This window comes from Diuraphis noxia, unplaced genomic scaffold, assembly GCF_037042655.1.
Source record: "Diuraphis noxia isolate RWA-SAM2 unplaced genomic scaffold, SU_Dnox_SAM2 contig0002, whole genome shotgun sequence".
NCBI classification, from domain to species: domain Eukaryota; kingdom Metazoa; phylum Arthropoda; class Insecta; order Hemiptera; family Aphididae; genus Diuraphis; species Diuraphis noxia.
The window spans coordinates 47,541,742-47,677,207 of NW_028301712.1; the positions used below are offsets into that span (position 1 = coordinate 47,541,742).

The 135,466-nt window shown below is 27.7% G+C and overlaps 4 protein-coding genes and 1 long non-coding RNA gene across 14 annotated transcripts; 3 read left to right on the top strand and 2 right to left on the bottom strand.

Moving 5' to 3' along the window:
- Window positions 1-18,062: 18,062 nt before the first annotated feature.
- LOC149058583 (uncharacterized) lies at window positions 18,063-21,171 on the bottom strand. The gene is made up of 3 exons (XR_016190296.1): window positions 21,042-21,171; window positions 18,576-18,649; window positions 18,063-18,324 (listed from the first exon to the last, which is right to left on the bottom strand). It is a non-coding gene; the product is annotated as an uncharacterized LOC149058583 (long non-coding RNA).
- LOC107168192 (uncharacterized) lies at window positions 21,053-68,405 on the top strand. Of its 9 annotated transcripts, XM_089219728.1 has the most exons (15): window positions 21,053-21,706; window positions 31,011-31,206; window positions 31,817-31,934; window positions 33,940-34,028; window positions 35,576-35,646; window positions 35,764-35,866; window positions 35,952-36,285; window positions 38,177-38,296; window positions 40,375-46,277; window positions 50,076-50,253; window positions 54,531-54,773; window positions 54,946-55,006; window positions 57,505-57,706; window positions 58,816-58,951; window positions 66,344-68,405. In XM_089219728.1, exons 1-9 carry the CDS (start codon window positions 21,592-21,594, stop codon window positions 45,385-45,387), a joined length of 6,159 nt encoding a protein of 2,052 aa, XP_089075854.1. In that variant the 5' UTR covers window positions 21,053-21,591; the 3' UTR covers window positions 45,388-46,277; window positions 50,076-50,253; window positions 54,531-54,773; window positions 54,946-55,006; window positions 57,505-57,706; window positions 58,816-58,951; window positions 66,344-68,405. The 9 variants fall into 9 exon arrangements, with proteins under 9 accessions (XP_089075854.1, XP_089075859.1, XP_089075857.1 ...); XM_089219733.1 differs by lacking the exons at window positions 54,531-54,773; window positions 54,946-55,006 and adding an exon at window positions 52,895-53,004; XM_089219731.1 differs by lacking the exon at window positions 54,946-55,006.
- Window positions 68,406-71,696: 3,291 nt separating this feature from the next.
- On the top strand, window positions 71,697-77,638 carry LOC107168191 (uncharacterized). The gene is made up of 7 exons (XM_015517512.2): window positions 71,697-71,805; window positions 72,763-72,865; window positions 72,989-73,053; window positions 74,376-74,411; window positions 75,768-75,882; window positions 77,067-77,131; window positions 77,317-77,638. The coding sequence occupies exons 1-7, from the start codon at window positions 71,716-71,718 to the stop codon at window positions 77,416-77,418; spliced, it is 576 nt and encodes a 191-aa protein (XP_015372998.2). The 5' UTR covers window positions 71,697-71,715; the 3' UTR covers window positions 77,419-77,638.
- Window positions 77,639-82,717: 5,079 nt separating this feature from the next.
- On the top strand, window positions 82,718-92,942 carry LOC107168189 (uncharacterized). The gene is made up of 7 exons (XM_015517510.2): window positions 82,718-83,018; window positions 85,350-85,446; window positions 85,586-85,650; window positions 89,598-89,633; window positions 89,706-89,820; window positions 92,362-92,426; window positions 92,597-92,942. Exons 1-7 carry the CDS (start codon window positions 82,965-82,967, stop codon window positions 92,666-92,668), a joined length of 504 nt encoding a protein of 167 aa, XP_015372996.1. The 5' UTR covers window positions 82,718-82,964; the 3' UTR covers window positions 92,669-92,942.
- Window positions 92,943-94,062: 1,120 nt separating this feature from the next.
- Window positions 94,063-133,666, bottom strand: ssp6 (PDZ domain-containing short spindle 6). Of its 2 annotated transcripts, XM_015517514.2 has the most exons (9): window positions 133,142-133,666; window positions 108,226-108,345; window positions 107,614-107,716; window positions 107,407-107,534; window positions 107,103-107,292; window positions 103,928-104,123; window positions 101,681-101,898; window positions 100,463-100,735; window positions 94,063-97,134 (listed from the first exon to the last, which is right to left on the bottom strand). In XM_015517514.2, exons 1-9 carry the CDS (start codon window positions 133,247-133,249, stop codon window positions 96,194-96,196), a joined length of 2,277 nt encoding a protein of 758 aa, XP_015373000.2. In that variant the 5' UTR covers window positions 133,250-133,666; the 3' UTR covers window positions 94,063-96,193. The 2 variants fall into 2 exon arrangements, with proteins under 2 accessions (XP_015373000.2, XP_015373002.2); XM_015517516.2 differs by lacking the exon at window positions 100,463-100,735.
- Window positions 133,667-135,466: the final 1,800 nt, after the last annotated feature.

Sequence of the window (135,466 nt, forward strand, 5' to 3'; positions counted from 1 at the left end):
TACCTAAATAATTTAATTTAAGTGTTAGAAAAACTACATAAGTATTAAATGTTTTATGTAAAGCAATTTTAAACTTTCAAAAAAGCATTTTTAAATTAATTTTCCTCAATTAAGTAAAAATTAAACGAATCAATACATTGTCAAATTCTTTCATTTATAATTGTAACTACGTGAGTAACATCACGAATATCAAACTATAATTGATAATTAATGAATCATTTCGATTAATTGTTTTTTTATCTGTTAAATTAAATTCCAGAACTATAGTCAATTAGACAATTATAATTGAACGAGAATTGAAACTAGAATTAGTATTTATGAGCACTATATGTAAATTAATAAGAATTCAGACTGTTATATGATATTTAATTATGTTCACAATTCAATAGTTCATTCAACATTTTATGCTTCAACAAATATTTAGTTATAGCCATCATTATGAGCATTGAAGTAATTTTGGTTGTCAATTTAACACGTCGTACACGTGTTGAGGCAGACGCATAGATTTCAGCGGGCGTGGTAAGTGGGGAAGTGGGAACTAATTTATCAAAATACAGACAATTATTTTTTTTTTTTTTTTTGTGTGTGTGCGACCGTCGACTCTGTTTTCTATCTAAAGAGAACACAGCGTGAGGAGTGGGGTCGACGTAGGGTAGCGGTTATTCTAGAGCCGAAAAACTCCGGGGAAATGATCAAAAGAAAAATATTAAATATCCTTATATTTATACAACTATATAACTTATTAGAACAACTATTCAAACATTATTCAGATGGCCGATTTCCCATTACAACACAAGTCTGGGTTGACACTTGACATTTCTTATCAGCAAAGTCTGTATTTACATTTGATACTTAATTATATCGATAGCTTGCTAGTAATGTTAGTAATTATTTAAACATAATAAACAATTATTAGGCTTATTCAACAGTGAACAAACGCTGGATATCATGGCATGAGGTCGATCCTTATCAATTTATTTTAAAAAAAAATTAAGTAAAAGTCAACCAAAATGGGCTCTTTAGGCGGTATTGATAGATAAACGTAAACAATTTTTCCGACTCAAGTAAAATTAACGATTCAATAAAAAAAAATATTACACACCAAAAAATAGTACCTAAGTATTAATTAAAACATTAAATACTATACCTACCTGTTTAATTAAAATTCAGATTTCAGAGATAAATAAATTATTAGGTACTTATAGGTAATTTTACAATATAATTTACTTTTTATACTTTTAGTCTGTTGTTTGTTATTTTTCAAAATATAACGTGACAATATATTATAATATATTATTAAGAGTTTGGTATCAAAAGAGTACCTATTATAATATGCCTGAAAACAAGATTTTAAAAATAAATGTTAAATTATTAGAAAGTTGTATAATAGCTAATAATTTAAATTGAATACATCTACGGGAGATTTATGTAAATAAAGTTAAAAGCGGTGAAACGATTGCTGCTGAGATCCAGAGAATCACTCTGAGATATCGAAAGAAAAATCAGTCGAAGGTAGACAGCAGGCCAATTACATGAGAATAATATAATTCTGACACGTGCAGAAAAAGACAGAATATAACATTTCAATCGTACACTTCAGAAGTAGGTATATAGAGTATTGTGTATGGTGCATTATAATAGAATTAATAAAATGCTTGCGTATAAACTATAAATAATAATTTATTATTTAAGTACATGGGTATCACAATAGTTACGTTATCTTGATCCAAGATGCATAAATATGTATAATTGGAAAACGAGTTTACCTACATCTATACGCTCTATAGTCGTTTATTAACATAATATGTTTAATGCATTGAGATTTTAAAATAATGATAAAATATACATTTGATGAAAATGTCAAGTACCTATGGTAATTATTTTTTGAGTAACAAAAAAATAAGAAAATCATTGTATGAGAATTAGGTACTTGATTTACGGGTGAATATTAAATGTTTAACTTCAAATGTTCGTAAAAAAGTTGTTATGGATTTACTATCAACTTTGTTTTTAATTCCCAATAACAACAAAGCACAAAGAACTTTGTATTACATTTTCAAGTTTTTTACTGAGTGAAATTTTTTTTAAACGTTTACTAAGAAAAAACTAATAACAATTGAAATGTCATATAGGTACCTATATTAATTCAACACTTGTTAAAATTTTATGGAGCATAGAAAATGTAAATATTTCGTGAATTTATATAGGTATTTTACGGTACCTATTTTTGCTTAGTTCTACCAAATCGAAATCGATTTTGTCGAAAATCAAATTGAGTAAAAATCTCAGTTTTTCTTTATTTTTCCTGATGCTTTAAAAAACTGTTGGGAAGTTTTTACTTTTGACCTCCAAAGTCCCAACTAGATTCATTTCCATATCGGAAATTCAGAAAAGACGCTGTTGAAGAAAATTAAAGCATTTTTACTGTCCTTGAAGGCAATGACTGATGAGTGATGACAAATTGACAAATACAAGAAAATATTTTTAAAAATTACCAAAATAAAACATTTTCTTTGGTACTCCGTAGACTAGATACTACCGGGCCATTAAGCTAATATAGTGCCTAATACACCTAATACGTATGAATTATGACGTATTACTTATTATGAGATATGACTTTGTATCATAGGTGGGCCAGGGGCGTATTTATGTCAGGGGATTCAGCCCCCCCCCCCACCCCCCGAAATTCAGGAATTGTTTATGAAGTCTGCTTATTATGTCCTATCAGATGTAAATTTTCTAACTCATATAGGCTAAATTGGGAATTTCAGTTGGAGAAAATACCACAGCCCCCCCAAAAAAATATCTAAATACGCCCCTGTGCAGGGTATGCACCTCCTATAAACGCACAAACAATTTAGTATAGAGTTCAAGCGTCTTATGATATTGTGATTTGGCATTGTATATCATTATTATTGTAATGTAATATTATGAATATAAATATATAATAAAGTATAGTATTAATTTTTTATTTTATTTTTTTTTTTGGAGGGAGAGGGACAACTTCTCAACGCGAAGGCTGGCTCTACCTATGCTTTGTATGAGGTTAGGTTATGGTTAAGTGTTAAGTCATCGATAGTGAAATGCAATAAATAATTTCTACATAATATTACTAATTTTACAACGGCACGGAGAATAATTCATTAGACTCATCGTAGCTCAAAGTTCTATGCGTGTAAAACTGGAGGGATAGTAGCCGGCAGGTTTAACCATGGGTTTAAGGATGGTAGGAAAAAAGTCTCAGAGGAAAAAAAGTCTTGGGGCTAAAAAGTCTGTATTCTAAACTATTGGCGATGCCATTGGTAAAAACCAAAAATTATCGGTTTTTTTTGTCTAGCCTTATTGTTATTATATTCTGTACAATTAAAATATATAACTGGTTTATGAGAGTAAACTTATTCCTAATTTTATTTACAGGTTTTCACGCCAAACTAACGTATATTAGATATAACACAAAACTAATATATTATACAGAGTGGTTATGTTATACCCAAGTTTTATTTCAAATATTCCAAATTGTATATTTCATTAGTATTATAAACTTTTTTTCCCCTAAGACTTTTTTTCCGTTCCCCGGGTTTAAGTTATGAGTGATCTTGCGGACTGTAACCTGCACTATACGCCATGTACATACGTTAGTACATTAAAAGAGAGAGAGTTATTCATAGATTTCTCAGGATACGTTGATGCAAAACGATGTAAAATGTTTATACAAGATTATGATGTGTCATTTTGTCCTATATAATATTTTAGTAATATGTCTAATAATAAATTATAATGTGTGATATATAGGAACAATTTTATATATTTTTTTGTATTTTGTGTTTTTTTCGAATTCGCGTTAAGGTGCGTGGGCGTGGGCGTGTGTGCATTTTTGTATTTAGTAGGTATTATTCTACTGAACGTGTATATATAATAGTAGCCCGAATTTTTGAATTCTTCTAATGTTATATTATTATAACATCTGTGACCGGGTTCTACACCGCCCGCCGGTTTTTATTCTCAACAACACGACGCCCGTACCACACGTGTACACATTATAATAATATATAGATATAATATTATATATAATAATATGTTTTTGTCCCGCACGGAATTCCTGATGTCGCCGAGACACACCCAAACAATAAATATACAATTCAAAATCATGTTTTTCTCCGACCAAATGCTCAATAGCCTATACGACAACCACCTGCTTCTGATCCCTATTCCCTTCCACTCGTATCAGCCGTATCTGTAAAATTATTACAATATTGAATGTACACTGCTCAGTGCACATAATATTATGTGCGTCTATGAGCGTATGTGTTCTTAAGTTCATATTGATTTGAATTAGTTACAGTTGCACTACTACCCTTGTATGTACAGTATACAGATACATTATATTTACATATATATAAAATAATAATAAAATGTATTCGTTTAAATATGATATACCAGTATGGGGTAATCGTAATCAGCTATAAATTAGGTATATATATTATGGTAATATTGTCATATGTAAGCCTTATCTTCGGACAAACAAAATATTTCAGTATGTGCATATAATATATAAATATAATAGGTATGATGTCATGCCTACGCCGTTCAAAAACATTTTTTTTGTCGTCTGAAATCCAAACTGTTTTGCTTTACAATAATACATATTGATGCGATTTCTCCTTTTTAGAATATTAGATACTTAATACTTATACCTATTATATATATATATATATATATAAATTTTTTTTTTTTTTCAGAACATTTCTAATTTTTTTCTTGTTTATAATATCATATTATATTATACTATCGCCATTCAAGAGCTATAAAATACCTTTGATTTATATGTCCAGTTAAATACCCTGCAATTATATGCAATTAATATAATTGTTTATATGCAATGATACCTAATCAAGTTGTTCTCTATTTTTAGATGTTGTTATAGCTATTAAACTTAAATAAATTGCCTACATACCAACATATTATTGTAGTAATGGATATTATTTTGGTAATCACAGGAACAAAATAGTATCTTGTTAGGGATTAGATATTTACCGTTCTAATTACGAATGGTAACACGTTATATGTGTAATATCATATTACTCATAAGTAATAACATATATATATATAGGTATTATTTATTCGGCACGGATAAGATAACCATATATTTATATGCTTAAGGTCCTATTGGGATAAAAAAAAATATTAAATAACTATGTAGAAAGAACTGCAAATTATGTTGGCGCTGAAAGCTGATAATCGCAACGATTATAATACTATAATATCTATATCGTCTGTCGCCGTATTCATTTTTATCTTTAGTTATTCTCTGATCTCTTATCTACCTCTGCACCTTCCCGGAATATGCAAGTAGTAAACATTATTCGGCAGCAAAAAATGATTTTTGTTATTTTCAGCCTACCCTCTAAAAACTAAAAGAATAGGTACAACATTTCGAAGACATTATAATAATTAACAAAACACATAAATATAATTTAATTATAGACTAAATAAAGTTGGGTGCTGCGTGCTCATTAGCCAAATGCATCCTTTGATCAATTGGATTATTCTTATTTCTTATAACCATAGTTCAATAATTGGTATGGTGAAATTACATAGGGATACCTTGAACTATCTTTATACCGATAAACACGTACTTTTTTAATATACATTATGCACAATAAATGTCATTTTAAATTCTGAGCGAAGTGAGGAATATATTGATTAATGATTTTATATAGATGTGCGTTTTTTTTTAATTAATTTTTTTTTGTGTGTCTGTCATCACGTTTTGGGGCAGTAAAAGTGTTTCGATTTTTGACTTTAGTACCTCATTCGATCAAAAAGTGAATCTAGTTGGTACTTTGGGGGATCAAAATAATTATTGGGATAAACAAACTAAAAATTAAGGAAAAAACGGGAATTTTTACGCACAATCAGTTTTCGACAAAATCGATTTTGGTTTTTGATGTAACTTTAAAACAAATGTTGAAAAACCATTGATATATGAAATTTTCACCGAATGTTTATATAAGTATATTCTATCTACCATAAAATTTTCAAAAAAATTTGATTTAAGTTTAACTATTTATAGGCATATGCAATCTCGATCATTATTAGTTTTTTTTAAATTAATATCGATAAAAATTTATTTATTGAGTAGAAAAGCTTGAAAATTTAATACAAGGCTTTTAACATATTTTTACAATAGCAGTTGAAAATAAAAGAAATATAATATACCTAGTCACAATTTTTTTTTTATAAGCATTTAAAGTTTGAATTTTGACAACATACGTAAAAATCACGAAAATACAAAATTATTTTAAGCTAGAAATTCATAAACATTTTTATTTTTAAATCTAAGATTTGAAAATTTTTAATAATCTATAATATATCCTAAACAGATAAACCGTCTCCGCTCAGAATCGTTTTTCGCATATTACAATGATTAAATATCATTGGATTCAAATTTAATTCTATCCATTACAGTAAACCACAATTGTACAGCAGAGCGATATCCACGACTTACCCGGTTTTTTTTTTGTATTAACCTTTATAGTTAGTTTATAATGTTTATATAGTTTATCCATCATTAGTCAATATGTGGACGCGATCCTTCCCCACGGCTCCCCTCTTTCCTTTCAAGTCTTTACAGAGAATACACAGACTAACGTTCAGAGGCACGTTTCGTACAATAAGAATCTAAACATTCTGGTTCCTGCTCATTTGATACGAATGTGCATGTCTTGTGGGTCCAGCGCATACTTTGATGACCACTATCACTTCTGTCTTCCTGTCGAGTAAGATACCTATAGATTAAGGAATTTTGACATTTTTGTTAGGTTTTGGCATCTGTTATTCAATCAGTATCGAAGACTAGCGCTAGAAGATTGAGACAATAGTTGTCAACAACACACTTATGTTTTATTTATTATTGTTGAAAATAAATTATTAATATAATAATTATTATTAGAAAAGTAAAGAGGGTAGCGTCTGCGTTAATTTCATTAGTCATCCTGTAATACTGCAGGTTTATCGAACTATCTATCGACAAGTTCGTGTAACTGTGTTAGTGTTGAGATCCGTTATTGATAACATCGTATTCGACATGTTGTCGCAATCTAAACACGATTTAAGCTCTGCTAATAGGCTGTCCTTCCAAGTAATGAGGTACGTTGTTGATAAATTATTGCAATCTTATAGTTCCGGCGGCAGCGGTCCAACTTCCATTTAATACTAAAGATATTTCGATGCTGATCGAATCACTAGAGCAGGAGCAAACAGCGGTGTCAAAAACGTCATTTTGATAAACTTGATAATATAATAATATTGTAGGAATATCGAAAACTAATTGTCATGACTATAGCAAGTCTTAAGTCGAGAAATACTTTGTAAGCAAATGTGAATAAAAAATGAATGGTGTCCATCACAATCACCGTTACACACCACGATTTTCGCAGCTTTTTTCTTTTTCAAATACAATAACCAATATTAATCAGGTAATAAAACAGATAATACAATGCATTATTATTATGTTTAATAAAGTAACTAAGGTTGTACTGAAAAAGAACAGTAGCTATTATAGTAAATTGTACATGTTTATTTTTAAATTTAAATTATACCAACAGCTATTTTTGAGTGCAACATTGGTCTACTAATTCTAAAATCTACACCTCACTCAACTGGTTGGTCGATCTTAAATGTTTTGACCACAATTGATATATGAAAAGGTCATTTTAAACACAATTGGTAAATTCGCCCTTCAATTCCACTTAAACCAATCACTTATATTAATATATTTTGATAACCGAAGTAATATAATGGATGAAATAGGCTATACGGCCGAGTATAATAAAGACTCGTGCAATATACATGTTCTACTCAAATTTTGGAGATAAAAAGTATCCAATTTTTACCGTCTGACTAAAAGTCTGTATACACGTTTTTTTAGTCAAAATGTCAAAAAATACTAATTCTCTAATTCACTAGGTACATTATAATTTAAATACATAGATAATTTAAATTTAAATTTAAACATATATAAGTAACATCATGTAAGTAAAGCTATAATGCTGCGGCAAAAAAAAAATCTAAAAACTATACATACAATATTTTTCATATTTATTTTACATTCAAATTTAGATGAAATTACCTATTAAATAATTAAAAATAACGATTTTACCTATATTATTGTAATTTAAAAATATTATTTGTGGGTTCTATAAATTGTATATACCTACCATTAATGACTGAGTAAGTCATGTCCATAATGAATCTAATTTGATTAATTTGGAATTTATTTTGTAGGTACCTACGTTTTTGTTTGAAATAATAACAATATAATTTGTATAGTATAAAACTATAAAATATCCTAGACTGACAAAACATCTCCGCTCAGAATCGTTTTTCGTATACAATGATGATATTATATCATTGAATTCTAATTTAATACCATTCATTACAGTAACCCCACTTGTAAACTACTTTACAGCAGAACGACATCATTCTACTTGACCGCTTTTTTTACATTGCATTGTCACAATTTTTAATTTGATTGTTGTTATAATATATTGCATGTGGTGGCATATGAACTGAATTTAAATAGGTACCTGCTTAATTAGTCTAAATGGAAATTTATACATAAGTATATCTGAAATCTGTAAAAAAAAATGTAGGTAGGCAAGGAAGAGCAATTGTGGTGAATTGTAATTTGTAAGGCCTCGTTATTACTGGATTTCTGTACAATTTTTAAATTATAATGAGATGAATGATGATACGGTATTGAAAATTGAAATGAAAATGTTAAGACTGTTAAGTATAAAATCCAAGATTTCTCTATGCCTATATATAACATTTTTAGTCATTATTTTAAATATTTTGAAATTAACTGTTTTGTAACCTATAAATAAATTCATACTCATAAAGTAAATCGTTACACAAGTGATACTATTTGTCAATTCAATAATTGTTTTTAAATTTGTTTTTGATAAACCTTCCGTAGACGATAGACATATAAGTATGAGTTCTTGAAATATTTTAGTAATAGAATATACACCTATTTATTAAAATATAATTTATGTTTTATTCGTTTAATTTTAAATTAAATGATTAATGGCTTTATTGTATAAACATGTGATGGGCAGTTGCATGTAGTACTTAAACTTTTACCTATTTACTGATATGTCGTATTTAGTTTTAATTTATACCTAATTAACTACTTTTTAATATTATATTATATTATACGACTGTATCGTATAATTATTGTAATGTATCTAATGTACACATAACTGTGTGGGAATTTTATTATAAAATAATGAAAATAAATAAATCTGCATTTTTATAACAATAAAATATTGGTTTCAATGGTTTCATTCTAAATTAGAAAATGTATACTTAGGAGAACCAAGTGGAGGAGTAAAGTGAGAAATCAATAGAACTCCCAGTGGGCTGGTCTGATGCTGCGTGCTGCGCAGACAGCTTTAGGTAACGCGTAATATATTTAATCAATAGTTGGGGCTACGGGGCTACCAGATTAAAAACATACTAAAAATAAGACTTTACGAATAACTCTTCCGAAAACATAAAATTTAATCTAATAATTTACATTAATGGGCTTATTTACTTTTTTATTAGGTACATAATTATGTAATTAAGCACATTTTTTAAACGAGTATTTACTACCTAAACGTTATCTTCATTTTTGTCTGTTTTAAATATAGTAAAATTAACCTAATAAATAACATCCCATAACGATAATCGTACTACAGTATTAGGTACTAGAGGAATAAAAATTACACGTGATTATTTTCATATACGTATTATATTATGCTATTACAGACTATGAAAAAAAAATATCTAAAATTATGAATTCAATTTAACCGTATATGACTTGGTACGCAACTGTATTTAGTATTCGTGAATATACATATTATTTTAATTTATATATTTTTTAAAGACGTATATGCGATGTTTTTCTAAATTATGCGTCATGTACAATAAAAATTAATCAATGATAATCATATAATTTTAATAATAAGTACATTTTTATGTTATATAGACATAACTACATGATAGCATAAGACATGTATATTATGTTACTTTAATATAATGATAATGTAGGGCATATAAGGTGGCTATATTAAAATATGAAATAAACACACGAGTTATTTTATGTTTTACATACATTTTCGATTAGTTTATTGTATTCTTTATTTTTCATTACGCTAAACATTGTTTATTGTTGTACTTTATTACATACCATTCTTAATAATAATATAGTTGAATATTTCTCGTAAAATGTTAAAGAAATTAAAAATGACATTAATACAAAACTATATAAATTTAAAATATTTCTATTGTTTAATGTTTTAGGTTTTGAGTGAGAAATCAATTGAATTTACAATGATATGTTCTTTTTTCGGTATCTAAAATCACGTTTAGAAGTGTAATATTAGAGCAAAGCTAAGAATTTCAATAATTTCTTATTTTGAGAGTGATTACTATTTAGTAGCAAATTGTATTCAGTTAAAAATATCAGTATTTTTTTTCAATAATAGCAGGGAAAAAAGTAAAAAGTAATGAAAATATCAGGAAAATTGGATACTGGAATATTTACCCAAGAACTTTTATTGAACCTATTCTCATCATTATCTATTATACGTCAGCGTGGCGGGATATATATAGACACTGTGCTATAAATTATAATTATTTTGGCATACTAATGTTATTTTTATCAAAAACATATAAACCAAACGATGTTTAGTTATAATATTATAAAATACGTTTATTATTTTTAAGGGATGTGTGTTGTGTGTATACCTACATAATGGTAAAATGTAATATGTTTGATGACGGCCCGACGTTGTAATGGCGCCAACGCCGCCAACAATCATCAATTCCACAAAAAAAAAGACAACGCCCATAATTTATTACGTTTTGATAGGTTTTCATTTTAACTGTTTTTTAAGGCAAATTTTATTGTTTATGCACATGATGGTTCACCAACCTAAACATTTTTATACATATACATATTCTAAACGTGGAGATTCAAATAACATTTAAAAAAATGCTATTTCTTGATATTTTCAAAAACATTAAGACGTACCTATTTAAAAAAAAAAATGTGTTTATCCTTAAAAGTATCACCTGTAATAAGTAATAACAACTATACTTATTAAAAATGTTCACAGAACACATTTTGGCCATATAATCATACCATATTATATAGGTATCCGTACAGCTACTCATACAAAATATCAAATATGTAAACTATCTTATATACCTAACTGTATTATATATCTGTAACTATATTATATATCTGTAACTATATTATATGTTATATCAATTATATCAATATATATAGGTATACTAATATATATAAAGTATATTTTATGAGACATACAATATAGATTATAATCACCAATGAGTAATAATCGAATTGATTAAATAAAACTGACAAAACTTTCAAACTCGTATAGGTATAAATTAAACATTTTGAAAATGTTTGATGATTTATGGAAGAGACTATAATTATCTATCTATAATCTATATCGACTATATCCATTTAATATACATATTTATTACTTTCTTTTTCAATTTTTTTTAGTATAATATGGTTTTGCAAGCGATTTACTTTTTGAAACTTCTTTTCTAAAAGTTAATAATTTAATTTAGCTTTGAATAATCTACAAATTTATCATACATAATTGTCTAATGTTTCAAACAAATAAAAAATGATTATAAGTACTATTTTCAGCATGACCTTTTATTCAAAATAAAACTAAACTAATAAAACTTATCTTTAAGAAACAGTTTATTACATATTAGAGTTTAACGAATAAGAAATAATTGTAACAAAAATTACAATAACAATTTATTTAAAAGTTAAAATATCACCCTAATATATTATAGAAAAACTAAAAAATAATGTAGTAAACAACGTATACGAGGCCAATATTTTGATTATTTTACTAAAAAAATTATTCATATATAGTATAACGTATAAGTACATATTTATAATTTATCTATGTATATATTAATGCATAATAAATTAATAAATACTTTAGTAAAACAATTTTTAGTAGTGGAGCTATATTAATAAACCTACTATCAATCATAAATTAACTATAATTATGTTATATTATAGTTATATAAGTAATAAGTATTTAAATAATATGAAATAACAGTGAGTAGAGGTCGATGTTTTCTATTTTTATGAGGATTGGAGGATCTATCTGCCACTCTTTACACTAATCATCCCAACTTTAACGGTCATAACTAATTAACTACTAAAATTAAAAATCTGATTATTATGTGTATCAAAATTAACTTAAAAATATTCTGCATGTACGATGTAGATATAATTTTGCAAATATGAAAAATCTATGTTGTTAATCAAAACAAAAAAAAAAAAAAAATGGTAGATAATAAAAGTAAAATTAAAGATTATGAATGTTAATTAAAGTTTTGTAGAAAAAATGTTAAATTGTTCGAGATAATGAATGTTTAATATTAAAATAATCACTCTGTACAAATATTAAATATATGTATGTATATTTAAAATTCATATATTGTATACAATTATGTTTATATATGCATACCAATATTATAAAAGTTTATTTTATAAATATATTTAGGATCAATACTTAATAGTTTATATAATATAGTACCTATAGATAGGTAAAGTTAGTGCCTAAATCATTTTATAATGATGAAAAATTGAAAGTATCACTCAACATTCATCTCAAATTTCTAGATTTTCATGTTGTTATTTTTCATATATAAATTAATTATTGTTGCTCTATCTAGTATCTAGTCTTTCTGAAATGTATGGGAAATAAGATTACCTACACACTTACTTATTATTGCAAATTAAATTTGCAATATTGGAGTATTTTTCAAAATACTTTTTGTTGTACCTATATATGATGATGAACACTTATATGACCTACATGGCTAGTGGCTACATCGCTACATGTCTATATAATAAATACCTACGCAGACAATAATGAGTTTCTTTGATTATTAACGTAATATTATTATAGTTTTATTGCATTTTTAATTCTTATTTATCTTAAAGTCTTAACTCTGTAACTCTGTTTATTTAAGTCATTATGAAGATAATGTAAACTCTTATAATTCCTAAACCGTAAAATAATATCTACTTACAATAGCTTTAGTAAATATTAACCATATTATAATATTATATATACCAAGCAAATAGCAATGTTCAATGATTATCATTTATCACGCTATATTACAAATTATTATACTACAATTAACTATAATGTTGTCTATTATATTTATATTTTATATATGCATGCCACATTAAACAGTTAAATTCCATTATCAAAAGTAGATATAGAATTAAAATTTTGACAAGACCACTCGAGTTAAGTAGTTATGTGCGGATATATGAATAAAAAAGTTCTGAGATAATCCGGGAAAACAGTTTTTATAAATTACAAAGAAGATAAAATATCAAAGGTATACCTAATAGGTACACTAATATGATGGCATTATTAATTTAATTACCTAACTAGGTACGCATAAACATTAATTTTTCTCAAATGATCTCAAATCGTTAAGTATAACATTAAAGTGTATTCATACAATACTGCAGGTATTGATTTTTTTTTATAACTCTTATTTATAGCGACTATGTTTATTTTACTTAGGGTTGTACCATTTGCCTCGATTTCGAGGGCGTAGATAGGTAGTAGGTATATATATATATATATATGTTACCGGAAATGATGACAGTTCCGAGGAAATGATGACAATTCCTAATAGCGGAGGGAAATGATATCATCGCCTAGGAATTGTCATCATTTCCGTACTTTTTTAGGCAATGTTATCACTAGGGCTCGGATGTTAATAAAATTGCATATTGCATAATTTAATGCTAACCTAGGTACAAATTTAATTCATGTTTTACTGAATCAAATAATACTATTTTTATTTTACATATTTTTGTGTTTTTATTGGCTAAAAATACATATTTTATAATTTTATTATAAACATTCGAGCCCTAGTTATCACGTATCGGTTCTTACACGAAAGCATTGGCGATTATGATGTTGCAGGTCATGTGGTTTTACAATGTAAAGCTATTATAACGATAACTACTAACTAACTCAGAACGGTGAGATGCTAAAAACCATTATACTGCCATTATTGTCAATATTGTCCGTGTTCTATAAAAAATATCAGGTGATGGGTAATGACTGATATCGTTAAAATGGTTGGTTGGAAAATGTCATGGCTATCACATAAGTATCGCATAATATGTTTTACGTACTATTTACGTGTTTTATTAAAAGTGTCCCTACCTGTCCATACAACACGGTCCGCTTAGTAGTGTGCCTATCTTCTTAGTGCGGTACGTATTATTTCGTTAAAATGGATTTGAATAAAATGCGAAGTGAATTTAATAAAGTTATTAAAAAAAAATATTTAATTTTTATTAATTATTGATCATTGATTATTTATTAGTGTAATAGCAGGGTATTTAATAATTGGGACAGATTAAATTAAAATATCTAAGAAAAATATTATGGTATCTTTGCCTGATATCGTTAGGAAATGATAACATGAACTAGGCAATGATATCATTTCCTTCCGCTATCAGGAATTGTCATCATTTCCTAAATGACAACATTTCCGGTAACATATATAAATATATAATATATAGGTTGGTACGCATTGCGTATATGATATAACTTAAGAGGACGCCACACCCGCATGTGTTGTCGCCGTCTTACAAACGTACAACATAGCAAAATCTGTTTAGCGCGGGACAACTGTTCTCCCTCAATATTTATAATAGAATTTTCAAAATTTCACAAAGCATAGGTAAGAACTTTATCTGTGTCATAGCGTCGTTATTTTTTTTATAACATAAATATAATTAAAGTTATAAGCTTAAGAGTTAAGAAAATACATTTATTTTTTATTTTTTCATTAAATTACTTAAAATTATTATGTAGTTTGTGCTATCAAAAAAATAACGACGCTATGACACAGATAAAGTTATTACCTATGCGTTGTGAAATTTTGAAAATTCTATTATAAATATTGAGGGAGAACAGTTGTCCCGCGCTAAACAGATTTTGCTATGTTATACGTTTGTAAGACGGAGACAACACATGCGGGTGTGTCGTCCTCTTAATGTTAATAAGTATATTATATTGACATATATTTTATACGAATTCCAAATTACAGTCTAAACCTAAACCATAGAAGTAATATTATCCAAACACTTTATTGTCAACACTGACACAGTGTCACAGTACCTACGTCATTCATATATAAAAACATCACAATTTCATCATTTAATTTATATCAACGATATTATGACTTCAATAAGTATATAAATTACATATATATATACATATGTAAAACCATAAGCCAAATTGCACTGTATTAAGTAAATAGGTAAAATTTATAAATATAAATAAACATAACAATGTGTTTATTATTAAGTCTTAAAAATCTGAAGTATGAAAATAAAAACATTTTTTTTTTGGAAAAACTCGAATTTAATAAAAAACATAAATATTCTTTGAAAACCTAATTAGTATTTTTATTATTTTTCATGAGGTACCTAGGTAATAAGTAAATGTGATCCAAAATATTTTTGTTGTGCAAGTAAAACCTATCATTTTTTGAAACGCTTTAAATGTGATTATTATTATTATTACTATTACTTCTTTACAAACGATTTGTAATTTTAATTCAATATTTATACTTATCTACTGAGTATTTATCATTTCAAATATTTTTTCATTATAATATCATATATTATTATAGGTGTTTAGAATATTATTATGATTTATATAATTATTTATCTGAAAATACAATCATTAACACATCATTACACGCTGATAAAATAGTGTCCAAATTATTATTTTATCAATTTGAGTAATGAGTTTATGACCTCGGAAATACAAATGAAGAATGAATAATGAATATATATATATAATATCTCGTATAAAATAAATATTTTAATTCTAAATAAAGCAACAAAGTCCGTTAATCATTATATCGTGTCAAATTCTAATAGTTATAATTCGTTATATTAGTTGAATTTTTAGTACGTTAATGTGAAAAATTGTAGCAATTTTGTTAGGTAATAATAGATAGGTTTGGACGTTAGGTACCATAAAAAAAAAAACTTAAGGGAGATTATTATTTTTTAATTAAATGATTATTAATATATGTATATACAATGTGCATACGAGTATTATAAGTATTAGTTGTTACTTTACTGTATTTATTTAATATGTTAATGATACTTACCTCATGTCTATATTTAAATGTTTAATACCATCGAATACCAATTAATTTCAACAATAAGTATAGGTGAATAGCCATTATGTTTAATATGGTCCTTTTTATGGTTTTGTTTAAAACGCACCATAACCACTAACCATTCAAATGTCATAAGCTTAATTTTTTTAAGGCTACTTAAAGAATTATAAATAAAAATGAATATTTTTTTTTAACAATCTAAGTATAAATTCTCACTTAAGATTTAAATAAGGAATTATAAATTAGTATAATACATGGCTAATGGTTATAACTTATTGTTAACCCGGTCTAGCCACTGAGCCATTATTATTCGTAAAACATAAAATAAAAATTTGATTTGTTAAATATTTGCTAACTATAAACATTTGCCTACTTAAGTCTTAAAGCAAATAATTATCTGAAACATAAAGATAAAAAACCTATTAAAATGAAAAAAAATATGTATATTATATTGTATTCAGTATCCATATTAGTGGTAGTGAAATCGCTCATTTCATGAACTGGATATCTAAATGGTGAAATTTAATCAGATCGTGAATATTGACGAAGATACGTTTTATAGACATCCATTTGATGAAATGGACAATACCTACTTATATTGTGTACTTTGTGTAATTATTAAGAAACATGATAATTATGTTATTTTGCAATAAATTATTATATTATTATATCATAATATTATAATTTATTACTAAACTATAACTATACATTTTAATATTGTTTTATGAACAAAAATAGCAACAACATAATTAATTGATTGACTTAAATAATAATTAATCAACTTATAGAGTATAGGTATACATTTTTACTTTACGATTAATTATGACATCAACTGCTGTTACACATAATATTATTTTTAAAACAAGCACTGCTATTTAATTGGCAAAGAATTTTTGCCTTACACGAACAAGACAAAAATCTTTGCCCACCTGAAATTTTTTAATACTTCCTCACACAGAAAATTCAACATTTTTATCAACTTAATCAGTAGTAAGAAATTGAGCTGTTGATTTTTTCAAACATTCATAACAGAACTATACTGAACTAAAAAGAAAACCTCCTTAAAGTAAACCATATTTTGTTCCAAGTTTATGCAATCCTTTTTTTAAAATTATTATTTAGTTAATATTATTATTCATAAAAAAAAATATATATAGAAAAGTATAGTTATAAATTATAATATCATGAATCATGATATAATGTAATTATAATTACATAAATATTTATTGCAAAATAAGTAACAATCTTGTTTATAATAATTACACAAAATACAAAATATAGGTATAGGTATAGGTATTGTCCGTTTTATTGAATAGATGTTCATATAATGGATTTTCGTCAAAATTTACAATCTGGTCGATAATCTGGATATCCAGTTCATGAAATGATGAGTGATTTCATTATGTGGATGCGACATATACTTGAACTATATAGTGATATACATATTATTATATGCACATGCTATATGTAGTGTGCTCAAAACAAATTTGCTTTTTTAACAATTGCAGTGTTAAAAAACGGAATATTTCTTTTCATTTTGTTTGAATATTTGATCAATCCAAACAAAAATAAAGTGGAATATGGAAGTATGTGACTTATTTTTATATGTAATAATAGTAATATATATATTGACATATTGTATACCTAAGTAAAACCATAGAACATTGTACGCATAGCAGTATAGGTATATCATATTGTTTTCGGTTTGCTGTAGTATGAGTTCGAGTTTTATTGATCGTAGTCTGTGAAAGTTCCAAAAAAAAAGAAAATAATAACAGCAGTACATATTTGTTATTTGTATTTTTCGGAACGTTTTGAAGAAATAAGATATATATATATAACATTAGATGATATAAAATGAAAAAAAAAATCAGTATTTGGCTCCATAATGGCGCTAAACCGCATAAAATGGAAATAATATTTCCAAGGAAATTCGTGCGATATAGTCAATAATATACAGGTATCACGTTATACTGAAAATACTCATCGCTGTCGTCCCCGTGGGGTTTCTGACTTGCTTGTTGCCGCATTTGACTGGAAAAATGTCCAAATGTAAGAGTATTATATAGTATATATAGACATATAAAAATGTATACAATTTTCAATTTTTTGTTAGGTTTATAAGTTATTGTCGCTTATTATTATTTCTTATCCTTATTCTTACTGTTACTAGTGTTACTTACATTGATGTTAAACATACGATGTATATAAAATGCATGAAACTATATAATATATGTATGTACAGATACCTATATAATGAATTTATAGATATTTTATCGATTTACCTGTAAGTATTTGGAATTTTGGATTAACGTACCCACGTACGTATTGGTTGCAAGATAGGTCTGTGTAACTGTGTCTATATATTATATTATAATATTATGTAGGTATTATTGTATATTGTAGACATTTTGAAAGGTTATATATTATATTATTATAGTATGAGCAGGGCATGATAGGGCACATAACTAAGGAAAAATTCATACACACGTATCGAATTAGTCGTATGCAATATACCATAGTATAAATGTATAATAGTATAATGTAGTAATATATAGGTAGTTTAATAATAAAAGAACGATTTAGGTATGCCACCCGATTGCCAGGGGAGTTAATAAAAAATATATGTTCACAAACAGCTAGTAAGACCATAATAGTATGTATACCAAAATAACTAAGCAAAAGAAGCATTATTATTTTTTGTTAAAAATAAATTTTATTTCTTTGTTTATAAAAAATTTAAATACTTCAAAGTTTAAATCTCTACAAATTTTTGGTGTATACCTATATATATAATATTTTTAAATTGCTGTAAGAACATACAAGGTAAATTGTACATTTGTACCTATACTTATAACACATTTAAACAAGTTTTAATACGATTCAAAATTATTTGTAAATTTTCTTGATATAGACGTATATAGAGATTTTTGAAATTTGAAAGTCGAGCGCTTGTAATGTAATGTATTTTTTGATATTAAAAATTGTTATGAGAATAGCTTATGAGAATTCTTGTATTTAATTTTCAATTTCTTTTTTTTGGCTGAGCACATAACTGTTTATAAACATTCATAAGAAATAAATTATTTATTTATTTGAAATATACGCCTGAAGGCATTTAGTAAAGATAAATTAAATACTTATACTAGTTTGACGAAAAAAACAATCAGCAAAATATACAACAAGAGAATCTGTTTAGTGATCTAGTTCATAGGTTAGTAAGCAATACAGACAATACAGTATTTAATAGAAGAAATAGTTTGAAGAAAAAAAATACTAATTAGTAACCCACTTTGAGGGGAATGAAAACTATCAAAATTATTTTGTAAGTTTTTATTATACAGGAGACTAATGCTTTGTGAATTGGGAAAAAAACACAAAAAACCTGTGAAGTGAAAAGTTTCTAGTTAATACGATTTATATTTTTTGAAACAAATTTGGTCTGTAGATATAGGTTTTAGGAACCTTTGATAATTTTTATAACTGCTGCTCTAAGCCTATATAGGCCTATATAGAAGCCTAAACGACTATAATGAGAATCGTAAATTATTTTAAAATTGTACTAATTAGTCAAGGTTTTATAACTTGATAACAAGTTTTATCAATATAAATCGTATAAACAAAAATAAGAACATTTCAAGTAGGTATCTTAAAATTATTCAAAATGGCAAAATATTTTAAAAATGATAGCATGTCTTGATTAATATATTAATTTAAATATTTGGTGAAAATCTATAAGGTTCATTTCAGTAAAAACTTGTAATGCGCGAAAATCTAATTTTCTACCAGGTACAATTTTCAAGGATTAATAAGATTGAAGCATTTTTACTGCTCCAAAAGGTGATAACTGACGCAAAAAATAAATCACACATCTGCATCATAAAACATAAAATTTATACATTCATCGGTAGTACGCTTGAAATCTAAAAATTGTATTACGTCGCGATGGTCACGTCGTCGTCAATAAAATTGTATATATATAATATATATATATATATATATATACGGACGATAACGATCGGTAGTCGGCGCCACCGAGTTACGGAGATGACGTCGTGTGTCAAATAAGCTGCCGCAGCCGTCGCTCGATAGCGAACACATATTTCCCAGAATCATCCCCTCGATATCGAGGGAAACGTTTTTCGAAATAATATTATATAACATCACATCATATTATTATACATGTATCTATCTTTTTCGTCCCTGGGACTTAAATAATAATAATAATAAATATCAAACGATCCGCGCGCGCGTTTGTCGAGAAGAGCAGTGTGACGTCGTGTGGCGGAGGAACGCCATTCGCTGTTGCCATTGGCAACAGCTGATTCCCGCTGAGGCTGCACTGCGCATGTACGATCGAGATATTTCCTCCACCACCGCTGACGACGACTGTCACTGTTGTTTGTAGGACCGTAACGCACTAGCGCCGTGTCAGTGTGTGTGTGTGTATGCGCGCGCCGAACGCCGAAGTGCCATGGAAAAAAATGTTCGTTTACACACACGCACAACCGAATACTTGAGGTATACCAAGAAGTGTACGCACACATACATATTGTATTATTACTATTATATAAATGTTCTTGCACACATACACGCATTGTAGAGGGCGCGCTCGCGAGTTGTACGCTTACTATATACATATATATCTACATATATATAAACTAGTGTATACACTATCAAGTTATTGCTTAGGTATATAATATGTACATATATTCGTACTCGGTATAAATCTGATATCTCTATATACGTACGTCTGGCGTAAGTGGTGTCCCGACTGTCCCGTCCCCCGATGTCATTCATTGATATTATTAATATTAGTAATAGTTGTTGCTGTTGTTCTTGTTCGCCTTTTCGGTAAAACGGAACACTCCGGTTGTTTTTATCGGCGATGGAGCGAATTGTCGCCGTCGCCGTCGCCGCCGCCGTGCGCTGAAACAATAATTGTTAATCGCCGCGCACGTTGGACCCCAATGTCCACTGTTCCGCCGCCGCAGCCGCCGCCGCCGCAGCAGCAGCAGCAATTCGTCGGCCATTACTTCACAAGCGACCACGGAGTTACGGAGACTTACGTCGAGCAATGACTGTTCCGCGAGCGTACCGATAGGTTGTGCTCAGTCGGACGGACAGACGGATGAACTGTCAGTCAGTCAGACGATATTCTTGATCTGCAAAACATTTACTTCTACCCCAGCTTGTTGCCGAGCACCAAGTTTCAGGCAGTCTTGCACAGCGAACCAATGCAATTGAGGTCCACTGCTGGCGTCTAGTAAGAGTGGTGTTACGCACATCACCGGTGACGCGATGGCTGTTCACCGGCAACACGAAGAGGGATCGACATCATCGTCTATGTCCATCAGCACCATCGAGCCTACGGCGACGATAGATTGCAATCGCAAGAGGATTCACAGCGAAACAGGTAAGTGTTTTTATTTCATGCTCCGTCTATATAAACATGATTTCACCATTACTCCCGACTAGCCAATGTTTTATTATCAATATGTCATGCCAGACGCTGGGTCATTCAGCTGTCTAGGTGGTTTCTCAGTGAATACATTTGCTCTACGTCTACTGATGATGCTGCACAAGCATAGTTTTATAACTTGTTCGTGTTGTACACTTGTGCTTAAACATTCCATCGTGTAACGTCTTAATGTTATATTTGTCATTGCTCATAACTTATATCACATTTTAATGTATTATGCACTTATACATTTTGATCATGGTAAATGATTTATTTTTAAAAACTATAATTTTTACTTGTTACACTTTGATACCAGATTAATCAAAATCTTATTCATAAAATAGTTAGGTACCTACTATTATTATGTCTTAAACAAATTACTTAGTCTATTTGTTGTATTTACTGAGAACAATCCTGGTAGAAGTCCCTTTGTATATTTTGTGAAATGAAATGATGTAAATATATTAAATTGCATCAGATTCCTTTTCAAGTGCTTACCTATTTGTTTATGGTTGTTTCACTTTTATAGTCGACCGTTGTTCTATTTTTTTGGTATTGCTTGCTGAGAATTATCAATATACACATGGTCTCAGTAGAGCAGTTTGTTTTCGTTTAAAGTTTATATGGTGAATGATTGTTTGTTATTAGGCTTGCATTTTAAAAATTTTTTTTTCGTTTGTGTCCTTAAGAAACAGTGCCTAGTATAAATTATGCTATGGACTTTGGTACTGTGTCATTTTAATTATATACTTAATATAAATTGTGCTTAAGTGTCTGTCAATTGAATAACAATAATTATTCTTTATTGTTATCTTGTTGATAAACATATAGAATGAAAACTTAATTACCGTAAATAATTTACTAATTAAAAAATAAAATAAAATAATATCGTGATATTTTAATTATGATGTAGCTGTTTATTTGTCAATTATAGTTATAGTATTTACCATTAGTAGATATGTAGATAACTAGATAAGTAATATTTTCAGTGGTGCAACTAAGGGCTGATATTTAGGAGGACTGAAGTCCTAAAAAATAATTCATTCTTCATAGGCCCAGGTAAGGTTTTGATTTTATAGCCACTACCAGGCTAATCATTCTAACAAAATAAATTAAGATCGTAAGTTTATTTTCACGTTTGTTTTGGACAATTTTGTCAAATTAAGTACATAATAAAATAGAAGAGATATCTATAGTAAGTATAATTTGTTTTCAATTGTACATTTTTAATAATTAATACCTAACTTACTAATATATTTGGAATAATTCTATTTGCAAACAATATACCTAAATATTCTGGGATACTCAAGATACATATTTTACTGTAAATGGTATTATAGTTCTGATTTATGTCACAAAAATATTAAAAATAAGACTTCACAAACCCCGTTTTCACATGTACTCTATATAAATAATTCAACTCAAATTTTTATATGTTAGTAGCCTCATCAACATGCACCCTAATTAATAAGTTTCAATTTATAATAAATGTGTCAGTTCTTAACAGCAGAACCTATATTAAACAAAATATCTCATAGTTTCTTTTGAATTTCATGATACTTTAAGTAGTATACATTTAAGATTTATATTTTAGAAAATTTTACTTACATTTAAATTGTTTAATAATATTCAAACATTTTTTAAATATAAATTTGAAAGTCGTTAAATTTTTACCAAGGTCAAATACAAAGAAAAATACCCTACTTTTATATATATTAAATTATGATTCAAAAACTTTTAAAATGCATGTAGATACTACCTTCTTATGTTTATTTTAATATAATAAATTACCTATGTAGATAAGTATTTGTAATTTTTTTCCTCCTAAATTACCTAATATTTATTTAAATTTTTTTTTCTTAATGATTTAATGAACAACATTTTCTAATATACATACATACACAACACTACCTATTTTACCTATATTATAATAAATAATAATGTTTTCAAACCGGTATAAATATTTGATTCATACCTGCATATTCTATTCAAAATAATACTTATCTAATTAAAAAGAGTAACTACCTGTGTAATTTACCTCTCATTCACAATTTATTTTTATAACTATTTAGTTAAAAACTGTTAAATTTTTATTTTATTTAACATAAATAATATGATTACTTTTAATAAATAAACATAAAATATCTAATTGTAAAAATTAGGTACGGTATAAGTACTAAAACTAATTTTGTTGTGCTGAATATAAAACCAAGAGATCATTAATTTCCGAGTTAATTTCTATAAGTTGGTACTAAAACATCACAAAAACTACTGTATTATTGAAATGATAATCAAATATTGGCTAGAATTGAAATGGTAGAATATTTTGACACTTTTAAATGATTAATCCAATTTGTATTCTTTTTTGTAGCTTGTAGTTAATAAAAATAATATGTTAATTAATGTTATAAATAATACCTAATTAGACCAAAATGATTTAATTTATTAGTGTTGGCATAGAAATTTATACACAATGTTCATAGTAATATGAATATTATATAAAATATTCATATTTATATAATATGAAGATATTGGCTGTTTTCTTTTAAGTCTTAGGTTACCACATACCATTGATATTTTTATAAAATTGGGTTTAATCTTATCTTTCTAATCCATCATTGATATTAAATAGTTAATTACTCTTAATTTCCTTTATTCTGTAATTAAATATAAATGCCCCAGTACAAAATAGTTTCCAGAAAAAGTGATTCAGTCTAATATGATATTTTATGTTGACATTTGCGTATACAACTTTAATTTTTTGTATTTTATTACAAATAGTTATTGTTTATAAATAGTATGAAAATATTTGTTTTATTACTCAACATAGATACCGTACCACACTTTATACAGCCATATTTTTTATTTTTGTGGATAATTAGCAGTGCACAATTATTGTTAAATAATAGGTATTAGCCCGGGTATTAGGTACCATGTTTTTAGCTCTGATTCTGCAAGTACTATGCCTAAAATGACTTTGTTGTTCTTGTACTCATTTACTTAGAAATGTATGTAAAATAGCGAACTACATGTGCCTTACTTACTATTCTCTAGTTTATAATTTGTGATGTTAAAAGTTGTTTTCTAACAATTTATTTTTTGGTAAATAGTTAGGTACCTACTTATGAAAATCATTATTAACTTTTTATGTGTATTAGGTATGTCATACATTCATAAAAACTCTAAATATAAAACATGATGAATTTAAATTAGAAAATTAAAGATTCTAATCCTGGTACAATAAGCAATAATTTAATAACATTAGTTTTTGTATTAGGTAAAGCACCATGTGTAAGAAGAAGTAAAAAGTGCCATAACTACACTTAGTTCCCCAGTGCAAACAATTATTAGGTTACGTGTTTGTAAGACATAGACAACACATTGAGGCGTGGCATCCTCTTAAATAAAAATTTTACATTCTGAATGAAGTATTCAGTTTATTAGTTTTACTTTGTATCTCATTTTATTTTAGACCTGTAAAATTGTTTGAATCTTCATCTCTGAGGGTGTTTTTGGTAGCAAATTGAACCTAGTTAGCACTAAAAATACAAAAAATTGCACTCAATTAACGTTCATTTGTCTTTGTGTTTATGAGATTTTAAATTATAATATCTGTGATCAATTTTTAACAGTTGTTTCATAAGTTAAGGTATACTGTTCTCTAGTAATTTATCTTTTCAACCACCTTCATACGATAAGCGATAAGGCTATAATATATACTTGGTGTTTCATAAAAATAAATTGTCTTGAATTTAATGATCTAATATGCCTAACAGTTCTATACACCGCACTAGTGAAGACTCAACTATAAAATGGATCTGAGGTTTGAAACCCATATAAGATAGAGGCTAAGTTAAAAAAATTGAACACATTTAGATGTTTTGTATGTATCCTAACATAGACGCTTTGCAGACAAATTAAATTATTATAGAATATTGCTAGTGAAATTGAATTGAAAAATTTAGAGTTAGCAACCAAGTTTATTGATGTACTATGGATTTCTAATCTTCTAAATGACAAAATAAATTATTGAAAACCTTAGAATTGATACCAATTAATGTGCCAAAGTTTTTGTCTTATACACAACACACATTTTAATTATGGGCTTAAATCACACTCAAGAAATTATTATTATATTGCAATGAATTTAAAAGAAGTAAATAATTTATTATATGGTTCTGAAGCCTAGTTGAGATTGAAAATTGGGGATGTGATATATTATAAATGATGACATATCATTAACTGCAACCTTCCTTGCAATCTTTATATGTGCCACACATCTCCAGTCTCCCTGCTAGTTGTGACACTGTAACAAATGTGTTAAAATTACCTCAACATCCGACCTATTTAATATAGTAAAACCAGTAAAAACATTCACTTAGAAGTTTCTAATAATCTAATTTGAATTTTATATCTTGAAAAATGTATTATTTATATTAATATATTATTTTTATAATTAAGATAAGAATTAAGGTACACTTTATAAATAATTTTCGTCTTCTTGATTTTATTTAAAGCTGACTCTTTATAAAGTCTTAACTCAAATTAGGTAACTATAAAGTTCTTTAAAGCTACTTTTGTGATTATTAAAGAAAATTTTCATTTGTCCGAGGCTTATAAATGACATAAAATCACGCTTTACTAAAAGGTTGGTTGTATATTTGTGGTTTCAGAAAAATTTATATAGATGCAGTTTATTCTTATGTACCTCAGTAACTTCAAAATATTTCTAGTAGGTAATCTTTAATAATGATAGATCTATTTTCATTGTATTTATTTTATCAAACAAAATAATTTTGCAACTGTTCTATATTTAACAGAAATTATTAATCTACAGGCACTGAGTGTTGTGGTGATTAAGCACACCCTTAGAAAATTTCATGAAAAGCTCTGCAACCCCATGGATAAATTAAAATATTAATATCTAGTTGTTTGGTAATTAGATATTAGTATATTACTCATTAACCTAATCATTTTATACTAATCCTATCTAATCTAGGTTGTCATTTTAATTATGCTAGCAATGTTTCTAGAAATCTGTAAGTCCATGACAGAATAAAACTAAATTTATTTTACCTGTAAGTACCTATTGGGCGAGGAGCCTCATCATTAGGAAACCGGTTTTATTGTAAATTCATATTTTATTATAATGATAAGGGTTCGGATTTTATAGCATCAAAAATCCTAAAATATGCGCTATAATATGACCAAAAAAACCGTAAAATATGCTCTATAAATATGCCCTAAAAAATCAAAAATAGCAAAAAATAAATACAAATCAAAATTCTATTCAACTTATCATATTATATTTATAAAAAAGAAACTAAAATCTCCGTAGGTACCTATACAGTTTAAAAAAATTTGTATGTACTGATTAACAATTGATACCTTGAATTATGACATCTTTTGTACGCAACTATTCAAAATTATCTGAGTAAATAAGAATAAAATTTCAATTCTTATCGATTCGCATTAATGAATACCATTTGTCACGAGATTTATGAAAAATATAAAATAAAGCGTTGAATTAAGAATATAAGCAAAACATAGCACCAAAACTTTAAAAATAGCACTAAAATTCTAAAATTCTTCAAATATGCAAAAAATAGCAAAATAAATTTCATATTTAGTCATTTAGAGTCCGTGGTGCATTAAACAAATTTATAGCCCACTCTGCTATTTTTATCTCTATCCTATAATAAGTAGCAAATGCTATAAAATCCGAACCCTGAATTAATGATATATATGATTTAGATCATTTTAATTGAAATAAATCCAAATTTATTTTACATATTTGGTAAATAAGTATATTAATATTTTATTAATTTTTGATTTTTTCACTGATTTTTGAAGACACGCTGTCTAAAGCTGGTAGTATTTTCAATTTTGATACCATTTTTTCCTAAACTGGTTAATTTTACATGGTTAGCGTGTAGCTTCCATTGTGTTTAAGAAGCAATAAGATTTGATTATTCCAAAGTTGATCAATTAATAGCACTCATTAAAAAAATATCTGTGAAAGTGCCAAGTTGTCTTTTAAAATTTGAAGAAGTGTAATATCCAGACCTTAATTTACCTCCTGAACCTATTTTAACAAGATGGGGCTTGAAGCCGTCAAATGCTATTGCTATGATTTAGAAAAAATAAAAAAATGTTATTTCAGATTTTGATTCTGAATCGGTTGGAGAAATTGAAAAAGTAAATTCACTGATTCAAAATATCAATTTAAAAAAAAACTTGACATACATTTCTGTAAATTTTTATTTTTTGATTCAGACAAATAACCAATTGGTGACTAAAAACATGTCTTTGATTGAAAGTATTTGTTTTATAGAATAATCTGTAGATAAATTAGAAAAGCTCATAGACACATGAGAGAAATAGTCAAAAACGAATTTGCCAATATAATTGAAAAAAATTTTGGATTTCTAACTATGAAAATTATCAGAGATATTTTAATTGTTAATAAAAGGGCCTTTGAATTTTAAATTCACTCCTTTTGATATAGTAAACATGAATTATACCCTTATAAATCTGTTGATGTAGAATGGACTTTTAGTCAATTCAATTGTATTCTCCAACCAAGCCATCGCAGTTTTATTTTTATTTGTAAATATTCAACAATATGTTTGTTCCAAAATAATACTCATAGATTTATATACTTACATCATTTGTATTACTTTTATTTATTTCAATAAAGTCTATTCCCTATTCGTCATATTTTATTTTGGCATATCTGCTGTTTACTAATCAATTTTTTGATTTTAAATTCTGAGCCGAGTAACAAATTATAAATTTTACAATGATGGTTTTTTTTTTTAGTGTTAAAATGTTTTAATCTTTGCTTTAAGAGTGGTTTCTGGGGTGTTGATTCAGTATGTGTTCTACAGATAAGTTTCTGATGTTTTGAGTGTAGACATCTATGATTGCATCGACAACTGAGATTAAAAGTGATTTACCTGCCATCTTGTTTTTTTTTTGAATGGCGCTATGTCTGAGAGTAGGCACAAAGACTTAGTTTGGACGCCTATTTGGCAGAATTGCTAGTGGGCACCCGTTGGTTTCTACCATGCCCAGGTGGGGGATGGTGGCCTCTCCCTAGACATTGTGACTGCCTGAAGAGAGGTCGTTCTGCCCATGACCAAGGTTTGAACTGGCGACGGTGCTCATTGCAGTCGACGCCTAAGAACACTTGGCCACTACCTTGTATACGAAGTCTTAGCTTGTAAAACTCCTTAATAGTCTCGAATTCACATTTTATTGGTAGAAGTATTTCTCGATTGTGCCAATTAACATATTAAAATGAAAACAAATTTGCATTTCTGTGCCCCATTTATGACCAACAGAATCTTTGACACCTTTATAATATCCTTTTTCTACAAAAACTGAAAATTAAAATCACAAAACAATAAAATATATAAATGGTTAAAGTATAATCGTAATGAACAATATCTGTGAACATAACTAAAAACCGAGCTAAAAACTGAAAAGTAAGTATAAAACCTACAGTAATAGAATTGCAACCTTTTGAAGGTTTACTTCGAGTAAAGATAACAAAAAAGAATTATTGATATACATTAGTAGCTTTGGCACTGTCATTTAAAATTACATTTTACTTGGTTATTTACAATTAATAGCACCCAGGTGTACCCAAAACATCCTTCCTAATAATGACTTAATCAAATAAAGTAAATCAATATAGGATTTTAGTTTTTTGTGGAATTATCTTTCAGATAAACTGTAAAATAATCAAATTAAATTAGGTATATGTATTATGAATTTAGGGTTTTGAAATAAAATAAATATACCAACAGAAATGTTAAACACGCAAGATCTATATTTTCATACCTACTTATTTAATCATTACTTCTTGAAATTTTTGTATTGTTAATATATTAAAACTAAATTATTTTATTAAAAAAATTTAAATCCTTCAAGAAATATCTGTTGTGTGGGATGTTGGTTTTTGGTTGACGGTGTTAATTATTGGACTCAAAAAACATCACTACCTAAATAATACCCACAATCTAATAACAAATACTTTTTATACTTGTAAAGTTTTATAATATTATAGGATAGTTATAAAATAAAAGTATCAATATTCTTAGAAAATATTATGTATGCACTTTTTACACAAACATTAAAAATAGGCATTAATTTTCTTTAAAAAATTTCAAAATTAGCAAACATTTTGTTTTTAAACTTGTCATTATATAGATTGAATTTTTAGTTTTATCTGATTTAAATCAAATGCAGTGTACACCTAGTAAAATAAACATATTCTACTACTTACTTTAGAGTCCTAGCTAATTATGATCTTTTAAGAATTTCAGAATGTTATTAGTAATGCTAGATTGGAGACTCGATTATAGAACTTATTTAATGGTATACTACTGTTATATTCATTGGATTATTCTGCCTAATGTGGGCACTGATAAATATTGGTATCCACGTAAAATGAAAAATGATCTGGTCCCAATTTCAATGAATCACCTAGTGAATATTATTTATTTAGTACTTTTCACCATTTTATTTTGCATCAATAATAAGCGCAATTTATCTACTGTTGTATACCAAGCATTTTACTCCAAACATATATTGTTGTATAATTTGTTCTTTTTTTTCTTCAATATTTGCAATTCCAGAATTCTGTGATAAAATTACTATTTTATAAAGTGATTAATGATTATGAACTTTAAATTCAATTAAGTTTGACATTTAGGAAAAATAGGTATTGACTATTACAGTAAGCTTAATTTAATCTGTTTGTGTGAATAATTTTATCAATGTATAAACACATGATTACATATTTTAAGATCAAATTTCACAACAGAAAACTTATCTTAACATCTTATAAAATATACATATGTTTTACATTAAAAACATTTAAGTAATATCTGCTGTTCCAGAAATTTTAAAAATAAGTCTAACTTGAAATGTAAAAAGTTAAATTGTAGGTATTATTGAAGAAAAAAAAACCCCAAAAAATGTATTTTTGTGTACATACTATGACTAATTCTACCTAGAAAATTTAAACCATTTCTTTTTACACTACACAAAATCATTATTTTATACTAATACCTTATCTACCTATGTATTTAGTAAAAAATTATAAAAAAATGTTTTACTGTTTATAATAATTTAAAATTATGTTTTGATAAAATCATGATTTAATGTCTCTTAACTGTTACCTATGATATACCTACACTAAAATACTAATTATTTGACTATGTGTATTATTAACTGATTATTATTGTAGTTGATTCAGATGTCGATGAGAGTAATAAAAACACTCCAACAACTTCGGACCCATTTCCTAAGTATGTGGATTGTCAAGAAACATTGGTGGAATTGTCATTTATTAAATGGTTAGCTGGTTTTCGGTTGGAATGCCGCAAGCTTTCATGTTGTACTAATTCAAATCTTTATTTTGGGTTATTCAATTTTTTTTGTCTGTAAGTTTCAAAATTATTTTATTAAATTAGATATTTAGAATAATATTACCCATAGGTACATTTCTATTTTATACACATACAACAACAAATTTTTGTTCACTAGTTTCAACAGTGTGCTGTTAATTTTGAGTGAATTAATAAAATTTCAAACTTTTAAGTAAGAACATGATTTGTGATTAAGCTTTGGTTTTTATCCAATATTTTAAAAGATAGGTTATTTTTTAAGACATTTAAAAAGATATCAGAATTTTTAATTTGTGATGTTTCTCATGGCCATACCTTGGTTGAAAACTAAAATATTGAAAATAATCACCGATGCTTAAGTATAGGTAATGTTTTTACCTAAAAGTTTGATAATAGGTCAACTCACTTTAATATTAAAACTAACAGCACACTATTGAAACTAGTGAATGAAAATTTGCATTGTATACATGTAAGACGGGGTCAAAATCACATGGGAAGTGTCATCTTAATTAGAAATTATATGTATAGTTGTATGCCATATATTTTTAAGTAGAATACATTTTTCAAAAATTAAACGTAATTTAAGGTATTGAAAGTAACTATTGGTAACTAGATTTATTTATAATAAGACTTTATTTGTTTACAGGAATATAGCACCAGAAATGGTTGATTGCAGAAATAAAATTAATAAATCAACTCTTTTGAAAACTTATGTAGAACAATCTTTGTTGTTTTTTCGAGGATACTATAAAATCGTAAAAAGAGTAAATATACATATTTTTTTATTAATAAAAATAAGTTAATCATTTTTAAAACTACATTATGATGTAGTGTCATTTTTTAATTATTTGAAATTATGTTGATATATAATTATTTTTAAGTAAGATATAATATAACTATCATACGAACATGGATAATGTTCTTAGCTTTAAGTTTGATAACGGTTCATTCACTTCTCTAATATTAAAACTAATAACACAAAGCTGGTTTTGTTAAATGAAAATTTGTCAGTGCTGCAACTATATGTGAGTTGCAAGGAGTCCTTAGACCGCCTTGAATCATAACAAAAACAATAAGTCGAAAGCTAAACCATTTAATTAGAATCTAAATATCAGCATAGAATCTCGTTTAAATGAAAGAAAAACATGATCAATATAATAAATCTAAGAATTTAGATATAACATTTTTTATTTTCATTTAAAAGACAGATCTTATTTTGTGATATTAATTCATGTTTTGTCACTCTTGTAGTGTTGTTTGCTTATTGCACTGTATATGCTTCAATTTTCTTCTACAGCATCTTTTCTGGCTAGAAAGTCTTTGTCTTAAAATCTAGTAAGTGCATTCACGAAGTCAAAAATAAAATTTCCCTATATCTAATTTTCAATATCTTAAAGAATAATAGAAAAAAGAAACATGACTATCTTTATGATAAATTAGTTTTTGACAAAATGTATTGTTTATTTTTTCTGTAATAGGTGTAACTTAAAATCAAATATCCACGAGATGTATAAAATTTCTATCATATTGTGTAGGTACTTATATTAGCATAATGTCAAAATTTCAAAATAATTTGATGTATTTTAAGAGGCATTTAAGATCTTTTTTTATTTTTTGTTCCTTAAATAATGATAAAAAAGGTATTTAAGGCCTTTAACTCATTGACTGCCATGCGGCCGCCGTTGTCCGTATAAAAATAATTAGGAATTAATAATTTTTATACCGCTGGCTGCCGCACCATATCATTTGTAGAAGGCTATACGGCCGCTGGTTGCCGTAAATTAATTTGGATTTACCTATATTATTAACTTTTCTGTGGCACTACTATAATGATCTTGAAAATATGCTGTGGCGTAGTGGGAAAAATTGCAATTTTTTGATGTAATAAACATAATTTTAAAATTTTTTTTTTGTATTTTTAATGCTTTTTCAAATTCAATAGTTTATATACAAATACAATTTTATAATGACACTGAAAAATGGCCGGCGGTCAACATGTTAAAAATGTAATACAAGATTCTTAATGAAAATTTTTTCATATTTCATTTAATAAATATCAATAGTAAATTGTCACAATTTATTTTGTAATCATTTAAAATTAGAATTTTGCCTTATTCATTAAATTCAAATTCTAAGTTCAAAATTTCTCATGGAATTATTATTTTATTTTGATGTAACTTAAAAACAAATAATTGTTGATACTCGGAATATTCATAAAATATTTTGATTTTTTTAGAGGTATATATAGGCATCCAAAATTTGTTGTTTCCCTATAAATATGGATATATATATAAAAAAAAAAATAAGGTTATTAATTTGGCCACATTTACTAGGTGTGCATTAATTCAAAATTGTCTCACATTTACAAATAATTCAATTTAGTTGTGTGTCTTATACATTTTAAAAAAGCCAAGAAAGAAAATATTCGGAGATGCAACTTTACCGCTCATAAATATGTGTATTGTATAGTGGCATATTTTTAAGAGTTTGTTAATTGGTATGTGGGCTTCATAGTATTTGCTTGCACGCCCATAAACAATATACCAAGTTGTGGCACTGAAATTCGCAATAGTGTGTGTTTGTAGGACTGAAATCACAGTAGTTGTGGAATTTTCTTAAATAATACATTTCATTATGAACAAAAACTATTATATAACAACAAATAACTATAATATTTATTTACTTTTGCTTTAACTGTACCATAAATTTAAAAAAAATTTTGTGTGTGAAAGAAGATATTTGTATTTATATATTATTATTTGTTTGCAGGATAAAGGGGATACTTTGGATGTTCTATTTTATGACAAAATGAGTTCATTGTTGGCATATTACATAGATTTGAAATTAATGTCATCTCAGTAAGTTCAGATGCTAAGATGTCAGTTAATATTTATTTTCTCTTTGACCCATACGTAACAAATAAATGCTTTTACATTAACATTTTTTTTAAAATGATTTTTAAGTAATTTTATTGCAATAATTATAAAAATATTTCTTAGGGTATGACATTAGTAATTTTATTTTATTATTATTTTATTTTCAAAATAAAAACTGTTTTTGTGAATTTAAATGATGTTAAATTCAATTGATGATGATATTTAGACAAATCGATATGTAATACTTTCAAAATTATTCTCTCTAAAAAACAAATTTTGCTTAAATGTGTTTTGTCTACGTGGCGCGTGGGCTAGAAACCGAAAATAAACAGTACACTGACATCCTCTCAAGTACTTAATTTTTTAAGACCAAAAATAAATTTAATTAAAATCTAAAATATATTTTATTATTTTTAATGGTTTAAGAGATGTATAGTTTTGAGATTAAATAACCAATCATACTTTATTTAATACTCTTTAGTTGTTTAAGTCAGTTCATAATGAACCTATGCAGAATAATCTCGAGAATAATTAATCAATAAGTAAAATAAAATGTATTTACAAGTATTTAAAACATTAAGTAGGAATGTTATGTAGTTTTTATATCAATGTAGTGATTAGTGTATAAGAAAAAAAGTGATTTTTCTTTAAGGTGATCTATATTCTAAAAATATTTTAATTTGATTTTTAAATTAAATAATTTATGATAAAATCTATAATACTTAATGTTAAATCACCAAAAAAAAAAGTCAAAACTGTATAATACAAATATAAATACATGTTTAATCTATAAAAAGTTTTGTGTTAAGTATTTAAATACTGCAAATAATAAAATAATCAATTATTTTGACAATTTTGAATGGTCATTCACCATTCTATCTGCCTCTTATGGCTTGTGTAGACTGTAGGTATTACTACTCAATATTTCTATTGTCTTTTTCAACTAGTTGGTAAATAAAAATTAATCTAATATTTGATTTCTGTTTTAAATTAAGTATCAATCACCTTAACACATTGACTGTCATGCGGCCGCTGGCGTCCGTATAACAATAATTAGGTATTTATAATTTTTAGACCGCCGGCTGCCGCACCATATCATTCGTAGGAGGCCATATAGCCCCGCGGCTGCCGTAAATTAATTTGGATTTATATTATTAACTTTTCCATGGCGCTACAATAATGATCTTGGAAATATGCTGTGGCGTAGTGGGAATAATTGAAATTTTTTGATTATTTTAACATTTTTTTTTTGTATATTATACAAATACAAATTGATAATGACACAGGAAAATGTCTTTGGCGTACCCATGATAAATATTCTTGAGGCCGCCGGCGGTTGCATGGCAGTTAACGTGTTAAATAATTATTGTGATTTGTAAAAGTATAACTTATAATTTATGATAATGTTGTCTTAGTGTACAAAATATTTAAAAAGTTCTATTAACTAAAAATTTAAAATTATATTCCTAAGTTAAATTTATGTGATTAATATTTATTATATCATTAATATTTTTTATTATATGTTGTAGGCGTTATAAAGAAAATTCATCCCATAAAAAAACTTCAAGTAAAATAAATACAATGCTATTTGTTTTTTTAGGTAAGGTATAAAATAAAATAAAATATTCATTTTTTATAAATTTATTCTAATTCATAAATCTGTGTTAAATGTATTATATATATAATTAAAGTGTATTTATTTTATTTTTCACTTTAGATCAGAATCTTGATTATATTTTTGATTCAGTGTTTCAATTATACTATGTGTTTTATGGTTCTGTTAATATAAATTTAGGATCAATTATGCTTCCAGTTTTTAAGTAATTATTTTATTTTTAATCATTACTATCAACTAGTACTCATTAAAAATAAATTTTAATAATTTAATAAATGTGTTATTTACAGAAAGTTGCTATCTGAACATCCAATACCCCAAAAAATTAATTTTCTAACTTATATGCGGTATATTTTATGTTTTAAATTGTGGAAAAAAATAATTCACTCTTCGCCGGGTATGGCTGGTTCTGTTAAGAGAAAAGAACTGGAAAATTTAAGATTGTTATTGAGAGGGTTGAATGTTCCAAATGATTTTATGAGTCAACATGAAAAATATAATTGGTCTAACTGGCCTAAATTGACAATGTCTCCAAATGGAACACCAGATACAATACAAAGAGATTTAAAAAATGTTAGTTTTGTTTTATATGGTGCAAATTTATCACTCAAGGAGTGTTACAAGGTAAATTTTTATTTAAATTATATAAACTTATTAAAAAATAGTATCCTACTATAAACTCATTCGATATCTCAAATCTCAAAGAGGATAAAAATTAAATTAAATTTATGTAATTTTTGAATTTTATATCTCAAGTGTAACTTATACTTAAAAAGTCAAAAACATTTTTAGTTATCAAGACTCTATAAACATAGTAGGTATATTCAATTAGTACAGCTATTTAATTTTTGTGTTAGTACATTAAATCAACTATACTGTATATAACTATATCTACTTCATATTTTTTTATTTATGTTTACTACACGTTAAATGAAAATTATCTTTACATAATGAATTTACATTTTCTTATCAATTATTATATTTTAAATTAATTCATTTGTATAGTATAAATGTAAACAACTATTCAATTCAAATATACTATTTTTCTTTAATGTTTTTAACTGTACATACAGAAAAATGGTGTTTGGTAAATTGACTGGTCAGATTTGATTGCTCATTTTATACGGTACAAATTCAATTTATAATTAAACACAAAGATAGATTAAGTCTTATGATTTAGTTGTTTATATTTATAACTATGTATTTGAGACTTAAGTATTAGAATGCTTCAGTGCTTGAACACTAATATTAAATAAATTATGTAATCAATAATCTGTATCAGACGGTTTTGTAGCAAATTATTTTCTATACTCTTTTTCAAATGAGAACACACTGTGTCGCGCCTCATTATCAGTGTCAGAACCACACGCCCCTTCCATAAAATTATTAATTGTTTTCTGATTAGTCGGCTTAAATTGTTGGGAGTGGGAAGGATGTATAAACATTATGACCGGTTTTCATCTACTGGCCTGTGCGTTCTTATTTGAAAAACAATGTAGTTTGTAGTTTGGTAAGACATAATACATAATTCCAATGTTTAGTATTTCATAAAGTTGAAATAAACTGCTATTACTACTATTTTCAGTACATAAATAAATAAAAAAGCTATACTCCATACTTATTAACAGCATAACCGAGCAGTGGATGATTTAATGTTTGTTTCATGTTACTAGTTCATCGGTGCAACTAGATCTATAAAATGTGGGGTGCTAAATCTATGAAGCATCACCGAGCTGTGGGGGAGCAAAGCCTCCCACACCCCTACACATAGACCAACAATAATCGATACATCAAAACTTTAAAACATGTATTAAGACATTTTACAAAAATAAAAAAATGAACGACATTTATAATACTATTTTTTTACTACAATATCAGTAACATATTGAAACATTTTAATTTCATAATCTTATTAAATAAATAATAATTTTTACATTTTAAATCAGCATAATTTTTCTGGATTTCATGCAATATTTATTCAAAATAGTTTCGGTGCTTATCTGATTGAATAAATCTTTTTCAATATTCATCAAAGATAAATAACGAATTATATTATACGATCAAATAGTTATACATTTTTTTAGGAAATTGTCCATCATTTAAAAACATAAAATTCATAGTATTTCACTAAAATAATAATAGTTAGATATAAAAAACAGGGGTGCTAAATGTTAACTTGGGGGTGCTCCCTAGTTGTACCACTGTACTAGTTTCAGGTTGGTGCTCCAATAATCTGGAGGCCATTATACAGTAAAATGAGATTATTTGAAAAATTCTTGAACAAGACTATTTACGGTTGAAACCTGTATAAAATATTCAAAATGGTGATTATGTAAAGTGGTGTAATGGGGGAAGTTGTTTTGACTGGTCATGCTCTTAATGCTTGCGGAGTATAGTATGATTTTTTTATAGTTTGGTCAATATTATTTTGTTTGTATCATATACAAGTGTCTACTATCCAGTAAAAATAGATTAAAAAGAAAATAAATTATTAAATAATACTTATTACTTTTAGGATATACTGGATGCTTCAAGAAAAGATATTCCAATTTTATTGAAACCAATCGAAGAACAGTGTAAAGTATTACGACCAGATTTATTTGCGATTTCGGGAGATGAAGTTTTGAAAAATTGGGTAATAAATTATTTTTTATAATAGCTTTTATAATGTTGCTTAAATGATAGTTATTCTTAATAATTGTTGTTTACCAGGAAACATTTGAAAATTGATTTTATGCAGGCTATTCTGTAAATTGCCTTTATTTATAATATTTTAAATAAACAGCATTAATAAATAATAATGTATCATAGGTATACATGGTGTCCTACGAAGATTTACCCATTGCAATATCTCCTAAGATAATAAATATTTCATAGATCTATTTTTTTATTAAATTCACATAGAAAAGGGCTACGTGTATTTTATTTTATTAATATTTTTGGTAAAAAAGTTAAAAAAAATTATTTTTGAATTTTTGAAAAAAAAATGAAGATCTCTATTTTATAGAGTTTAATTCACTAAAAATGTCGACCTTTCAACATTTTATTATCATTAATCATATGATTTTTAATAATTTTTTTAGTTTATAGATAAAGAGGCAAAAAACTGGTTTTTATCCAGGCAGCAATTCTCCCTCTACGGTCAATGGGTATATCCTCATGGGACATCCTGTAAAGTATTATTTGATAATGATTATTATTCAATCGTTAATTCTTTTTATATACATTAGAGGACTACCATTGAACACGGTTAGCCAGGTCAAAATTATTGCATCCACTAGAATTCTCGTCAGACAGTAGTGATGTTTTACATGTAAAGGATAGGGAATTTATTTGTTTTTTATAATTATGATCCAAATAATAAGTCAATTCACTAATACTAACAGCATATTATTGAAACTGGTGAACAAAAATTTTCCATATTGTAAGTGCATGACATAGAAAATACATGGAGGTGTGAAGTTATCTTAAGATGAAATTTACCTTGATTGTATAATTAATGTGTTTCCAAGAATATAAAATCTTTTAACTTAGAGATCTGAGATATAATATTGTTTTAAAAAATACTTCACAGGCAATGATTTTACATTATTATTTTATAGATATATACAATTTAAAAGTATTTCTTAATAACAATCATATCTATTTTTGTAGAAGTTGAATTTTCTTGAAAACATGTATTCGATCAAGGAGAATTTAGTCTTACAAAACCTTCTATAGTAATAATTATATGTTTCACCATTTAGATTAAAATAGTAAAAACAAATAAATTCCCTTAACATGTAAAAATAACATCACCTTTCTCTATTGTTGTTTTTAAAATTCGTTGATTGTAAACATATTATCTTCTCTTTTTTCCTTTATTTCTTTTTCTCATTAATAGTGTATTGGAAGGATATAACTTATAATATTGTTTCATATTTTAAAATTAAAATAACAAAATATTTTTTTTAATTATATTTTTTACATAAAAAGTATAGGTTAATATACCCTAGACAACTATTGTATTAGGTATTATAAAAAATTATAACTTTTTTATCAATTAAAAGTAACAGCATTTAATATTCACAAGTTGTCAACACACAGAATGTCCTGCTAGGATATTTCACGAAATAATGGAGATATCAAAATTCTGGTTTTGTTATAACTTATAACTTATAAGACTCACAGGGATAAGAATTACAATTATTTCATTTTTATTTTTTTTTTTCTTAATCTAGATTTTATACAATCTGTACATAAAAAAAAGAAGTACAATAAGCATAAGTGATGTTATTTTTTAAAATTATATATATATATATTAGCTTGAGTGTATTGAAGGAAGAACCAACCAGCGAAGGCACTTCGGTGTGAATTTCAAATTAATATTTTAAAATTTAATTTAAATGTTTTGGTAAAAAAAAAAAAACATTTTTCAACTTTTTTATCAAAAAAATAAAATATGAAATATTCGTTGTTCTTGTCCCTGTGAGTCTTATTACAAAACCATAATTTCGATATCTCCATTATTTTGGGAGATATCACAATGGGTAAATCTTCACGGGACACCTGTATATATTTTTTTAAAAATGCACTTAATTTTACCCAGTTAAGTCAAATTAATTAACTTTAAAATTAGTTTTATACAAATGTTGATAGGTAGTATGATAGTAATAAATATTAATTCTTATCTTTAGTGTATTTTTAATTTTAATTTATTGCTATATTTTGTAGAATGAAAATTTTGATGTCATTCTAAAACCACTTATACCAATTACACGTTCCTGTAATAGCTTGATGAGAAAAATCAAGTATAATTTTTACTCCCAAAGTAAGTATGAATGTCTTGAGATTGATGATGAAACCGATGAAGTTCGTGCGGTTCCGATCAATGATGATTTGAGCAAGTTAGAGCAAACTGGAGAAGGTTCAGATAATCATTCACTCCAGAAAATAGATGATAATTTATCGCTTTCTGAACAAAAATGTTTGAAAAAAATTAGTCTTATAAATTTATCAATGAATAAAATAATTGATGAAAGCCGTAATGACAAAAGTAATGGAAATGAAAAATCTGTTGATGCATCAAAAACATTAGTGACTACTCATGAATCATTTCCAGCCAATGAAAAACAACAATCAAGTGAAGATGAAATGCAAGTCAATGTGAACAAATCTGAAAAATATGCTTCATGCAGGAATGAGAGCATAATTGATCCTACACTATCTAATAATCCAAGTAGAGTGAACTATATTTCTGAAATTAAAAGTCCTTCTCATCAACCTGAATGTTCCTATTCTAAGGGATCAAAAAGAAATCAAAATTCAGCATTTAATGAAATTAGTAAAAACAAAAAAATTTGTAGAACAAAATCCAAGCATGAAAAAATTGTATCAAACTGCAGCCCAAAAGAAATCATTGATGCTAATTGTCAAAACTCAAATATTAAAAATAGTAGTTGTGTCACTTTAAATAATGATAACTTAGTAATTGCAAATCCAAAAAACTCTCAAAACATAAATGGAGTTTCTCATGTAATGAGTGAGTCTTTAGTCAAAGAAAATAAATGGGTGACAAAAGCATCACACCCTGAATTATCGATAACAGCTGTCTTAAATTTGAAACATCAACAGGGTAATTTTACTGTCAGTGACAAAGACGAAAGCATAGAAAATTGTACTAAAATTATTGATTTAAATAGTGATCAAGATGGTACTGCTTCTCCATCTAGTGATATACAATGGCCTATAAAGATGTCTCATTCTGATCCATATTCTCCGGAATCTAAACCAACGGTCGATAATTCTGAGCAAATGGAAATTGAACCTACAAGCTCTGATACTGAAGGAAACAATAGTCCAAAGACTGAACATTTATTATCTCTAAGAAACTCTGAAGAATTAATTTCAAAATTAGTTTCATCCAGGCGGTCTATCAATGAAAATGAAAACACTCAAATTTATGCTTTGCCTATGGACCAAAAATTGTCTCACGTAGAACATCCTTATGTTGAAAACACTATCAGCTCAAATACACGAGACTTGGAAGTAGTAAATGTATTATCTCCTGTTTCTATTAACTCAACTGATATCCCTATGAATAAGAGTTCATGGGTCCCTGATATATCATTGGTACACGCCCACAATGATCATAATGATATTGACTGTGTTCATTCTCAGTCTACTCTACAACAATTAAATGGTTTATGTAATTCTATTAACATAAATACTAGTCGTATTACTAATCGAAATAGTGAAGTTGAACTTTTGAATAATATGCAATTGGAAGCACCAATTATGTCTAGGCCATGTTCTTATAATCGAATTGAATCAAGAATATTCCCTGAAGATTCATATACAGCAGTTTTATCTCCTGGTGAAAGTTCAGTTTCAAATTCAGCGTATGGTTCTGCGTATGATGTAAATCGAATACCTTTGGCAGTTACTGTCAAACCTATTCCTGTTACTGTTTCTCCAAAAGATACAGTACATGAATTAAATGAATCAAGTAGTAGCATATATCATAATAGTTCCATGAACATGTGTTTTGATGGGCTAAAGCAAAAATCTATCATAGAACAACCTTCTTATAATTTTGCCATGAATAAATCTAGACCAACTGATATAAACATTATTGAACGAAGTTCATTAAGTAATAAAAATAAACATGATGTTGTAGATATGGTTTCAGATGAATTTAGTGATGTTGATTCAATGGATTTACGAATTAACAGTGCTGAACCCAAAGATAATAATTTGTGTATGAATAATTTATCCATGTCTAGTCTAATATCAACTGATTTAAAATCAATTAATACACTTAATAGTTTTGAAAAGTGTGGTAATTGGTCTACCATTAAAAATCCGTCTGACACAACTAACCATCATCAAAAGCAAAAATTAAAAATATATACAGATCCGACAGAAATGATTTCAATGCCAATTAATCTGAATACACAATCTGGAATACCAATTAATTTGAATGAAGCACATGTACAAAAAGTGTTTTTAGGGAATAAAAGTCCTCCGCAAGTATATTATAATCCAATTACTGACTTCCGAGTTTCATCAGATATAGACATGTCAAATCATGGAAGTATTGAAGATCCCAATGTAATTAATTTTAAAAATAGACAGAGAAACTGTGTAAACTTGTGTTCAAATGATAAATATATTCATCCCATGGTACAACCAACGGATAATGATTCAAATGCGAAACAAACATTAATTAATGGCTATGATGGGGTTCTTAATCAAAATACGTCAATTATGAATGATGGACTTATATATAAGTACCCAAGATCTGATAGTAATACGTCTATTAGATACGAAAACTCTCCTCTTAGACTGCACCATAAAAATCCAGAAAGCATATCACCACACAATGGGTTACAGTATTCAAGTTATGACCAGATTGTAGGACCAACTTTGTCAGAAGATCCAAATCAAAAAGAAGAACAGCCAATAATGAATATGACACATTTAATGCTACAGTCGAGTAAAAATTGTAAAGTTCATTACAAATGGCCTTTAAATAAAACTAAATGTCAAACTTCTTCTTCAAATGGAAAACTTTTAGAAGTTTCTCAAAGCCAGGATTATAAAATGAATTCAAATATTTTGTATAAATATTCCGATGATGAGTTAAATAAAAAATTGTCACCAAATGAAATTCTAAACCAAAGCACTGTTTTGTCATTTAACGAAAGAATAAACAACAGCACTTTAATCCAACCAAACCAACAATTTCAAGACTTACCTAATTTCATTGCACCAGACCATATTTCACCTACCATTCAATCTGGATCTGATTCCATTGATGAAAAAACTCAAATTCAATCCCGAGCAGTTCACAGTTTTGAAAGTAATTCAAGAACAGAACCAACTGAACATCAAGAAATGTTTAGAAATATTAAAATACCAAGTCATTGTAAAGAATCAAGCACATCACTAGGAATTGATGGTTTTGAAGCAGCCCACTATTTATTTAACAGTGGCAAGTTATTTTTATGCATGTATCCAAAATGTACCAACAGTCATCATTTCCGTGTTATACCTTCCAATGCAGAAATGTTACGACATGAGTTCACTGTACCGTTTGATGACTTTCGTTTCAATATTCAGTATAAGTATAAACAGTTATTAACTTCGAACCCAAGATCATGGCCTAATATACCTGTATTAGAACAGTTGGCTAAACGTTGCCTATGTGAAATTTGTGGCGATTTTGATTCTAAATTAAACCAAAATCAAGAAATGTTGCATACATATGTTGAAGGAAAAAAGCCAAGTATTGAAGAAGACAATTGTGAAAATGAACAACCAACTAATACTCAAATATCACTGAGTTGGAAAAAACATCTGGCACAACGTTTTACTTCAGCAGAAGATGTTGAAAAACAGTCTATTTCTCAAATGATAGAAGATATGGAAAGACATATAAAACGTTTTAAACATGCTTTCACAATTATTTTTCCATTAAATAAAGATGTGAAAAGTAATTCACAAAATTTACGAAATGCGTGTGAAAGTTATTCAGATGTTAATGATAATAATATATCGTTGAATTCAGAATGTAAAAAAAAACTTGAGATAGGACATAAATGTTTTAGTAAAGATTTAAATCTTCATTCTTATCAATATTTACAAGTACCTAATAAAGTTATACCAAAACATGTGTTGGAAGAATTGTCTAATTCATCATATCATCCACCTAACCAAAATGTATTAGCTACTTCAACTTCACATCAGTCTGATGAACATTTCCCTAATGAAATGAATAGGTATTTTGTAAAAAATTCACTTAGTCCTTCATATCAATCAATGAACCTAAATTTAACTAATCAGTCTTTAAAATATGTTCATGAGAATTTATCTAACACATCACATCAAGTTGCTGCAGAGAATTCACCTAGTACATCACGTCAATCGTCAAATGGAAATTTAACCAGTTCTTCTCATCAAACCATTTTAAGCAATTTTTCTACAACATCACATGGGATCTCTCTGGACTCATGTTCTACTTTGAATGATAGAGGCCTAAAACATAACCAGATGTCTCGTTATTATTCTGATGGACAAATGTATACAGAATTTCCCCACACATATCTTCAAGTTCCTAGTGCTCAGTTTCCAAATTCTTCAACAAATTCATTCTATGGCTCTCCTGTAAATATGCCATCAGATAATTCTGCGCCATTTTGTTCTCCAAGTTTATCAATTAACTCTGTCCCTCATTCACCGTCATCAGATTGCAGTATACCATCTTTGGTTGAAACGGTTGCTACTGCTGTACCTGAGCATGCTTTGTTAGATGATAGTTTAGAAGCAGTAAATGCTGCTCATAACTTAATGATGATCTCAAACCGCCATAGGTACAACAGTACTACTTCAATTACAACTACTAAAACTACAGACACTATGACTGTCTCAAACACTTCAACTACTAACTATAAAACTGTTAAAAATTCTTCAAATATTAAAACAACTGACATTAAGGCTAATAGAATGTCCTTAACTGATACTACAGTTAATAATATTTCTCCAGTTGATAGTTCTACTAATAATATTTCACTCCTGGACTCTAATAAAAATAGTATGTCCACAACTTGCTTTTTAAGTGGAACTATACAACCTTCCATGACTGAACCGGAAGATCAAGAAACAGATATTGTCCACAATAGTCGAAGAAAAAAGAAAAAGAAACATGATAAAAAAAAAGATAAGAAAAAAAAAGGAAAGCGTTGATGATAATTATTAACTTAAATTTTATTTTTCATCTAAGCTTAACATTCCAAGCTTATAAAATTTTAAACAATAGTAAAACAGACTTAAACAGATTATTTAAAAAAAAAATGTTTTTACAACATACTGTGATTTTTATTTACTTTTTAACAAACTGTGATAATTTAAGATTGCTCATTTTCTTTCTTCATATGTATTAAATTTACATTATAATCATGTTTTGAAACATAATATTAATTCAAATTTTAAAAAATAGATGTTTTTATAAATTAAAATAAGTTTTCTCTACGCTGTTAATTTTGAAAACCCAAGAATAACAATTTTGCATTTATTATCTATATTTTGTTTAAAACAAATTTATCACAGTCTTAAAATACAATGTTTTATAATAACTATCATCATGAATTCCTTACAAAAAAAAAAAAAAAAAAATCAAACACATTAGGAGGGATAAGTGAAAGTGGACATTGACTGTTAATGTTGATCTATTCAGTTAAATACAACATTAGGAGAAAAATATGTTGAATATTGAAATTTAATTAGTCTAAATATTATGAACTAAATAATTTTTTTCTCTTATTTTTCTTGCGAAAAAATGTTAATAACTCTGAGTAAGTACTAAACTTAGAATTAATTGTTAAAATAGTTATATTACCAGTCTGTTAAGTATTATATAAGATTTAAGTCACTAATGTAACTTGGTACCTACTAAAATTTCAAACAAGACTTTGTTTCATGAGGTACCTAAACAGTTTTCAAAGATAAATTTGTATCATTTAAAATTCTTTGAAACATACGTAATTAGTTTAAAATCTAATGAATTTTTTTAATGTAATATGTAAGACTAGTATTTGACCACATTGCATCGAACAAACTGCCTGTAAATAATCTAGGTAAGAACATTTTTTTATTTATATATTTATTATATAAGTGAAACTTATGTTGAGGTTTATTCATTATTGGTAAGGCTGCGATTTCGATGCACTTAGCATTCTTTTCCAAATCTGGCTACTGGATGCTTGTTTTATAATATACATGTTTAATGTATTATTGAATCAGAATAAAGAGTTTCTATTTTGCTTTTTTTTTCATTTTTTGATGGTTTTAAGTTTTAAAATCATTTTCAATCAATTAAATTTTTAAAGCATTTTAGGATTCTTGTGGTATTTTTGAAGTGTTTGAATTAAACATTTTATTTGATGTTTTTTACATGATTTTATATAAATTCAACAAACTTTTCAACATTCAGTTAAACTATAAGTATATAAAGGTAAATAAATATAAAATTTAAACCTATTAAAAAAAAAATGATGTATAGAAATAATTGTTTTTCCAGATTAACAAAGCCCAAAACAATCAGTTCTATCTGTAAAACTTTTTTATAATCCTTTAAAATGTGTATCGTCTTATACATCAAATTTATATTAGAGTTTATTTCGAATTCATCAAAAATTAAAAAAATGTATGCATTTTTTTAGTGCGTTATTCAGAATTTTATACCATTAAAATCCCAGATTTATTCATGAGTAAGGTTAAGAATTTAGCTATAGCTATGCCATTTTATGATGTCTAACTTTTCCATACAATTTTGTATCAAGCACTTTCTTAATGTCAATTCTCCTTTTACTAATAAATATTTATTTCGTATTTTTTTTATTTTCAATACTTAGATTATATAGGATATCATTTGTTCATAATTTGTTAGTACTTACATACAAAACTTACATTTTTAGAAAACAAATTAAAAAACACAATATAATATTGATGTTCCTTTTATACATTAAATTAAAATAATATGTGTAGTACATGTCACCATATTTTTATAAATAAATTAAATTTTAAGTTATAGTTTCTATTTTATAAATAAAATGATGGTTCATTTAGGCAGATTCATTAAATTTTAGCTCAAACTCGTAATGTATTCAAAAGATACTATGTAAGCTTATTTTGATTTTGTAGTGTATGAACTATTATTATTTGATTCTTGTTCGTTTAATAATAATTGGGATTTTTTAATTTTAATTTTAATAATTATTAAATTTCTAGTGTAAAAATTATACACATTTGAATTGATGCATCATTTATAAATGAGAATAAGAATATAATTTTGATGTTTTTAATTGAAATTTGGTGAACATTGTGATTCTAGTACATTGTTATATCATGTATGTTAAAAAACTAAATTTAATTAAACTGTATATAAGATATTTCATAAAAACCTATTTAAATTAAAATCGTTCTGGTAGAACATATTAAATATACATTTATAATATCTATACAAATTTGACCAGTTGTTCCGTCCATCCTAATCAATTTTAAAAAAATATATTTCTAAACAACTATAACTTTTATTGAAAACGGTCCAGTAGTTTTTGAGTCTATTAATTTTGAATAAACCAACATACATACATTTTTAGCTGCATATCCAACTTCGCTCTAGAAAAATAAATAAATATTAAATGTTCCACTGTATAGAATTACCTTGATTTTTGTATACCTCACTGGTTAATTGACATCAGTGTACCTCGTTTTGTGAATTAATTTGACCCAGACAATTCACCAGTGAAAGATTTGATATAGCACATACTATAATACTAACATGGTTCAAACTTCTAAAATTTTTTATTATGTACATCAGTGCCGTATCTAGGCATTGGCAAGGTGAACGGTGGCCAAGGACGCAGTTTTTATATCATATATAAATACTAAAAATTAATTTTAAATTTATAACATTGGTCGCCAAGGGTGCACATATAGTTATGGCACTGTGTACATATGTGTAAGAGAAATTAGAAATTTTAATTATAAATTTTCAAATTGGTTAAGTAGTTTTTGAGTATCTAAGTAAACAAACATATATTCAATTCTTATATTTATTTGATGCACCTCATCTTCCCGAAGAACTAATGTTAACCATTTATAAACTAAGATAAATTTTTGATTTTCATTATGATTCTCAAAATTCTTGTTTGAGCCCTTCTGAAATGTGAATATCTTAAAATCTATTCATTAGCAGTGATCTGTTTTGATATTGATCTTCAGTATTTAAAGTTTGGCACATTCTCAAGCTTATGATCTACCTCCATTAATTCTGATTGGTGTTCTGTACTTCTTCATACTATGTTTTGTTATCATTGATCTTAAAATCAACTAGATTTTCAATACTTATTTGTTGTTTACGGTGTTATTTCACAGTTACCTACCAAGTTATTAAGTAGTAAGGCTATATTATCAGCGTATGCCACTATACCTATTGTAGTATTGTCAAATTACTTAATGTGGCTACTTTGACCACTTATAATGCTTTACTTATAATGCTCTTATTACTTTCTAAAGGAATAAATTTCAAAAAATGTTCTTATTTTAGCCTTGTCTTAGATATTTTTACTGTTTTCAAGACTATTTACAATTTGATTTTAATAAATGTGTTGTGACAAATTTAATCAAATTCACCAATTTTCTATCTATAGAGTTGCAAGCTTTTTCAAAATCAATAAACAAAACATAATACAATTTTTTATTGAATTTCCAGGATTTCAAAACAAATTAGTGAATGTAGAAAATCTTACCTGTTGTTGACCTAATAGCCCAAAAGCATCCCTGATATTCTTCTAGATTCTAGAACATCCTTTAATATTGGTTTTGTTCTGTCGAGTATGCAATATGCTAGCGCTTAATTTATTTTATGTGACTTACCTTTATAGTTTTTATATTCTTGATACTAATTTTTCTTATATATACTAATGAGACATTGCAGTTTTCTAGGAGTCACTTTTCTTCCCAAACCATTTCTATACCTCATAGATTTTTAAAAATTATCTTCAATATGTTTGGCTGGATTTAATCTTCTGGTGATATGTGATTTTTTTAATTTTTTTTTTGTTTTTATTTGTCATCGTTTTTTGTTTAGATGATGAGGACAGAAGTTTTCATTTGTTATCAATTCAGTTCTTGGTAACTTCTATATTTTCCTCATTGAGTAGTTTATAATATCAAAAAGTCTTTTCATCTTTTCGTGTTCAGTTACTAGTGTTCCATCTTGTTTTGTATATCCTTGTTACATTTACATTTTCACTTTTGGTACAGTTACTTAATTCTGCTTCCAAATAAGCTTTGAGAAAATGTTTGTTTTTTGTTAGTCAGAATATTATGTGGTCCTGACACATTGAATTTAGTACTACTTTGTTTATATTTCTTAACTCCCTCCTTTGATTCAGTGCTTTTTTTGTTTTCTCATTGATTTCCACAAGACTTTCAGATACTGTCTTTTATAATTTTTCAGTTTCCATAAATCTAGCTGAAATTATCAGAATTCCTGATTTCTAGTCATTTTTCTAATATGCACTACCCAAGGCCAATTTATTGGTACCTGAACAACATTTCTTTTTAAGAAGTAGAGTTGTTAGCGCCAAATTGAACTCCCAGCCTGGAGGGCTAGACATCCTTAACCACTAAAGGTCATGGTGGAAAACTGCAGACCTGCAGTACACTTCTCAAGTGTATTGTCTGATAAGTACACAATTTATTCTACGTCTAATAGATTCACAATAAAAAGCAATTGATCCAATTCTTAGGACATGAGTGACATGATATACCTCAGTATTAGGTACACTTAAATATTTTGTGATATACGTATATCTAGGATATAAGTTTCACGTGCCATAAGCAGATTTCTTTTCTTTTTGTTTTAGATCTTGTTGAAGCCCATTATCTTTATTGAGTTGATGTTGTCAATTCGTGCCTCGTGGATGACTTCTGGAGGTGTACAATATCGTATTTCTTCTTTTGCTACGCTGAGTACTTGACATTGTATCCTAACAAGTTCCGAAGCGATATCATTCCTCATTTGGTAAAAATGCACTCTCAAAGGTGAATACTTCGGTTTTATGTCGCCCACTACATATCACGCATGACTAAATAGATTTATTTATCTATTTAGTCATGATATCACGGATATTGATACTCTGATTGCACAACGGCTTACATTTAATTCACGGCTACACGGCCGTATGTTCTTATCAAATCTGACTAATAACGTTTTCCTCCACACTGTACTAATTGCACCAGTGTCCAGTACATATTTTTGTGTTCCATTGGCAAGTTTAATATGCACTGAGTGGACTACTATGTTTTACCTCAATGCACCAAGGTAGTTTTTTGCACTCAGTGCAATGGTAATCGCACGACTACTCCAGAAGCTCATGTGCCTTGTCATTAGCATGATAGGTACCACAACACCCGTCACCCATTAAATATTTTATTATCTTTATATATCAGTGATAACTATAGATTTTTTGTTTCATCTACACTTGCACCAGTCCGCACTTGGACGATTATCTGTGTACTCCACCAGTATCACTTTGGTACAATTATAGTCTGGTATGATGGAAAACGCTATAAAAGTTGCGTACAGTAATATTATCATAGAACTAGCGTTTTCCACCACACCGCACTATTGCACCAAGATGGAACTAGTACAGTTCACCGATAATCGTCGTAACACGGGCTGGTGCAAATGTAGATGAAACATAAAATCTATACTTATTACTGATATAGATAAAGATAATAAAATATTTAATGGGTATTGTAGTACTTATCATGATAAGGCGCACGAACTCCAAGAGCTTGTGCGATTATCATTGCACTGAGTGCAAAAAACTGGCGTAATGCAATTAGGTGAAACATAAAAAAGTCCACTCAGTGCGTATTAATCTTGCAGATGGAACTTAAAAATATGCACTGGTGCAGTCAGTGGAGTGTGGTGGAAAACGCTACTATACCATGTTCCTATAATTAATAATAATAGTAATAATCACAATAATTGGTAAATAAATAAATATAATTCATTAATTTTACTCTAAAATATGAAAATGTTGGTACGTTTAATCTTAAAAAAGCGAAGGACTTATAAACATTGATGATGTACATTTGTTAAAGTTGCGTCACTAATGTTCCAGTTGTTGCTAGGTTGGCTACCTTTACCATAGCTGTAGAGGGCGTGGTTGAGCGACGATTCATACAATCCCACGGTACATTAGGGTGGAAAAGTTTCTTATCAAATAAATGTTTTTACTCAATGGATACTAGCGCTTCCAGTGCCAACATGGCCTATCACTAAATGTTGGCACCAAAAACAATAATCCCAGACGGCATTTTAGTATTCACTATTTAGCCATACCACAAAATAGAAAATAATATATAGAATTTTATTCTGTATGACTGTTAATATACTACAGTATATAGCAATAGTCATACACATAAACAGCGATAAAGGATGCAGCTGCTGGTATTAGGTTGGAAAGCTATTAAATGCCAATATCAAGATTATCGTGGTAATTTAGTAGATCCGAGATCGCGCCACGGGGCAGTGAGTTTTTCATATTTTTGATAAGAAACTCTACCGCCGAAATATCAGACCTCGTCGCTTAACCATTCTATCTTAAACCGTGGTTAGACCTGACTTTTTATAAAATTTGATAAGAAAATTTGTCGTTGCGCAACCACAGTTAAGTTAGTATCTAAATCATAGAGTAATATAGAGGTGGCGTTTATTCTAAAAAGTGTATCCAAAAACGTAGACTCAAATTACAGTATAACCATTTCATACGGACTAAAATATTGTACAGATTCAAACAGTATAGGCAATCTATTCAATTATAATTTACTTACTGAACCAGAATAATTATCGCCATAATTCAAAAATCAGTTTTCTCATAATGACATTACTTATTTCTTTATATATTATATTATATTATATTATATACTAGCTGACCGTACATAAGATAGGACAGCAAATTAAATAAACATGCACCATCTCTTTTAATATGTACAACAATGTGAGGTACCATTTTACCGCTCACATTTAAAAACTCTAATGTCATATTAAAAGTTTTTAATAAATTCAGTTTATGCCAATTTATATCAACTCACGCGGTTTACCTCACGAAAATAACAAACCGAATAATATGTAATTTTATTTTAACAATAATAATAAAGTGATAAATGTAACACATAAATCAGGTTGTTATAGCAACCATTTAGCTAGGCATTTTAAACAAATTTAAATACACTTTTATTTGATTTAATTTAACAAACTTAAACTGCAATTGAAATATCAAATAAGTCACAAATCACAAATATGAAATAAGTAATAACATTAATAACAATTTAACAATACGAAATTCAAATTTTATTATATTCACTATCAACATAACAGCTAATGGTTATCACTTTTTGATGTAGTTTTCAGCGCAACCTAGTGAGAAAATATCGAGTTACTAGACACATTTTATTTAGTATTGGCTTCAATTCGGTTAACAGTCGTCATAGGGGACGCCACTTCTTTATTACTCTATGATCTAAATCCTTAGAAAAATACCTATCGAGGTCGGGTATTACTGTAAACAATTGCCAAATACCGCCAACCCTATCTGACGGTCATGACCTTTAATACGTTCAATTTAAAATTTCTCGTTCACTACTACAATTTAAACTAATTTATTATTATTAGGTGACAATATTATATCGAACTCCCATCATTGTGATCCGTGAACTATCTTAAACGACTTAAACAACAACTGTTCCCACTACTACTAGCGCACCATGAGGACAACTTAATAGGTACTATTTTGTTAAAAATTATAGTAATATAATATACTAAATAGTAAATAGCCAATAACATTGTTAATTTCGTTATATTAATTAATTAAACTTCATTGTGTAATTAATTATGCGATGCACTCGATGCAGTGATTGTGAATAAACATCTACAAGTGCTAGTGAATAGTGATTCTCGGCTCTCAGCTGTTTAAGATAGTGGTTCACCAGTCATCTGAAAGCACTATCTGTTATGACTTTATGAGTCGTTGTTCAAGCGGTCTTTCTTAAATCGTATTCTCAACACTTCAATTCTATTACACCGAGATAGTGTTAACAAAATGTCTCGCATTTATAGTTGTTTTTTTTTATTGTCAATTATGTACGCTGTACAAAGTAGTGAAATTCACACTTCGATGATAGTTAACCATTCATCCGTAAATTAAATTCTGTTTTTCAAATATCATTTTTGCTCAGTGATTTGTCCACTCTCGAGATTTTGATAAGACTAATACTGGAGACATAAATGCAATAAGATTGGGATGTTTTGAGGTTTATAAGTTGTTACCCTTTTACGAAATATGAGATTTTTTACCAATCCTAGTAATCCTACTTAACATTAAGTGGTTATGATGTTACATTAATTACTATTGCATTTTGAGATTAGGACTTTTTTTTTGTTATTTCAAACCGCGAATTAAAGTACACAGAATATAAGGAACAGAAATATCCAGGCCAGATATCTTCATTGAATGCCTATCATCATGTAAAATGAGAAAAAAAAATTTTTTCATCAGTTAAAATAATTCGGGTCTGAAAGGGTTAATAAACTGATTACTGAATACAGGATAGACTCGCGGCTGCTTAGATCAGTTACACCGCCTAGCGCTAATCTAGCCCTAGTATAACATTTATGTATTATGTCATCATTTCTACATCAGAAAACCATGAACATATTCATAATACCATAGTTCATTAATTTATAACGGATATGACGGCTCTGAATATTCTGATCAAGAATTGAAAAAAAATCGTGTCACACTAGCGCCTCTATAATGTATAATTAATCTATATACATCAATGTTTATGTCTCTTGCTTTTTTAAGATTCCATGTAAAAATTATCATACTTTAGAATAAATTATAACATTATATTTATTTAGTTGTTAAGTATAGTGTAATAATATTTAATAATTATTAGTTAATAGTTATAATAACAATATGTTATAAGAGTTCTATGATAATAACTGTAGAGGACGCTAGTAGTATGTGACTTTTAGTAAGATTTGATGAAAACATTCAGCGCTGTAATTCAAATTGGCCGTTGTGCAACCTGAGTATCTATATCCGTGTTAGCGCCTTATCATCTTAGTATCTGGTCACTTCTTAGATAATAGCATTGATTATAAATACTATTTAATAGTATTTATAATCAATGATAATATACATGTATACAATATATGTATATTATCTTAGGGTCACTTTTTCAGTTATATTTTTTATTTGTTAACCTGCCTGCTGCCTCGTTTCATATCGACTATATTCATATAGGATATAGGTACTTACAGAAAATAGAAATAGAGTTTACACGGCACATTTTCGATCGAGAGAAAGCATTGTTTTTCTGTGCTCTAATGCTTAGGAAAAGAAGTCTCTGATTTTAAGAGGACGCCATATCCGCATGTGTTGACTCCGCTTACAAGTGCGTAACAAAGCAAATTTTACGTTCTGAAGATCATGTTTAGCTCCTTTAGTTTAAAAATCAGAGTGAATTGACCTCTTATAAAATTAAAGGTAAGATTATTATTTAGATGACCTCAAGTGCTTTTCATTATGTTTTGACTTTGAAGCGAGTTTATTAAGATGTACAAATAATTTACAATTTTTTTAATACCTTTTTTTTTAGAAAAGATAAAATATACCATCTGTAATTAATATATACAATGGGTAATTTTCATGGTTTCAGATTTGTACAAGGCTTGATGTCGTGATAGAAGAGGGTGCCCAGTGACACTACTTCAAACTTGGTATGACTGGTGGATATTTAGTTTAATGATGATTTTTTTTTTTTGACTAACTAATGTTAATTGTTTTTAAGTATTAAGTAGGTCACGTGACCATTTTCGTTTGAGGCTGCGGATTGAGTTATCTGGGAGTGAGAGAGAGGAGAGGGTTAGGATGATTAATAGTATTTTTATGAAATTTCTTGTAGTGGTTTGACGCTATTTTTAGGTCCTTATGAAGAATGCAATTGCTGACATACCAGGGAGAATTGGTTAAGAGTGGGATATTGATTGATTGAAAAGCTTGGAATTTATTTATGCTAGTTTTTAGAGGTTCCCCAAATTTGTATGCCAAAGGCCATTGCAGGTAGAATAACTTGTTTATATATGCGAAGTTTATTATTAAGAGGGAGGTTAGATTGCAGAAGCTGTCTGAATTTATGTAGTTTTAGATTGAGGAAAGATCTTTTTTTTTTATATGTGTTGCCCAAGTTAGTCTTTTGTCTAGGTGAAGTCCAAGGTATTTTACAGAGTTTTGTGTTTGAATTATTTTGTTATTTAGTATTATTTGTTGACTGGTTTTAAGACCAAGGGTAAATGTAATGAACGTTGATTTATTTTTGTTGATTTTTATTCTCCATTTGTGGAGCCAGTGTTGTAGAATTACTAGATATTCTTGGAGGTGATTTGTGGCAGCTTGTAGTCATTTTTTGAAAACAGAATAGCGGTATCGTTGCAAAGGTAGCTAGAGTAGAATTATTTGAGTGTGGTATGTCGGAGGTAAAAAGATTATTTAGCGTAGGAGCGAGAATGCTGCCTTCGAGAACCTCAACATAGGTTGTGTTGACTAGAGTTTTCACAGCAAACTTGGAATGATCTGTTTAAGAGAAAAGATTTTATGGTAAGAAAAACAGGTGCGGGAAGAAAACAAATTTTGTATAGCAGACCCTTATGCCAGACCCGATCAAAGGCTTCATCTATATCTAAGAATAATGCATTGCAGAAGTGTTTGTTTTCTATTCTAAGGTAGATGCAATATTATCAACGATTCGGTGTACTTGGTACAGGGCAAAATGGTTGTTTCTAAAACCAAATTGGGTATTGGGAGTTTTTTTTTTTCTCTGTTATAATTTGGTTGATTCTTTTAAGAAGAATTTTTTCAAAGATTTTTGCTAGGTAGGGAAGGAGACTAATTGGCGATATGAAGAGGGAAGATCAGGGGGTTTACCTGGCTTATGGATTAATATTTTGATTGATTTTTTCCACGTAGACTGGATATATGACAGGGGAATGATGGAGTTAAATATGTGTGATAGGTGATGGCTTTTTTTGGAAGACGTTTGATGATTCTATTAGTTATTAAATATATGGCCAGGTGATTTGTTATTGGCAAGATTTTTGATAATATATTGAATTTCAGAGGGAAAGGTATGTTTTGTAAGTAGAGACATAGGGAGCGTTTTGGATAAAGATGATTCGACGTGGGTTGAATGATCTGAATCAAGTATGTCTGGATGGGGAGTGAATCTAGATTCTAGGTCAGAGGCAAATAAATTAGCTTTTTCTAAGTTAGAAATTGCTAAAGTATTGTCAAGGTAACGTAGAGGAGAAATATTTTTTGTTTAATTGAATATTTTTGTAGCTTTCTATAAAGAATTGTTAGTTGTTGAAAAGGAATTAATATAATTTTGATAATTGTCCGAGTTAAATTTTCAAAGTGTATTTTTAAGAACAGAGGCAAGGTAATTGTAAGTTTTTTATCACTTGGTAGATGCTATCTCTATAAATACTTGTAACTCGCTTCAAAATTAAAATACAATAAAAAAACTCATAATATTTTTCAAATAATATTATTTTGTTTAAATTTTATAAGAGGTCAATTCACTATAATTTTTAAAGTTACGGAGCCAAACTTGACTTGCCTAGTGTAAAATTTGCCATGTAACGCACTTGTAACATGGAGACAAAACATATGGAAATGGGGTCCTCATTATCAAATTGAATCGATACATTAAAAGAGTTGTCGATTTTCTGGTTCCATAATTTATATATTAAATTGCATATGAGACATGACCTTTTTATATGTTATGCAATATAACAGAACAATACAACTAACAATGCTGGAATAGAACTGGATTGACAGATTGTGGTGAACCCTAGCACAAACCATAAAACTATTGTACAGATTATGTTTGCTTATTTCCTTAAGTAAATGTTTCAAAAATATTGTATATGGAGCGCTCAGTAGTTGTACATTCTTATGATGATGCACTTATGAGAGGCTAGATGGTCTATTTATTTCATGGAGTGGTGCAACTAGTATATTATTATCTTCAACTGTGGTTAAAAGATTGGTTAATTCAAGATCGATAAAAAAAATTGATTACAAATAAAATTGTTAAAATAACTTGAACATCATTACATTTTTACAGTGTATTTATTATTGTTTATGTTCCTGTTATGTTTATTTTTATGTGCATTTTTATTTTTAATTAACTGATGTTTTTCTTATTCATTTACAGAACAACATAAGCTGCTGATTTTTGTTTTATGGCTATTATGAGAAGGTCAATATTTGATAAATTTCCACATTATGTCAGTATACTAAAATGGGTCGATTTAGAATTATCTTGTCGCATCAAGAAATGAATTTTATTTAATAAAATAATAAAATATACAAAGTTGAGGATAAATAAACAAATTCAAGGAACAAAAAAGTCAAAAGTAATTTTATTATATGATTTATTTAAATAGTTCCATACTTTATATAACTATTACTAGCAGTAGATATTTGTGGTAGGAACTATCCGCCTAATATTTATATATTCAGACTATGGACTACAGTATTAGCATGTATTTTATTTTATTCAATGTTATTCTTATGGTAAATTTGTTTTTAATAATTGGCCAACAGAAGTCAATTTTTATCGATAATATCAAGTAAAAAAATGTATGACAAAATTGTAGCATTATATGTCATATAATATATAACACAACATTCTGATACTTTTTTGATAAGAAAATGTGCAGTACTTATACTGAAATACTATGGAATATTTAAATTTCATAAAAACATTTTATTAGGAGCCAGTACAGATTTTCATTTTTTTGTGAATACCCAATCTAGGGAGACTACACAACCACATATTCTGGCTTATTACTCTAATACTAGGCTTAAGCCTAATGGCTAAAAGAGCAGAAACTATGATGTCAACTATAAAAAATTATTATTATTTTTATACGCTAGGCACAACCATTGGCATGTTGAACTTTTACTTAAGGAGTGAAGATTCTTAAAACCACTTTCTGTAAACTATACTTCCTCCAGTTAATTTTCCAGGGAAAACATTTTTGCTTCAGCCAATAAAATATCTAATTGTTGATCATTTTTAATTCTGAAAATGTTCTCAGTAAAATTATCAACCATAGTTAATGCAGTGATAAATCCAATTGTAACTATTGTGTAACAAACTTGAATGAAGAAATAGTAGACATAAAATTTGCTGCCATTGAATTGGCCATAGTTGCCAATGCTTAAGACCAATAAAAAAAATGACATTTCTATTCCTAATTTTTATTTTCTTTTATTGTTGAACTAGACTGCCATATTTTAAAAGTAGTATTGAATCATTTTATTTTATGATTATTTCATATTGTATATTATATTTACTGTTACTCATATTGTATATTCTGTTATCTATTTTTAAATTTTGTAACAATTATGTCTGAGTATTTGCGCTAAGTCATGTAGGCAACCTGGCTACTAGGAAGTTTTCTATAATAAAAGTTATTTCTCCCTCAGTTGTTAAAATATTATTTACTTATTTTTACAGCTGGATAACAATTTCTTCAAATCAATAAATGTCTTAGAAAAATAAGAAAACTAACACAGTGAAAATTATTTTTTTCACAATCAGAGTTTCAACAATATTATTCATTTCTAATTGGACAAGAATTCAAGATTTCCAGGTATAATTTATTATAATTAGTAGTAATATTGTATCATGGTACATAAAATTATATAGTATGTCATGAACAAAATAATTTTTTTCGTTGTTTCTATTAAAAATTAGAAAAACACACCTTAGAGGTTATTTTTATGTTACTAGTATTGTATTTATTCAATTAAAAGTAATTAAAAATACATTTGATCAACAAATTATAATGTAGATAGAATGTAACAGAAATAATTGTTGTTCTAATCAACATACTTAATAAATATAGATTTTAAGACAGAAAATAAAAAAAATTTAATTTTTTAGAAAAAAATATTATGAAATTATATGTTTGTAAGATGGAGAAAAAAATTGGTCATGTCCTCTTAACATAAACATACATACTTACAAATTAATTTTAAAATTTTCTGAATTTTAAATTTAAGTTAAGTAAAAAAAAAAAGGTTTTTATTATTAGAATTAAAGAATGTCTTATTAAAAGTTAAAATAAAGTTTTTTTAATGAAAACTATTTAATATGACTTATTTTTACCATAAATGTACTATAAGGCTCTAATTACAACATTAAACCAAAAATTTTAATATTGATTAAAACAAAAGTTTTTAATTTGTTAGCTTAATTTGTTATACCTATACTGTATATTAGTTCACCCCCTCAAAATGAGATTTAAACAATATATTTTTAGTGGAATATTGTAGTAAAAGCTTTTCATTTAAAATTTGGTTTATCAGAATACTGGTTTATATAAATATTTAGTTGATTTTTACTGTTTAAAATAAATACACAACAAATATTAGTTGTTTTAAAATTTTGCAGTAATAGTAATAAATTTACATAATTATGGTTTTTTTTATTTTTACATTTTTAAGAATTTGCTATGTCCGGATGCATTGTCTTTTTCTAACAAATGGGCTAAAATGCACTTTCTCAACCTCCCTCACAATTTAAAATTTTTTTTTTAAAATAATTTGTTTTTTATGCTTAAACGAAGGTGTAAACATTTTTACCGAAAACTATTATTCTATAAGTTATAGCCTTCAAAAATTGGCGATTTTAAGTTTAGATGCATGTGCTCAACACTAATTTATTGTCATGCGCAACGCTTACCTATGATTTTTTTTTATAATATAATATGATGTTTTTGAAGCCGGCCAGAGAAGTAACCCGTTTAGTAAGCTTAGGTAGGTTTATTCATTTAATATATTAGCCACGGGGGTGGTTAGTGGATGAGTCCGCAATTCCGCATCTAACGAGAGGTCTTGAGGACCTCAAGTATGGAAACCAGACCTGCAAATGAATCAGGTCTCCTTAGTTTTGCAGAACGAACCCACTTTATTTGGATTACTTAAACCGACAAAGTTAAATTTGCTTATTAGGTTTTTTGTCTGCTCGAAAGACAAAGCTTTTCCACCCGCGATCCTGAAGGGCCCCGCTTCCCGCTCTCAGAAGTTTGCTATTTTAGCCCCAGAGGTTTTGTGACTGGAGCTGATAGGCGAAGGGAGCCACTATAATATACTTACGTAATACTTAACAGGCAAGGTTACAATATACTCAATACTAAAAAAATATTATACGCATTGTGCATGGCAGTAGTGTTATGTGCACTGCACATGCGTGTAAATGTAAAATCGCAAACTTTGGAAGGCTATAACTTCTGAAATAATAGTTTTTGATAAATCATTTTTGCACCATCGTTTTAAGCATATAAAGCAAGTGGTTTAAAAAAAATAATTGAAAACCGTGAGGGGGTTGGTAAAGTGCATTTGTGCCAACAAATGTAAAAACATAACAAATACTGATTTGCGTGGGAAAAGAACCAAGAAGGCTACAGAAATAACTAAAAAACAAAATTTTCATAAAATAAAAAGGAGAATTTTTTCTGTAGAAAATCATTTTTATTTTTTGAAATTGGTATTACAACAAAAGTTATTATTCAAGTTTGAAAAAAAATAATGGATTTTAAAACTACAAGAACTTTTTTCGTATAAATGATATCAAAACATTTATAGTGAAGTTTTACAGATAATGTTTTCAACTATACTATATATCATATCAATTTGGAGTCCTAGCCATCACTACAGCCTTAGTGGTTCTATTCCTCGCTAAACAGTTTTTGCTACGTTGTACATTATCAGAGACAACACACACAGGTGATAGTTCTCTTAAATTTGATTATAACATTAGTCTGTTAAAAATTAAGATGATATTTTTATATTTCTACATATTAGTTCCATTGTTTTTTTTTCTTGTAATGAATATGGCATTGTCTGGAGAGTTATTTTGATTTCTATTATTCTTATAATGTGCATAATAAGTTATAGAGGATAATAATGTTTATACATGTTTTATGATATTACCTATTGTTAGGAGCAAGAGCACATATGTAGAAATTTCATTATTAGTTGAGGGGAGGTAATCAATTTGAAGCTTAATCTGGAATACCGTATAGCTTTACTTAAATTATAAAATGTAGTTAGATTTTTTCTGTACTCTTCAACCAGTTGAATTCAATCATTGGGTTGATGTCCCTATTTTTAGAACTTATTAATATACATTTAGTGTAGGTATAGTTTCATACATATTTTTAATTAACACATTTATTGGAAATAGTATTTTCTCAAATGTAAGTTATAAAAGCATCAAGACCTACTCGTCTTAATGATGATAATTTAGAGCAGCATCTTCCTATAGAGTAATTATAATGATTATTTCCCAAGTAAATTTTGAAAATTATATGCATTAACCCACTTCTACATCAACAATATAATGTTCATTTATTTTGAAATTATTTATAAATTTAATCTGAAATACTCATTTTCAAAAACTTTACACTTCAGTTTTATTGAATATCTGCACGTGTTGTTTGCTTCTTACTAATGTACAATTTGGCAAAAATTTTTATGCACCAGAATGAATTAAGAAAGTTATAGTCATAACATAGAAACAACATTTTTATACTGTAAAGCTAATAACATTTATAGTGCAAAAATTTTTTTTTAATATCACATATACAAAAAGAAAAAAACAGGAAAGTGGGTATCGCTCTGCTGTACATTAGGTGGTTGGGGTGGACCTCTGACTAGGATAGGTTAGATTTGAATGCAATGATAGGTATCATTGTATACGAAAAATGATTCTGAACGGAGATGATTTGTCAGTCTAAGATATATTATATTTAAATATTGTCATATATTCTATTTTGAAATAAATATATTATTTTTCAGTTAGGACGCATTTTGCATAAGGCATGGTTAATCAATTTTTCCAAAAACATTGCATGTAGTTATCATAATTCCTAATACCTTATATTATCATAGATATACATATACCTGGTTTGAGGATAAATCGTTATCATTACGCGATTTCATAAAAATTTAAAACTCAAAGACTCGAAACATTTTTCCTATTATGACGCTTCAAATTTTCTCTATAGCTATTTGAAGCAAAACTTATGGAAAACTTAGTGTTGAATTTTATAACCTTAGATATAAATAAAAACAATATTATGAATTTTGAACTACAAAATAATTTGCAAATATTCACGGTTTTGACGATTTTTGTCAATATTTGAAATTCAAATGCTAATAAAAATTTAATTTGTATTTCCGGTGGACATTTTTTTTGTGATAATGATTGAAAAATTTGTAAGGAATCTTGTATTAAATTTTCAAATCTTAGATTTAAAAAGCAAATTTTTTATGAATTTCTAGCTTAAAACAATTAGCGAATTTTTGTGATTTTTACGTATTTTGTCAAAATTCAAAATTTTAATGCTTATAAAAAAAAAATTGTGATTATGAATTTCTTTTAATTTTCAACTGCTATTGTAACAATATGTTAAAAGCCTTGTATTAAATTTTCAAGATTTTCTACCTAAAAAATAAATTTTTATCGATTTTAATTTAAAAAAAACTAATAATGATTGAAAATTGCATATACCTATGAATAGTTCAACTTAAGTCAAATTTTTTTTTAAAATTCATGGTGGATAGAACATAGGTGCTTATATAAACATTCGGTGAAAATTTCATGTATCAATGGTCATTCGTTTTAAAGTTACATAAAAAATCAAAATCGATTTTGTCGAAAACTGATTGTACGTAAAATTTCCTGTTTTTCCGTTAATTTTTAGTTTGTTTATCCCGATTATTTAGAAAAATATTTAGAATTTTTACTTTTGATCCCCCAAAGTATCAACTAAATTCACTTTCTGATTTAACAAGGTGCTGAAGTTAAAAGTCGAAGCATTTTTACTGCCCCAAAACGTAATGACAAACACAAAAACAAAATATTCATGGTTTTGACGAATTTTTGTCAATAATTGAACTTCAAATGCTAATAAAAAAAAATTGTGCCTATGCATTCTTATAATTTTTTATTCACTAAAAGAATAACTTATGAGAAACTTTGTATTAAATTTTCAAGTATTTTGATAGGGCCAAAAAAATTTTATCGACACTTTTCAAAAAAATGTTTTCAGACAAATTGAAAATTTAAGTGGTCTATAAATAACTCAAAAAAAGTCAAACAATTTTGAAAATTAAATTGTATATTTATGTATCACTAACATAAACATTTGGCGAAAATTTCAAGTATTTACAGTGATTAGTTTTTGAATTACAACCATATAAAAAAATCGATTTGGTCGAAAACTGGTTTTGCGTAAAAATTCCCGTTTTTCTGTCATTTTTTATTTTGTTTTTCTCGATTTTTTTGAAAACTGTTGGAAAATGTTTACTTTTGACCTCTAATTGCACTTAGGATATTCACTTTTACATCGGAATCCACCTCCAAAGTTCGAAATTGAAGCATTATTTCGACTATCTATGCTGTACACAGACCCCCCCCCCCCCAAAAAAAAAAACACACATCATTGTAAAATCAATACATTCATCACTTCGTTCAGAATTTAATATTCAAGTTTGAAAAACTCAAAAATAATGAATTTTTCATACATGAATAATAAGAGATAAAGACTTAAAAATACAATATTAAGTTTTACGTTAGTTGGTTTGAAAAAAAATATATGCTCTGTATGTTAATATATCTTAATCAAATAAACTTAGGCATGTTTAATTATTTTTTCTATATGTTTGTTTGCTGGAATTTTATTATTTCTTATTGTTTTTACTATGTAGAGTAGTGATTTTTCAATCTATTTTAAATTTTGGTGCAGCTTGTGGTTTCTTATGCTTTCTATTGAACTTGATCAAAATCTTCTGATGGATAGCATTATATTTGGATTAAGTTTAGTGTCTAGTAGTTCTAGGTGCATATTTTTTGTTAGATTAGTACCATTCTAGTTCATTTTGGTATGAAATATGTGCCAAAAATTTTAACTGTATTATTTTTATATCCCCTTTCCATAAAACTGAACTTAGATGTGTTTAGCCTGGTATTTTTTGGTCTTATTGTATCCTGGTATGTATCGGTAAAAGAGAATACCACCACATTTTGATAGCACAATACTGTTGTTAAATTTCAATACCATCACCCTATTATTTTTATGCACAATCAGCTTTTTAAAACTTCTTAAGAAACTTCTATGAACCTATTGAAACTATGTATAGTATTATATAAATTGATATTTTTGTTAAAAAATTATTTAACTATAAAATTAAGAAAATACATACTTCTAATTATATACATATTCTACTAAGAATGTTTTTTAGTAAATAAATTTAACACGTCCATTATTTTGACTATAAAAACATTACAAACCAACTATTCAGGAATAATCAAGTTCCTTTCGATTTTTATGTTAAAATCTTTGTTCTAATTAACTGTTTACCTTATTTTGTATTATAATTTAATAAGCTTAATACCAGTTATATCTACTATCAAATTATAACAAAAATATAATACAATTGTATACATCTAACTTATTTTCAAGAGAAGATATTAAGGTAGAATAAATCTATTCAATCTGAAGACAAATATTTCAAAATTTAACTAACACTATTATAAAATAATAATTAGTACACATTGTCAACAAGATTTAAAATAGTTGTAATCATAATATGTAAGTAAAAAATATTCTAATCCTACTGTCTTAAAGTTTTAAAATAAAACCTAATTTTATGATCAAAATCTTTATGAAGTAAGAATAGTTGTTTATATAAACCATTAAACTTTCTAATTACAATTTTTAGGACCCGTTTTACAATCATAGTTTAAACCTCGGTTATGCTTGAACCACTGATTTTACTGACCGAATTCCGTGGTTTAACCGGAGTTCAACTATTGTAATACGGGCCTTTAGAGAGTAAAATTTAAACAATATTTTTTTATTAATTCTCTATCAGGAAAATGTTAACATTGAACAATAGTTGTTTTTTCATTTATTTACTTTTGTATTTTACAAGTTAAATGTTGTCCGCTAATTAATACTAATAAAATTATTTAGAACACTTAAAAAAAAGTGTTTCAAACATAATTTAATCTCAGATTATTTACATTAATCTTAAAAAGTGAATTTATTAGACTGTCTTGTTTAAAGTACGATCTATAAATAGGATTTGGATACGTCTTAGTTTGCCTAGAACTGTACTGGTTTGGAATATAACATCCCAATGACCCATTAAAGTGTTACACGTTGAAAGGTTTCTTGTTGAAAAACAATTTTGTTTTATAAATAATAAAATAATCTAGTTTTTTAATTGATAGACTAATATAATCTATTTTAAAATTAATTTCTGTTTTCTTGTTCTCCTTGACATCTTTTATCACTTATTGCTTATTGATCATTATGTTCAGTGGCTTTGAAGTCCTAAAAATCTAGTTGGGCAAAAAATATTTCAAGAGGTCCAATTTCTTAATATTGGCAAAAATGGCGTATCGTGAAGAGGAATGTGGTCAATATGAAGTGGCTCTATCCTAAATTTTCATAATAATATGTCAAGCCATGGCCTGATCTTAACATAGGGTTTGGCGCCACTGAATGTATTGGTTATTAATTTCAATTTGTTACATTAAGTAAGTTTTTGCCTTACAAATGTATGTTGAAGATTGTTGACTATTATGTGTGGAGTTCTTTTTATAACAAAAAATACACGGAGAGTTGTACTATTTTCCTTATAGAACTTACATAAAATATTTCTGTCTCAGTTTTATTTAGAATCAACAATGTAAATATATATCAATTCGGCTTAAATTTAAAATAAATAAACTAAATTATCTGTAACAATATACTTAAATTAAATTAAATTTGACCATTAAACATAATACATCAAAGTAGCCAAATTAAATATGTACTGTGAATAGAATTAGGTATTATTGGAACTATATGTTTGAACATTTAACTTGTCACAATTTTAATATCTAATTAACTAAAGCTACAATCATTATTTAGAAACAATCAAATTTTATATTTGCTTAGCTATATTAATGAATTTTTTATTTTCAGATCGGAAAATAAATATTAGAAAAATTATCGCGTACAGAGTTGCGCTGTTGCAACTTAGAATTATTTACATATTATGAAGAAACCGCATTCAAGATTCATCAAAATCTTAACTAAGCTCAATAACTGACAGTCAAACAATCTGAAAAAAAAATGTTTGGGTTATAATTTCCTTACTTAAATGCTTATAACAATCAATCAATGAATAATTTTGTTTGATCATAACTGGGTCACAAAAAACATATTTAATGATGCAATTATGTCAAACTCATGGTCAAATAATCAATTACTTGAATAATGTTTTAGATTTAATAATAAAAAATGTACTCAATAGACCTATAGATATCTGTTTTTAATGTTTTCTTTCTGTTTTAAAAAATTGATTTGTACTGTCTTTTTTAAATTTATGTTTTAGTGGTAATGTTTCCTAACTCATTATGGTCATAATTGATCTCAATATTATTATAATTTATAATTTTTTGCGCTGCCCCTTTGAGGATTAATGTAAATAATACAATAATAATTTTAAGAATTTATTTATACTACTATTATTATTATTATTATTATTATTATTTTTTTTTTGTTATAGCTCATTTGTTATTAATATTATTGATAATCCATTTATTGATAATAAATGATAAATGATGTTTTGTACAGGGGAACTATGATATAACATATGCTATTAGTATAAAAATACATTCAATTATTTCATATTTTAAAAAGCAAAAAGAAAAATGAGCTCATTTATTGTAATTATACTATAAATAATAAAATTTGTGTGTTTTTTAGTTTGTATTGTACATATTGGTCTTAAAACTTCATTATTATTAGAATATATTATAATGTCATAAATAGCTGTCGTGTAACAGATTTCACCTTTTATTATAATGTATAAACTAAATATTATGGTTTTAAAATAAGGTGTCATGTATATGAACAAATGTCACCACTATATTTGTTCGTGCCAAAACAACAGGCGGTTGTAAATGAGCCGTCACTTAAGATCGTTCTCTTATCAAAACCTTGTTTTCATAATCATTCAATTGACTATTGTTTTGGCACCGACAATGTAATATAAACTAATTTTAAATTATATAACATATTATTTTCATCATCGTCATTATTTTTACTTATATTATTATTATTTTTATAACATTGTACAAAATCACTATACATTATAATATTATATTGATTGTAATTATTATTATTATTGTTTCTTTTTTTTTACTTACAATTATTATACATTAATTACTATGTTGTAGGGTTTTGTCGCGACCTCTGCTTCTAACATATTATTGTATATTCCTTAACGTCATAGCATGTCAATTGTATGTTTTCTCACCTGAACCATAATATAATATAATAATATATTACAAACAATGAATCTTTAATATTATATGTAATATTAAGAATGTTATTTACTCGACGTTAATATTGCTTGTTTATGGTTTTATATTATATATTATTATTATTAAAAAATAATACAATTAAAATATGAATGTTTAAATAAATATACGATACTATGTGTATATAATTACTAGATTGATGTTATTGCTTATATGTTTTTTTTCAATTTATATGCTTTTGCTCTACATCAATATAATTTTTTTTGAATGTAAGGTGTTATTTAAAACAAAAAGCCCTACAGTAAAATTAAAGACTCATCAGTTCATCACTGACTTAACTATGGCCATATGGTAGACGCTAACTATTGGATTAAAAGTAAATTTGTATTTTCATATTTAATTTTGTGGTATATCGATTATTTGTCTTTGGTTGATACTTCTTTTTTTTTAATTCTTCATAATATATAATGTGTATGCTATTAAACCATAACGTCCATAATAATACTAATTATATTTTATTGTGTAAACTTAGAAGTAGTTTATGAAACATAAAAAAAGAACAAAAAAAAAAATCAATATTCGTGTAAAATAATTATAAATTTAATATATTTTACAATCAGTTGTAAATAATCGTTCTAAATGTTAATTATTGTTGTGCAATTATAATTGTAATTGATGTTGTAATCTTCTCATGAATTAAACCAAAGGTTTTGTTTCAATAGTATGTTAATATTTCATTTCAGTGTCAAAAGATCTTTGCCCAACAGGGTAGTATGTGACCAATTGGATTGTACCCCCCTTCCAAATATTCACTAATTTAAATTCATGTTGGACTGTAGATTATAAAGTTAACCAGTTCTCGGTATGGATGTCAAGTTCATAACTCTTAACGGTTTATGTTGTGTTGTTTTATGAAACAATCCGCTGTATAGAAGTAGTTGACAGTTGTACAGCGAAAGTGAATTATTTTAAAAACAATTTTCATGGAAAACTGTTCTTAAAAATAGAATATGTTTCTTGTTTGCATGCAGTTCCTTCAAACAAGCGCCGAAACAGAATAGATTTATGATTTATTGGGTTTTTTTATTTCTCACACTCAAATTTTGTTCATTAGGTACCATAAAAAAAGTAATTTTAGGAATATTTACCCGTATAGGAAACTACAATTAAAGCTGAAACGAATTTTGTTCAAGGGGTGTTGAGTTCCTGCAGCTTATGTATATTAGTTTATTTTGTTTTTTTGGTTAGTAGTGTAATATTGACTATCACTACACCTACGCCGCGGGTGTTTAATGACGAATCAAACTCAAATTGTGAATCATAGAAAGATACATATCATATCGTATTTTCGACGAGCAACGAAAGTGCACGAGGATCAGCTAGTTACCTTCATGGTAATTGGTTGTACTATAACAGTTGATTTTATAATATATTTATATAATAATGGAACAAGAAGATTGACTCAAATGTTAGAATTGCCATGCTGTTTAGTCTTACTTGTTTTACTTGTGAACGCAAGTTCTTTTGAACAGTTTGCTGCAGGTGTACACACAAAAATACGAATTGCGATGTCTGTGTTTGGATACATTTCGAAAATCCAAGCAGTTTTTGTACAGCGGCAATACTATTATACTTATAATGAACTCAAAAAAATATGGGTATAAGGTATATCGTATATCCGTATCCGTATGTCATATACGATTATGTGTCGATGTACAACAATTTCGTAAATATAAAGTAATTAATTTTCCAATTTCCCCCCCCCCCCCCACACAAAAAAAAAAGCCCTAAGCAGCTGTATATACAGTGGGAAATTTGCTTAATGGTGCTATCTTACGGGATAATAATTAATAATCTGTAGTCAAATCACGATTTAAGATGGTATTATTTGTAGACTATAAGTCTATAACCGTGGATCAAACAACTTCTCCCGTGTTTACAAGTCACAATATTGATAAAATCCAATATTAATAAAATATGATGACAATACAGTCTGGCTTAAATTTATTATTAAAATCTGTTAAAAAAAATTTAATTTAAATTTAAATAAAAGTAAGCTACGGGAGGACCGGACGGGGATTTATTGATTCCGCCGAAATTACCTGCTTAGGAAAAAGGTTTATATTGATTCCACCGTCTACTGTTTATAATATCTACACATTGATTCCGCCGGACACTGTTCATCCCCCCCACCACCAATTGTATGTCTATTTTAAAATGTATAAATGTAACTAATTTTGATCAAATTTTATAATATTTTCATAAAATTTAATCACATGTCTAAATTGAATAAAACTATAATAATTATATAATTCAAAATGAAAATGCATAATCTAATTAATATGTGAATATATTATAAAATGTATAATCTAAATTTTATAAAATTATAATAATTATATAGTTCAAAATCAAAATATATAAATGTTACTACTTTTGATCAAATTTGGTCACATGTCTAAATTGAATAAACTGATAATTGTATGTAGGTATAAAATTAAAATGTATATAAGTAATTACTTTTGATAATATTTGGACACGTATTTTAAATAAGTGAACTTAGGAACTTTCTAATTAGACCATACGTTTTAAAATACATATACAATGGGGAAGGGGGGGATGAAAAGTGTCCGGCAGAATCGATGCGTAGATATTATAAACAGTAGCCGGCGGAGTTGATATAAAATCGGCGGAATCGATATACGCCCAACCGGACCACCGCGAAAACTTCCGGTTCAATCCGTACCTGTACCTTACTACCCTATAGGGTGACAATTTTTATAAAAAACAAAAAACGGGACAAACGGTTTTAGGTAAATACTCTTAAAAAAAAAACTAATTTAAATAAAACACGTCTTATTTGGATTAGTTTTTGTTGTGAGCTGAGAAAGATTGGTCAAATAAGTGTATTCTTACTCTATTTGAATTGATATTGATTACTCATCATCATTATCTAAATTATTATTCATCAGTTCATCACAATCTACACTCGTTCCACAAAAACTGTTATATACTAAATAACTTTCAAACTTCAAAACTTTTGTGTTTATTTCTTTGATTCATTTTTTTTTTACACATAACAATATGGATATAACGGGATTAAAACGGGATCATCTTCTAAAAACGGGACAAAATGCGTCCCGTTTGAAGTTTGTTGGGACAACAGGACATGCGATGATGATCAAAAACGGGACGTATGGTTACCCTACTGTACCCAATCACCAGCTAAATATGACAGCTGTCATACATATTATTAGTATATTACATAAATATGGATTTTTGCATCACTAGCGTACGAACAAAAAGCATTCTGGCACATTATTTGTTGACGACGATTTGACCAAAATTTTGAGTTCCTGATTAGGTTAATATAAGAGCATAAACTATTATAGAGATACTATAATTTAATATAGATATAATACCATAGGTACGCGGCGTATTATACCAGTGTAATTATTCAATGAATACTTCAATACCTGCAGTCTTAATAAAATGTAAGAAATACATCTTTGACGTTGACGTATGTTATAATACATTATAATTAATTATTTTATATAGCGATTATTTATTTTTATACAGACATTTTTTATATAGGATTACATAACAACTATTGTGAATGTCTTTAAAACCTATACTACAGTATAAAATATTTATTGTGAGAAATCATGTGTTTTTTTTTTTTTTTTTTTGAAGGTAAAAAGTTCACAATCACGTTTCGCTCTATTGTCATAGCTATGCAGGTACTTGTTATTTATTCGGATGGTCCATAATAATATTATGAAATTGTTACAAATTAGGTATTCAAAAATCAGATTATTTACCTATATCGTAATAATAATGATCATTTATTCCTAGGTATTGCAATTTATAATACGATGTTTTATGTGTATTGTGCTAAGGTAATAGGTTTATATTACAGCTTTCACTTCCTGATAATTTAAAAAAAAAAAAACATGAAAATAATATGTATTCTAATTTTACATTTTGTTTGATAATTGTGCACGACAGTTTAAAAACTGAACTCACTTTTAAATGAGCACAATATCTGGTAATATACTAATATCGTCCTCACAAACCTTGTCAAATATGTCATTTGTTTTCGGAATTTGTTTAATCTTCACCGTAAGTGTAATTTTTATATACTTTTTCGCATCTGTATAGGTATGTCTTATATGACTATAGCATTAACGCCATTAACGTAATTGCAAGTTACTATGAGCTTTCAAATATTACTACCTATACACGGCTATAATACCTACTATAGCCATAACTCCCATAACTATTGTCATTATTACTTATTAGTTATTACTATCCATACAGTGGCCGTGGCTATAATAAAGCAAAGTGTGGGAGGGGGGAAATCCTCGTGGCCCCAGAGCTCCACGAATTGCCCCGCAAAGTTACGCGTAGGTACCTATATTATGAATTTACATAAGGTTAGTTTGGGGTCCTAGTTTATACTTATGGTCCGTTCGAATAATAAGTAAAACTAGCACGAAGGGCTAGTAAGTAAAAAAAAAAAAAATGTAATTTATTTTTAATTACGTAAGCTTAAAAAAAAAATTAAACTTAACAAATTATAAAAAAATTGCACAGTCTTGAATTTAGATATTCTTAATTTTATGGTTTCAATATTATAATATTTTTGTATTCATATTTCATATATTTCTATTTATCAATTCTTAAGTCGCAAACTATAAGTTATATGCTATATATTGTGTAAGCTAAAACACACGATTTCCTAAATGGTCATAATATATTATAATAATTAAAATGACTTCTAGGTATTAACCAACGGTTTTATATTTTTATTTATGTTTAATTTTTAATATTTCTTTTTGAATGACCCATATGTGAACGTGAACAAGTGTAATTAATAATTATTATATTAAGTGTTGAAAATAATTGACAAATACGAGGTCTGGTACTTATGAATTTTAGGTTAATATTATAATTTGTAACAATATTATAATGTTGTATAAATTAACAAATTCTTAATAAAAATACCGAGATCATATTTAGGTATACATTATAGCACCAAGCATTATAGTATATTATAATAATATAATATATTCACAGGGATTGACGTACGCAGAAGTCCGCATAACAAATTACCAAGAATTGATGGATGAAAGCTTTAATGGTTTTTTAACTTGCTCGTCACAACTAGGTCTAAATATTGGTAATTTTTATAACAATATTATTAAAATTTCCAGCTTATACATTTTATGTTAATCATTAGAAGAGGTATACTTATTCGTATGTTTTATTAATTGTATACTAATAAAGTAATAACTATATGTAGAAACGTGTAGCGATTTGTTGGATCCAAATTTAAATAGTACTGATGTCAAATACGACGGTTGTAAAGTAAGTACCTACCTACCTACATATAAATATATTGTAGGTAATTTTATCCAAAATGTAAAATCAAATCGCAAAATCACGCATAACTAAATATTAATATAAATATAGGTAATGATTTTATTTCATAAAAAATAACTATAGTAATTGGTCATTTCATAGTTTAGTTTATTTATTCCAGTTTATACCTATATTCTAAAATTTTGAACAATAAAAACATCGCATAAGGGTAAATCATTATTATAATATATGTATACCTACCTGCGTTCGAATACCTATCTTATGTCACAAAATTTAAATTTCAATCATGTGTTCAAGTTCAACTTATGTATTTAATATTTATACTATACTATACTGTCCGTGTATGTCACACACTTAACCTTAGGTAACAAATGTCTACTATATTATACTAAGAACGCAGAATACTCTGACTTTTTATGAATTCATTTTTTCTGTTTATTTTGGCTAGCATCATTGGACATCTTTTACTTACGATCAGATTCACTACCAGAAACCTCCCTCAAAATTAATGATTAAATTAGAATCATTATACTGCATTATTGCTCCCGAAGATAACACTACCTGACACTCAAAATAAAACCACATTATTGTAAATCAATACCATTCATTGCTCCGCTTAAGATCTTCAATTTAATTTTGAACGTATTACTAATCAGAAATAAGTGTTAATATTTTTAATGAGTGAAGGTTTGGAAGTTAATGCCATCTATATCCACTCATCAAAATTTTAAATAACATAGGTACTTACTTATAAATTATAACTATATGTAATAATTAACTACTCTTAGTTTTGTATTCGATAGTTATACACATCAAAATTTTCAGAAACATATTCTGCTTGAAAATATGAAAATAAAAATGTTTATTTGTCAATCAAAAAAGTGAATTAAAACGGTTGCAACAATAAAAAAAATATTATATATTATATATTCTAATGATCTCAAATTATGTGAAATAAGCTTTTTTAGAAATCTATCATACTTTCTATGATAGGTAATTCAATTTCTGTAAACAAGATTAACTATATCAAATACTTAAAATGTTCAGTTACCTAGATAGTAGTAAAAACTATAGATAACTAATAAGTGGAGTCATAATCATAGGTAGATAATGCATAAGTATAGGTACCTACAAAAAATTTAAACGGGAATGTTTAAAACTTTAAAATGATGTAGTAGAATATCTGTGATGAGAACAATGATAGATATTGAATGTGTCATTGTTATTATTTTTGCAAAACCTTATGATAATGATTTATATATAGGTACTTAGTACTTACTAATAAAACATATTAATTTTTTTTTCAGTGTATTTTACCATGCATATCTAAAAAATTGGGAATTGTAAGTAACCCGAATTTATCTATAATATACGATTTATATCACAATAAAAACACTCCATGTAAAAAAAAGGCTAAGTTAAAAAAAAAAACAAACAAATCTTTAAGCACTAAAAGAATGTGATATCATAAATAAATGTAAAGTAAACTCTTAATTAAAGTACACTTTTTTTTTCTAGAATTTATTTACTTGGTGAAAAATTTATATGACACGAAATAAACGAAAAGCAATAGAAGTTCATTTTAATCTAAAATATCATAAAAGACATTTCTACTCAAAATAATTTCTTGCCAAGTAAATAAGTTATTGAAACAAAATAAGAGTACTTAATTTCAATTTACTTAGCATTCATTTATTATATCACACATTTAAAATGCTTTTTTGTTACTTGGCATTTTTTATACGAATTGTTATTGTTGTGATATTACCATTTTTTTATTCAATATCTGTACACTTTAGTTGGTATATTAATTTATAGTTATATAATGCCAATACATATTATATTATCGTACGCGAGGTGCAAACACAGTACCTACCTAATAATAACTATCAACATAAATAACAAGCTATTACGCTAATATACTAGTAATAATTACTAATTACAATTAAAAAAATTATTTGATTTATCGTAAAATAGCAATAATGATGAAGTGTGTCGAAATTTTATCTCACCTAAGCCACCAAACTCCAAAGTCTTTGTAGGTACTGCGTATATGAAATGGAGTGGAGGAACCGATCGGCAAGAGACGCGGCCGCCGTGATTCCAGATTTCATTATAATTTCTCATTAAAAAGTTTGCAGGTTTCCTTTATGATAACTCAATTTCTAACTAAATGAATACGATGATTTTTGCAAAAGGATCATTTGCACAATTTTTTTGATTTTTCCAATTTATTAGGTATTAATTGATTCAGTAGATAGTTAGTTAGGTCCGCTTAAAGAAAACACCGAAATGTACACTATTTTAATGAACAACTAGTGGCATGGTGAGGCGCACTGAACGTACGTATCGGCCACAGTTGCTAGTTCCCGGATGGGTAACCACTAGGGATTTTTAGCAACATATCTTTAACACACGTACACAAATACGTGTTACAATTCTATAAACTTAAAAACCTACAAACAAAAATATACAAAAATAACCCCCACCGTACCACCCCACAACCAATATCCTATGTTGCCACGGGTCCCCCTTAAGAAAAAAAAAATGGACAACTTTTACTTCGAGATCATATAATAAACTATCGAGGGACCGCTAACTTTTTTTTTACTTAGCTGGAGCTGGAAATTGGAATATTATATGTTAGTATATGAGGTAATGATTACTATGTCTATGAGTATATTTTGCCCTATCTATAGATGAATACAGACGACGGAAAGTGGAATGAAAAACGATATTGGGAAATTATCGAAATGATCAAAGTACTCGAGTGGAAGCAAGAGGCAGAAGTGATTGGAAATAATTGCAAAGACAGTATGGCATTTTATTTTTTAGTTTTTGACATTTTATGATATTTTAATATTAATTTTATGGCTTTATATAAAAATGCATTTAAAAGTAAATTACGATAGTTACTGTAAAATACCTATAATTTCAATAAATTTGATTGTATTTTATTTAGAACCCGATAAGATTGTATCGTATCTTAATACAACATAATAGCCAATATTAGGTACAATATTAACGAAGTATATCAATAAATTATTCAAACAACACATCTCTTAAGCATTGATGTAGGCAAGGGTGATGTGTGGGAGGTCAAACCCCTGTAAGCTATCACAAGAAAATTTAAACTATACCATGAAAAATTACAATTAAAATGTTTAACCTATATTTCTACAACCCTGGATATAAAAAAATAAATAATTCCTGTAGAAATAATTAGAATAATTTTTGGATCATAGGTACCAAGTTTCTTTACATAATAGTTAGCAATCATAAATTCCGAATGAGGTATGTGTGGGAAGGGGTAGTAATTAAATACTGTTTTTTTATTAAAAGCTAAAAATGAATAAAATCATTCATTCTTTTTTTTTGTGTTAATGAAAATATTTACCTAGCTTTATTATAGCCTATACTTAACATATATTATATCATGTATCTCACATACCTATAATATAGAATACCTATTATTGGTATTATGGTGGCAATATAGTCACAAATTTTATATTTCTAGTACAACGATATATTATAATATTATAGAGTCTATATTATGTACTATATATCATCGTTCCTCAACTTGGAATCGCGTCGTGTGTCAGTCAGAAATAATTAATTGCTTGTATACGAAAAAAATCTTTGATCTATATTTTTTAAGTTTTAAATTTATTGTTGTTTAACTTTGTATGTGATTTAAACTAGCAAAACGCACCTGATACTAATTTTATATCGTTTTAAAATGCAAACCACTTTAAAGTAATTATATTATTCTTTAAACATATATAGGTAGTAAATAATAATGTTACAATAATAAGATAATTCGTACCTAAATTTCAATACTTTTTAATTTTTATGCGATTGCCCACCAAAATACCACTCTCGATATTATTATTTGGTCCGTGGTAAATGGTAATGAATGTGTTTTAAAGTTTCAAAAATGTAATATAGTATGAACCAGTTGTTAACAAATTTTAGTGATATTTAATAATATGTTTTAGGCGTGAATACCCATTGTTCAGCTGGTTATCCTTTATTCCAGTGTGCATTAAAACACTCTAAAATGGTAATGATCCTTTGATTATTTTATAAAATAAATAATTTAATTTTATAATTAAAAATTATGTAACAGCAAGAGTGTTTAAATATTTTATGAAATATAAACATTTACTTACAAGTAAAAATTTTAATTTATTGAAATAATTAAAAACTTTAAATATTAAATTACATTTTGTGTTTGCTTGAATATAGCTTCAAGATATGGCAAAGACTCATATGATTCAAAAACAAGCAATTATCGAAGCTATGAACAGCACAAATGCCGAATATGAAGATGACGACAATCAAAAATAATCAACCTACAACAAAAGAACGATAATCGGGTCGCATAAAATGAATTTTTTGTGTACACTGTACCTATTTATTATTACTCTAGACGGTGCACATAGGTATTATACACAAATACAAGCACATTATTTATCATAAATTTATTCAGTAAATAATCATTGTCCTATTTCTGTAGTAATAATGTCTTTTGATTAATTATACAAATATATGATTAAAATGAAACGAAGACATGGAGTGATATTATAATACATATATTATGAATCGTAAATCATAGTGTACATAATATTATGTAGTATATAATAAATATAAACATAAAACATACGAAAAACACATAAATAATATTTTTATTATGGACAGGGCTTCGAACTCTTCGTGACATCATAAATTAAAACAAAAGTCTTACTGTTTCTACTAAACTTTTTGGTAACTCGGTAAAGTTTTTGACGTTAACATATTATTAATATTAATAATAATATCTACAGATCTGTATATTAAAAAAATAAAAATAGTATGCGGGTATAATATATAATAAGTATGCGGTTTATGTTTATCGACCATTTTGGAGTCAAAAACATTAGTGTGTGGTTTTTAAATCCAACTGTGATGAATAACGGCACGCTGGTAGCTGATATGAATTAAAAAAACAAAACAAAATAGTGACCGTTAAAAGTTAATTAATTTACCATATTTTTATATCAATATACAGTTCAAATATTATTTATTAAACAAATTCTAGTTCGTAAATATAAAAACGTCATTCAAAATCAATGGTGCTATCATTAGACCGGATATACGTTAATTGGTCGAGGTCATTTGGTAGCGGTCATTAGGACGCACGACAATATTTATTAGTTGCGTACGACTTCTCGTCGCGTGCAATTTCGAAACATGTTCAATTTGTCACATAAAATTAAATTTAGTACCTAATATATACCTATTATACATACAATAATTACATGTAAACTAAAATGTTAATTTTTCATAAATAGTAAAATGTATACAGGAATAATTACTTATAGGTTGTTTACTACCTACAGTACTAGAGCTTGACAAAACAAAAGTTTGATTTATGTGTTCTTAGTTCTTCCTAAATATAATACTTTAAAAACATTTATAATTACCCCGTGATGGTCACCACGATGAGGCGGTTCTCGCTAATCACCAAAAATAGCACCACTTATTGTTTTTATCTATTGATTTAATGTCGTTTTTTATGTTTGGTATTAATAATGTGATTTTTAATAAAATAAATATTTCACAATTAGTAATAGTTAATGATGGATAATAATTTTAGTTTTATCTTTTTTTTTTATTGCAGTTTCGGTGTTAATTTATCTGTTTTAAACATATACGTCTGTCGTATATATTATATATACATATTTTTTTTGTTATTTAATGTAGTAGGACTGTTTATTTATATATATAGGTACTTTAGTTTGAAGTTTAGAACAATTGAAATTAACATTTTTAGTAAAATATTTATAAATCAGGATGTGATTTGTAGAACAGTTCGTTAAAATGGGCATGGAATCATTCACAATTATTAAGTTAGTGGTTAGGTACCTACGTACTATTTACCATGACAAATCAGATCTAATTTGTCATGCTATTTACATTATATTAAAATATCATAAAACAATTACTAGATACATTAAATAAAACCAAAATTATTATGATTAATGAATAATTATTATAAAATCTCAACAAAAAGTATATACACATTTTTAATTTTAATTTTCATCTCAGTATTATCATTTTGCTTATACTTAATTGTTTATACTAGCTGTGTAAAAATGCAAGTAATAGGCACCCTCAGCATTAGCTGATGGTATAGAATGACAAAAACTATAAATTAATTATTATTATTAATTATTTATTATCATTAATTAATCTAACGTAACCCAACCAAACTCAAAAGTATACCAAAATTCAACTTATTAAAAATGTATTGTAATTTCATAAATGGTAATTATTCATAACTATAAGTACTTTTTTTTAATTATTAATTTGTTATATATTATAATCATATATTACAATATACGAGCATTTGTTGGTATTATCTGATATTTTATGTAATTGGGCCTGGTGGTCCGTTGTAAACTTAAATAAATCAATAATTATACTAATTATAGGTTACTATTATAGTAACCATTATCAATAATTGTATAATATAATAATTAGAAACTTAAATTTTATAGCATGTAAAATATACTTATATAGTTGTACACATAATATACTTATAATCTACGCGTCTCATGTATTATGTAATGTAGTAATAATTATTATTATCACATCAATATTATACAGTTTAATATATTATAAAATCAACTCCCTTAAATTTAAAGAAATAATGAATCCCCTTATGTAATAATATAACTTCAACATTAAGAAAGAAATCATATTTGATGAAAAAAATAATAGCAAGCCACTTTTAAACTTTTATTCATATTTTAATTTTTTTAAATAAAAGTTGTTAGCAAATTAAAGATATATAATTTATAATTTTATATCTTATATAGCCTTTCCGTTGTAAGACATTTTTTCAAATATTTTATACCGAAAATTTCAACGTATCTATGAATAGACCAACAAGTCTGGACCGGATATTATATTTCTAATGTATTATATATACTATATATATTTCTAATTGTTTTTAGTTTAGGTAGGTAGGTTGCACACAAATTACAACTGAAAACATTTCTTAATTTTCTTGAAGTGTCAGGGATGGCTGCCACTCTTTCATTCTTTTTGGCTATGTCACTAATTAAATGGACACATAAAACGATAAAATAAGCAAGTACTGATATTATAATAAACCTGAAATAAAATCCGATTTTCAAACAATTCCTCTTTTTGTTATCTTTCACCCAGATCGTGATCCTTGTACGCACGCAACAGTGATGATTATCATTTCATGTTATAAATGGGTTATTTACTGACAAATGAAATAACAAAATCAAGGAGAAATGCTGATAATAATATTCAAACGAAGGTCTGCAGCTATCTGAACAATAATAAGCTACTTATCATTTCGTTATTATTTTAAATAACGCCTATATAGTTCCATTGGCGATGGTTTGACATTTTTTACATAGATATAATAATGTATTGCACTCGATTATTTTTATATATTAAATAACATAATACCTAAATAATTTAGGTAACATAATTATTATGTTTGACATTCCGTGCGATGTTTCAACAAATGAATGTTGCACGTCATACTCTCCTTATCACAAATATCCCACAAGGCCGTTTGGTACTTATGTATAAAGTGTAAAGAAATATCTGTATTATAAATTATTATAACATAAATTAAATATAATATAAATGTATATTATACATTTGAAAGATTATTTTGTATTTGTTCGCCAATATTATAATAGGTATATCTAAAGTTACGTCATGCTATCGAGCTAGATGTATGCAAACAGATACTACAAAATATATTATATGAAGAACGCTGTGAATGGTAAAATGTCTCTCAACATATAATATCTTAAATGGAAAAAATGTAGATTCATAGATTAGCCCCTTTCTCATATGGTTCACATAAATATCAGATTTTATTAACTATCGACAAAGAATTATGATGCCACTCCGCTCATCAAACTTATACTTAAATACATATAAACTAATAATTTATTCGTCAAAAATTTGATATTCATAGATCGAAATACTTCAAATAATATTCAGCTTCGGAATATGAAATTAAAAATGTATTTCGTGATTAAAAATTAAATAAAACTCACACATTTTTACCTAACGCTAAAAAATAGTAAAAATATATTTATTTTTTTTCCAAAAATATTGTTTAGTAACGACTTAAAATTGTTTAAAACAAGTTAATTTTTAAAAACATTAAGTGATTTCTGAATAAATGAGAGTCTAATTTTAGATGAATCCCCATATTCATAAAAGTATGTAAAAATTAATAACATTTTTATTAAGGTTTATGTAGATATTGTTAAGGATACAATTTACACTCTAAATCGTTGTTTTTAAGTGTAGTAGAAAATTATAAATATAATAAACTTAATGAATTTAAAAGTTTTACATTTTAAAGCTATTTAAAAATAATAATCGTATACCTACAAACTTTATGTATAGGTAATAGGTATAAATACTATTATAAAACATTGAAGTTTTTTAAGTTTTTAATTGCACCTATTACTTTGTCAATAAAATATTTTTCAGTTAATTATACCTATACATTGTAGGTACAATGATTCAATATTGTCAGTTAAGATTTATTTTTATTTAATTTTTAATTTTTAATTATTAAACTAGAATTTATATAATCTATTTTTAAAAAAAATGTACAATAAGCATAATGTCTTTAAATACAGTGTGGCTTATTTAGATATTTAGATATTCATATGTTTCTTTATTTAGTTTATAAGATCAGGGGGCCATTGTCGCTTGAGTCTTCTGGGAGAGTTCCCGGGGATGGAGATTGATAGTAAATTTTTTACATGGGAGTTAGCTTGATTTTGAAGGGGGTTTTTAAATTTGGAGTAGTATAAATTGGTTGTTTCGGTGAGTTTAGAAATATGAAGACCTGTGTGAAGAGTAGGATTTGAGATTTAAGGAGGAGCATTAGTTATGAGTCTGAGGATTTTTGATTGAAACACTTGAATTTTTCTTGTATTTGATATTTTGGCAGTGCCCCAGAGCTGTACACTGTACAGCCAGAAGGGTTGTAGAAGGAGATTATAGATGTGAATTTGGTTTTTGAGGGATAGTTTTGAGGACTTGCCAATAATAGGCCTGAGTGAGTAAAAAACGTTGGTTTAATTTTAATTTTGTCGTATGAATGTGTTTAGCCCATGTTAGGCTTTTGTCGAAGGTTAGTCCAAGATATTTGGCTGTGTCGGAGTTTAGGATAAGCTTGTCGTTTATATGTACTGAAAGATATTGACTGTGGCGGAGAGCGAAGGTATAGTGTATACAGATTTGTTTTAATTTATTTTGACGTCCTAGTTGGAGTACCAGTGTGATGAGTCGTTCAAGTGGCTTTCGAGAGACGTTGAAACTAAGTCAGGATCACTGATGTTGGTGGAGTTAGTTAAGATTTGATTCATTTTATATTTATTTGAAATATTTTAAGTCTGGAATTGTTGATCATGTTGATAACTTGGAGTGGCCACATGGGAATATTGATATCTTTAGTAAGAAAACGATTAGTTATTAATGGAATATTAATTCCATTTTTTTAAACTCAATTAATTATGCGGATGATGAAAGTACATAGAACTTACGTAATTTGGGTTTATACATTTTTTTCAATAAACTAAACGACAATGTTGTACAAAACATCCGGTAAATAAATTAAGTAAAATAAATGTTATAAATACATTCAGATAATATTAAATTACCTTATCAGATATTTTCGATAAAATCAAAAATGTTGTTTGAATAAAGTGTGGTATTTCCGGTCAAATGGTGCAATGCGTATAAAACGAGAATAATTATTTTTCAGCGTTCATTGATGAATAATTTTATTTGCTTATTATATATGTTCATGTGAAATAAAATATTTCAATACAAATATGTTTACCAAAGTTCTGTTGATTTGCCTTTTGACGGCTACTTCGGTGATAACTGTGAGTATCAATATAATATTATAATATAGGTATGATAATTATATAGAAAAAGATGACATGCTAGTTAAAAACAGCATTAACAGCCCCCTCAGGTAATGTCAAAAAAATATCCGTTCAAAATGTAAAACGTAAAATAAAACTTATCACCTCTCAATCTTGGCAAAATCTATGGTCCACACAAAATGCTAAACTAAATGAAATTAAGCAAACAACCCTACATTGACCGAATAACCACTCAAACTGTAAAATAGAAAACCATCATTAACATACTCCGAATTGGTCACACGAGTCTCACCCATGGTTATTTGATATCCCAAGAAGACCCCACTCCCACATGCCCACCCAGTGGTGTCAATTTGTCAATCGATCATATAATGACCTAGTATTAAACATACCACGAAGCAAGGGACCACAACCAACTATTTGAATTTGAGAGTCTCAAACTTGCCAGTCCCCAACTTAATATGATTCCTCCAGCAAAACGGATTGGACAAGCTAATTTGGGCATAAGATATTATTTATTATTCAGTTATTTTTTTAACTTTAATTTAAAAAAAAATTCCATCTATTGAAGAAATTATTGTGAATAGAATGTTGACATCTCAAATAGTTGTACCAATCATTGGTGATGGTGCCTGCTTTTTCCGTTCAATTTCCTTTCATTTCTATAACACTCAAGAAAGATACCAGGAGATCCGAAATAAAATTGTTGCGTATGTCTTTGATAATTGGAATACGAATACCTTTGCTAATATGTCTCACAATTCATAATATGGTGACAACTTTTCCACTGCTGAGGGTTATGTTCGTGATTGGGAAAATCCTACTGTCTATGGTGGTTACTGCGAAATATTTGCAGCTGGCAATATTTTTTCGTATGTGTTTGAAATTTATTATAATAATAATCCTTATGCCAAATTTGGTGTAAATACATTCCCAGTAAAAAGATTGCGTCTAACCGGAAATATTAATAGTGGGAATTTTTATGTTTATTTATCTATTTCTAATATTCCTAATTTTACAGAAAATGTAATTTTTACTTCAGAGAGTGATTTGTCTATTTGTAATAACGTTAGTGTCACAGATAATTTAATTAATAAAAGTAAGAAGCGTTGCCGTGCTAGATGTACAGATAGACCTGTATGTCTATGGACCACAAGCTATAATTTAATTGCTTTACACGAGATTGTTAAGCAAAATGAACACTCATTGACTGAGGAACTCAGCTAGTGGTTTTTTTACAAACAAATATTAAATAGCATCAAATTAAATCTAGGAAAATGTATATTTTTGGATGCTCCTGGTGGAACCGGTAAAACTCACTTAATCAATCTACTTTTGGCTAAAGTAAGGAGCTCATATGGGATTGCAATTGCAGCTGTATCATCAGAAATCGGTGCTACGCTTTTACATGGAGGAAAAACTGCTCATTCTGCTTTCAAGTTGCCACTCAATTTGAACACCATCGAGACCCCAACGTGCAATATTAATAAGCAATTAAATTCGGAGAAAGTTCTTAAAAAATACAAGTTCATAGTTTGGGATGAAAGTCTAATGTCTCATAAGAAAGGATTTAAAGCTTTAAACAACTGTCTGAAAGATCTGAAAAAATCGAATTTATTGATGGGAGGAGTCATGGTACTACTGACTGAAGATTTTCGACAAACTCTTCCAGTCGTACCAAGAGGAACTCGAGCTAATGAAATTGCAGCCTATATCAAGTCTTCATATTTGTGGCCTCTAATAGAAAAAGTTTCTTTGACCATAAATATGCGAGTACATTTAAAAGGAGACAGGACTGCAGAGCAGTTTTCAGAGTTACTCTTAAAAATAGGAGATTAAAAATATCCGGAATATGAAAAAAAATTACTTTGCCGACCGGATTAGTTACTGTTGTAAAAACTATAAAGGAACTCACAGATAAAATATATCAAAACATCGAAAACATACTTTTTTAAATTTTTTTCAACTAGTAAATATAATACAATAGACCGAAAAAATAAATACAACGATTTAAATAAATATAATTAAAAATAAATTTTAAAAAGTATTTAATATTTAAATGTATATATTACTACTATATCCAGTACTTATATGGTCTTATGTTTTTAATAAGTTGAGAATGACATTTTGTCTGTATCTATATAAATATACATTAATACTACATTTATATGTATCAATATTTTCTTTTTAATTAGCCGGTACATGTACAACCAATCAGACTCTTTTTCTGGACTAATAATACCGAATTAAAATCAAACCGACATCAATACATGATATTATTAAAATACGTATAATATAATACGTTTTTAAAAACGACTTGTGTTTCAGGAAAGTGTTGCAAAAAAATATAACAACCAAAATGAAATCATAAATGACATGTTTGATAACATGTATACGTGTATGCAAGAACTGGACATAAATACTGGTAGGTAATAACTATTTTATTATGTTATTATTTATATGTTTAGAAAAATTTCGAAAAAAAAAAATTAAGGAATCGAAAAGCGAAGAATTACAATAATTATGAAACCATTATTTTATATTATCTGTTCACTGATCGATAGACGTTTGCGGTGAATTGTTGTTGAAAGATAAAGACCACAATGATAAGAAGTACGATAACTGTAAGGTGTGTATATATTTCAACTTTTAAGTATTAGCTAAATAGTAAATTTTAGATTCTAAGTGAAGCAATGAATGTAATAACTATACGACGATGAGCCCGTATGTGTGTGTAATATTGTGCATATATTCATCACCTTTTGTGACAAAAACTGCTTAAATTTACCCATTTTGAAGATCAATAGTTTCTGCGGAAGGAAATTAGATTCAGTAATTAGTTTTTTTCTTTTCAGGGGAGTCAAAAGTAAATAGTTAACCACTCTGCTATAAATAAAGTAGGTGTCGTCTTCGAGTGTTCGAATTTTTTCGAAATTTTCGTCTTCTTTATCGTTATTTAGCATTGATTACAGGATAAACAAGATTATTAATAAACAAGTTTATTCTATATCTCTATAATCAATGGTTATATAGATTTATAGTAATGTATCAGTGTAAAAGCTGAATTAAATGATAAACCATTGCATACGAAAATCGATTCCTCAATTTATATTATACTAGGAAATTAATTTTATTATTAGTTATAGGATAAGTTGATTTAAAAAAAAAAAATGTATTAATCTATTCTAGGGCACCACCACGTCCACCACCAAACTGATACACCATCCTTTGCCCGCATTATGGCCATAATATACATAACAACTCTACACCCAGGGTATACAAGATTTCTGACTCCAAATATTTATATCTATATAATTAATATCTATATTTAATGACTAAAAAATAAATAATGACGAGATCTAAAATAACTTTTAAAAGTAAATCAAATACATATAATGTTAGTTTAGTCTAAAAACAAATGTATTAAATATCCGATTATTATCATCATATATTAGGTATTTAGGTATTAATTAGGTAGAGAATTTGTTAAAATTATAGTAAAGGTAGAACGTAAATGAAAAGAACTAATAATTTCAATGTATTTCCACCAAGTTTTATTTATTTCATAGATTATAGTATTAAGCTACAATTTATTGATAATAATAATAATAATAGTAAAATTATGACCAAGTGATGTGTACCTACCGCTTTGCTGTACCTATACCTTAAGCGTCGGGTGGATAGTGGCTGGTGGACCTGTGTAATGGTGTGTGAAATTTGAATTCAATGATATAAAATCATTTTTATACGAAAAGTTATTTTAAGCGAAGACTGTCTGTCTGCCTAAATGACAATATAAATATATTTTATGGTATTGTTATTAAAGTAATTTATTGTACCATCAATAAAATGGTAAACTGAATTAATTTTTACAAAAACATTTATTTTGAGAAACTTTAAAAGTTTCACGTAGGTATCTAAGTTTAATATTTTTAAATTACAAAAAAAAAATAATTTCTTTATTCTCCATTTAAATATCCAAATTTGTTCAAATTTGGACTTAAAATAACTATATTTAATGAGATTGTTTTCTTTGTTCATATAATTTTTAGATTTGATGATTGTAGTTACTTATGAAAAGTCTAAAACATGGTCAACCCCTTAACTATAAAAATTGAATATTTTATAAATTGTTGAAGGATTTTTTTTAAATTTGAACATAAAATGCTTGTGAAAAAAAATAGTGGCTATGTATATGTGTTTTTCATATTTTTGAAATACTATTATAGAAACTTATAAGGGTTAAATGTTCAAAGTGTTGAAACTTGTTTCACTTAATGAAGCATTTTTACTGACCATTTAAAAATATGTGAAAATAGAAAATTGTTCCTATAAACATTTCGAAAAGATTAAAATGCTCTTACGGCGTGCTTAAATGGTTGTCCACTGATATAAGATGTTTTCATCTCATACAGCTCAAAAGGTTTTTGTTGAAGAGTAACGATTATAAAAAGAACAAATATTTCATTTCAATTCCAAATTAATTTTAATATGTAAATAATAAACAAATAGTTAATTTTGTCAAAATAATTTCGGATACTAAAATGCGACTATAATCATTACGATCACGAGGCGTCACGACCTGCCATATACAGGGTCCGTCAGAACAAACGCATGTTTTTCAAAATAATGCTACTCTCAAAGTAATTTCAGTAAAAAATGTTTTATTATATCAAAAAATGCAGACGCATATGCAGTATTTTTATATGTAACAAAATTTAGGTTTTGAAAATAATGTCATACATATGGCTCATTTCGCGTTTTGGGGACATTCCGTGGCCTCCTTGATCCCTTGACTTGAGAATATGCAATTTTTTGTTGGTGGGGTCACATACAATCAAAAGTCTACCAATACAAACCACGAACCCTTGATGAATTGAAAGACGAGATCACTCAAGTGGTGAGACAAATTTAGAGACAGATGCCGATTGACACGATAGGATCGTTTTGCGAGTGCCAACACCCCTACTTAGTGGTTCAAGGGCATATGCCTGACATTATTTTCAAAACCTAAATTTTGTTACATATGAATAAACTGCATATGCGTATGCATTTTTTGATATAATAAAACATTTTTTACTGAAATTACTTTGAGCATAGCATCATTTTGAAAAACATGCGTTTGTTCTGACGGGCCCTGTACATCCTCACTTCCTCCGGCCTTGTCTACATGACAATTGTTTCACCACGCCACGCCATCCGTTCATGTATGGAAAAATTTCACGTAAAGACCATTACGTAAACACAATATGTATACATTTTTCTAAATTATTATAACCAATGGCAAGCACCACCATTCACAGTCATCTAATACATTATTAATATATTCGACAACGCATTGATTAATAAACAATCATTAATGAAATACATTCACATAAATGTACGTATAAATCATTTATTATACTTTATAAGAGAGTTTACATGTAATACGTTATCAATGCATAAATGTGTTCGACGAATATAAAACATAGTGTTTATTTTGAATTAAAAAAAAAATTTTTGATTATTGTAATTACGTAACTGTTTAATAACGTGAATGAATGGTAATGGTGAAACAGCAGTGTGGTATATATAGAGCGGTGGTGCGGTTGAAGTTAGATGTGTCGGTCTGATGATGGTGTGGCCCCAGAATCGGAATTTTGATTCTACTCTTCAAGTCTACTCTTCGCCTTGTACGTGTGTAAGTCAACAACTCACATATTTGACGGATCGCTGTAAAAAAAAAAGTTCAAAGTAAAAATTCCTGGGGGAGGGTGCAAAACTCCTTATAAAATAATCTGAAAAATTCATCGTAAAATAATATATCTATCCAAAGGCATCCCAATAGTGCACTTGCATCGGCGTTGTATTATATACCAGAGGTATTCAAACTGTGCGTCGCGGCTCCCAGGGGCGTCGCGAGAGTTTGCAAAGGGAGCCGCGTCAAAGCACCGAAAACCAACATCATACGTAGGTCCTGTATAATTTTATAAATATTATCTGCAATCATTATTGAAATGAAAACGACACACCTTACGATTCGACCATTTGAAGTTTTATTCCTAGTACTAAAGTCACTGTTATTATCACCCATATAACATTATATCTCCCATATTGTATCCGTGTGTTGTTTCAATTTTTTCATAATAATTTGGGAGCCGTAAACATATTGTGAACATCCAAAGGAGCCGCGTGCTGAAAAAGTTTGAATACCTCTGTTATATACGAACGCCATTTATCTTGTTTTAATAAATATTATCATGTCTGCAGTAACCTGGGTAGTTCGTATGCGGCTGGTTTAAGGCAAGTTCACTGCTATACGTCATCTGTCGTGTCGAATGCTTAAATCGTATTCTGATTAGCCATTGCAATCATGTAGTATATCAATAATAACCTGCACGATCTATACCGGGAAATTTCAAGTGATTGGCAGATATATTAACTTTTGGAAATAACACGACACAGTTGTATAGCTTTAAGCGGTCTGACAAATCAGCATCGTGTGAATTGTGCATACATAATAATATTTGCTGTTTACGAAAGTTCAGCGAAATTGATGGATTAATACTGGTACTCGTACTTATTTAATTTTTTCAGTGCTTCGGACCGTGTGTGGCGAAGAAAATGGGAACGGTATGATCGTTTTTGTATATAATATAATGCGTTTATCATTATAATATCGTGATAATTCATTTCGTTTTTTAGATGAACTCGGATACCGGCAAGTGGAACTGGGCCAGATTTAAAGAGTTATCGGAATTAATGAACAACGAAATGCTCAAGAACGAGTCGATCATACTACAAACGCACTGCATGGACGGTGATATTAATATTTAAATAATTCTTTTATTGTTATATAATATAATCATATAATAATATATTATCAGACAATGCAACTAGATTTTTAAAACATGGGGTGCTGGGTATTGTAAATTCCTCATAGAGCATATAACGCATTATTTAGTGTGGTGGATGCGACTGATGAGTGATTGTTAGGGATGACAAGTTTTAATTTATACAAATAATAAACGTAAATACTTTAAATTTTCATTAAATATTTATTTTCCATAAAAAACAGTTTTTGAGAGCTGGATAGTTTCTGTTTTTCAACATTTCCAATAAAATTAAACCGTTTATAAATAGACAATTATTTTGAAGATAATATATATTTTTTTAATCATTTAATATTATAGTATTTCTTATTAAAACGAAATGTGTTCTATATTCAAGGATTATAAATGGTGTCCCGCGAGGATTCACCCATTACAATATCTCCTGAAATAATGGAGATATCGAAATTATGGTTTTGTAATAAGACTCATATGGATAAGAACTACAATTATTTCATATTTTAATGTTTTGGTAATAAGCTAAAAAATAAAATTTTATATTTTATTATTTCCAAAAAAAATCACTATAGCCATTTGTAGTTTATTTTCTGAAAATATTGACATTTCAAAATTTTATTTTAATAATTTCCTGATTTTTAATTTTTTTTTTAGCTTCGAGAAAAATTACGAATTATTTAACACCGTAGTGTTGTCAAACATATATTGTGTCACAAGCCGCGCCGCGAGTGTTCTTCTACCTCTACGGCTGGTCAAACACTTTCAGTGTGCCTCACCAAGTAACACCGAATATTCTTTGATAGTAGATCATCCTTATTTTTCGTATACTCGTTTAATATTACATTTTAACTGGATATAATTAATCATTGAATAATCTTTATAAGTATCTTTCTAGTCATAATAAAATAATATTTTAAAAAGATTATTCATTCTATAATATTATATACATAATTTTATCTCTTCAAACTAAAAAAATATTAAAACCAGGAAATTAATGAAAATAAAATGTTGAAGCGTCAATATTTTCATAAAAATAAACTCTACAAAATCGCCTAGTAAATTTTTTGGAAATAATTAAATAAAAAACATATTTTTTAACCGTTTTACAAAACATTAAAATAAATAGATTGTAGTTATTATCCCTGTGAGCTTATTATAAAACCAACATTTTGATATCTTCATTATTTCGTGAGATATCACAATGGATAAATCCTCGAAGGACACCCTGGACATTTAATTTGATTTCAAACATGAGTTAATGTTTTAAAAATTAAAGTTTAGTACGTTTTTAATTAACTATTTTACTTTTCTTTACCTAATTAATACGGGTAATATAATGACAATGCAGTATGCAGTATAGCAGTTACCCAGATCCCCCGCCAACATCAAATTGTATAGGTAGTAGGTACCATAATAATATTATATATGCCAATGATACTTACATACGATACTTTACTGATTGACACACAACAAGCGATTTTTGTTCAATCGATTAACGGATGTTTGAAATCTGCTGCTCGTACGAATGTGACGTAAAGCGGCTTAATAGATAAATAATATGACGTAGGACCTTCCTATATTTATTTATTTTTGTTTTTTAGGGGAACCCGCGGCAACATAGGCCATTGGGTGTGGAGTGGTACTGTATGAGTTATTTTTGTGTATTTGTTCGTAGGTTTTTAAGTGGGTAGGGTTGTAACACGTGTTTGTGTATGTGTGGCAAAGATATGTTGCTAAAAAAATCCCGGTCACCCATCCGGAAGCTAGCAACTGCGGGCGGTACGTACGCTCAGTGCGTTTTCGTAGATTGAGCGTACCTACTTACCTATATTTATTGTGTCGAATGACAAAAACGTTTCTATGCTCACAGTTTAATGACAGCGTATGTAAATAATAATAATAATATTGTGCTAATCATACCTTGTACAAAACCGAAATTTTTCGGTTTTTCGGTATAACGTTTCAAACCGGTATTGAAATCAATATCGTAATACCGAAAATTATTTTCAATACCGTCAGCCCTATAATAATATAATGCTTTATTTTCGGAAGTAGAAGTTTATTTCATTCACTCAAAATTCAACAGATTCCAAAATCATTTTTTTCCTCATAATATAAATAAATAACCCTACAAACTAGCTTTGAAAGTAGAAGGCTATTAGTCATATTTTAGTCATATATTATACTGGAAAAACTGCACTGCAATATCTGCATTATATTTTGAATTATATAGTACCTATTACTGCTTATTTTAGTATATACTTTAATTATAGCTAGGTCAGGGGTTAAAGTGGGGGGACGCAGGAGGGCTCAGTCCCCTTACCTCTGACGGCGGTTAAAAAGCGTCCCCTTTAACAAATTAGGATTTTATACATTAGACATTATACATAAAATTATATATGGAACGCTTAAAATTTTTTGGAAACATTAGTCCCCTCTGGAATTTTTTCCCACTTTAACCTCTGAGCTAGGCACTATATACCTAAACTTGACTTAAAATTTCTGTATTGCAGAAGTAAACACTCACTGCACAGCCGGTCACGTGCTTATGAAATGCGTCTTGGAGAATTCCCCGATGGTATTTTTTTTTTTTATTTATTTATTCATTAAAGGGACGTGAGTCCTATAATAAAGATATAAGTATTTTTTTATAACAATGTGAGAAGAAAGGTATATTGTACCTTTAATATGATAACATACATATTTATTCTGTTTATGGTGGTAATTTTATTTCGTTAATTTTCACAGGCTCAAGATATAGTCAAAAACTATTTATCCGTGAAAGAATACATGCCAAATGAAGAAGAAGCCACAAAATAAAAATAAAATACATACCTAATAATATCTTTAGTTAAAAAAATTGTACAATATACACGATAATAACAATAATTGTTATAAAATATGTATGTACACAAATAGTGTAATGCACTTAGACTTAAGTAGGTACGCGTCATTTTTACGTTTCAATTAAAAATAATAGCAAAAACATAAAAAAATATGTTTACACGAAATCATATTATATGCCTATAATATTACTTTATATATACATATTATTTTTATTTAATTCTACGACGAAATAAAAATTTTAAACGGCTGTTAGTAAGTTATTGCACTCGTGCCAGTAATATATATATGCCTAACTTACCTACATCTATATATAGGTTGTCCATAAACGTCTATCATCGTGTATTGAATGACAATGCGTATAATGTGTTTATAGTTTATGATTAATAACCAGTTAACCGCAGTGTCCCATGATGTCGCATATACCTTGGTATAATATATACATTCAACCTTGCCAGCGTGCGAGTATAACGTTACATTAGTTCGGTCATGACAATAATACATAATATTATTAATCAATAATTATTATTGACTATTGTGTCGAGTAATGGAAATCTATAGGTAAGCCGACAATATTCATCGCAATCATCCGACAGTGTTTGTCAGGATACCGATAATGGCGGCGTCCTTATATTATTATATTATCTCGACGGAAATCGTGAAAATCATAAAACATTAACGGTGACCGAATCATTAAAATTGTTGTTACATCTATATTAACTAACTAGACAAAAGTAATTATGGAATTGTAATATCATTTATAGCCTATAGTTTAAGGTACATTCAAACTTATTATAACATTGTTTTTAAAAGTTTTTTGAAGTTTGCTAATAAATGTAAGTATGTAGTCTGTGCCTATTATATCATAAAACAAGCAAAGTTAGGCATTAACTATAGTTTTAAAGTTAACTAATTGTTAATATTTTAACACGAATCGTTAGATAACTTTCTTTTTTTTTACTTACAAATTCAATGTTGAAACAATATGGTTTGTTTAGTTGCTTTAAAAATCCATCTGTGCAAGTGAAAATTAAATAGTTTTTGAAATGTTTGCTTTTAATTAATTACTGTATATTCACGGTTTTAAGTAAAAATAATACTATCCATACTACAAGATAGATACTATGTGATCCAGTTACCTACTACTTAAAAAAAAAAATAAACCGCTCTGCTTACAGTAGGTATATAGTTGTCGGGCATGTTGTTGTAATGTATATGTTATATTTGAAATACGAGAAAAGATTCAGAACGGAGAAGTTGTGTCACTTTTTTTTACCAGAAGGCAGAAATATTTTGATCAGTACATTCGTACCTCGTAGGATTAACGACGTACCTCACAACTATTTTTAGGATTAAAATATTTCAATAAGTATAACCACTATAAGTAAAATTTATTTTGAAATCACAATTAATAAAAACTAGGACAAGATTTACACATTTTTTGTACTAAATCTATTTACCTCTTTCAATAATCATCGATAATTGATGAACAATATTAAGACACATACGAGTGTAAGAACGTTTACTCAAATAACATATTTTATATTAGGTTTATAAAGATAATATAAATTTTGTCAGCATCTTCGTAGACTGTAAGGTTACCGAAATTTCTCTCCATTTCTTTTTTTTTTTATAATTAAAACAGTGAAACAATTATATCTTCGATCTAATTTTGTTGTTGATGGCTATGGTATCAACATAACTATAACCATATATTTTGAGTATCCATCACGTAAAAACACTAGCTACATAAATAGTATTATAATTGTATATATTATTTATTCTATATGGTTTGAAATAACTTACAAACAGTATATTATAATCATAGTCACAGAAAACTTATGGTTCTTTTGTTTTTCATTTTTTTCATTATAACATTTATTTTTTCATACACTTTTTATAACCCAATGTATGCATATTATACATATACAAGTACGATTCAGTGCGGACTTGATTATCGAAAAAAGAAAACATTTACAAAGTTTTTAAAAGCAAACAATTTTTACACTCACTCGAAAATAAAATTTAAAAAGAAAAAAACACAATACATAATACCATATTAGGAGTAGTGGACCTGGGGCTCGGAACTAGTGTAGAATTTTTGGTACACCACTTTCAGAGTGTGTTATAATATTATGTATATGAATTTGTATGGACGCGCGCTATATATAGCGTTATAGCTACACCGCGATCGAGTACGAAATTGATTATTAAAAAAGAAAACATTTACTAAGTGAATAAAAGCTAATAATTATTACACTCATGTGCAAATTCAAAAAAATACAATACATCGCGTGAAACAGTGGACCACCAATGTAGAATTTATCGCGGTTAAAACAAGACGACCCCTCCGATAGAAAATAGTAAAAATGCGTTAAAAATGTATATTATCATAAAATAACGATATGAAATTCGTGCATGGACACGGTAAGCTCGAGTATATTATTCTAACGTATAGCTTTTATAAGCGCTAAACGATATTATTTCGACTCCGAGTGTATAGTATTATGTACTAGTACTATATATATAGATAAACTGCAGGGAGTTGGGATAGCGCACGACGAATATTTTGATTTTGAATATTTCTATATTAAGCAGCTTCACCTTGATCACTCGGTATCGGACGCGTTCTTCTGTGCGATCGTTTTGGACGAGTATATATATTATATTGTTGAATTTTAGGTTTATATTGTGTTTTCGAACGGAAATCTGTCGCGGACATCTTAAAAATACCTATATTAACCTGCAGCCACACCGATATCGATCGGAAAGCAGACCATCGCGTAAAACTATCCGAAATGTGCCTGCGTATCGACCATCATACACGTAATTATAATATTATAAGTAAATATCTGATAATGTTATTGTACAACATTGCAAGCGCCTTCCGCGACACGACTGTTTTTTTATATATGTAGTGACGATTATCTGATACCGACACGTCATCTATATACGACGACGAACAGATGATCCACTGTTTCACGGTTTAAGTTAAAAATTCAAACATAAAATTATAATACATTGCGACAGAGGCGTTACACTTTATTTTATTTTAAGATCCGTATATTGCGTATGGTATTAGAATAATAGTATAAATAATAATATGATCTATATAATATAGTAAAATAACGCACTCAACGTAGCTATTAAGACTCGGATAATAGTAATAATATATATACTAATGTAACATCATAACATAATGTCGATGACTAGAGATAAATCTGAGATTTTATAATGATATATACATAATATATAGTAGTATTTTCGTAAATAAAACGAAGGTATAAATGCAAACAAAATCTCATTATATGGCGGGATATATATATGGCTGATAAATCTAATATTTTTTATATTACAATTTCTCGTCGCGTAAAAAAAAACCCCGATTACAATATAGAATAGACGCGGTGAAGAATAAAAATTTAAAAAAAAAATTGTTTAACACGATAAAATAATAATAATTAATAATTCAATAAAAAAACGTGTTGTTGGAGATTCTCATCAGAGCCTCGTCACCTCGGGCGGCGGCGGCTGCTGATGTTGTGCCGCGTATCTCCGGCAGTCCGTCTGACTGGCCTTGTCGTTATTCCTGACGTAACCCGCGAAGTAACCGCCGGCCGCCAACGAAGAGGACGACGAACAAGCGTCCAAGTACTCGCAGCTGGCCGACGACTCGATGGCCGCGATCGGGTACTGCGGCGGTAGCGTGAGCAGCGTCTCCGTGGACTTGGTCGGGTGACGGATCCGGCCGCCGGCGTTGTGGCGATGGTGATGGTGGCCGTTGTTGTTGGAACGTTGTTGATTGTTGTTTTGATGGCCGTGTTGCTGCGGGTGTTGGTGGTTGTGATGATGGTGGTGATGGTGACCGCCGTGGTGTTTCTGTCCGCCCTTGACGTTCTTCAGCTGCAGGTATACCATGTGATGCTGTCCAGAACCAGTGCCGCCTCCGCTGGCGCCATTGTTGACGATCTGGTCGCGGTCCAAATACTCGTAACCGAACCCGTAACCACCGAACGCCTTGGTGGTTAGGTTGTCCCACGATTTGACCGGCTTGACGGTACAGTTGTCGCGCCGGTACGTCGATGACGACTGTGACTTGACCGAGTGCTGCCGAGATGCGGCCGACTGCTGACCCGCAACCATCGGGTCGTCGTCCCAGTACAGCGTGTCCGTGCTCAGCGACGTTGTGTACGACGCTGGGCTGTTCTCCGTTAGGCTGTTTTGTGATGGTCGGCTACCGCCTCCCCCGCCGATCGACGTGCTTTGACACATCCTTTCGTCTGACGCGTACCGATCGTTTACCAGATTGGTGTAACCATGGTTACCGCCGGTACCGGTAACGTACTGCAGCGATGGATTGTGTTCGTCGGACGCTTCATTCCTGGTCGAGTTGCGCCGTTTATCGTGTCCCTTCCGGCAATACGAACCCTCCGATTTGCAGTCTGCGAACATACACAACACACAACGCCAATTGCTCCGATTAAAAACGTGTCGAACATGACAATATATAACAACAACAATAATAGTAACAGCAACGATATAATGACTTTGTATTATAAATGTGTACACTTATATACTGCAGAGCGATTCATCAAGCGAGCTCACCCTCCCTTTCTTTTTTTCAATGATACAGTTTTTCCAAATCTGATTTTGTAATTCTCAAATATAATACATTTTCAAATTTTTGATATTTTTCATTATTTTAGCTGACTACTAGAGAGTCTTTTGAAGATACAAACTTCGGTAGTTTGGTTATTAAACGAAACCCCCCATTTTATATAACAAATTATAGAATTCGAAAATATAAAGTTTTCAAGTATATATTTAAACAATTGCAAAAACCAGAATTTAAATGAATTTTATAAAAGAAAAAATTGGGGGAGGGGTCAGCTGTTCTTAGTGAATCTCCAGTATATAATGTATGTTATACATTATGATAGATATTACATACAAGATGGTACATTTATATAAGTGTCTATACATTTAAAAAAAAAAAAAAATGTTTTTTCGTGCTTAATTTATTGTCATTGCAGTTCAGCATTTGAAATTATATACATTCATAATTTATAGTCTCTCAATCAGAATATTTTATATTATTTAAATTTAAGCGAACAGAGTAGACTGTTGAATGCAGGCATATCTGCACAGGAGTAGTTCTCCGCAAAACATTGATCCATCCCTTCACTCATCCACACTTAAAATACTTATTATAAACTTTAATGTTTTGAATTTGATTATTTTCTGTACCGAAGTACTTCAAAAAATATTTTGCTACGGAAGAACAGAATATGAAATTAAAATATGCCATTAAAAAAATAAAAATAATAGGAACGATGAGAAAATCACTGAAATTGGTGAACTTCTGTTGTATAGTAGGTATAGGTACACTATTGAATTAATTTTTATCCAATGGTTGTAACGTTTAATTCCTAGGTACGTACATCGATTAGTTAGGTACATCGTACATGCAAAAATATTTTAAGTTCAATTTATAATAAAATAATGTAAACGAATCGTGTTTGATGTCAATGAACCATATAATATAAACAAAATGCGAACACCGTGTTTTAGATTGTTGACTAGAGGTGACCAATACTTGCATACCGAAGTGATTTGGCTGTACAAGCTAGAATCTGAATAAGCGCAAAAATAAATGTTTAAAAATACCCACCACGCGTGTCTGGCACCTGAATACAATTTTTTTGCCCTTTACGAGTTACGTGCAAATTAAAAATGCAAATGCATATTACAATTTATGCCCAAGTTTCGTGCGACAAAGTGCAATTTTATATACTCATATAGGCAATATTCCTATAGCTGAAGACGATTTTGGAGTTATTATATTGCTATTTAAATACGGGCTGCACATCATCATTATTTGTTATCAGTTAACTCCGACACATTTCGACGATATAAGGTATCCATATTATATACAAAGATATTATTATAGTAGTTACTAGCTTACTAGTCTGTGGCATGGCCAGGGGACTGAGAGGGATGCGAAAAATTCAAAAACATTTACGGTGTTCTGTGAATGTATTACGTATACGTTACCATATTAGGTATGTGTTAAAATTGTAATTTGTGCGAAGGTTACGGCAAAAGTATAAAACGTTAACCACTGTTGTGGTATCAGCATCATACAAGACTTATGAGGGATCATAATAGAATCAAACATTCTTTTTGTAATAAATTATCAGCCACCAAAAGCAAAATCCTGGCTACGCCACTGCAGTTAGTGTATCACATAAACCGTAAATTCTACTGACATGCAAGACATGGCTAAAAAATAATAATAAATAAACTTATAAATCCATGCGTTTAATATCTATTATTAAACATAATAATATATAATAATTTGTCTTAAACGGATAAAATAATATATTTCTCACACAAATAAGTGTTCCTATACAACGTGTTTATACAAATGACAACACTTGTACACGCGTAAAAGACATAAAAAAGGTAATATCATTTATATAATTATAAAATACATAAATGAAAAAAAAAAAAAACAATAAAAATATAAACGCGTAGTATCAAAGTAGTATATATTAGGTCGGTAATATCGAGCACCCGAGTTACTACATGATAGAATAGCATTAAAGGGACAGGGTCGGCAACATTAATGTTTAATGATAAATTATAATATAATTTTATGTATTTTTGCAACGACGATTCGATAATAAATTCTGTTTTTAACTGGAAAGGTGCAAAAAAAAAAACGTTAAAAAGTAATGTAAGTACCTACTATAGTTGTTCGTGTATAATACAATATATGTATATATTAATACTGTTATAACGATTGGAACATTGTAAGGAACGTGCGTGCAACAATGTCCAGAAACATAAAAAAAATTACCCCTGCAGTCTTAGCCACCACTATTAATTACTTATATCACCCGGTGCTTGAATTAGGAAAAAATCAGAATTCTGATCTCCCCTAAGGGGGATGTAAAAGTGTAAGTCAAATTTCGTGCTCGAATATTAAAAAAAAAAATTATTTATTATAGGATATAAACATGACAATAAGAGAAAGCAAACATTTTTTGTTTAGAAGAAGAAGAAGTTCCCTTCAATTTGAGCATTGTCAATAATATAGTTATGAATGTATTTAAAAATAATAACAACTAAAACTCAAAAACAAAAATATGAACAATTATTCACCGGTGTATGCGTATACATATACGTATATACAAACCTATCATGCATACAATATCATGATGTATATATAACATAATATTTATGTATATGCGTTTGGAGTAAAATTTTAAGAAAAGAAAAAAATATGTATATTAAAAAAGTATTTATAGGTAGGTATATAATATGTTATGGAAAAAAGACAACGACGAATACTATGCAATAACATTATTATCTTTATAGTATAATAGGCGTATAATAGACGTGCAGCTTTGCGAGTAAGTGAGGTACGGGTGGGCAGAGGACGCGTGTGTGGTATATTATACTTAAGGTATATACTATCTAGTATCTATGTACTATATACTAGATATACTAAAACATTACTACATAACATACACTGTCTACGATACTGCTAACTATAAAGTCATAACAAAATCAATAACAACAAGATAGTATATATATGATGCGTATTATACATTATTATGTATACGATTTCAAGATTTCAAGTGCGTGTGCGAAGACCAAAACCACAACAACAACCACTAAGTCGGCATCCACCGAACAACAGCGACAAGCAACTCGGCCAACATCGAGGTCGTCGGGACCGCTGGAACAGCAGTCGTAGCTTGCCTGGGCTTTTGTCGCGACCGCCACGCGCTGACGATGACTTGCGCCTGCGTCGATGTCTCCTGGTGGGCACGCACCGCGATCCCGGGCAGCAGGCCGCTCCACCGTCCGCCGCAAGATCGTACGCCTCCATGCTGCCTCCATCGTCGTCGTCGTAGTCGTTGTTGTCGTCGTCGTCGTCGTCGTCGGCGTCGTGTCCTCCGCCGCCATCGTTCCTCCGCCGACCGGATGCGCCGCCACCGGTGCGTATGCAACCCCATCGCGGACAGTTATCGCCTACACCGGAAAGCATACAGGAAACAACAAACAAACAAAAACGGAAAAGAAGAAGAAGAAGAAGAATATGTAAAAGAAGTACAGATGAAATAGAAGAAGTAGAGAATTAAAAATAAATACGCCACCACCTATCGTGTTATATTTAAGTATACATACGAGATGTGATAGAGTGTAAAGTGTAAGTGTAAAGGTGCAAAGCGGCTTCAAAGCAATTCATATAGGTATAAATAACGCCACGTGTTACGCATTTACGCGGCCGCGACCGCAGCAGGACTTGTGCAACTCGAAAACAAATAAATAGAGACAAGAAAATATTCAATACAATATACATACTTTCAAAGTTATTTTTCAGTTGACGCGAGCGAGTTATTATTTTAGGACGTTTCGGGTAAATTACATACTGTATATATATATTATATAAATAGGTATGATTTTATATGTCACCTACTATTTATGTTTTTCGAGTTGTGCAAGTTCTACTATAATTAAATTACCTATACATACAAACGTATAATTATTGTTATTATATTATTGGCACGCATAGACGCAATCCAGGTTGTTTGTTGGGAATCAGGAAGTAAGGGGATAACAGGGAGATATTATTAGATTCACCGACCCCTATAATTTGTTTCAAGTATATATACTTATATGGTTGGAAGTTGAAATATAATATTCTGTGTTAAAATTGTCTATAAATCAACAGCTTATTAAAAACAATGCTCTTATCAAATCGAGCCCGTGAACGTAGTACGTATAATTTATAATATATATATATTATATTATGTAATTTGTAGGTACCTAAGTAAAATCTTTCCACGGTAGTTTTATTCCGACGACGTAAATTAATTGGGATTTAAAAATTATATAGATATGAGCATTATTGTTTTTTATATTATACGGACGAGTATGTGCATATTATCGTAATACCAGATATCCAATATTTACCTTGTGATGAAGACCGCTGCGATGCTCTGTTGGTGAAGTTGTGCTGTTTGCAATGCGGCTGCTGTTGCTGCGAACGATTTGGCACGTCCGACGATGTGCTGCACCGCCGGCTGACTTCCACCACGTAATGTGATCGTCTTCTCTGCTGAACCAGTTGATCCGGTGGCGCCCAGTTTTCCTGTTGGTCGCAGCTTTTGCTGCTGTTAATTGAACGATTGCTGAAAATTCAAAATACACGGTATGTTAATGTATATACATATCAGTATATATACGTTGATGATTGATGCCTATGGCCTATGGGTTAATGTACATAAGTACATTGATGATCATATATTATATTCTAGGGTAAAACGAGAAGAAAAAAGAACCGTGTAAAGAAAACAGTTAACGAATGTGTTGGCGCTGAATATTGATATTATTGTGGCGAATGGCGATTATAAATTATATAATATTATGTCGTCGGCCACAATATTATTAATCTTCATCATTATTCATTATTCTTTGCTCATCTGTTCCAGAACACCATGAGTATAAAAATTGGAAAAAAAGGTTTTTCTCTCAAAAAAATTTAAGGTTGGTAAAAATTATAATTCGTCAACAAAAATTATTATTGTTATTTTTAGCCCATTTTCTAAAAACGAAAAATTCTAGTGACACCACCATGACGTAGGTAATATGTGTTACTATTTATATATGTACCAATTACATAAATATTATAAATACTATAATTATTAGGACTTCACTCGTAATTTATCTCATATAAATACTTACAGAAATCATAATGTATAGTTGAATTTTCCATATGTTAAAAATATTTATTATGATATTATAATACGTCATTCATGCAGCCAGTATAAGCTATATAGTCACTATACAATGAGCTGATAGACTCGATAGAGTGGCTAGAACATTATTAATTGCCTTTATGACTACAAGACAAGTATATTTTATATTTTGTACGGTAAAATAATAAGTCAACTGTGAAAAATAAAGCCCAAAGCGAAAAGATATTAATTTACTTCGCAATGAAAAGGAAAATAAACACTCTCCTTCATCGACAATGACAGGGAGAAACTATATTCTCATGCCATCCTGATAAACGCCGCCAATTTAAGGGCTCTGTTACAATAGTGGTCTGTTTAGTGTTGTGTTCGATAATCTAAATTAATATTCGCCCCGCAGATAAAAACTACACGCTCGATTATCGATGGCTTGATCCCAATTAACAGACCCGCATGTATCACATGCCTTGTTTGGGTTGAATCGAAGCTACAGGAGCATTTATATCCATCTAGTAGGTATTTCGTTTTTATTTACATTATTACAGAATATCATAATGTTAATAATTATATAGAACAAAGTATAGTTGAACGTTTACACAAAAAGCGTCCAACGGGACCATATACGATTTTTCATCGTTACGATGAGTTAAAACCTCACCGACATCGATACTACTATACTGTAGCAGTGTAGCTATCTACTTATACTTAATATTTTACATAATGATTAAGAAAATCAGGACTAAATTATTAAAATAATTGTCGGTACAAATGAGTACCTAGTGATACTTTATTATTTTATATTATTACATTTTACTTTTCAGAGCAAGGTTGGCTATTTTTTTTATTAAAGCACACCTGTATGATTGAGTACCTATATGTAATTATTATGAAATAAACCAAATTTAACGACTACCTATATAGAAATATATGACGCAAACCGTTATAATAATTTGAACATACATAATTGTTTTATCGATATCTTTGAAAATGTTAACATTTAAAGTTCACGTAATTACCAAATAAATAACATGATATTGCTTGAATAATTGTAGTAATTAGGTTCGTTCATCATAAACAAATAATGATTATTTCACATTATGAATAACAACTTAACATTAAGATGAGTGAAAGTATAATTAATTTACTTTTATTTTTTTCCTTAAATATTTAATTAGTGTAACAAAGATAAAAATAAATATTACATATTAAATTATAACTGTTAAAGTATACCTACAATTGTATTTGATTATACTATTTGCATTAATATATTTCCATGATTTCTAGTTCATATTATATCATTAAAATTAGCATGATAATAGGCGTGCCAGTAATTAATTAGTAATTACTAATTAGGGTTTTGTTTCTACTTTTGCATAATAAAACTGGTACCAATGTCTAACACAAAGTTAACTATAATTTAAAATTGCAATACTGTAATGGACATAATATATACATATTCTATTACCTGTGCCAACCGACGTAACTTGAATCTCCATTGATTATGGCAGTGGCAGGCTGATGCAAGTAGTAGGAACGTCCGTGCTGATCGATGAAATGGTGTGGTCGATAAGCCAACATAAAATTTTGTTTGGGCACATAAATTGGCTGCACTTTGGCCACGTCTTCAGTCGATAATGTAGGCCTAGACATAGAACTTTCACCTGTAATTAAATCAATGCATGTTGAAACTTGAAAATAACAATATATGAGCTTACCATTATATAATAATTTAACTATTAAGTTTAGGTATTGATAAAATTGATTTGAAAAAAGTTTGAATAATATCATACGCGTATTACCTTATTTATACCGTACTATTAACAATGATAATTTTAAAATGTTGTTGAATATTGTGAAAATATAATTTACCAATTAATGATTAATATGTTTGCAGTATATAATTATAAAACATAATTACGTAAAGTCAAAAATCTGAATTTTGAAGTTAATTATTGCTGAAACCGGTTTATATTCCAAATACGTTTGTATAGATTTTCAAACGTTTTAAATCAAAATTAAGATTAAATAAGTGGGTTACCTACCAATTACTTTATTATAGTTATTTGTAAAATACGTACATTATAATATAACCTATACCTATGCTTTTTTATAATTAAAACTATTTTATTAATTGGTTAATACTAATATTATACAGTATAGTCTCTCGATAATTCAAAATTCAGTGGACTGAGCTAAAAATTCGATTTATATAGAGGTTTTCGATTTATCGAGTGTTCGAATAATCGGGGAAAAATAAACTAATTTGAATTAAAGAGAGGTGAAAAATAACAATATTTTACTACTTCAACTATTGCGAACACTTTTTTTGTCGGCAATCGATAAACACTACCTATACTTTACGGAGCCCATATTCCGACTGACTACGTTTTATTCGATTTCAACAACTTACTATTTACCAGTTGCAGAAGTTTATTTTAGTTAAATGGTATAATTAAAGTCTGGATTATGTAGGTAAAGTACAATAATAGATTTTAATCACCTTGGTTATTAGTTTCATTACGAGTACATCAAATACTAAATAGATTGTACTCGTACATAATCTTTATACACATGAACATACATATAATCGCGTTTAAGGAAATTCAAATAATAGAGGTTCTGGAAAAAAAATTTCGAATTGTAGAGGGTATACTACCGACTGACATTTTGAATTATCGAGGGGTCCGGAATACATGTATATTTTCTTCTAATCATAGATGTTAACTCAGAGGACTAAGCGTTTAGTTCGATTTATGATGGAGTTTTTCGAATTATCGATTAACTACTGTACTACACTTATTAAAATTAATATAAATAAATGTACTTTATAAGTTTATACATTAACTAATATTTATAACTGAGTTATAATTTTTTTTAATATGATTAATTTTATAATATTTTTAGACTTTAAGCAAATAAATAAATTTTATTGACAGAATTTTTAGTAAGCCAACCACTAAAAAATCTGAACAATAAGCTTAATTAATAAGATCCTGTAAGTTCTATAAGTTATGCATAATACCTCTAGTTATTTTCTTAAAACGATAAATTGAATTTATGCATAATAATAAATAATAATGATACACAAATATTAACCCTAATTTTTTATTTCCATGGTTTTTAAACTGCTTATTTCATTAGATATTAAATCATCCCTGAAACGAGTATTTCATCAATCGAGAAAGTATAAGTCTAAGTATACAAACTATGATGAATACGAAAACTATAACAATACAAATTATTATGAAATTATACAAAAATGATTAATTGGTAGGTATAAGTGTTATGGTAATGATTAGTAAAGAAAAATAGGTATTTGAGTGGCATTTTGAATGTAAAATGTGATTACTAAAAATTGTGTGAAAATTCGAAATTATTTTTCACATTACGCGTGGCATGTTAGTATCGGCGAAAACGTCAAATAAACTAAAATTTTTTGCTACGAGTGTGACTGTAGTATCAACTGCTGCAATGTATCACAAAATAAATTATGTGACATTCCGTATTAGTAGGTTATTCACGTTCGAAATCTTGAAACGCAAATAACCTGGAAAAATTAAATTAAATTAAAATATTATTATCTGAAATGCAACAAGTTTGTTTCGTGTGGTTTAATTGTAAAATATCTCAAAAGTAGATTCCTAGCTGTATTCTGTGATCTTTCAACGACTGTATACAAAAATATTTAAGTATTTGTAGCGTTAGTAGAGCAGTAAAGAATTATTATTATCTTAATGTAAATTCATTATTATTTGGTAGGTACATATATAGTATGCCAGTACAGCATTAACATTAAATAGTCATATATGATTGTTAAAAATTACAATATTTACAGACAGGTTGAGATATCACATTATGGTTCCGGTTCGAACCCGAGCTGTGCCTGGGCACACAACCAATTACTCGCTATTACTACTACTCAAATAGCTGTAACCTGCAGTGCGAAACTTTCCCACAAAAATTTTTAAAAATAAAATAAATATTGACTTTTTAAGCTATAATTTTATAATATGACATACTCAATTGTTATTTTTAAGTTAAAATTCTAGCTGACCCATCGTTCAATCGTTTTGTAATAGCTGCGCCTATATTAAAACCCATGCATACCGTACTAATACCATGCCGCTGTTAACAACTATTTCGTTTGACGTTTAATAGATAAAAAGAAACCGTCGCAACAGTAAAGTTGACGAAGCATAAGGAGAACCTACGTAATAACTTATAAATATGATGTGTGTGGTGCGCGTGCACACTACATGCGGAAACTCACGTAGCTTTTTACACGAAATGCAACAATGTTTTCGAATAAACTTAATTGATTAAGTTTTTGTAGTATTTTCAATAAACAATTCAACTTTAAACTTATAGGTTGAAGAAAATCCATGTAAATCGGTTCGGTAGAAATTTAAAATCTTACGTTATAATTGTTATTCACAAGTTTATAATAGAATTTGTATAATTTATTTCTCTACACTCGAAAGTAAAAGCCAAAAACTGATTGAAGGGAATAAAATAAAAACAAAATTCTGTGATATTATAGGTAATATTAGTTATTAGGATAGTGATTTTATGGGAAAAATATCGTAAATAAAGATAAACGTATATTTAAAGTTATTTTAACGTAAATAGGGTACAATTACCGTTTTCAGTCAATATTTTTTGGTTGGCAGCGTCTTTAGAAGAATGACTAGACTTTTTTCTTGCCGGTAAACTGTGCGTTTTCCATTTTCCTTCCATGAGCTCTCTCTCTTTGATTTCGACCTTTTCTAGTTCTTCGACTTTGGCCTGAAGCGTACGCTGAAGTTGTATATATCTCATGTGTAAGTCGACCTATAGAAAATACATTATTTTTTAACTTACCCCATATACACTATAAATATAGTATGTATAGGCACAACGATGAGTTTATATATTGTTCTTATATTCAATTATTCAAATTCTCACCTTTCGCACGCAGTCTTCAAATAGCACCACCATTCTCATTCGTGAATCACAGCTTTTTATAAAGCTTACCAATGCTTTATGGTCAGCTTTTTCCATGTCGACGCCATTTATTGACAATATTACGTCACCTACAACAATCCACAAAATGTCAGTTATTTTGTTTTTTCCACGAATACGAGTATATGAAAAATCAATTAAATAATTTACCTTCTCTCATCCCAGCTCTATATGCCGGTCCATCGTAGTCTACGTGATCCACATACGTTATCATTTCAATCTCCTGCTCTTTTTTATAGTGAATGCCATAACTCTTTAAAAAAATATATATATAAAACCATTTAATGTATAGTAAATTATATATTATCTAGGTATCTACGTCTATTGTTATAATTTATAAGCATATAAGACGCGCTAGTCATAAATAAAAAAATAAAATGTACACTTTGTCGTCAGTTTTATAGACAAAACATGTAAATACTCCATATGTATCAGTTCAATATTTATTATTCAGTATCTATAAAATTCCTAGAATTTAGTGATAACTGAAGAAATATACTAAGCGTGAACTATAGGTTTTTTCACTACAGTTACACTACAAAGTTACTGTCAATCGACAATGACATAGAACAATATGTTATTAAATATAAATTAATAATGGTGAATAGATAGTTATTGAAAAAAAAATCAATTTCGTTTATTCGATAAAAAAAATTATATTTTATATTATAATAGTAGCTATTTAATTTTAAAAATAGTAATGATTAGTGATCACTAGTCAGAAATCCGTACTAAAAAAATGTAAATACAAATAATATTTACTTGAAGCATAAAGCCATAACTTCCATTTTTTTTCTCAACAATTATGGTCCTTCTCCGTCGATCTTCTTCTGGTTTTGTAACAGTTACATGATCACATTTCACTCGGTCGAGTATCTGATTCTAAAACATAAATAATTTATATATTTGATATTTATTTTCCAATGCTATTACATTTATATCAACTAAACAATCATCGAATCCCGCTTTCATTATATAATGTTTGTACTGACGTCCGACATAAGTTTACAATGTTTACACATATATTCAAATTATAATTTAAATGATAATCATTTGCCCAAAAAACAGTTAAATGTCGCATTACGTATTAAGGCGTGTAATTTGATTCACTAACTATTTCCTACTTCCGTGATTTACTAAAATACTCTATTGTGGATGTATACTATTAGAATAATTAAATATTATACACAATCATATAATGTCAATATAGCTAGTCAAAATAATTATCACATATATTTACATGTAAACGTAGGTACCTATATCCGTATTAATAAACTAACAAATATATATATATATAGGTACTAATAAATAACTGAAAAATTCAGACACCTTTATTAAGACGCAAATAGTTTAAAATAATATATCTATAAATCGTGGGTAGTATATCTTTGGATATAATTATTTTTCCACTATAAATCTATTAAATATAAGATATTCATCAAATGCCTATTACGCCGAACAAAGATGAAGAAAAATCTTAATAAATCAGAAAATGGATTCAAAAAATAACAAAAATTAAAAAATTATAAATTTACGTAGTTTATACGAAAAGAATTTTACGTTAATTGCCGCGGGAATATATGATAAACATTTTACAAACTGTTATATGCATTTATATCAACTATTTATTTTCACGTGTTAACGACCCATGACATTTCGATTTGCCAAATTTACCTGAAGAACAACAAGCACATAATATCGTTTAGATAAACTACTTGTTTTTGTACCAATATTGTCTTGCGCAACAAAATATTTAAACACCTATGATTAAAACATACTACGAATATTTTTTGAAGAGTAAAAACGTAAGAGTCTATATTATAATAATTATACAGGTACCTAGGTATCTAAATGTAAAACATCTAGTGAAAGCAATATAGCCATTTTAGGGCGAATGTGGAAACAAAAAAATTGTGAAGTATAGGTACTAAAATACACAAAATTTACCAAAATTTTGGTAAATATCAAAAATCTAGGTTTTACATATATATTTACGATGGTACCAGAAAATTAGTCATTTTCATTTTATTTTTTTTACATTATTCCAATTTGTATATATACCTATATGACTATATAATATATAAGATATAATTTAATAAATCACGCACAAGATTTACCAAATAAATTTAATAAAAAAAAATATTACGTCGTATACACTATACACTCTTCGTATAAGGCTTGCATGTACACAAAATGGTTACTACTAAATATATCATAATATAGCGACTTCTGTACGATGATATCAGATGGAGCAAGGGCTAAACTCGTTTTTCTGTAATAGGAGGCTGGTCTGAAAAGCAGTTGCCTCTGGCAATAATACATAGAGGCGTAGAGAGGAGGTATGCGTTATGTCATAATTATCGTAACTATTTATATGAGTACAATTCTATTTAACTTTACACACATAAGAATATTACTTAATAATAAATAATAATACAATAGGTACCCTCCTGAAAAGTGGGCAGATTCTAGTGAGAGATAGATAGATAGTGTTAAAACACTATACTATGGTGTTTATTCTATCGCCACTGTAGTATATTACTCCGTAAAAACTCATATTATACCTACTATATTTTAATACGTACAAAAATATCAGATAGCAAATACGGCGTTGTATAAAATTTTACTCCACTAACTACTACAATGAATAAATAAAACACAACCGAATTTGTTCGATGTTCGATAAGAGCCAAAGTTACAGTGAATATTTTATAAGAATTTATAACTTAATAATGAACGACATATTTTTTTTTTATTTTAAAACTTAATCTATAAGTTATGTACATTCCAATTGAAGATAATAATTTATCATATTTCCAATGTATACTACTGTACCCACGTCATTTGTATTCTGAGTGTAAACAGAAAAATGTATGTTTAAATTTATCTATTTAGTATTTAAAAAAATGCCCTTGTCACATAATAACAATAAAATTCTAATCGGTAATAACGAATAATGATTTATGTGAATAAATGCGTAAATAAGTTATTGGTTTATAGCAAACTAGGCTCAATATACATTCATCAGTATTACCAACAACAGTTTTACATTTGAACAAACACCTGTAAAAAACTAGTAAAATAATAATGAAGTGAAAATATTTATTACTCTGAAACAATGGTAAATGAGGTATATTTTTATAGGAATCAACAAATTTAACAATTATCAATTATAAAAAATAAATAAAACTTAATATATTGATACTAAAAACCTAACTTTACGAAATACTAAACAAAAATAATATATGATCGATTGCAATTGTTATTAAATAAAACTTGCAATCTATAGCAAATATCATCCAGTTCATCACCTAACCTAATCGCCAATCTCTAAACAAAAGTATAATTAACACTTAGATTTAGTAACCACACAATTAATATCTAGTTAATTATTTCGTTTTAAGCCCAATGGCCTATGTTTCCGAGGATATACATATGTACAGTTAAAAAAAAAAAATAAATAAACATCTACTTGTTTGAAATAAATAAATAATTTTGTAAAGCTATAACATACAATGATATAATATATCAAACATGATGATGAGCTATTGATTTAGGTAATAATCGAATGAGGAAAATAATACAATTTTAAATTTCATTTCTAGACACAATATGTTGCACGTGAATTAAATATTAATTAGTTAGAAAATGCATTAACGTATAGAATTTTGAATAAAAATGTGGATACATTTGACGGTGGCACGTGCATTTTGTGAAATTGAAAGTTTAAAATTAGTATTCTAAAAGCAAAAGCACTTAATTTCAAATTTCAAATGAATAAACTTTATTAATAAATAATAATTATGTTATATTATGATAGTCGCGTTAGTACAAAATCAAAACTATAAGTATATGAATCATTTTAATGAACAAGCATTCAATTTGTTACAAATAAATTATGCTTGCGTTCAGGCATTGAAAATTAGAAAAATATGCTTAAAACTTTAAAATATACAAACACCACCAGTTTAAAATATTATAAAAATAAATAATCTAATTAATTTTAAAAAAATAATAATAATAATATTACAGGAAAGTTGAGTAATTGAGGAATCATAAAGTACAGTGGGAAATTAATATCTTGTAACGTGCTTAATTTTTTAAAGAATTTAACTAAATTTTTTTTATTATTTATTGTTGGTTTACGTTTCTAAAGTAATAAACAAACTGTTATGAAAATCGGTGTCGCAAAATATTCAGTAAAAAAAAAGTTATATCCAGCCCAAAAACATTTCTATGTTGAAAAAAATAAATTAAAAATATTTTATTGTATTAGGTATCCGATTTTATTATTTTATTTATTTTATAATGCTATTAGTAGGTACTGTATGTTATGTTTGTCATGATGTGTTCACTGTTCAGCAATACAAATACAAAATTATAATAATATGACGTAATATTATTCATAAACAATCGTTATTGACAATAACAATCTAAAAGTAATTTTTTTTTTTGAAAATAAGTCAAATTATTATAGTAATTTCTAATAAATCATAAATAAAAATATAATTCTATTCACACATATAAAAGGAATCTAAAAAGGTAACACAGAAAATTCAGACCAAACTTGATAACTTTAACTATTGATTTAGTAAAATAAATACTTTTACTAAGTAATAATAATAAAAAAAAAAAATACGTGGGAATATATTGAATAATAAAATATACAGTGCTGTTAATTTTTTATAATAAGTTTTTAATGACATATATATTTAATATTTTTATCATTATGGACATCTAAATACAAGTTACACCATAACAATAATTATTACATTAAAACTAGTCATTGAAAATAATAATGTTGTTAGCGAAAGTAAATTCAAATATTTTATGAAATAATCGAATACATGATTATAGACATAATATTCCCACGCATTTAACACAACGGTGTTTCACATGTTACTATGTAAGTAATCACTTTTGGGCTTATAGTTATAACAGGAAAAAGAATTATGACACCAAACTGGACTCTCCAAATACGTAGGAACACATAGTTTTCTCTCATCGTCCATTGCAGCGTTTGTAGCAAAACACTATAATATTAATTATGGACCAATGAATAAAATAACCCAAATTATGATAATGCATCTAAATATTAAACATAAATTAATATATTTTAAAATAAACTTTTGAAAATCCTAACGGCTAACCTCTATAACTCCGTTTAAGGTAAGCTGAGTGTTTGGAGGATTTCAAGAATCTTTCACTTTTAAAAATAATAATTGGCACAACAAACGAGAACTGAAAATAGCCAGTATGATTACATATCAATACGCTGTGAAATTAATGATAAAAATACAAATCCAAATTTTATTACAATATTTCAATAATTAATTTTAGAAAAGATATAGGTCGGTATTATATTAATATTATATTATAATCATTATTATTTTTAGGACCTAAATACTGAATATTATGTTAACTATATGTAATTATTAAAATTTAAAAATACATAATATATATATATATATATATATATATATACATACATATATATATTATGTGAATATTTGATATAAACCCTACTTTAAATCATATACCCATAAATGCAATGCTATTAAAACATATTTGCATTTATACAATGTTAAATTTGTGAAATATTTAAAATTGTAACTATAAATTAAAGAGGCGTTTATAAGTTTTGTAATTTTATCGAAAAGCAAAATTATAAGTTTTTAAATCATTCTTTTACTGAAACAGAAACTACTTTAAACTTTTATAGACAAAATGAACAATTTTCATGCTCCATCCTCATTTTTTCCTTTAGTTATGATTTTTGAAATTTTTAAATATACCCAGACCATTTTTTTAAGGTTTAGGGTAGGAAGTACTAGTACTTAAGGAATGTCTTGTGGTGACTCAAACTTCTTTTTTTAAATGAGGACCCTCATACCCCTTATTCGAATGCAATATTTATTTATAAGGATTATAGGTTATGATAATGGGTTTTAAAAAAATAGAGGGTATATACTTTATAGTGATTTGAAAATATTGGTGATTAATATTAATAGTTTATAAAAATGGCCTAAGTATAATAAATATACTAAATCCAATAATACATCTGTTTTATACTTTTGTAAAACCGCTTTTATAAGGACTATTATTCTTAGGATAAACATTTAAATAACTGAAACTACTCGTCCAAGTTTTGGGTACATAAAAAATTCCAAAAAATAAATATTCAATAAAAAATTTATAGTAAAAAGGAAGGTTCTCATTTGAAAAACAGAAGTTTGTGTTGCAGAAGGGCACTCCTTAAGTGGTACAAAAAATTTAAAAAATTTGAGAATGTGGTCTTTAAGTGTACATTTAAAGATTCCAAAAATTAAGTTTTGAATAACTGCTTCATTAAAGAACAAAAAGGGTTGTTATAGGTGAATCACATAAAAAGTTTAAACCTAGTGTAAATTTGGATACAATTGTTTTGTTTATAATAAATGTAGATACGAAGCATAAGATCATTATACACAAGCACGCACTAAATGGCGTTAATGCCGTTATTAGCTACTTTTAAATTCTATTATTATTTATAATTTATTTGAATTTCACCTTCGATACGGCCTTCGCCGGGATATACATAATACATATATAATACCCAGTATTATACACACATATAACATAAAATATACTTATATGTTATATATACTTATAATAATATAATGGTTGTCATGAAAAACGGGCTTATTATTCGTTAGATTTAAATTATAATTCATAACGACAACTCAGTGTTACTTCCCCTCCAATTCAGAAATTACTCTACAATATACAATGCTTTTATTTGAGACAGTTTGCTCTGATTGACCTCGTACAGTATTTAACTCATTCAGGTTTTAATATTTGAGACGAGACAAAATTGAATTATACAAAACACGTCTTATTTTATATCGTATAAAATCCAGTACATTTTAAGGTTTATGCTATTGAAAGTCAAACTATTTCTATTCAGTATGTTGATTAAGCTTAAGGCTTAAAAATATATATTCACTTATTCTATGATTCAATAGTTCAATGGAGCATTTAAAATACCTAGCAATTAAATAGATGTACCATGTACAAAGTCTTCCTAAATATATAAATATAATGTTTAGTTTTTAATAAAACAAAATATTAATAAAGTTATTACCATCAAATGTCACATATAATACTATGTTATAATATATTATATCGAAAAACTGAAATAGACTAAGTATAGTTTCTGGTTTTTTACATCTTACATTGAACCGAAATGTTTTTGAATTGAATTCCTACGTGCTCCTCAAAAATGACCTACTGAATAAATCACGTTGTAAACAAAATAACATAATCATTTCCAAACATTTTCATCATATCATAACCTAAGCATCGAAAGATTCAACAATTGTATGCTAATTATCTATAGGATTTTAGTTACTTTACACTTTAATTTAATTCAATGATAACCAATTTTTTATCAGTGAAATAATATTATGCATATTGCATATATTTGGAGTTTTATTCCAAACATAAATTTATTATTAATATGCTGCGTAATACGTAAATACTAGGTAAGCTTAAATGTATGATTAAATTATCAACGATCAATGATCAATATCAATTATCAACCAATAATCAACATACTTATTACATATTTATTTACATGCAATTCAATTGCAGCAATTGTTATTAATATACATTAAATAAGGTTCAATTAATAAAATCAAATTTTAGTTGTTCAAAAACTGTAATTTTGTTTGTACAAGAAAACAAAACAAATTAATAAATAATTATTAGTTCAATCAAAAGGCAAAGAAATAACTAATAAGTACCTCTGATATTATAGATAAAACTTGTGTCACAACATATTTTGTATAATGTACAATATACGCATATATATGCACTTATGACTTATATACGGTTTATAAATAATGACAGCAGCAAAAATAATTAGTTCATAGTATAATTATTATTCAACAAACTATGTTTTCGTTAATTTTAGATGATTTCCTATTAATCAATAAAAAGTACAAGACTATAGGTTATTTTGAAAAATAACAAAGAAATTACGTGAAATAATAATGGACATTTTATGGCCTCGACAGCAGTAGGGTGACGTTAAAAAAACATGCGCACTAGACCATGCGTGAGAAAATTCTCAACAATTATAATATTATATAAACCAAAGAATGATCGTCAACTAATCGCTACGGGCGGTCGACGGGTAAATCGCCTATAATAATAATATTATAATACACTAGACTCTAGTGACTAGAGAACACGACGTATAAATGTGTAATTCACGTCCTATATATTTAAACGAAGACACACGCATCCTCTCGGTGCGTGCATGTGTGTTTAGCAAACAATATAAAACGGTTCACAACTACAACAGTCTACATAAGGAAAACAATGATTACGGATCGTCGGACGTGGTCGGTGAAATAATCACTTATGAATTATTCTGATACCTATTGTGTACTACGATTTACGTTCATATTATATTATATATCCGAGTGCGTACATACAATATTATATTATTAAGTATAGGTACCTATATAATATTAATAGTTAGTTCCGACATATCACATAATATGGTGAAAACAAATACAACCGGACACTGTTTCTAATAATACCTAATAATAATATTATATTATATACATATGTATATATATACTGACAGACACAAAATTCTACTTCACTTTCCCTCCGAATGTCAATGTAAATAAATAAGTAGGTAGGTAGGTAGGTGTAATTCTATAATATATATATATAAGCAATAATAACTGTACATAATTGGTTAGTATTTGATAATCTCCAGAAACCACTGAATCAATTGGCACCAAATTTAACACTCTTGTTCCTTGAAACTCTTAGCTTGTGCCAGGATGACTAATGCAGGAATTTCGTTTTAGATCATAAAAATTGAAAAAAAATTGTTTGTGCACAAGGTTGCTAATGGTTACAAAAAGAAAAGAGACCCTATACCTATACAATTTCCATATACAGAGTGTTACAGAAAAAACTGACGCGTCTGCAATAACTTTTGATATAATTAATATTTTAGATTCTGAGCGGAGCGATGAATGTATTGATTTTACCATGATGTGTGTTTTTATTTATTTATTTTTTTGTGTCTGTCATCACGTTTTGGGGCAGTAAAAATGCTTCGATTTTTGACTTCAGTACCTCGTTCGATCAGAAAGTGAATCTAGTTGGTACTTTGGGGGGTCAAAAGTAAAAGATTCTTAATACTTTTCTAAATAATCGAGAAAAACAAACTAAAAATTAAGGGAAAAACGGGAAATTTTACGCATACTCATTTTTCGACAAAATTGATTTTGGTTTTTGATGTAACTTTAAAACGAATGACCATAGATACATGAAATTTTCACAGAATATTTATATAAGTATATTCTATCCACCGTGCAATTTTCAAAAAATTTCGACTTAAGTTGAACAATTCATAGGCATATGAAATTTTCGATCATTATTAGCTTTTTTTAAATTAATATTGATAAAAATTTATTTGTTAAGCAGAAAAGCTTGAAAATTTAATACAAGGCTTTTAACGTATTGTTATAATAGCAGTTGAAAAATAAAATAAATTCATAGTCACCATTTTTTTTTTATAAGCATTCAAAGTTTGAATTTTGACAAAATACGTAAAAATCACGAAAATTCACAAATTATATTAAGCTAGAAATTCATAAAAAATTTTATTTTTAAATCTAAGATTTCAAAATTTAATACAAGATTCCTTACGAGTTTTTCAATCTTTATCACAAATAAAAATTTCACCGGAAATTCAAATTAAATTTTTATGAGCATTTGAAATTTAAATTTTTACAACATTGTATTTTCACTTTTAGCGATTTCCTTATTTTGGTGTAACTCTAAAACAAATGACCGCAGATACTTGAAATTTTCACTGAATGTTTATATAGGCATTTTATATATTTCATAAAATTTTCAAAATATTTAGATTTGTTTTGAGCTGTTTACTGACATTTTAATTTTTCAACTTTTTAGTTTTTTTTTCTATAAATATCGATAAAAAATTATTTGTTCGGTAGAAAAGCTTGAAAATTTAATGCAAGGCTTCTAACAACTTGTAACAATAGCAGTTAAAAAATATTAAAAATACGTAGGCACGATTTTTTTTTATAAGCATTTAAAGTTAAAATTTTGACTAAATACGTAAAAATTACGGCAATGTTCAAATTATCTTAGATAGAAATTCATAAAAGTTTTTCTTTTTAATTCTAAGATTTGAAAATTTAATACAAGGCTACTAACATAATTTTACAATAGTAGTTGCAAAATAAAAGAAATATTTAGTCACAATTTTTTTTATAAGCATTCAAAGTTTGAGTTTTGACAACATATTATGTAAAAATCATGAAAATTCGTAAATTATTTTATGCTAGAAATTCATAAAAAAATTTCCTTTTATATCTAAGATTTGAAAATTTAATACATGGCTCCTATCATATTTTTACAATAGCAATTGAAAAATAAAAGAAATGCGTAGTCACAATTTTTTTTTACAAGCATTCAAAGTTTGAATTTTGACAACATATGTAAAAATCACGAAAATCACGAAAATTCGCAAATTATTTCAAACTAGAAATTCATAAAAAATTTTCTTTTTAAATCTAAGATTTGAACATTTTTAATAATCTATAATATATCCTAGATAGATAAACCGACTTCGCTCAGAATCGTTTTTCGTGTACAATGATATAATATCATTGGATTCAAATTTAATTCCACCCATTACAGTAACCCACTTGTAACCTACTGTACAGCAGAGCGACATCCACGACTTACCCGCCTTTTTTTAAAATCGTTTTCTTTTGTACAATTTATAAACAAATTGCACTACATAAATTATATCATAATAATATTTCTTGAGACTGAAAATAATAATTTAAAAATTTATTTCAATTTATTTTTAAAATTTCCAAATATCCAATTTGTAAATCTGATTATAAGAAAAATTTTGATACTAAAAACATTTATCTAAGCCAAGTAGTTTATACTTTTGAACTTTTTAAATATCAATATGTTTTTGGAGTAAATTAATTTAAAGCATAATAACTTTTTTCAAAATACTATTTTGAGTTTCCTGACATGACACAATATTTCTTAAATTATTTATTATTCATATAATTTCCTTCTCTAACCAGCATCTTTTTTTTGTCAGATATTTTTGTTAAACCCTGTTATAAATTAATGTATGTTTGTATCTTATAGGTATACTCGAAAAAAACTAGATTGATTTTTAATTAAATTTCAGAGTTTGTTGGAAATATCAGTAAGTTGTAGAGTGTAGTTTAAACTACATTCAAAAATAAACCAAATGCCTACATTAAATTTACCATAGGCGGTTGCTTATCTCGGTAGAATTGGTTTACAAAACCAAATATAATTACATACTGACGCTGATTTGTTCGTAAACTGATGTATATATACTAAAACCAAAATACTATATTTTATGTTTGCTAATTTACCCCCGGCGAAGTGGGGATATACAACTATTATCTGAATACTTTATGCTGCATTTGTTATAGGTTGCATAAGACTAATTGTCATTGTATTAATTTTTTTTAATAACGACAATATTTCAACGTTCGATTGAAATAATATATACTATTGTATATGGGTTGTAGGTACAACGTACACATATTCAGTAAGTATTAGATATAGTACAACACAAATGTATAATAACATAAATGTTTTGCAGATATCATACCTCTTTTTGCCAGTAACATAAATACGTCAGTTTTAATACTCAGACAATATCGTACTATATAGATCGTTTCGAACAAGGTTAACCAATAGGATTTATTCATACATCAGCAATTAACTATAATACTAGTAGGTTATTATAGTTACTAGCGGAGATAATAATATAACATAATGAAACTTAATGTAATGAAAACAATTATTACTTAAGACAAAAAACGTTTGTACCAAAATGTGTGTTACAAAAGTTTATCCAATAGTTTGTCCGTAAATCTTCTTCAAGTTCGTATATCCCGACTGATAGTTGCCTTGCGTCCCGTAAAAAAGGTATACACGAATTACGTCCCACTATATTGGGTAGGAACTAGAATTTTTATTTCATTTTCAGGGGTTCTCCAAGATAAATTGATTATAAGGGAGCCTGGCCTCTAATATGATGTTTAAAGAATAATATAAATTGCGATAATGGATGAACTTTATTATCGATTCCTGATTGATAAGCAATAATAAACAAGTTCGTCCATCGTCATTGTGAATAATAAAACACGACTTCTATTCTAATAACTGCAAGGTTAGATTTTTTAAAAAGCTTATCTAGTAATAAATATAAACCTAATGAATGAAAATTTTACTAACAACATTATAATTATTATTTATTTATTTATTTATGAATTTATGATTATAAGACAGACTATATTTATTTTGATTAGTTCAAAGTGATTTAACGTTTGTTTACTTTGTTATTGCATTTGATAAACATACATTCTTTTATTCATTTGTTAAATTAAGTTAAAAGACAATAATATTTATTAAAATTTGACTTTATAGAAGAAGAAGTAAGTAGAATTGTTGAAGAACATTTGCTTGAAAAATCGATTATATTTTATAATTTTAAATTCAATTAAAAAGAAAAAACAAACAATTTTACAATATTTTATAACGTTAATTATTGTTATTATTAAGTAAATTGAGCGGCCGAAAAATTAATTTTACCTATCCCATTAACCTCTCTTCCACCATATCGAAAATCCTAATATATGGCATAAAACTCCAGTCATTTGTATAGGTTTACTACTTACATCGTAAATACTATATCGAAAAAAAAATGTTATACTTTGACAATATTTATATAATAAATAACGTGATAATCCCCACAGTCGATATAATATATTGTTAAATACTATTTACATGCGCACGCAGGTTATCCGCCTGAATGGTTTGAAATGCGTATATAAAAAAATCTAGAAAACCATATGAGCAAACTTATTGTATTTGTAAGTCATAAGTGGTAAGTGTATACAGTGTTTATTTGTCTTAGACTACGTCTTGAGAGGCGATTGCAGATGTAACGTATGTTCACTAAATGTTATATGGCTGCAGTATGTTAAAAAATATCCGAAGTGTCCATTACGAGCGTTTTTGCGGTTTGGTGAAAACTTTCTTCGAAAACAAAAAAAAACATAACGACTAACGAGTATACACGCCGCTTTCAACACCATTCCGGATTTCAACAAATACTGTACTACAATAACTTATAACTATATACATTACAAATAAATATACATATATGAAATATTAATATTAATATCATATCGTTACCAACTCAGTACACGATTATAATAATAATTATTATTATTATTATTGAATACTACTATTAACAGACAAATACTGAAACGGGTCAAGCTGCGGCGGGTGACTACAACGCGCCTAATAAGAGATAACGTCCGCAGTTTGTGCTCGTATTAATATATTTCAAATTTTATTATGATATATTATATTAGAACTTGGACGACGTAGAACGAGATGGATTGCGATTGTTTAAATTGTTAGGTAACTTAATAATCGTATTTTATGATGACGGCAGTAATACCTGGATTAATGTTATGAATGTTTAGCGGTTCCGCTGAACGTTTTGGTGTGGCGCCAATATAATAACACAATCTAAATTTAAACGTCCCTGCGCGTTGCGGAAATCGTATCGTTAAAATTTATAATACCGTTGTTATTATACCATAATATTACACTCGATCCCTTATTTCGGTTCAAAAGACGAATCACTTTAATTATATAATATAATGGCATTTATTCTATATGGTAATATCATACATAATTTACGCTACTGAAGTACCTACATGGCTACATCATATGCTTATTGTTGTCTTATTAAATTGTATATTTGTATATTGTATGTATTATAAATGTGCAAATATAGACGACAGCAGTGTCACACTCGCCACGGTCAGCCACCGCGGAAGAGAAAGTGTTACATTTCAATTTCTACGACGTTTATAAATACACCTGCATATTGTTATTATGCAAAATTACCCCGTGATAACGGCACAGCTGCGGTTTATAACAAACCGTTGCCGTGGTAACGATATATTGCAATTATAAATTATAATTTTATTGTTATTGCCGTTATTGGTAAATGCTATAATGCGCCAAATCGAACAGTTTTTCAATTAATCGTTAATTGAACCGTTTTTGTACGAATATTACTCGAAAACAATTGGAAATTTAAAAATTTCAACATGAGCTTTGCTTTATAAACGCAGATACGGCTTATTACATCGATTACCCAAATTAACTAACCAATACGCTGCAATGACCGTCGATATCAATGATAATATATATAAATTGAGCAACGTCATAATATACTCGTAATATTATAGAGGGTAATTCTTTAGCATGCTTACACACATTTTTGTGTAAATAAAACATTTAAGGAGTATTCTGTGACGATATATTATTTTCAAATGAGTACCTGCATGTTTTAATGCAAATTGTGAATCAGATGATTTTTCTGAAAATTATGACGTGTTCTCAAATTTTGAACGAAAAGTATTAAAGTTATCTGCTTTAAATATTAAGGATCAAGGATCATCGTTCATTGAATACTTTGTAAATGGGTATACGACCTCAATAATTAAAAATGAGTACCTATACAATATAAAATATTTATTAATAATGATAGTAATAAGTATAGGTACTCGGACAATTTTTTAATATTACAAACCTCTTATTAAATTAATATATTACCCAATAATTTTCAAAACGTAATTAAATAATATTATACTTTTAATAATTAATTATTCTAAGTATTTAAAGAAGAATAACTCGAGAATTGTTCGTTCAAATTGCAATTACAATACGCCAACATTTCAGAAAAATAATTTAATTCACAAATTGTATTAAAAGTGTAGGTTCTCATTTGAAAACTAAAATTGGTATCACTATAGAATACTCCATTATTAAATTAATAAATAGTATTTTTATTAGGAATGTTGTACAAATAATATTATCAATTATTTTTAAATCCAAATATTAAAAAAATTATACCTGGTTAAAATAAATATCAACATTATTGTAGTAACACAAGTAACATTAAAAAATATTGTTAAAAACAATTATGTATAGGCTTTAAATGTGTGTATACTGACTGTTAATTTCTATGTTAACTGACTACGTCTGTTTTTTATCAAAAAATAAAAATATAAACTATTTTTTTATTGCTCGTATATTCTAATATTCTATGATTATATCAACAATAGAAGTCTGAAAATTAGATTATGCTAATATATATATATATTTTTTTTATTATTATCAAAAATTCATAAAATAATATTCATAAACAAAATTATAGAAGATTATAAAATACGGGAAATACGGAAAATACATCTACGTAATGCATTTTTAAAACGAAAAATAGGTTACTCAATTTTACGTTGTAATTAAGAGATAAACAAAAACAACCCAAAAATAATATTATGTATTTCTTATTAAAATATCTTAAAATTATTTAACTGTTATGCATCGTTTCATATTTGTAATAATATATGAAAAGTATGTTTTATATATTAAGTGTATATATAAATAATAGTATAATATTACACATCATAAAGTTTCTTTCACAATAATTCGAGCATATAAAAGTAATGAATACACATTTCTTGTGTCCTTGACCAAATCGCATTTTTCCACTACATTTTAAACATTTTAGTATTTTATATAATGGTACCTCGAATAGTACGTATATGTAAACAAAATTGAAGGTTAAAATCTTACTAAAAAAATACGCTTCTCAAATGTTCGTCTCAGTCTTTAAATAAAGAGTATATATGTACATATGACATATTATATTATTCATTACAAGGTGATTTATCGCTTTAAGCTGATAGTTATAACTTATGGACCACACTACTGCAGTATAACGATAATACTCACGGGGTCTTTCATTTTTAGTCAACTCAGAATATGGTGTTAAATATTTGTTAAGTAATATAGGTGAAGGAAATATATATTTAAATGTTTTATGTTAAATTAAAGTTACTTCATCAGATATTAATAATATTGGTGATACTGAGATTGTAATAAATATACCAATAGTTAATTATTAATTATTAAACAATAGATTGAAGTGATAATATCTATGAATGAATGTTAAATGTATGTTTTGATCAATATAATATTATTAAATTTACAATGATCAAATAAATGTGAATTTTGATTTTCAACACATTTTAATATTAATTTATTAAACATGATTTAGAAAGCTAAAACTATATTAACATTTAAAGAACTTGTTTTAACATGGGTTAATAATAATTATTATAACATTTAAAAATTCAGTTTTTTCTTCTTTTAATAATGTTTTAATTTAAATCGGGTAGTAAGATGTTGCTGACATTCTTCTCGAATCGAAATTCCCGAACAATCTTTTTCCTGAATAGAATATTATTTCAAAAAAAAAAAAAATAAATAAATATTTGTATTAATAAAAAATAGTATAATTCATTAATACTAAATAAAACAATATTTTATAGTTTTATACCACTATAACCACAAACGATCTAATGATCTATATATGTCACTGTAGGTTGCATCTTTGTAATCTATCAATATTCCTTTTCGCTGTACTCTGAATTTTCACTCCCGTTCACATTGCTATTTATTTTTATTTAAGAAAAATGTGTTCCACTTAACAAGTTTGAGTGTTGAATTTGGTCCATGATTTTAAAAAGTAAAATAAAATATATAATTACATACCAACATTAAGCCTTAAAATTACAAGGGAAAAGGTATATTAAAATGTTGAAGAATTACATGATACAAAATATAATAACCATACCATACTTACAAAACTCAAATTAAAACGATAGTATAATATTTTGATAATTATTTTATACAAAAAATGGGAAAATATAATATGTATTATTTTTAATTATTTTGTTCTTTCAGTTGCCAAATTGAAATTCAATTTTTAAAAAATCTGAAGATAATTAAAATTTTTAAAGTCTAAAATTAGTATAATATTGTAAACTTTTGAACTCTACGGTGAATATAAAAAATCTGATTTTGTTTAGTTTTCTGTAGATATACATTAATACATTGATATATTATGATAACTGTCAAGTTTTATATTCATGTGTATAATACCTATAAGAAATTAGATTATTTTTACAATGATAAAAACAGGCTGAGTAAAAATATATTTTTTTTACGGCAGTAGTAAAACACAATATATATAATAATTATAGGTAATGAATTATTTATTACCTATAGTATATAAATTCCGTGTAGAAAATTTGGTTATATTTTTTAAATAATTGATTTTTTTTTTATAGTCTATTCTTGTGAAATAAGCAGACAAATGTTGTTTGGGTATTGATATCAAGTGTGATGTAAACCGATGAGGAACGCGATTATCTTCCTTCCACTTCTTTTCATAACAAGAGCATATTTCTCTCTAATTATTCCAATATTGGAAGAAGTTTTTCGGAATAGAAAAAATCGTTAAAACATATACCAAACATAATTATAATGTTCAACATTTCAAAAAAAATATTATTTAGGAAAAATACTGGTAACCGTTGTAAGGTACAATTAATTTTGCCAATAATCTGAGTCATTTATTCAAAAATTATAGTATATAACTTTGTAGTTAGCGCCTATATCAGACTAAAAAATAATTATCGTTGGACAAAAAAAAAATAATTAAAAACAATCACAGATTCTCAGCATTAGTATATCAAAGTATATATATATAATTATATTATATATATTTGGTATGGAAAAGTAAAAGTGATCTACTAAACGTCGCTGTTTTTTCTAGGAAACACTTTTTAGGCCAGGCAAAATACTTAATTAAAAATTTATCACATCCACGACGAAGCTTATTAAGATGTCCACTATTCTTAAGATTTGTCAAATTATTTTAGGTAAATATGATATTTTCGGTTGATTATTAAAATTACGAATTACAAATTGCCTCCCATAGTCCAATCTTATCCTCAAATTGCCACCCATGAGGCCATGAATCTTTTTTATAAAAGTTTCTCAAATTGCATTCTGTTTCAAAAATTTCATTCACTTGAATTGCCTCCTATTTTAAGTATAGTGACCTTTGAATCACCTCCGTCGATTAATTACATTTTCATATTAATCAATTTCTAGTTACAAACACCAATTATTTTTTTTAAAGTAAAAGCGCTCCTAAATATATAGGTACGGCAGTTAATCCAGACGAATACATCAAGTCCCACATTACAATAAGGGAAAAATTGAATAATAATTCAATGTCGGTTGATTTAATGCCAATTTAAATTTATAAATAATTATAAATATTTTAATTAATAAAATAGACCCATGGAAATTATTTTTAACATAACGGAAATCGATATAATAATCGATAGTATATGTATAACTATCAATATATTAATTAATATATTAATTTTATTTACTATTAATTAATATATTAATAGTCTAGATATGTGATATAGAAGGTAATTAGAGAGTGCCCATTAAAACACTGATTTCTCACTCATTCGAAAACATCTCACCCTTGAATAATGGTAGGTACTATTAACGGGGTATGTAAATACTAAATAGATTAATCCAAATCCCCTCGAATTACACTTCTCAATTCTCATTTTATCAGAAAATATTCTATACCTCATATTAAGTTTTTTTCAAATATACTCCGCTACTAGAGTATTTCTAAAGAGTAAAGAACAATTTCCATTACCTAGTGTTCACATCTACCAAAACAAACTTCTTTCCTTATAAGCCATCGCTTCTGTTTTCTTCTCACTCCCTATTTACAACCACAGTAAATTAGCAATTTAAGTAATAAGTGCATTTTTCATCAAACCATTTGTGACATAATGTAACCAATGATGGGACTCAGAAAAAATGTCTAACATAAATTTTAGATGTAGGTATTCAACATTATAATATATCCAAATCTCTTAAATTATAACCTAAGTTCCTTTCTATATTATATCAAATCACTCTATACGCAATGATCTTATCATCGCTCCAGTTATGATTTAGCTAAACAGTATTACAAAACAATTGAAATTTAATTGTTGTATCAATCACACCGATTTATAGTTATATAAAACAAATATAGAATAATTAATTAGCCATCAAATGAGTCAGTAAAACTTTATTTGACCTATTTTAAAATAATACAACATGAAGTAACACAGCTTCTCACGCAATGAGTATCGGTGTATTGCAATAGACTGACGTGAGATAACTTTTTAAGTATAGTTACTGATAGTATTGCAGGTAATTATTTTAATTCACCGAATTCTATTTTCCACGTATAAAAAAATTTGTGAACTCATACGTGTGTAGTAGATTTCGTACATCGTCATTAAGTAGGTCACAAAAACGTCTATGCTAAAATTAAATTCAATGATAGGTAAATCATTATACATGAAATAAGTAATGTCAAATATAAACGACGGTTATAAAAAAAAATATGTTATTACTAAAGGTAAACGAGACCTAACGAGACACAAAAAAGAAACACATAATTGCAGTAAAACCAATACTACGCATCAAAATTAAAAATGTACGATTAGATATTGTTAATTTTAAAGTAAGCTATGAAGAGTAAACTTAAAATATTTATAAATATGCCCAAGTCATTAGATAATTATTTATATATTAATAATGATAGATCCCATGGTCATATATATCAAACAATTAATAGATACTTTAATAAGATTAATAAAATAACAATTAATAAACTGATTTTTTTTATCATATAAAATAAACACTAAACAGTATTGCAGCCAGCGGTTAACACTAATAATTGAAAAGTTTTCATTTTTACTTTAAGTAAATTAAAAATGTATTCATATTTAAACATGCATTAGTTAGATTTATCTTTGTAATATTTATTTAGAAATCATTTTTGATCGTTTGAATATTTCCGTCAAAAAAAAGTTTCTTATATTGCCAAAATTACGACAAACATAGTTGAGAAACAATTGGAGAGAAAAAACAATAATAATAAATTGTCAATTACACAGCATTTAACACTATAAGATATAAGAAAACAATCAAGTACGATAGTGAGAAAAAATTCACCAAGTCCTTGGCATATTGTTAATTGCTTCGTCAATTGTATGCTAGAGTGTTAGAGACGATCGTCAGTAAGTGAAAGCACATACGAAACACAAATAAATACATAATATGGGTGTGTCATTTTGCCAATTAACTAAAAGAACTTAATTTTCCCACAAACAGAACCGAAAATAAACAAATCTTGGTTTCTCAGTAGTCACTACTCACTTTACTTATATAGTAGCTCTCTATTTTTTATGTTATGATATTTTATTGTACAAACATTACCTGACCTACGGTTTAACCAGATTTAATTAAATACCATATGAATCCATTTTATTAATTGTCAGATGAATTTATATATTCTGTTCATTTTAAATACTTCATAAATACAACTTAAATCCAAAAAGGTCACATCATCGGATAATTGACATAAAAACATTATATTGTTTAATATTATATTATAAATTTTTTTTTTTTTTTTATATGGAGCCATAAATGTGCGTTATGCATATATCCAAGTGTTTTGCTTTAGTAACAAGTTGCAAATACAGACTGAAAACAGAAAACAGGAAAAGGGCAAGTGTTTGCTGATACAACTAGGCAATGAATATTCCAGTACTTACACGAATTTATTATAATCTATGAAATATATAACAAATTTATAAATTAACCATAAATAAAAAAAAGCTTTAATATATACTATTTGCCTTACATATCTGTATTGGGAATTGAGATAGGGATAATAAATACACTCACTTTAGACATATAGCAATTTTTAAATAATTATACTCCAAACACCTAAATTAAAATGTTTGTGAACCCATCTTGTACTTACTTTTGACTTTGTTACAAGATGATTCTTTTAACAGTAAAACTCAATATTTAAAAAATTATTGACGTTTCTAAAAATATATTTTTTACATAATTTGAAGTTAATACAAAACAACATTTTTACTCTTTTCTACTGTCATCTCTTTTTAATTATAACATAGGTATATTTTTAAATGTTTAAAAACATTATTAGTATGTATTCTGAAGAATATTATTGATCTAAGAATTTTTTTATTTTATTTATTAAGATTAAAGTATCTGAGCATATTACATGCTATTACAAGTCAGTTTACAAATAACAAATAATAATAACAACCTAATTTTGATCCACAAAATAAAAAAATCTATCAGGTGAGTAACCGATCTGCTATACATTGTCAAGTGTACCTACCTAGTCGTTGATTAGGTCAATGTAATCGATATGTTAAGAGGATGTGATACTCACATATGTTGTCTCCGTCTTACAAGAATGCGTAACATAGTAATTTTATGCTCAGCGAAACACGTGTAGCTCTATTAGTTTAAAATTTAGAGTGAATTGACCTCTAATAAAATGTAAAGGTAAGATTATTATCTAGACAACCTCATAGGCTTTTTATCATATTTTAATTTTAAAGCAAGTTAGGAGTATTTTAAGGTGTAAAAACTATTTAAAATTTTAAAATACTCATCAAATACTATCGTTTTAAAATTAAAATATAAATTGTTATTATCTATTATAACTAATAAAAATTGCTATGTTACGCACTTGTAAGACAGGGCCACAGAATAACACATGCAGGTATCACGTTCAGTGGCGCCGAAGTCCTAAAAATCTAGTAGGGCGAAAAATATTTCAAGAGACCCAACATCTATCAGAAAAAATGGCATACCGTGTAGAGGAAAATGGTCAATATAAAGCGGCCCTATCATAAATTTTCCAAATATGTCGGGCCATGGCCCGACCTTAACATAGTGTTCGGTGCCACTGATCACGTTCTCTGAATAATTTAATAATGGTGTATAATTCTACACAACGAAAACCATTTGGAGCAAAGGCAATATAACTCTTATGGTAATCAACTAACTAAGATTATTAAACAATTATTTTAATAATATTAAAATTTTTATAAATAATCGTATTTTTTACTGTTTTTCCCGATTATATTAAAAGATAAAAAAATACGTTTAATCCTCCAAGTTACAAACCAGATTCAATTTATTACTGGAAACCTCCTTTAAAGTTGATAGTTGGATCACTTGTTTTACTAGAAAAAGTGTCTACGAGCACAAAAAAAAAATTTAACTAATACATTACACTCCTAGTTACAGGCTATGATATTAGCTCCGCTCAGAATCTAAAATCAAAATTCGAACGAATAGTTAATTAATTATAAATTGTAATACAAAAACATATTTAATCCTTTATGTAATAATATGGGTAACTGATGAGTTAACCGTAGTGGTAGCCTGCCACTGAGGCACCGTGTACACAATGCAAAATTTTAGTCTATTGCTCAGCTAATAACAACTTTGATACATTTAACTAATAAACTACTCGTTTAAAATTTGATTTTTACACATAAAAATTATTAAAATCAAATTCTTTTTCAGAATATTATGATTATAACATGATATTATGTTGTTATTTAAAAAAGTAAAAACTTAATAATTATAGCAATAAAAATAGCAAAAATATAATTTTTTTTCAAAATGTGCTGTTTTATATAATAACTTCAAATTATATACATAAATAAAAACATTTTCAAAGACTTATACTTTTTGAGACAATATTAATTATTTTATATTTACTGTAAAAGAATTATTCAAAACACTAATAATAATATAACAAACTAAACAATTTCTATTACCTACGCCGTAAAAACTTATACATCTAAAATACATTAGAATATTAGATACACCGAAGTTTCATGAAATAAAATACTTTGAATTTTGTAAAAACATGTATTTTATACCTTTATATATATAAAGTAAAACACTCGGTAAAATTAGCCGTAATTAGGAGGATAGTGGTTCTCCTCTTATACAGATAAAACCTCGGATATAAGTCAGACTAAGTCCTTGTTGGTAGGATTTTCTTAATAGAACATTAAGGAGAACTTATTATTTTGTTAAACAGGTACCTCAACTTTGAATAAATGTCTCATGGTAAACCTCAATAATTGAGTCAAAGAATATAGTTGTTCCAAAGAAACGTATAATTTATTTTTGGTCTAAGAAAAACATAAATTGTAACATTGTAAGAATAAATCACATAATGTCATGGATTATAATCTATAATGCATATTATATATCAAGTAATTAACTTCAAATTGATTATAACCATTAACAGATATGCAGTGTTAAAAGAATGTCTCTGATTATCAAAAAAAATTTTAAAAAATAGCACATTGTATGGTTACTCCGGGTTACTATGACAAATGTGTTTATTTTACAGTATTTATTTTAAATGAACTCACGTCTGTTAAACGTCATTACATAACAATTGGTAATTAAATTACTCATTGTAATATAAGCCTAACATTGCCTAACACTACCTTTTTTTACCCATAAATAACTATCCAATGACAAAATTGTGCTTTAAAAATTATTTAAAATGTACCTAGTATGCTTATAATATGTTTATATTATTTATAAACTTGTAAGGCCAACAAAGCTCAAGTTTAAAATTAATTTTTATAAGATTTTTATTTGCACTAGACGAGGCACTATAAAACTATAAAAATAATCAAATATAATTAATTAAAAATCAAAGATATACATGTTGTTTTAAAAATTTTTTTTAAGTGCACATCTTGTAAATTATTGTTTCCATAATTATTACTCATTTACAACTAGGAATTGTCAACCTACCTATCTAATATTAGAAAAATAAAAATACTTAAAGCTTAAGATAAAAATAATATAAAATTATTATCTTGTTAAAATATTTGAAAAATACGTTTTCCAAATTATTGATTGTGCTTATAAAGTATAATGTAATAAAATAAAATATAAAATATAATAATAGGTATAAATAAAATAGGTTTACTTTAATTTCGACTAGTTTTTAAATTGAATGATATTTATTTAAGCTATTAGAGTAAACTTTTATTATTTTGCAGTAAATGGAAGATAATACTTTTTATTGTGGCATACTAAATGCATTGATTAAATATACTGTATATATATATATATATTGTATATTTAATCAATGCTATATGTATAATTTGAGATGTGCATATTGGTATTATGCAATATTATTATTGACGTCTAAAATAACGTAAATTTGTAATAGTATCTCAATAGTAAACCAAAACAATGAGTCATACACACTACACAGGGTGCATACTATTATGCACGCTATTATGTGAAATGACTAGCTGAACACCCCTTTGTTAATCTCAAACTCTATATGACTGCATGTCGGCATCTGGCAGCACTCTATATAGTTTATCACTACAAGAAGGATAAAACCTTATTTCAAAATGAACATTTTTTTTTAGAAAATAGATTTTAATATAGATTTTACAATTGACAACAATATTTTGTAAAAAATAAACAGTAACAAATATGTTAAGACAGTGGAAATTTTTATAGTTCTTGTAAAAACCTATTCGCAATTTTGTCATAAACGATAAATCAATAAAACTTGCATCATTTTTAATTTACAAAATAAATTATGACTAGGAAGTTCAAAGTCACAACACTATTAAAACTAACTTTTTATTTACTGTTAAATGTACCATTATATTGCTCTTATCAGAGAAATAAAAAACCAACATATTATGAAACTGAATGTGTATTATGCTCGGTATTATAATGTATAATGCAAGTTACATATTATTATTTGCATTGTTCATCATAATATAGCTCATAGTTTATATATTTGATTAGTCTCCAGTGTCTCCACATTTAAATAGTCAAACCATATTTCATCAGATACATAATAAAAGTTTTCAATAGTTCAGATATTTTATTTTATTTATAAACTTTCTTTGTTGTTACAAATCAAACAATTTCCAAATGATCCTGACTGTTAATAAATATTTACAATGAAAAACATTAAAAACATTAATTTTAATATGCATATAATAATTATAAAGCCATGTAGGCATTTAGGTATTCAGGTATTTTCAGGTAGAAATCTGAGAACGATGTCAAACGTCAATTCTTCAATACTTGAATAATATAATAGGCATTAGGGTATAAACAACTTAATGTAGCCTATACATAGGTAGGTAAAAACAGCATAATGTTTACGTTTTCGAACATCTGCTTATTATACGAATATACCTACAACCTACAATATTTAATACAATTATACGGTTTGATTATTGATAATTATTAATAGGTATATATTATTACTCTAATCGTTAAAATATTTATATAAGAATCGGAATCGCCAACTGTGGGTCTAAAATACAAAAATATCTAGTTTGCTTCAAAACGTCATATTATGTTCATATGACAGTAGTAATTGATAAGTTATCAACACTTTATCCACACCTAAATATAGACAACTTTGAGGCGAGTCATGCTTATCGACCGTCGTGAGTGCAATACCTAAATAAACAGACTATGTTTTGCAGTTTTCAATGTTTCACGCTCATCGAAAAATCATCGCACACTTTTAACTTTACATATTAAACTATAACTATATTGTCCATTAAACGATTGGTATTAATCGAGGTATTAATGTATTATTAATATCCGTATTAATCACGGAAACTCATTATCATTACATGAAAACCGTTGTTGACGTGCAACGATAATAACACTATAACAGCAATAACTCGCTTACCGGAGTGTCGTATTCGTCCTGCTGATAAATGTCTTCGTTGGAGGACCGTTGTTGTGAAAACGACTGTTTCCTACCCGATTTCCTGTCCGACGACTTTGGCGAACTCATAGCCGGTCGCACATAACCGTCGGTCGTCGTAGGTAGTATGATAATATTAATACGCGAATAAGAATAACAAATGATTCCCGTCGACGTCGAAACGCTATGATATAATATATTGAATAACGAACAGAAAAGTTGTCGTTGATATTTCTATAGATAAAAAAATGTGAATAATTTAAAAACGAAGGTAAAAAATAAACGTAACCGCATCCAATAAAATATGTAAACAATGCGATGAGTGTATAAAATTTTGTGGCGGCCCACGAGTAAAAAATAAACAGTAAATATGCACTGTTCAAAAGGTTTTGAAAATTATTATTGCAGTCTAATGTGTGTATTATAATCAACAGCCGCGGTTTCGACCGGATCGCACTCCATTACCACAAACGTCAATACGGCGCGACGACGACTGACTGCCCACCGTCGCACGAGTGGCGTCTGCGGCAGTGTGGCGCGTGCGTATGATCAGCTGTTCGAGACCGCCGCTGCCACCGCGGGCGTCAGAGGCGATCGTGTCGGTTGCTTCCCGGCGGCCCATCGATTTAATTGGTATTAATAATAATAGTAATAAATACTTGGTACGAAAACAAAAACCGCATCTGGCACAAGCACCACAACTTTTCGAACTCGTTTCGCGAAACCGGAAACGATATCGTACAATATTGTAAGTGTGAACGCGTGTACCACTCGTCAAACGCGTATATTATATGTATTTATTATTCATACGTATTAATATACACACGACTGACTTAAGAACATAATATAATATAATAATACCTATATCACTATTGACTATTATTTATTACAAATCAATAGATTTCATGTTATGTACAAATGAATAACCTAGTGTAAGCCACAAGATGGTGCCGTATGTTGCCATGTGCTTAAAATTATATGGGTAGTTGCCCATTAAAGACGGCTTTTTTGCTGAGCGAAAATTATAATAACCTACAGATATACGGAAATGTAAAAACTATAGATCTGCATATAGTTAAAATTTTTAATATAAAATACAATTACGTAAACAATAATAATTTTAGATATTTGCTTAAAACTTAATCTAAATGACTTCATGTACTATTAAGTAAGTGTCTTGTCGTAATTCGTAAACGCTGATTATTCATTTTTATGACACATAATGTAGTTACCTATAACCTATACACCATAAATATAAAACGAAATATTATATTTTTATAGCTATCTCGAGCTCGACCGAGCATCCTGTAATGCGACTATAGTGTATTAGTGCGAGTGAAATGCGTCACTGCAATGACATGCTATAAAGAGAAATGTCGCACAAACACAATACGTATTAAATATGAAATTCTATGACCTATAGACTATAGGCCAATGCTTAATAAGTTATAGACTATATAATAATAGATATAATATATAATAGAAATATTATATTATTATGATTAACACGTGAACCCAAATGTAGGTACGTGACAAAACGTTCTGATGTACAATGTACGGATGCGCGTGATACGTACATCGTAGTATTCGTACGTCCGTAGGTACACCTATTTTACTTATAGCTCAGCATATACCTCTACTCTCTAGTAACGTACAAACGGAAGATTGGGATGTTTAAACTCCCGGATATTTGTATGCACAAAATTCGGTCCAATACTGGCAATACTGCAGATGGCGCAATGTAAATAAATAAGTTTAGGTGTAGTGTAATAGAAAAATACTAACTAGTATATTATCGTATAAATTTGTATAAAATCTACTATTATTATTGTTATCAAACTTTATTATTCTATAGATATTAAATAGCGTACAGTCATGATGTCTTGCATGATTCCATTTATCGTGGATATACGAATTATCTGTTTCAAAATAACAAAATGAAATAGTATTGTTAAAGGTATTCTCGCTTCGCTCAATATCTAAAATTACTTAGATATAAGTGTATCTGTTATAAATAAAATAAAAATTATGATGTTAAATATAATATTAATTATAAGTGCAGTGACTATTGACCACACATTATTAAATCAATTTAAGAATTGTAATCATGTACGATTAACAATGGTCGATGTTTATGTATAAGGTTATATTTTATTAATGATTTAATTAAATCAATAATTTTTATGAGTTTTGATATTTTGAAGCACCTACTATTATTAAAAATTATTTTAAAATACTAGGAAATCATGTACGTCAAATAACGAACTTAAATTGTATTAAAGTGGGTACCCCGCGTTTTCTATAAAT

Bases quoted from the DNA above. Each gene is read 5' to 3' on its own strand.
- LOC107168192 (XM_089219733.1), top strand. From the start codon at position 21,592: ATGGCTGTTCACCGGCAACACGAAGAGGGATCGACATCATCGTCTATG. The intron at 34,029-35,575 runs GTAAGTTCAGAT...TATATGTTGTAG, and splicing joins TTGAAATTAATGTCATCTCA to GCGTTATAAAGAAAATTCAT. The intron at 35,647-35,763 runs GTAAGGTATAAA...TTTTCACTTTAG, and splicing joins AATGCTATTTGTTTTTTTAG to ATCAGAATCTTGATTATATT.
- LOC107168191 (XM_015517512.2), top strand. From the start codon at position 71,716: ATGAGCACAATATCTGGTAATATACTAATATCGTCCTCACAAACCTTG. The intron at 71,806-72,762 runs GTAAGTGTAATT...ATATATTCACAG, and splicing joins GAATTTGTTTAATCTTCACC to GGATTGACGTACGCAGAAGT. The intron at 72,866-72,988 runs GTAATTTTTATA...AACTATATGTAG, and splicing joins ACAACTAGGTCTAAATATTG to AAACGTGTAGCGATTTGTTG.
- LOC107168189 (XM_015517510.2), top strand. From the start codon at position 82,965: ATGTTTACCAAAGTTCTGTTGATTTGCCTTTTGACGGCTACTTCGGTG. The intron at 85,447-85,585 runs GTAGGTAATAAC...ACTGATCGATAG, and splicing joins AGAACTGGACATAAATACTG to ACGTTTGCGGTGAATTGTTG. The intron at 89,821-92,361 runs GTGATATTAATA...TCTGTATTGCAG, and splicing joins ACAAACGCACTGCATGGACG to AAGTAAACACTCACTGCACA.
- ssp6 (XM_015517514.2), bottom strand. From the start codon at position 133,249: ATGAGTTCGCCAAAGTCGTCGGACAGGAAATCGGGTAGGAAACAGTCG. The intron at 107,717-108,225 runs GTAAATATTATT...ATTTTTTTAAAG, and splicing joins GTTATGGCTTTATGCTTCAA to AGTTATGGCATTCACTATAA. The intron at 107,535-107,613 runs GTAAATTATTTA...GGATTGTTGTAG, and splicing joins TAGAGCTGGGATGAGAGAAG to GTGACGTAATATTGTCAATA.